Below are 124,143 nucleotides of genomic sequence, written 5' to 3' on the forward strand. Positions count from 1 at the left end.
TTTTGAGAAGCTGGGGTTGACTGGTTGCCATCAGATCTTGGCCTCTTAGGTTTAATCTCAACAACTTTTTTCAGCAAATCTTGCTGCCTATATCAGAAAAACTCAAATACTTTGAGAATCACTGAGGCTAGGAAAAGACAAGGAAATGCATGGAGGGACGAGAAAGATTGGGAAGATCTACCTAATACCACTCTTTGGCTTTGGCTCGACGCGAAATGCCAATGGTACAGATGCAGGTGTTGAATCTGCTAAACTTGCAGCTCTGTATTTGTTGGTGAAGGGAAAACAAGGTAATACATACAACTTAACAAGCAGCTTTATCAGAAACAATTTACCAGTATGATAAATATAGGTTTCACAAACAGTGAAAGAGGACAAATGAATATGTAAGTAGAGCCTAGGTTGGATTTTGTATATATCAATTCAGCAGAAGTTATTAGGATCAGACAACTATATTAAAAAATGTAATACCTGTTTAAATTCATTGAAAAAAAATTCTAGACTAAAAACTGTATTACAATCATAAAGCTTGAAATACGTATTTTTGTCATGCTTAAGGAATAACCCTACTCCAACAAATCTTCTTCATTAAAGCACTTGCATAGCATTCAACATCTTAAATGTATGACGTAAGATTCAATGCATAGTTTCTAAAACTGGACCAGAATGGCTAGTTTGATTGAATTGACCGTGCACTACTAGACAGTCCAATCAATGCTACATAACATTAAAAGCCAGCCTTGAACATGCTAAACTCCAAGTGAACTGAACTAACCGGGGACCCAGTCAGTCAGGGTTTCACCAGCCGAACCAATGAAAGCTAAGGTGAGCACAGCCAAAATCATGCAGAAAGGGATTCAAACCCTGTGCAATAAAATTAATGCATCATTGAAGCACTAAGTCAGGAGTCAACCCTTAAAAGTACTAAGTCAGGGCCCTATATATGTCAGCATAAACCTACATACCGATAAACACCATGCATTGTGAGAATAATTGTATTCATAGATATCTGTTTTTTATAGCACATATTTAAATGTTTATATCGAGTAACAGTGATTTATTGTAACTTTATAGTAGTTGATTTGTTATAAACTACTTGTACCATAATACACACACACACATTCTTATATTTTCACTCAACGCATATATGTTACACCTTATATATATTATCATACTATGTAGTTTGTTCAAAATCTTTGTTCAACCCACCTCAAAACCTTGAGCATCTCCCATTATCAGTTCACAGTCAGATCTAGTTAAGAATATATTGACTCACAGTTTTCAAGTGCAATTATGAAAATAAGATGAGGTTATACGCTAAAATACATGCAAGAATAAAGCAAGAAATCCGTAGTCATAGGGTACGAAAAACCAATATCAAATCAACTCAAGATGAAAACGGAAACATAGATTGTTACGTATTGCAATCGCCACAAAAGGATATCTTAAATGCAGCAAATGCCCTTTTCTCGGTTCGGCGAAGGAGGCGCTCTGCATCCTCCTCAGCTTCCATTTGCTCCTTGAGATAAAGTAGATCATCACTGTCCAAGGCTGCATACTTAAAATTTAAAAAACGGGAAGAAAGAAACTAAAAAAGCAGGTGAAGCAGAAGCACAAGCAACAAATAGACACACAAAAGTAAGAGGAAGTGCACAGTACCGCCTCGACCATGAAGGTAACCTCCACGCTCCCCAGCAACCTCTTGCATCTGCTTGAATCAGCCACCCAATACAGGAACCCAAGATCCCTGCCGGGGCATGTTATCAGCAAAATCCCTCAAATTGCAAAAAAATAATGCTTGAAAATCGAAAAAACAAAAGCATAGGCAGGCAGCACATGGCCAAAAGAGAAAACCAACACAGGAAAATTACAAAATTCTGATTAGCTACATTCCCTGATCAAGGTCAGTGAAGTTAAAGAAACCACAAACAAAGACATACTAAATACCTGATTCATCACTCAAGAATAAATCAGTCCATACATAACACCAAGTTCCATACAGTGTTGTTGTGTTCAGTACAATAAATGAAGCAAACAGCTACTTCATTCAAAACTTTTTTTCAGTTTAATTTTTCAAAATAGTTTTGTCCGAACCTTATTAAAATTGCATTTACATAATCATTTTAATACGTTTGTCTTATACTTTCATGTTTCTCTAAATAAATGATATACCATCTCATCACATATCCGTACCAATGTTGAAGAATTTTTTTCTATTCCTCGTACTGATACCATACCAATGCTAGTAACACCATATCGGAACCACATCATGCAACACAGCTACGAGACCTATTCCAAAGTTACTATCCTAATGCCCATACAACAATTACAGAACAATCAAAATCATAGAATGGTTTCTGAATAGATTTTTAGGCATATAACAAATACATGAAAATCAATTCCAAAATATCACCAAATATTAAAAAGAAAAGGCCCTTAACCATAAGGGTTTCTTACAAAAAGAATCAGACATAGATTAGCTTCAACAGCAATTTAAAGCACACATGCAAAAGAGAAGCAATTTACATATTACATTAATATCCACACACACACATAATATAACGGAGGGTGAATCAATGCGCTAACCTTTGCAACCATTCGTTGGAAAGTAATATCCTCATCGTCAATCCTATCTTTTCCCTTACCCCATTTCTTATCTGCGAAATTAACACAAACCCAGTAATTAAAACCCAAGAAAAATCAAAACTTTAAACAAGAATAAGAAATTGAAAAGTTCAAAAAAAAAAAATTAAGCACGGGATACCTTTGGGGTCGCTGAGATTTGTGTATTCTCTAACTTCTCTTCCTGCCATCGCTTTTTACTGTGCAAAATTGTCTTTGATAGTTGGAAGTGATGAGAGAAGAGAACGCCGAGAGTCTGAAATTGGATTTGATTCCTTCGCTGCGTGTGTGCGTGCGAGAGACACTCAAAGAGGAAGATGACCCTTCCCGAACATAAATCTTCTATTCTACTTTTATTTCACTAAAACCTACAAAAAACAATGCGGTTTCTTGTTTTAATTTGTGGGGGTAAACGGATAAATAGTGTGAATGAAAAGATTAATTGATTTTTATTTTTATTTTATTTTTTTTGGTAAAATTGGAATGGACAAAACAGGGAAAATAATGTTTTATTTTATTTTAAATTGGGTATAAATATAAAAGGAAAACATTTATTGATAATACTATACTTTTTTTAGTTTTTAAAAGAACTATTTAATATATATTTGATGCATAAGAGTATATCCATTATTAAAAATACCAAATATAAATTACATATTTATTGACTTAAGAGAAATAAATAAAGTTTTACAATAGTTATTAAGAGTTTATAAGTTTACTTTACATTCCTAATAAAAGATACTTAAACCAAGGACATAAAATAAAATTATAGTTATTTCATAGATAAATTTTAAACGTTTCAATTTTCATATTTTAAAACATTTTTATTGGAACAATTAGTTTTTCTTTCATGTGATCTCTTAAATTTGGTGAGACGTAATAGAATATAGAATACCTTGAAAAATAATAATCATTTCGTATGTTAACTAAAATTAGCGTGCTTAATGTAAAAAAAATGTGAAATAATTGAATTAATCTATAAAAAAATTTAAATAACTAAAATAAAAAATTTAATCCGAACAAGCGGAATTAAAACCAATAAATTTATGAATGAAATTATATTTTGTTATGTAGTTTTATAAACAAGTGTGTTATGTATTTGAAGACATAAAATAAAGAATTAAATTTAGTGCTCTGAATGACTTTTATTAACATTAACAATACTAATTGTTAACTTTTATATTTATTAATATAAATTTTAATTTTATAAATTATTTATAAACCATTTTCGAAAATAATAGGTAACTAACAAAATCGTGTGATACTATACCGAGTAAAAAATATATTTATTGATATATTTCGGTTTCAAAACTAAAAAGAGATTTCGTAATTTAAAAAGATAAATTAATTGATATTTGTAAATTTAAGGATTAATTCAATAAATTACATAGAAAAAAAACAAACTTTGGCTGTTTGAAATACTATTATAACATTCCTTTCACGAAGTGTAGAAGGGTGTTTCTTCCTACACCTTCAACCCTTCATTTCATTCTACACTTTTAAAAATTTTCCTCTTAACTTTCTGACAATTTATTTTGCAAACTTTTTCAAAAATTTCATTTTTAATTCTAATAAATATCTTTTCATATTTTTTTCTCTTTTTTTATTAAAAGTAATCTGCACCACTTTAATAATAATTTAATTTAATTTAAAATTCAAATATTATTTAATATAATTTTATATTTTAATAATTATTAAAGTATGATTTATATTATAATAATAAGGGTTAAATATGTTTTTAATCTCTGAAATTTTACTAATTTTTGGTTTTAGTCCCTGCATCAAACGTTGATGGCATTACATCCTCTTAGTATAGAAACATGTATTTTTAGTCCATAAAAATAGACGGCGTCAATTTTTCTGTGATGTGGCTAACGACCCTACCACGTATTCTTTCAAGTTCATTCTGCACTATCTGCCACGTTGCCCTTTTTTAACATTTGAACCCCTCCTGCGACACGAGAGAAAACGATCCTGTGTTCCTTATCGCCGACGAGACCAACCACCGCCGGTCGCTGGCCAAGACGTCGCCGTCACCGGCCAAGACGTCGCCGTCTCCATCATTTGCCGCCGGGGGCGTTCCCACTCTAGTATTGGGTTCCCTTCTCCTCCTCTCTTTCGGGTTGAAGAACAAAACAGACCTTCAAACCAGGGGTCACTCTGGTGATCTATACTCCCTCCTGCGCACTGTTTTGATTTTCTCTCCCAAGGTTACTCTAATTGCATGGATACCCAAATTGTTTTCCCTTTTTCTAAATCCCAATTGCTTAAAGTTTTATTTTTTAATATTGAATGCATTTTTTATGTTGGAGTTTATTCTTGGGTGTAAAGATCTCAGAAATGGGAACTTTTATTGAACTTGAAAGAATTTTTGCTAATGTCGTTTTTCTGGTTTTTTATGCTTCAACTTTGAAAGAATTAATTTTTGTTTATGTTCTTGCTTTCTCATTGACNGCATCTTTCTTGGATTGATTTCCCNATGTGGTCTCCATTAACGTAATATATGCCTTCATCCCATTTTCCAAACAAAGTTGATACAGTTTTTCCGTTCCTATCTTGAATGATACCATGAACCTAGAGAAATAGATAAATCACAATGGGACAACCCTCTGCAAAAATTTCCATATATCTATAGTGAAAAGATAGATGAAAAGTCCACTTAATAACCAAGGCCTCACTATTTTTCTCTCGCGCTGCAACGTCTTCCTCTCACGCGAAGGAGAAGGGGCAAAGTGGTGGTGGTCCGCCGTAAAGGGCGGTGGCTTTTTGGCGGAAGTACTGGTAACACCGTGGACAGCGGCGTGGTGGTTGTTCAAGAGGTGGCTGAGGCGGCAACGTCGGTGGCGACCTGTATCGCCGGCAGCACCTCCATGGGATTCAAACGTGTTGGTCACTTATCTGGCAGACAGAGAAGAAGACGTGGCACTGCCGTTAACCAAAAGTTAACGTCATCCATTTTTAAGGACTATTTTTACATGTTTTAATACTACAAGAATGAAATGCCATCAATGTTTGATGCAGGGACTAAAACCAAAAATCAGTAAAACTTCAGGGACTAAAAGCATATTTAACCCTAATAATAATTATATTAAATAATTAAAATAAAAATAATAATAGTAAAAATAAAAAATAAAATAGTAATAATCAATTTGATTTACTATATTAAAAATATATTAAATTATATTAAAATATTAAATCAAATTAAATAATTATTAAATTTAAATAAAAAACAAAATTTTAAAAACAATTACTTATGGGATATCACATGCGAAGCATATGGCATCGGATTTTTATATCCGATTAACAAATTTTCTTAAATTTTGTTTTTTCTTTTAATTATAATAATTATTTAATTTAATATTTTAATATAATTTAATATCTTTAAATATATGTAATTTTAAATATTATTTTTATTTTTATTATGATCACTCTTATTTTAGATTTTAGTTATTATTATTTTACTTTTTTAATAAAACTGTTATAAAAATATAAATCATATTATAATAATTATTAAAATATAAAAATATAATAAATAGTATTATAATGTTAAACTAAATTAAATATTTATTAAATTTTAAATAAAAAATAAAACTGTTAACATATTTATTAATCAGAGATACAGAAGTACGATAGTTATATGTTTCGGATATGGATATCCGATAAATAGTTGTTTTTAAAATTTTGTTTTTTATTTAAATTTAAATATTATTTAATATTTTAATATAATTTAATATATTTTTAATATAGTAAATCAAATTAATTATTATTTTTTTATTTTTTATTTTTACTATTATTATTTTTATTTCAATTATTTAATATAATTATTATTATAATATAAATCATACTTTAATAATTATTAAAATATAAAATTATATTAAATAATATTTGAATTTTAAATTAAATTAAATTATTATTAAGGTAGTGGAGAATGCTTTTAATAAGAAATAGAAAAATTATGAAAAGATATTTATTAGAATTAAAAATGAAACTTTTGAAAAAGTAGGAGGTGTAGGATGAGTTGTGATGAGTGCATATTTATGTCCACATTTATGCTTTAAAATTCAAATTTTTGATGAAATTCTTGTGCTTAAATGATTGATTTAATGTGAATTTATGATGATTGAATTTATTGGGTTTGGGAATTAAAGATGTTTAAAATGTGATTTTTAGTTGCATAAATTATTTTGGATGTTCTAATGTTTATTTGTGCAGCTGAAGTTAAAATTTTATTCATTTAAAGCATGAAATTGAATGGTCAAAGATGGTCCAATCTGGTCAACTCAGGACTCTTATACAATTTTGAAAAGAAAAAGATGGCTAGAGTGCAATTAGAGGAAAGTTTTGGACTTATGTGTAAACAAAATAAAAAGGGTTGAAATGTAATTTTGGGCAAGTATAAATCTGTTAGATATTTTAAAAGATATTTTAGAGAAAATATATCTTAAGATATTTTACTTGATATTGTTAAATAATTANCTTATTTAACTATATCAATAAATATCAAAAGATAATATTTGCCAAATCTTTTTTTATCTAGGAAAGATATTTTCAAATATTCTAAAAAACTAATTAAATCTGTTGAATATTTGAAAGATATTAGATATANGATAAAAGATTTTATCAACAGAAGATTCAAAGTCCAAGCCCAATCAAGCCTATATAAAGAGACCTAGGGGGAGCTTCATGCATTCATCCACCACTCCTTTCACTTTTCTTTCATTATGTGTTTCACTCCATTCATGGAGAACTAAGCTCCTAGGGCTATTCTGCTGTAATTTCATTATGGATTCTGAGGTTAAGTGAATTAATGCAATTGTTTATTTTGATTATTGATTTAAGTTGTTCTCTCTATGTCTTTCATCTCTCTATCATATTAAAAGCAAAGATTTTTGCATCATGATGTGTTTGAATCTACATGCATGTTAATTATATGAGTTTTAGGGTTTCTAGGTTTAATTGAGAATCTACTTTGATTTAATTTAGGAACTTTCATATGATTAAATGGTTTTTACTATCAATTGAGAATGTACTTTGGTTGGTAGTAATAATTTCAACTATAATCAATTGAGAATTTACTTTGATTGGTTAGCTTTTAATTTGGTTAGGAGATTTAAGAATAGACATGATTAAACACAATAAAATTGATTGAGAATGTACTTTGGTTGAATTTATTGTGAATAATCTAGAAAGGTCTTGCATTTGATTGAGAATGTACTTTGNTTAANTGCATGATCGCCNTCAAATTAATTAAGAATGTACTTTAATTAATTTGAAACTTAAACAATAATCAATTGAACAATGATTTGTGAATAACCGATGATGAATCTATTTTGGAAAAGCAGTGGAATTAGCCTGTTTCTTCATAATTATTTTTAAAGTTTCTTCTTTGTTTTATAACATTCTTTAAACATCCTCACTTTTATTCTTAAGCATTACATAGCATTCATAAGTTTCAGATATTCGAAAGCAATTCCGTGTTCGTTGGGAGACGACTTAGGGTTACTTTAGCCNTATCTACTTTNTTNAATACTACTAGGCAATACTGAAGTTGCCTTGAAAAGTAGTATTAATTTGATAGCTTCAAAGACAGCTTATCAAGTTGTCAGAAGGTCAAAAGTGAAATTTTTGAAGGTGCAGGATGAAGAGTTGGAGGTGTATGATGAAACACCCAGTGTAAAATAAACATCTAAGATATAAATTTATTTAATTTTAATTTTTTGTGTGTATAACTTTTCAAATAAGGTTAATAAATTTTGACATCTCACATCTCAAAAACCATTAATAATTTGTAATCATGTAAAATTTTATTAAAAATAAAATAAAATACAAAATATGAGAGATCACACCTAACTTGAAAATTAAATTTTACAAAACATAAGTAAACTATACTAATTATGAAAAAAAAATTAAATAAATACATAGAGATAAAGTATTGAACAACTTATATTAATCTTTATGAATAAAAATTAAATTACTCAGCTTATCATTCAATGATTTTTTTACGAAAAACATGAGAAACTTTGAACTGTATATGATTACAACAATGTAAACACCGACATCATTTCCATGTAACACTCCAAGGAGCCATTCATTGATCCAAAAAAAGCAGAACACATTAAAGAAGAATCATTTTCCAACCAAAGCCTTTAAAAACTCTCTCTCCAAACATGTTCCAATGCATAAATGAACCCATAAATTCGGCATAAATAGAAGTTTGTATTCCTAAAAAAAAAGCTGAAAAACTACCCACCTATTCACTTCGACTTTCTCTATAAATACTAGTACATGAAACAAAACCATCATAACCCCTATTTGAATAATCAGTATTCACCTTAAACAAATTGACAAATGAAAATTGTCATATTATTTCCATATATGATACTACCTTACCTTTCCTGGTTTGAATATTGAAAAATTTCAGCATCAACAATATCTGAGACAATATTACTCATATGTTTCGTAGATTTATTTATAGCCATACACACTAAGTCCTTATTTAAAAAAAACAGCAGAAGGAATTGCAATTGGATTTTGAAATCTATTATGATTTCTCATCCTCCAAATCATCCAAATAATTACACTAATGACAACTACTTTAGTCATTTTAAACAAAGGACTACAAGAAAACTTCATAAACTGAACAATAAAATCCAGAGAAGAAAGCTACAAATCTTGAAAAGCTTCCTTCAACCATGTCCATAACCATATAGCAATAGAATAATAAAAGAACAAATGAGAGAAAGATTTAACATTATTACCACACAAAGAACACATAAAGCATACAACCAGCCTTTTTTTCTTGAACTTCCAAATCAATAGGTAAACCAGCATACAACAACTTTTAAAGAACTAAAGTTTTAACTTCTGACATCTCATCTAACCAAATCAGTTTTTTCGAATCCACACATCCCATACCAGAAGAGTAAAACTTTTTTGTAACTTTTTGAAAGAGTACACCAGTATCATTTAGAATTCAATTAGGTACATCCCCATCTCATTAATCATTAAAGAAGAAAAATCACATAAATTGATAAGAAATTTTTTTTTGTCCAAGTCAAATTAACAATAGAGTATAACTTTTATTATGTCAAAATAAGAAATTCTAGCCATTTTTCTATAAGCAAAACTCCCAAGTGAATTTCCCTTTTTGTTTATCTTGAATTCAAACAAAAGTTTTAATCAATTGTTCTACCTCAATTTATTACTATTATTATTATCATTAAATGTTGTAACCTACTACATTATAGTCTATAAAAATTAATGAGAAAGACTAATATAATTAACGGATTTCAATTTCAAAAATTTATTTCATACTTATTAATTTCATCCATACTAAAGTAATAATCTACTCATTAAAAAAATAAATAAAGGCACTTTTTGACTGCAAAAAAAGTAATGAACAGTGGACTTTATAAAAAGGAAAAAAAATAAACACCCATAAACTGAATTGGTGTATGCTATACAACCTTTACGAGTAATGTACATGTTACAATATAAAAATATAATTTTACATTCATATTTTATACATGGCAATGGCAAGTGACTGCAGAATTTGAACTCTGAAACATACTGTTGTTGGAGAACTGAGAAAGAACTCAGCAAAAACAATAGCCAGAGAAAACAATTACTGAAAATTAGTGAAGAACTAGGGTTGATTTTGAGATGAACTTTGTGACATCTTTTAATCTGTCTCATCCTGTCTTCTTGTTAGACAGATTTCAAAACCATTCACCAAACGAGCAGAGGGAAAGAAGGACATCCTATCTTCCTTCATCTGTGTCCATCTGTTGATGAAAACATTCAATCAATCAGCTATGGTTATGTTTGCTAACTTATGATTAAGCCAAAAATTATTATTATTATGAGCACTTAAATGTCTTTTAACGCATTCTGTATTATTATTCTACAAAGTTGATATAGTGGTTGAAAATAATAGATTCTGATAGTTTGAAAGAGAAGAATTACCAAAAAACTGAGACATGTGTAGTAATAGTTAACAAATAAATTACTAAACTTGTTACTAGTATTTCTCTTCACTCAAGAATGAAGATAGTATGAAAAAACTGTATTATTAACACTTTTCAAATTATTAGCAGCAGATTGGAAATACAGATAGACCTTTTGGTACATTCTAATAGTCGTTATCAATATTTTTAATTTAACTATAAGTGAGAATCTTTATCAGTAGTAAAAAGATGTGTCTCATTCTCAGACAAGAAGTGAAATTTGCGAACTTTTAGGCCACAAAGATTTGTTTAGTGAGTTAAGGAGTCTTAAAAAATGGACTTTTTTGGCCACAAAGATATGTACAGGAAGTTAAGGAATACGATAGAAGTGAACTTTAAACTTAATTCAATTTTAAAAAATTAACTTATAGTAATCTTATAAAATCAATTTGTAAGATGAGATTTGTAATCATTTATATATATTATAAATTTATTTTATCTTTAGTCGATATAAAATCCCGAATAGAAAGACAGCATACCTGTATGTAGTAACAAAGTAATGAAGAAAAAGAGCAATTTGAAGGCGTGCCAGCTCTGCTCCTGGACAGAATCTGGCACCTCCACCAAATGGTGCATAGAATGGACTACTTCTCCAGTTTCTCTTTTCCTGCATTCAGACCATAAAAATTAAGAAAAAAATAAAATACAAAATAAAGAACTGTAGAGTACTTAATTAAATCAAGCATGCATCAAAATGGTATGAGAAACTAACCTCATTTTCATGTTCCATCCATCTCCAAGGATTGAACTCTAGAGCTCCACTGTATACTTTCTCATCTAAATGGACTGCTGAAAGAAATGGAACCACAAAGCACCCTTTGGGAATAATGAAATCTGCTCAAAACCAGAGAAGTTTGTGTTAGAAAAAATTGGCTGCAATAGTGCTAGAATGTATCAATGGTAAGTTATTAATCAGTTATCAGCAGAGAAAGGATTAGAATCTAATTGGTCTGTTACTATCAATATAAAAGAGTTCTACTCCTGTATCAATGTTTTGACAGACTATTATTGATTGCTTTTGTTTTATCATTAAGATTGAATCATTGACATTGAGGATGAAATTTAACTGATGAATGATAAAGTGTGAATACATATCAATGAATGTAAAATGCAAAAAAAAAACTATTGTAAGACTAACTTTTCTTATCATATTTACACATACTCAAAAAATTTGTACCTTGGTACTGAACGTCTTCTTTTGCTTCTCTCATTAACCAAATTGCAATGCCCCCAAGTCTCAGTGTTTCATCAATGACCTGTTCGTGAAGACAAGAACAGAAAAACTTAAATAACCTACTATTTTCTATCATTGAATATACAAAATAAAATAAATATACTCTAAATAAGTAGAATTTAAATTTGTGAAACAGTGAAAAGCTAATCACTTACACATTGAGTGAATGGCATTGCTTTATAGTCCTGCCATGTGAGCAATTCATCTCCAGAATCACTCCTCAGTGAACTATGTTCATCCTGTTCAAGGAAAAATTTTGTAAGAATTATTGAACAAATTCTTCTTCAGTTTATGTATAACTCAAGAAATCACCTAATGATAGTTTCATGTATCAAATAAACATGCAGGAAAAATTTTTTAAGAGTAGTTGTGCCATATATACCAGCAACTGCTTCATGGCTCTAGGACATTGAGTAAGGAAATAGACTGCAAAGAGCATTGTTTTGGTTGTTGTTTCATTTCCGGCAAAGAGAAGATTGATAATGAAGTCCGCAACAGCATCATCTGGCAAGCTTTCTTCCTCTAGCAATCTTCCAAGTACACCACTGCCTTCCATTGGAGCACCATTTTGTCTGTGTTCCTCAATGATCTTGTTTATCTTGCTTATGATATTCTCCCTTGCCTGATATCCAAACAATGTAAATTTCAATACCATTTGACTTGATAATCTCATCTAATCGTATTAGTCTTAGAATTGTGTTCTATAAATGCAATTTCATTGCTAGACTAATGCCTAATAACAATCATAAAAGGAAAGAAGGGTGAGAAATGATAAATTTGAATACTAATGTAAGAATGCAAAATTAAAACTTAGTTTTTCAAGTTTCTTTACTACATTTAAGGTGGTTCTTGAGTTCACTCATTGAAGGAAGTGACAATGAGAATGATAATATTCCTCTTTAAGCCATAGTTAAAAAATCATATAATTCTGTATTTTCTGTCTGTCTGTATGTATATATATGTGTGTATGACTTTAGAAATTTAATTGTTGTACCTTCATAGCAGTGTGGTATGCATATCCAGGGATGTTGATTGGAATGGATAAACAACCATCAACAAAGTCAGAAAACAACTGAGCCATTTCATTGACTTGAGACTCACTTGAAACCCCCAATAGTTGATTAACCATTAAATGTATAGCCACCTGAAGTAAATCATGTAGATATGAATTGAAAATGAGCCACATGCAGTAAATATTATGGTAATCTTACATATACAAATGCATTATCAGTTGAAATTACTTACTTTCCTACAAACATCTTGGAGAAGAATGACTTGGTTGTTGTTAAAATTGCCCAAAGTTTGGACCATGACCTTTTGGATATCATTCAAGAAGTGGAACTTAAGCTTCTCCAGACGCATCATATTGGAGGCAATTCCATGTAGCTTCCTTTGTTGCTCTCCTTGCACTGTGATCACACCATTTTTTCCAACCAAATCTCTGAAAGATTTTGGGTAGCTGGAAATGAATAATCTTCCTTCATTCTGCATTACAAAGCGGTTGAAGCTTGGATCTGCTGACACCACTGCCCATTTGCCAAATAGGCTGCATGAAAATATCTTACCATACCTGTGCCAAATGAAGGTTCCATCTGTCAGATTGGTTTCACAAATGGATTTTTGCAAAGTATTCCCTTAAGAACAACCTAGTTTTCAAACTAAGTGAATTCTAAAGAATGACCCTCTTCAGAGCATTTTTCATACAGAAATAAGCTTACATAACAGGCATTTTTCGTATTGTTTTCCGATCAGAGTTTTATATCAGTAACCTGTGTTAACATTTAATGTAAGTCTTCATTAGAAAACAATAATACTAAAAGTACCAAAAGAGTTGCTTCTAAACTTATCCTTTCGTAGGGTCTGTGATTGGATTAATCAGCTCTTAAAAATTGAGAAATTAGCCTGCTAAAATTCATATCTAACTAGCAACTTAAATTCCAAATCAACCAAACTCAACTATTTCAAAAGCTAGAATATGTAGCACTTTTTGTTGAGGTGGCAAATTGGCAGTAAATACCTCTTCACCATTTCTTCAACAAACTGAGGAGGATGAGAACTTGCAACAGCATTGTACCAATTGATGCTGTCTCCAATCAAAGGCCACCCTCTCCTTCCTGGTGGTAATCTGCATTTTCTTTTATCTTCCTTCCCTAACTTGAATAGAATTATTTTTGCAAATATGACCGTGACCAATATCACTGAGATCAAAACTAGCCAAGTTTCTGAAATATTCTCTCTCATTTTCTCCATGAAATAAGATGCAGAGAAAAAGAAATCACACCTCAACCTGGCAGAGAAAACTGAATATTCATAGTGAGCCAAACATGGTAATCATTTGTCAATGCAAATCTGAACTATTTATAGAGAAAAAGAAGAATTTATGAGGGCCAAACACGCTTAGTTGACCAAACTTAAGAAGATCTGGTAGGGCCATGTTAACTTAGTATTTTACATCAATAAATCATTTANAGAATCTATTTTATTAAGACAAGTTTGAACATGTACCGATACAACNAAAACTAAATAAAAAAAGTTGTGTTGGAGAACTATAAAATTCCACATTTAACAAAGAAAAAAAGTGTACATAAACATAAAAGGGTTGAGTTCAATTGATTTTAAACTTTTTGGACAATACATCTCCCTTACTTGATATAAATCCAATCAAGTGCAGACTCCTATTTGGCCCATTCACAATTTCTTCATGTTAACTTAGTATTTTACATGAACAAATCATTCCCAGAATCTATTTTATTAAAGCAAGTTTTAACGTGTAAACATTCAAACAAAAAAAAAAAAAAAGTGGACACAAGATCACAATCTGGCTGCAGCATTATTTGGAGAATATGAATCTAATTTTTTTGTCTCGATATGCAATCTAAAGGATAATCATACGTCTACTACGCGGCTACCCCATAAGACTAAAAACTTTTACTATATATAAGATTTGCTGACTTTTCACAATCTCACTCACATCCTAACAACCAAATGATAGATACTATGAATCTTTCTGGTGTGAGAACCACAGAAAATTGATGATGAAAATTTCAGTAAAAGATGAGACAGTAATTTTAATACCAAGTGGTAACACAACATTAACATACCCTACAAGAAAGAACAGTCACCTTATAACTCTGCTGACGAAGTAATATGTAGCATTTAAGAACTTGCTGTGTTTTTCTTAGAGCATAGAAACATTGAGGAAAGGGAAGAAGGTGCGTCTTATGATGCTTTCAAATTAGAATATATAAGGAAAAGGGTCACTTAACTGATCCAAAAGAGAGCTTTTGGTGTGCATTTAATAGTGTCATGAACTCGTATGTTCAAATTGATGAGCACAAAATAAGGAGCATAATGATCAACTAGTAGAGGTTGTCATCAAGAAAAGTTAGCTAAAGTTTGACTTGCCCTTCTTACGCTATGCAGTTATGTAGCAATGCATTAATCAATTTGCCACATTCCAGTGACGCAACACTCACCTTTTGTGAAAGAAAGAAAGAAAAGAAATGATCTGAGAAAATATTCTAATCAGAGTATCAATTACTTGCTGCTATAAATACTATGACAGACATTGAATAGGTGTGTTCCCTGTCATATAGAATAGACATAATTTACAACCTTTAATTAGTGTAGGTAACTATAAGTAGGAGCCACAACTCTCATATCTATCAAATTTAAAACTAATAAGAGAAAAAACAGTTTCTTTTTCTTTTCTGGCTTTTATAGAGTGCTTGGATGAGAATACATGTTCCAACTATACTGTCAGTGAATGTATACTTACAAGAATCTGACAACATTTTGACCTGTCTGTTCAAGAAAGAAGAACATTATTCTTAAGAAGTGTTTGTCAGATTCCTGTAAGTACACCATGTTAGGATTGTTTTTAGCAGAAGTTTACTGAGAAATTACTTCAAATGTTCAAACCACAAGCAAAACAACAAATGGTTTGCAACTACACCATGATGCTATATATTTTTTTTAAAATAAGTCAATTTTATAATGAAAAATAATAGCTTTACACAACAACAATAACAAGAGTTGTTTTTTTATTAAGTAAAACATTGACTGCATGAATCAAAGAACATCATATATTATTTGTTGTAAAATATGACAACAGAAAACATTCACTTATAAATCTTTGATGATATACACTAAAGGAAATAATGTGGAAGCTTGTAGAATTACTATTACATTATCTAAATTGGAGATAAATTCTTTCTTGTTTAATTTTCATGACTTTGTCATATGACTTTGAATTTAACCAATTCCAAAATAATTACAGACTACGTTTTTAATGACCTTTAGTACTGTAGGTTAATTTATTAGTTTATATTTAACAAAGCTTTGCCATATGTTGCCTAATTACTATTTAATGGATTTAATTAATATGCAATTTGCTACATAACTAAGTGCACTAAATATGTAAGAAGAAAAAAATATAATAATAATAAAAAAAAAAAAACTTACATTTCAAATACATACATTAAAACTAAACATATGGAAATATGAAAACCAGAAACCTGACCTCCTTTCATAGTTAAACAAGGAGCTTAACTTTTAAGTATTGTCACTATATTTTTTTTTTATATAATTATTAATCATAAATCTCAGTAGAGATAATTTTTAAGATTATTTGAAAATTTGTAATTAAAATACATACAGGTATATACATGGTATTTGTAATTTTTTTTTCTCTGTTTTCACTTTACATTGTGATTTATAGAAATAGCTAATCCTTTTATAGGAGGAAAGATTGGGTTTCTTAGGTGACAATTATGGGTGTAATGGAAATGGATGGATTATTATGGAGCCACTAAATGGAACAGTCAAAGTGGTAAAGACTTTGAATCCTAATTTTAAGGCCTTTTTCAAGGAATGAGCACCCTAAAGCTATGCAGTAAATTATTTAAGCATTATAAATGTTTAATGCTTATTGGGTGATTGATGTGAACTCTATTATAATAAATAAATGCCAGCAACAGCCAGCCATGTAATGCAACACAATGCCAGTTATGTCAGCAAACTAGGGTAGCTTGCTTCAACACAACACAAAATAAACCAAAGGATAATAACATATAAACTTTAGGACAATCACAATTTCACAATATTTTTTTTTACAATATTTTAATATCATTTACGTGATTGGTTTATGTTGATGTTTATGATTATTATTATTGATTATGGAGTAATTTTGAATTAACTACATAATGATACATAGATGATGTTAAAATATTGTCAAAAAAATATTGTCATGAGTATTATTATCATAACTATATACCTTGATTATCAGTCATTCAAATAACTGCTCCAATAAAGTAAAAAAAAAAATAGTATTTCCAATATGTGTAAATAATATTACGATGATTGATTATTATATTTGAAGTACTTTTATTTTGAAATATGAAATTTGAAGTTTTTGTCACAATTTTATTTTAAAAAAATGTTTTTTATTATTGAAAAAATATATATTTAAATGACTCTCTTACTTTCATATTCCTTTTTAGTTGATTAGTATCTAAAAGTAGTTTTGTCCACTGTAATCTATAATTGTCCTCCTAACACACATTTACTTTTAATTACAATTAATTGAGAACTATAAAATTACAAGTGAAATTTATTAACCCACCAAATCAAATAGCAAAGTTTTCATGTTGATTCGGTTCATTTTTAAGTTATTGTCTTCATTTATGCTTATCTAAAACTCGATTAAATTACTCAAATACTTTAAGAAATGGACGATATTATAATCAGTGTAGTTACCAACAGCAACAAGTCACATTACTATCATCATTAAGAGCATTCCAATGTTTTTGGGGGAGCTAATATGAAATGTTGGTTAATGAACTCAACTGAGATGCTAGAATCAGATATTAAATTAGCGATGCTTTTATTTAAAGCAGTTGAGAATTGGCGTTTCTTGTTTGCAGAAGCCACCCCATTAATTTTATCACACAAGCATCTTGCAGGGTTAGAATATACAAATAAATTACTTGAGTTATAGTTATCTTGCGATACCAGCCAAGAGCTGTCATTCTTAAATTTTATATTACAATGTTCTGCTGCATGATTAAATCAGTGACGCAGCAGTTTTGTTTGCCACTCTGAACATACAATATTCAATTCAAGCAGGGCATAACACAAGAAACATTAGCCTTTCATTTCCAGGCAATTTATAAATGCACACCTTTGTTGCAATATGGATATTTCTTATGAATTTCTACTAGTTGATAAGATTTTAAAAAAGAGTTAATAATTATAACAGCTTATGATGAAAACAAACACATTGTTTCTTACTACCAAATATTTTTTGTTGCTAGACTAAATAAATGACATTTTTTTACATGATCTGCAAGGAAAGAATTCTCCTTAAAACTAAGCCTGACTTGTTTTTGATTTTTTATTTTTATTTTATGTTGCATATAAGCTCCCACCATCTCCTATGCTGTGTTATACCTTTTTAACCTTGCAGATGTTCATCCAATTTGGGATAAAATCTCTTTTCTTTTTCATCTGTGTTTCTGCATCTGATTATTATGGCTGTTCATAAAAAAGCCACACTAACAAAATGGTGTCTAAAATGATAAAGTAGAAATATATCAGTTCCTAAATATTACTTATTTCATATTTTCTGATACTTTAAAAGAAATTTATCACAGATACATATTTAAATACTAACTTCAGAGACAAAATACAATACAACTTGCATTGCAGGCCTTCATTGTGACATCATGATCTACCATATGGGAGCCCTGCAACTTGCAAGCCGTCAGTGTGACACCAAGATAAGCCATATGAAACCTTTTTCACATGCCCCGCTACCCTAAATTGTCTCCATTACAATTATTTATTTAATTAAATTGGGTACCTGTGAGTGCATTAGATGTATCCATGCAGCAACAATCTCTTTCTAACATATACCTGACCTCGAAATATCACATTATCCTTGCTCAAATCGCAAAGGTATTATTACATAGAAAAATAGCATTTGCATAAAAAAATATATCCATTGCCATTAATGAATATAACACAGTTGCAGAACTAATTTCTATTGAACTGTCACTTCGTTTCATTTGTGTATATGGATGGCAAAGAGCCAATCAAACAATACCCAGTTTTACATGTAACCCGAATTGTTGTGCTCTACCCAGATAGCATGGAAAAAATCATATTATATTGCATTGTATTATATCATATCATCTATTAAAAAACGCATAGCTTTACATGTCATTTATAACCTGAAAAGTCTTTCTGTCAGATACCAAGGAAAAATACATATTATAAAGGAAACAAAAAGTTGCCATATGGTAGACGGTCCTAACATAAATGTTGGACATTACATTCGAATCTGATGCAAATCACATGGACAAAGATGGAATATAAAGGATAAGACTAACTTTTGATTTAACTCTAAATTACCGTAGTTTCAGTTTCTAATCACAGCAATTGGTGCTCATGCTTTGCAAGGTTGGAGAACATAAACATATTTTGGATTGAGGGTAATCAGTAGTATACTTAATGATGGAAACCAAAACAAAAATTTCAAAAACCCTTATAATTTCTTCAATTTTGGAGTCTTGTGCCTGGAGGGGAAGGGGAGGAATGCGGTCCTTGAAAACCACGTGATTATTCTTCTAATGCTATCCAAAATACAAAAGCCTCATCATCATAAACTGACCTTGGCTTTCTTTCACCCTTCCATTCTTCTCCTCAAAATTCATATATGAAAACATAATTTGAGTAGGGGAGAAATTTGAGAAATCGAGCATTTCCATTGAGACTCATTTACAGTGGAAAGCTAATTACCTAGACTGGGAACTATAGTAGTGATCCCCTGCCGCCCCAAATGGGGGCCAAGGGAGCAGAGAATCTAGAAACTCATGCGCAAATATCTTACAAATAAGTCGAGCAGGCAGCTTTATCATAGCTGAAACTCAGCTTCAAGACCTCCGGAAATGTCTAAGGATAGCAAAAAAGGAGAATAGAATTTGCAGGTACATAAAAAGAGTTAGAAATCCCATGAATCCTATGCATACCGTCTAAGATGCACAGTAAGATTAAGATCCTTGCAACTTGCACTATACAATTTCATCAAGCTTCACAATTTTTTCCAGATATTTAAGATGCCATTAGCAAATGACTTTACATTTCCCCACAAAGTTGATTTTTCTGAATAGACTGCAACATTGTTATCCTTGCTATTACGGCTGTCCCTGGATATTTGCGAGGATGAAAGCAACTTTAATATCACACACAAATTTGCGTCAAACAAAATACACATGAAAATTGAAAAAATAGAATAATATTAGGAAACACAGAAAAGGCAGGAAATTTTGCACAAGGCAAATATGTTCTATGCACATGCACAATCCATGAATGCCTATTTCAGGAAGAATACACATAAGTTCCAAAACTCAGAAAACAAGATAATCTATTTATGAACGAAGATGTACCCACACCTGGTCCCAATACTTCAACTTATATGTGTGCATAATTTTAATCTACCTCAGATGTATTTTGCGCATAGAAATGACTTGTTTTTCCTTAATAAATTTCATTTATTAAATATTATGGCTTCTATTTCATTAGCATAAAATGATGCTCTCATGTAAACTTCGTTACACCATTTTACTTTTAGACTTTAATCAAGACTAGGAGATGTTATTATGATAGGATATAGGGTGATAGGTTATTTGACAGCTAGTTAGTTAGTGGGAAGGGGAAGAGAAACTTTATAAATAGGGAGTGGGTTCTGTACAGGGGAGGATTATTGAGCGAATTCTTTGTAAGTCTGGACTTTGGCCAGAAGAGGGAGGTTATGCTCCCAACCTGGGAGGTTATGCTCCCAAACCATTCTTTGTAAAGAGGAAGTCTTTTACTGTGAATAATATAGAAAACCCATTCTTCCATTACTGTGAATAATATAGAAAACTCATTCTTCCATTACTGTTTCTATCTTCTGAGTGTGTTCTTGTTAGGTTCCAAACCCGGAAACCTTACATATTCTCTGAATATTCTCCTGGGTATATAATAGGATGATGTGGGTTTCAGATTGTGTATTAGCTTATTGTACATGAATAACATTAATTTTGAAAATGTCTACAAGCCTGTTCTTTGGTGCTTCTCTACATCATTGTTTAAACTAATATTTAATTTCATGTTTCTTCATCAATGTTTTCTACATGAACACTAAGGAGTGTCCATGGAATAGTAACCGTTAGACTACGTCTATCCTCACTTTACTAAATTAGGTACCATTCCAATGTTATTCACTAGTTAACTAGTGCTGGTATTATTCAAGTGGTAATGCAAATTATAATAACATTATATTAGCTATATATCTATAAAGATATCCAAAAACTCACATTTTGTACTCATCCAACTCTGAAGACCTTTGAGGTTGCTCTATTTCAAGCTTTGAACCATCGACAGCGTCTTTGTCTTTTGTCTCATACCCTGCTTTCTCAAATGCTGAATGGTTTTCCATATCAACAAACTTAGAATCATGGTTCTTACCTTCGCTGCAACTGCTTACAGATTTTTCAATAAAAGGAGCAGAAAATTGTTTTATTTCTTCTTTTAGTGGGTGCCTTTCTAGGGTAACAGAATCAGAAGAACTAGATAAATCTTCACCACACTTCACATCATTTGGCAGCTGGAAACTTGAACGGGGAAGCTCTCTAGACAGGTCTTCCGAATCAAGTTGCTCCCTTCTCTCACAATCTGCTTTCTTAATGCATTTTTCATCCAATTTTTGATGATTTTCTACATGAACAGAGTCATATTTGTGTCCCCGAGCTCTATCGTAACCAGTACCATCATTTTGACTAGACAAAGGAGAAAAATGATCACTTTCCTCTAGTAGCAGCTGACTTTCAGGTGCAAAAGAATCAGAACAACTAGGGACAGCTTCCTTTGTCTTGATATCATTTGGCATATGGAGACTTGATGGGTAAGGTTCCTTAGAACACATTTTCACAAGATTACTTTCAGGTGCAATGCAATGATTATTCTGTCATAAAAAAGAAGGAAAAGTATGAGTAGTGCGAGAAAACTGCTTATTTTCTGTACATAATAAAAGCATATTCAATCAATGTTATTAAAAATAAAATTAACAAAAGTGAAGATTTAAGGAGCCAGATCAAAAAGGTGAAACTACTGACTACCCTCATGAAAAAGAATGAGATGCAATTTGAAATGTTTTTCACAATTTATAAGCACAATACATATTTTGTTGTCAGGTAGATGATGAATGTTATGCAGTATGGCAGTGGCATTAAATCTAAAGCTTTCAAAATTTGTGGCCAGTTTAGTAAGGGGTTAGAAATAAGAGTGAAAATGTATTCATAATTTTACTACCATAATGGATCCATGAATTTGTCACCCCCTATGTTTTTCACTACACCAAACTGACCAATTTTATTTTAAATTTGGTTTTAAACCTTAATTCTATGCCCTAGTCAGGCTAACATGCCCCAGTCAAGCCAAAGATGCCCATGGTGTGGCTAAGAAAACTTTGCCAAACTAACAACACTCCAATTAAGGTTGAGCCGTGAACTGAGGTCAAGCCTACAATACCTCAGTTGAAGCAGAGTAGATAAGGATTGAGCCACCGAATGCCCCAGTTGTGGCTGAGTAGACACCATTGAGCCAATAAAACCCCATCTGAGGTCAACCCAACAATACCATGGCCAAGCCCAATTGTGGCCAAGAAGATTACTCCCCATGCAAGGACAAGGCAACAACACCCAAGTCAAAGCTGAAACGACAATGATGTGACCAAGTCTGTATCAATGACATCAAAGTCAAGGTCTAGCCAGCAATGCCCCAATCAAGGTTGAGTAGACTTTAATCAAGGCCAAGCCAATGACTCCCTAGTCAAGACTGAGCACTGACTCTGTGACCAAGGCTAATCAAAAGATTTCTCAACCAAATGATGCTTTAGGATGAACAATCTAAGATTTATTAAAACCCAAACAAATATCTAATCCATATCCAATTAATTGGGTTGATTTTAAAATCCTAAATTTGGAGTTGGACATGAAACTAGGGGTACCAAAGCAATCCATTTATCTATCATCCATCCTGTCCATCCACATGTAAATCCATCCAATCTATCCATTGCAAAATTATGAAACTGTTGATAAAATCAAATGCATCCATTTAATTTTATGGATAATTAATTATTCATCCTTATTTCTCAAACTCCAATGGATCCTTCTATCAACACTTATCAGATGAATTATCCAACCAATTTTTTCATAATTAAAATATTTCATGAGCTTAACTTTTTTAAAAAATTTCAACATATTTTTAAAATTTGTTTACAAAATTATTTTTAAAACTTTAAAAAAAATATTAGCCTTTCAAGGACTGGATATCCATTCATGAAAAACTTGTTAATCGATGGATTGAATTGGAATTTTATTGAAACGGAGCTGAAGTGATTTGGTTTGGTTTGATTTGATTTGGTTATGGATTTGATAATTCGGATATTTTGCACACCCTTAACAAAATTCATAACCTAATCAAGTAAACCTACTATATATAATATATTCATAACTAAAAATCGCTGTTAATGTAATGCTTACTGATGTAGACATGATTTCTACTTCTTCAAATAACCTCCTCTCCCCACAGGAAATACGTGTCTCTCTCTTTCCTTCATGATGCTCATATCCAGCGTTCACACTCTCCTTGTCATTCAAATCTACAGATTGAGAACCATATTGGATAGAGTTGTATTTTGCAATTTCAATATTACCAGATGAAACACTCGCAGACTTGGTGGTAGGGTGTTTACTGTCATCAAATTGTTTTTCCACCAAAGTCTCATCCACACTATTTGAAGAATGTGTTCTAGACTTGTATTCTAATTCCAGCATGATATCCCGGACAACATAAAAACTGCCACCAACTTGTCTCTGGGCATCTGATATTGAAGGGAATTTCCCAGCATTCTCTGCTCTATACCTACATGTGAAAATAGTCAGAAAAAGTCAGGTATCTATGATGCGAGAATCCCTGAATAATTGAAACAACGACATGCCAGCATGAAACACAGTGCAGGAAAGCTCATAAAATGTTAAACAAAGCTTCAACTTCAAAAGAAACCAGGAAATACTTGTTCACAAAAGTCTCCACCATAGCTCTTCTTTCATGTCTTGGAACCCTTTTTGGGCCTTTCTGGACATCCGGTGCCTCAGAAGGGACAGTAGCAGCATGTGACCACCCATGCCTGTGGACTTTAATTGGATCCACAGAATAGCATACTTCAAAGGATACTGCTGTCAAACAACAAAGTAGATATATAATCAAGTTATTCAACAACAGAATCAGTATCTCATTAACTGGTAATGCATTACAACCACAGCTCCAAAGAAAGGCATTGGAAAACAGTAATCAACACTGACAACGAGAAACTCCAAAAATTCAAAAACCAGTCACATTGATATGTGTCAAGTAACACCAAAGACTTGAACAAAAAAGTAAGTGAAATTACAGTAAGCATCAAGAAAAGTGCTCCCAGCTCCCCAAAAGTAACAATCAAGAGTTATACAATGGCAGTAACGAGATTTCAACCTACAACCTCATGCAGACTTCCCAAACCTCCCAGCACCAAGGCATACTCAATATCATACATAAAACAATAGTGTCGTATTCTCTATCCGAGGTCTGCAACATGGACAATACTTGCAATTTGGCAAGATAAAGCTCCAAGGATTATTATTTAGCGTGAGACCTCCTTTGAAAACTTCCACCAAGTATTTTTTATTTTACCCCTACTCTCATGACAACTTCGCGGAACTAAAAGTCATAAAACAGCCTTCTTTGTAAAAACTACACAAAATCACAAGCTATTCCCTTTTCCTTAAAACACTCTAGAGACCATTCCTCTTGCTTTAAGATCATTATCATTTAACCTCCCCAACTTTTTTTTCCAATGAAGATAAATGCCAAAAAAAAAAAACAGAAACCTTAAGACATGAGAAAAACACGACAATGTCATAATGCCATTGACCCCAATCCCGCTCATTTATGTAAGACCGTAAAAAATCTTACTTCTAAAAAACAGAAAAAAAAAAAAGAGCATAAAACTTGCTGTTTGAGAAAAACAACAGAAGAATGTTACTATAACATAGATAGAGACGAAACATGAGAAGAAGATGAGAGGGGAAATAGTTACAGTGGTTGGGTTTGGGAATGATGTTGCGATTGGCGCGTAAGGAGAGGCCTTTTGTGGTTGCGATCAGAAGCTTCTTCCTCATCTCATCTATGTGCTCAAAGAGAAAGAGAATGAGGGTTTAGGGTTTTGCAGGTTGCTTCATGCAAAATCCAAAGTCGCAGAAGTTTCGCTGTCCCAGAATTCAATTAGCGTTTTGCACAGGTGAGCCCAATTTACACTCAATTAATTAATTATGTTAAAAAATTACTGTAATGTTATTTAAAAAAAATCACGTTAAAGTTATCTACATTAGTTATAAAACATCGTCATCTTCTTCTTTTTTTCTTTTTTTAATTAAGGATTAAATATATTTTAATTATAAATTATGTATATAAAATTAAAATTTATCATTTTCTTGATTTTCGATAAATTTTGATTTTTTAAACTTTAAAAATAATAAATGTAATTTTTTAAACCTAAGTGCATTAACTTTTGGTTTAATACATCATTTGGTCCCATCTTTTGGGGCTTTTGTTTAAAATGATCTCACCTTCGGAAAAAAATCACTTTGGTCCCATATTTCATTAAATGTTGTTCAAAATGATCCTTATGGCAAACGGCGTTAAATTTTTAACGGTGAAGTTACTAGCGTGACAAACGTCTATCCTGTTTAAAATTTAAATGGCGTGACTTTATGAAAACATTTAAGGGTAATTAAAAAACCCCTAATTAAAATCAAATTAGAAAATTAGGGTAATTAAAAAACTCCAACCCTAATTGTTTTTCATTTGTCGCGATTGGAGAGAAGGTCCTGGGTTGTTCATACATATAGTTACAAAATCCATTAGTTTCTGTTAAAGAAGTAAGATACTGTTAAATACATACATATAGATTGAACAATGAATCAGTAGAAACAGAGTCTGTTGCCAATGTGTTTAGCTCAAACCCCATTTAGGTTTTGTCTGCGTGCAACTATGGAAAGAAGTCTAGAAACCCCTTGAGTCCAAATATCATATTCTCTTTGATTTCTGCATTCAAACTCCACAACTCCCCTTGCTTCTGTCTTCAATCCAAAATACCTTCTTTCTTCACCCTCATCAACCAGATGCCTTCCTGGCCATGCTGCTAAATTTGTGCACACATCCAAAACAACATCTGCAAATACAATTTGAACCAAAAGTTATGAACTGTTTTTACGACACCAAAATAAAGTTAGGTGATTGATTTACTCTTTTTCTTTTTGGTGATAGTTCCTGCAACGTGTCTGCTCTTCATTTTCAGCATTACCTGAAATTGTTGCTAGAAATGTGATGAATGGGCACCTACTCAATTCCATTTCATATGACCTTTTTAAAGAATAAATACCTCGTCTATTCGATGCATATAAACTGAAACTATTTTCCAGTGAAGATCACCTACAACAATCACCTACCCCCAACCCCTTGCATATACCATTGTTGAGGTCGAGAACAAAGAGACATGGAGTTGGTTTCTGCAGTTATTGATAGCAGATCTTGGAGGAAATGAAGTGTGTGGTAGGTGCAAATGAACCGCAGATGAACAACTCAGGGCCTTCTCTCCAATCGCCACAAATGAAAAACAATTAAGGTTGGGGGGGTTTTTTAATTACCCTAATTTTCTAATTTGATTTTAATTAGGGTTTTTTAATTACCCTTAAATGTTTTCAGAAAGCCACGTCATATAAATTTTAAACAGGTGGATAGACGTTTGTCACGCTAGCAACTTCACCGTTAAAAATTTAACGTCGTCTGCCACAGGGACCATTTTGAACAACATTTAATGAAATATAGGACCAAAGTGATTTTTTTTCGAATGTGGGATCATTTTAAACAAAAGCCCCAAAAGATGGGACCAAATGATGTATTAAACCTTAACATTTTTTCATTAAATTGTATTCCAAAATAATATTTAACTTAGAATTTTTTAACTGTATAAACAATTCAAATATGAATCTAAAATATATTTGATGTAAATTGTTAGAAGGATTATATATATTTATTTCTAAAATTTTGAAATCAAATTTGAAATATAGACGAATTTCAATTTTATATCAAAATTTAATGACTATATTTAAATCTTAAAATAATTACTACCATAGAATCTTATTAATAAGTGAACTTTTGTTAATTTGGTCTAATATACAAGATTTGAATATAATCCATGAGTCCGGATTTAAAAAATTTACACAGAAAAAAGTTCACAAGGTCAAAATAGCAACAAAATTTTATGGCCTAGGTCAATTTATATGGACTAGTCTTAACTCAAGATAGACAATGTTGGGTTAGGCCTTAGATGACTCGGCTTTACCCTTTGACCCAAGCAAACTTAGCTTAACCCTTATGCTCGAACTGGTTTGGTTAAACCTTCGATATAGTCTGATCCAACTTTTTACCACCCTCTAGCCCAAGTTAACTCGTCTCAACTTTCGACTGAGTCAGCTCATCTTAACCTTAACTTGGACTAACTCGGCTTGACTTTTGGTTCAAATTAACTCGACTCAACGCTTAACACAAATCGACTCAACTCAACCTTCGATTCAAGCTAACTTGGCTCAACCTTTGGCCCAAGACGATTCAACTCGACCTTTCACATGGGGTAGCTCAACTTGACCTTCAATCCATGTTGACTCATCTTGACCTTCAATTCAAGTTGAAGGTATTTTATTTAAAAGTTAATTAAAGTCTTTTAATAAGCCAAACCCATTTTGATCTTAACTTTAACCGACTTTAAGAAAGGACTTTGATGTAGGGACCTTTTTAGGCCTCTCATTTGATGGGCTAATAAAATGGAGGCCTAGTAAGGAATGGGTTGGACTAGTCCATGGGCCATGAGTCAAATTAACATCCCTACTAACAACAGAAATGCTAAGTTACTAACAACAATGTTACCTAAGCACCACTATATATTTATATCTCACTCCCCAATTGAAGTCATGTTTTGATTAGAGATGTCAATTTGAAGGTTGAGACGAATCAATATGGGTCAAAGGTTGAGACAAATCAACATAGACTGAAGGTTTACTTGAGTTAGTCCAGGCTAAAGGCTAAGATGAGTCAACTTGGGTTGAAGGATAAAAGAAAGTGGAATTAGGTTAGATGGTTGAGATAAGTTGGTCAAAGACAAAGGTCAAACCAAGTCAACCTAGATCGTAAGTCCAATCGAGCTAATGCGAACTGTAGGTCCAATCAAGTTGGTTCGCCCGAAAGGTAAAGTCGAATCGCCCAAGAACTAACCAACCATATTTATCTTAATTTTAGACTAACTCATATAGACCAACTTATGTTGTTATCTTAATCATGTAGGCTTTTTTTTTATTTGGACTTTTTAGTTTTATGGACTTTTTGGATCTCGACCCATGTGAACAAAGGCTAAGCCCTGTGGACTGGGGCATACTAATAGGTTTATGTTTGACTAAAACGACTTATGCATTGGTGATAAAATCGAGTAATCCAAATTTGACATTTTGTACCTTAATTTGTGTTTGTTTTTTCATTTATAGTAAAGGTGTATAGAGAAACACAACTTCAGTTCAATTAATGTTACATAATTAAATTTAATGTAGACCAACTTATGTTGTTATCTTAATCATGTAGGCTTTTTTTTATTTGGACTTTTTAGTTTTATGGACTTTTTGGATCTCGACCCATGTGAACAAAGGCTAAGCCCTGTGGGCTGGGGCATACTAATAGGTTTATGTTTGACTAAAACGACTTATGCATTGGTGATAAAATCAGGTAATCCAAATTTGACATTTTGTACCTTAATTTGTGTTTGTTTTTTCATTTATAGTAAAGGTGTACAGGGAGACACAATCAGTTCAATTAATGTTACGTAGTTAAATTTAAAGTCAAGCAGAAGAACACTTCAGTTGTTTTTATTTTGTAGTTAAATTATGCTCTACCTACACAATTTTGACATTACACGAATGTGTTTTTTTTTTTTTTTAATTTTATTTTATATTTTATGTTAATATTATGTTTTTTAGAAAAGAAATTTAATATCTTATTTTGTCAGAGTTACTCAATGCAATTTCTCTGTTTTTTTTCATCTCATAATCTCCATTTTTATTAAAAATAGTGATTGTGGTCTCTTCCCTTAGGTCAATGGTTTAGCCATTGAGAATGTGGTAATGTAAATGACACATGACATAATAAATTATAAAATTTCTCACACATGTAATAGTGAGCTTTGAAGGTGAGTGTTGAGAGATAAAAGTTTGATCTTTGATGTTGTGTGGTCTCTCTTAACGTGGTATAGTATGGTGTGATGATATGCTTTCTATTCTTTTCAGGAGAGACAAAGGGGCATGGGCAATGAGTGTTATAAGTCATCCATGCTACTATCTTATTACCTTCTAAACGATATCAATATCAATTTAATGAAATAAATAATACATTGATTTTTTTAACAAAAAGTATATAAATACAAACAAAAGTTGAAAGATTGTATTGAATAATTTTTTCTAAAAAAAAAAAATATTAAGATTAAAAGGTCTACTGAACCATATAAAAATTTATTGATATTATTATTTTTATATTAAAATATTATTCATAAAAAGTAATAAACTATAACTTTGTCATATAAACTTATTTAATATAAAAGCTAACAATTATTAAAGAAACAAGAGATATATTGATTTTTTTTTAAATAATAACTATACACTTATAAAAAATATATTAAAAACATAGAAACTAATAAAATATTATATTGATTTGGTTGAAAAATTATATGAAATCATTTGTTTTTCTTAATGATATAAATACTTCAAATAAATGAATATAACATTTTTTTTTTGTTTTTCATGTTTTTATTATATGTTATCTTACTTATATATAATTACATGTGTTATGTTTTTTATAATTGGTAATTTTTTATTAAATCAATTTATATGTCACTAATAATAAATTAATAGTTTTTTAATTTTCATAAATAATGTTTTAATATAAAAAATCAATAATATAATATCAATCAATATTTTTAAATAACATAATACTAAAATAATAAATACAAAATGAAATTTTACAAAAATCACATTTGTATAATCAAAGTTCTGTAAATAGTTCAATTTCGCCATGATATGATATAAAAATAACTGTGTTTCATATTATACTTCAATTTCAATCTTAGTTTGAATTAAAAATTGAAAGAAAAATAAAATAAATAAGATGAATTGCACTAAACAAACATATTTATGCCACACATCTTAACGTATAAATCGTTTTGGCTAAACACGACTTCACTTGAAGAGTTAAACATGATTTCAGTTAGGAAGATGTCAACATAAAATTATTTTTAGATAACACAACTTTTTTTAGAATATATTAAGAAGGGCCAAAATAAGTTTTTTTTAAAATAATATTGTGACTCAGAGGACTAAAATCCTCCATTATAATACTTGAAATAGAAAATCTAATTGATGTAGTTAGAAGGAATCGTATCTTATTTTGCAGCAACATATAAGAAAGAAGACCTAAAAACTTATTGATTTAAGATTTTTGGTTAAAAATGATATCAAAATACCATCTAAATATAAAACTCATAAATCCATTTTTCAAGTTAAAGATTATATAATTCTTTTAAGCGGTTATTTTATACCAAATTTAAAGAAGGTGAGTATTTAGCAATATTTTTTAATTGAAAATGACAGATTTAATGAATCCATAATCTAAAACTATGTACTTCAATGAATTAGGATAAAACTATTCCAATTTAATCAGTAATCTCAGTGAATAATATATAATTGTGTTTAAAATTTAAATGTTTGAAGGGAATGTTCTCTTACTCACAGAACCTCTCTCCATACAAGAACTTTATCTTCTAGAAATGATAAAGACGCAAGAATTGACATTGAAAAAAAAATGATAATCTAAACAACAAATCTCAAAGGTTCTCTATGATTAAGAAATTCAATAAAAATAATATTCCATTATTCACAGTAGGTACACCAAAACAAGTGTAAAAATAATAAATATGTTTCAATCCTTAAAATGATTCAATATGGCATAATCAAATTAGTTAATAAATACGAACGTGCGTAGCCACGAATCCACGGCGACTAATCAGTGTTTTACTTTATCTTCCACGAAACCCTTTTTTTGTTGTTTTTTTTTTTTTCTCAACGGATAATCACAGTTTTGTTTATGCTATAAGACCAAACTGGCACAGCAAAAGATAAACACAACAAAATAATTTACCTTTTTATCAGTAGGAATTAAATGCAGATGAATGAATTTAGAACCCATAACAGTTACTCAGCCAACTTAATTATTGGACAATGAAATAATTCACTTTTGATTAATTTAATATGTTCTTATAATAACCAAAATTAGTTAATATATGTAAACTTACTTATAAATTGAATAAAAGAAAAGGTTAAGCAACCATGAAAATGTCCAAATTCAAGATCATTGACATTCCCTGCTTCCCACGATGTCACTCACTATATTTGAAACAACCAACATTTCTTATTCTTGAACAACTCAGTTACCAAATAAAAATGTGGAAAATTGCATCATGCAAGATCCTATTATAAAAGCTGTCATCTTATGTAACTATAATTAATATATTATATACTCAAGTAATATAATAATGTCTACAAAGAAACTGCAAAACCTTGTTTTGATCGTTCCTGTCCAACACTATGTTCGGCAACTTAGCACAACTTTACTTTGTCAACTTCGTCAAACTGTGAAATCATTGGAGACAAAAGAGGATATGATATGATTCACTCTGCTAATAATCCCTGTTTGGTTCAAAAATCCATGTCAAATTGTTTTGAGCAATTTCATCCACCATCATGAGCTTGGCCTTTACCATAAGCTTTTTATATGTGGTCTTGTTTGTGTCATTCAAATCCAACATGGTGTTGTGCGTTGAAATTGAGGAATTCTTTCCAGAAGAAAGAGATGCTTTGATACTCATAAGGGATTCTTTGAATTCATCTTTGAATTTGCATGGGAATTGGACAGGCCCTCCTTGTATAGACAGTCTGAGTAGGTGGATTGGAATCAGTTGCTCAAATTGGCATGTTGTTCAAATTGTTCTTGAAGGAGTTAACCTTAGTGGTTATCTGCCTCCCACATTTCTTCAAAACATAACTCTCTTGAGCCAACTTGACTTCAGAAATAATGCACTTTTTGGACCATTGCCAAGCCTCAAGAATTTGGTGTTTTTGGAACAAGCCCTTTTATCATTCAATCATTTCTCAGGGTCAATTCCTATGGAGTATGTTGAACTTACCAGTCTAAGAGTGTTGGAGCTGCAAGAGAATTACTTACATGGTCAAATTCCACCCTTTGATCAACCATCATTGACAAGTTTCAATGTGTCATATAATCATCTGTCAGGGCCTATTCCTGAAACTTCTGTGCTGATGAGGTTCCCAGAGAGTTCTTATGAAAATAATTCAGATCTTTGTGGAGAGCCATTGGATAAGTTATGTCCTATTCAACCTCCTGCCCCATCTCCAGCACCATTTTCTGCACCACCTCCTTTTCCTATGCCTCCAATTCCAGCAGTGAAGCCAAATAACAGGTTTCAAGCATGGACTGTTGCTGTGATTGGTGTTGCAGCTGCACTTATTCTTCTTTCTCTGATCATATTTATTGCTTTCTTGTTTCGTAAAAGACAAACAAGTGGAAAAGAAGTAAGAAGAGATGATTCAGCTGGTAAGATATACCTTATGCATATCAATTCTACCATTCACTTTATTAGCAGCTTATTGCAATGCTATTTGTGTAAACTTTCTAAGATAATAAAAAATGTGAAAAAAACATTTATATTGGAAACTTAGAATTTCCTGTAGTAAAATGCAATCTCAGGCTGATTCAGGATTTCTAAAGGTGTTGAATTGAACTTATAAATGTTCTGAATTTTCTAATATAGGGCATGCTTTTGGGGCATGGGCAAAGAAGATGGTGGCTTATGCTGGGGGCAGTGATGTTTCTGAGAGATTAGGCAGATTGGAATTTTCTAACAAGAAACTGCCAGTATTTGACTTGGATGATTTATTAAGGGCATCAGCAGAAATTCTAGGAAGAGGGAACTTAGGTATTACGTACAAAGCAACACTTGAAACTGGAACTGTTGTTGCAGTGAAGAGACTTAACCACATGAATGAACTGAGCAAGAAGGAATTTCTCCAGCAGATCCAATTGCTAGGACAGATGAAGCATGAAAATATAGCAGAAATAATCTCCTTTTATTATTCAGAGGAGCAAAAGTTGGTCATATATGAATTTACCTCTGATGGCACTTTGTTTGAACTACTACATGGTTAGTTTTGATTCTTTCCTTCATTAACACAAAAGAACTAACTTAAAAGTTAATACTCTAACATTCATAATCTGCTGGTGCTAGAGGGTAGAGGAATTGGAAGAATGGCACTTGATTGGACCACAAGACTTTCTATCATCAAAGACATAGCAAAGGGTCTTCTTTTCCTTCATCATTCCTTGCCATCTCAAAAGGTTCCTCATGCCAACCTCAAGTCATCCAATGTCCTAATCCATCAAGATAGTAAAGGGTATCATTCCAAGCTCACAGACTATGGTTTCTTTCCTCTACTCCCAGCCAAACAAAATGCAGAAAAACTAGCCATAAGGAGGTCACCAGAATTTGTTCAAGGGAAGAAGCTAACACGCAATGCTGATGTTTATTGCTTTGGCATCATTGTGCTAGAGATTGTAACCGGCAAAATCCCTGGCCATATCATAGGTGAAATTGAAGAAACTACCAATGATCTTTCAGATTGGGTAAGAACTGTGGTGAACAATGATTGGTCCACAGACATATTGGATTTAGAAATACTTGCAGAAAAAGAAGGGCATGATGCAATGTTAAAGCTAACAGAGTTAGCTCTAGAGTGTACTGATATAACACCAGAGAAGAGGCCTAAAATGAGTGTAGTGTTGATGAGAATAGAAGAGATAGAGAAAATGAAAAAGGAGAATGACTAAAGTTTAAGTCCACTGCACCAAGTGCATCTCAAGAATGTTATTGTATTAATCTCAACACTCAATTCATTTGATAGAAACATCATCCAAGTTAGAAATGGCTTAACAACTGCATATAAGAATATGTGAGAGAACATTTTTTCCACAATAGATAAAATCTCTCTGATTATGTCCTTTGTTTTTTTTTGATTTTACTTTAGAAAACAGCAAAAGAAGAAAAAAAAAAACTTTGTAAAAAGGCACATTCTTTTAGCAAGATAGAATTTATTAAAAACTAAAATTTTTGGTTTCATGTTTTTAAATGAAAAGTATCAGTTGTTCAAAATCAATTGGTATCACCATTCTGGATGTACTATTTTTTTTGTGCCTTTTGCTTCAGTTATGGCAGGATTTTGCAGAATATCAGAGTTTGAGCTGTTTATTGCATGAGAGTATGATTATTCTCTCCATTAGATAGATTCATTTGAGACAAGGATAAGGATTATAATCAAGCATTTGAGTTTGAAGATATAATGACAACTTTTTAAATATTTTTGTACCTCCTATTTTATTTCTTTATCTTTCTCTATCAGATTAAATTATACAAGTTTTTTTGTGTAGAACTTGTCACTATGAGTTAATATGAGGATCTAGAACTGGGCTAATCAAGCTTATTCTGCTAAGCACTCCTTTTGACAAGCAGAATAAGATGCAACCAAAATGCAGGAGAATACAAGAGGCAACTTCTGGAAATTACATATATACTACTTCCAAATTTTTACAGTTTTAACTTAAAAAGATAATTTGTCAATGTTTTTAATTTTAATCAAATATTATTTCTTAGAATTGATTATTCTCCTTATCACAATAAAATAATAAATTTATTAGAGTGATATGCTAAAAGAAAGATCAGGTTAGATTTGATGACTAGCCCAAAATTTATCATTGATTAATTAATAGGGGTGCGAGTATCGAGTATCACAACATTATAATTTTTAGGGAGATTTTCTAGGTTAAAAAGTTGAATTGCATAGGTGTAATATTGCCTAAAACATTTCCTCTAAAAGAAAATTAAGTGGGACAAAGGGGGTAGTTAATAAGTTAAATTTATTAAATTCTACATGTTTTGTTGGTGTAATTATAATATGTTAAGACAATGTCTTAACCAAACCTTGTTTTAAAGTTTAAGTTTAACAATAACGCCTATACCATATAACATTTAACAAATAATCCGTTTAGAATAAAAACACTAAATGTAATAATTAAAAGATATCGTAAACTCTAAACATTAATCAAAGAGGTTATGTCTAAATACCGATTCACTTATAATGCCTAAACGTTTAGAAATATCTAATGTTTTTGATTTATGTATATATAGTACTCTTTTATTTATTGTATTGTGTCTATTTTTTAATCAATTTAGTACAAAGTTTTATTTAAAAAATTTACATTGATAAAAAAACTTTAAAGATATAGGAAAATATTCTAGGAATGTTTCCTTCATGCTTTTTGTCTGTCTTTTCCGTACAAAGCAACATAGTTACCTCTACAAGAAGCGACATAATATTTGATCTCGTATTAGAAAGCTACATTCCTACACAAAAGTCAATGCTCAAAGTAACCAATTTTTTTAAGAAGTTTATATAAAGAAGATTGCATGGCAAGAAATAAACATAATTGAACAATAAGAATATATTTGTTTATGTTTACGTTATTCTTTTCTCTCTAAGCTCACGTTGTCTAGACTTTGTCTTTGAAAAAGAAAAGTTTTCTTTACAAAATTTGAGAATTTCATTGTATTATTTTCATAACCTCATCAATTTTATATACTTATATTTCAAATTATACTTTGTTGTTTTTAAATCCAGTGGAGTTAAACATTCTAACTAATTGGACTAATGTTATAACATGAGTGATAAAACTCGTCTAATCAATTAGATTAGTTGTAAAACCATGAATGGTTAAACTCATTTGTAATATTTAAAATATTAATATAACTCCTTAAGAATACTTAAAAAAAAATAGACATACCAAAATAAAAAAAGTTTGTTTTATTATTTTAGTTTTCAAAGTTTTCCTAAAAACCTTTTAAAAATACCTAAGTGTTAACGCTAATTAATGTCCAATCCAAAAAAAAACATTTAAACACTTATTAAGTTTTAAAAACTCTATTTAAATTCTTCTTTAATGTTTAGGGTTTGTGATGATAAAAATGGTTAATCGAGAACAAATATAGAAATTGAGTATTCTAATTTGAATTTAATAATGTTTCAAGTCAGAAAATTAAGTCTCTTAATTTGGAGTGTTTCTGTATATAGATAAAGTAGTTATGAACCTTGCATCTTTCAAATAAATAAGAAAATAATATTTCAGTTACCAAATATAAAAGTAATAGTAAAATATAAATTCTTTTATTTTTTGTTAAATGATATCTTTTAAATTATAATATTAATTAATTAAATAAAAACTTTTTATGAGATTTAGGTTCAATTTTTGGATCTATACACTTTAGATTTACCATTTTGAACGTTATATCCAATTCGAGTAGTAGGTCGAATCGGAAAATACAGGTTTAATAATAAAAGAAGAAATATTATTATTGTTTGTGCATTATGTAATGAAAAAGAAAAAAACTCACTTCAATGCACGAGTCAGCCAAACCTCTGAAACCGCAACCGCATGGCTTAGCTGGTCGCTGCACTTTGGTTTTTGTCCTGTTCAGAAAATGCGGATAGACGTAACACTGCATCACATTGATGTTGATATGTGTAGCTAATAAAGAATGACTCAAATTGTAATAAGCAGCCAACACATACCAATAAAACCACGTGTAAACCATGTAGCATTTCATGTACCTAGGTGTCTCTCGACTAAGTTCTACTCCGAGTTTCCCCTTATAAGCGCAATCTACCTTTTTCATACATGCACCATAGTTTCTCACCTTCCAAATCTCCATTCTGCAAAGAGAAAACCCTTTTCTGAAAAACGTAATACAGTCTCAGCTGGCCAAGGATCTTTGATCTTGAAAGGCTAGGTGTGTGACAACCTTAGTTGGTAGTCCTAAGGAGTTGTGCAAGAGTGAGCTTAATTTGCTGATGGCAACCCGCAGATATGCTTTTGGAAGGGCTGATGAGGCCACTCATCCTGACTCCATGAGGGCCACTTTGGCTGAATTTGCCTCCACTTTCATCTTTGTCTTTGCTGGAGAAGGCTCTGGCCTTGCTTTGGGTTCGTACATAATATAAATCTTGGTTCATACTTGGCATTCAAATGTTTCTGAAATGTTTATTTTATGTTTAGATGGGCTGACATTACATGACATAACATAATCTTCCTTAGTTGACACCTTTTCAGCTTAGCTAAAGGTGCTACTTAACCTTGGATTACCTAATACAAGCATTCTAAGAATACACACACACATGTGTGTGGTGGTTTTTTATTGTGTGCTTGGGAAGGTGATCTGTGTGACTTCTCTTTCTTGCAGTTAAGATTTACCAGGATTCAGCTTTCTCAGCTGGTGAACTGTTAGCACTTGCACTTGCCCATGCTTTTGCTCTATTTGCTGCTGTATCTGCTAGCATGCATGTATCAGGTGGCCATGTCAACCCGGCTGTGACATTCGGTGCTCTCGTTGGGGGGAGGATCTCTGTTGTTCGTGCAGTATACTACTGGGTTGCTCAACTTCTGGCTTCTATTGTGGCTGCTCTTGTGCTCAGGCTTGTCACTAATAACATGGTAAACTATTTTCTTTTACAAAATTATTTGTATATATCAAGGATGATGTATATAAGGATGTTACTGTAGATGTTTGTTGTAATGATATCTTCTAACTAGAAGATTGCAAAACTTTGGCTTAACCTTAAATAGTTATTTATAAATAAACTATATTTTGATTTTTGAAGTTTAAGGATTTTAGAAACTTGAGAAAAGTCAATAATAATGTAGATTCAGCATAATCATTTGAATTTTATGAGCAATATGATAAAAATTGGAATTTTAACTGAAACTGATATGTTGTTGCTTGTTGTAGAGGCCATCAGGGTTCCGCGTGGCACCAGGTGTTGGAGTAGGACACATGTTTATTCTTGAGATTGTGATGACATTTGGGCTGATGTATACAGTATATGCTACTGCAATAGATCCCAAAAGGGGTGCTGTTAGCAATATCGCACCCTTGGCAATTGGGCTCATTGTTGGAGCAAACATCCTTGTTGGTGGGCCATTTGATGGAGCATGTATGAACCCTGCTCTGGCTTTTGGACCTTCCCTAGTGGGCTGGAGATGGCACCAGCACTGGATCTTCTGGGTGGGTCCATTGATTGGGGCAGCACTGGCAGCACTGGTGTATGAATATGCTGTGATCCCAATTGAACCTCCCCCACACCACCACCAGCCCTTGGCTTCTGAAGATTACTAAGTTGTTTCTACCAGTTGTTATCAGTTGCTTTTTGTCATCTAAATAAATATAATGGTATGCTTGTGTTTTCCTGTGTTTTCTCAGCCAACCTTCTACTTGAGTGGTTACTAGGCTTCTGCATGTGCATGTTTATTTTCTTGTTTTAGGATCACAACTTCCAAAACCCAGTTGAGTGTGTAGCTGTTGTATTTCGTCTTGTACACATTGAATAAAATGTGTGAAACCGTATGTTCTGTAGCGATGCTGCATCAGATTATATCACTCTTGCATGTAGATTACTATTATTCTAAATAGTAACTAACAGACATTTAAGTAGGGAATACTAATAAAAGGACTGCAAAAGATAACAGTGGAACCATTCAAGATTTTAGATTTGGCTTGTGTAAGAGCAACTTTCACCTTGCAGAGGACTTATTTATTGATTTAATCCAAGAAAAACAATACAAAAGAGGAATATCTAATCAACAAATATATCCAGCTTACTAAAGTCAGTAGTGAAGACTATACATCTATGGTTTCTGTTTGCTTATAAAATCTGGCGACCCAAGGGGCAAGTTCAGTATTATGAGGTGTCCTGGGGTTGGCAGAGTAATAATCAGACCAATAGCAAGGGTTGAGTCTATCAGCAAATTTGTTGTCAGCATAAAGGCAAAACGGTAGCCAATTTTCACCTCCATTCATTCTTCTCTTCCTTTCCCTTGGATAAGCTAAGGGTGCCTGAACATACCTGCAATTGTGTCAAAACCATTTAGCAACACAGCAAGTTTACTCATTTCCACTCCAACCAACAATTATAATTAAAAAATAATAAGCTAAAACACATTTTTGGTTCTTCCTCTTGTTCTCCTTTGATTTTCATTTGTCTTGATGTTTCTGTTATCTTGTTGATTAAATTCATCTTTTTTTCATCCTTTTGAAATATTTACTTTAATACAATTGAAACTTATAAGTTCAAGAGACTAAACCACAAAAAAATAAAGGACAGATGGTATTTTAAACCAAAATACAACTACTAAAAGAAAACACACCTGATACCATCAACAACAGCATCCCAGCAGAAGTGAGTATGACCGAACACATGACAAGAAGACGCATCCTTCCTTCCCTTAGCCCCATGTATGGATCTTATTCGATCCTCAAGAGAGTCTGAGCCAATTATCTTTGGAAGGTTGGGATAGAATAACATCCTCTTCTCTGGACAAAGTTCCTGCCTGTGAATGTACAACCATTACCACAATAAATCAATATACTCATCCTTTGAAGTAACACAATCACAAAAGTGTTATTGTTTAAGCAGCTCCTCATGCACCAAGAGACGTGTATGATAAACTAATATCATGCATCTTGGTGTTTATGAGGAATTATGTAAAGCAAAGTCACAATTTGTACTTTGACATCATGCATTCAAGCAATATAGGCCACTTCTCATTTGTTTAGTTTTGGAGTCCACAAGAGCCATGTAACCGAGTGGATTCTAGACTCATTTTGGAAATTAGGAACGTGAGCACCATTACACTGACATAAACATCATCTACTTAGCAATAAGGACAGGACTTTCTACAGAAAAACTTGCAATGCAGATAAAACAAGTGATTTGGCTAAGCAGAAGAACAGTTTTACGTAGTTGGCACTGACAACAACATAGCTACATGCCTACATCTAAAAAACGAGTGAGGGAGACTAAAGGGGACTTTAGAGAAAATTACTAAGAGGGTTCTCACGGTGAATATCTGAGAATTGGTTTTTTAGCCGAATCCTATATCTTCGAGTGATTCATGCAATAAATAAGGTTAATTGTTCTTACGGTTGTTGTTATTACCTACATCTTTTCATAAGTGTCAAATCATATATCTTCAGCACATATGGAAGGTTACATAGCACAACCTTGTGAGTTTTTGGGAGTGAGCTATCCTTTACATAATGCAGGGCGAAATTATACAAGAATATATGGCTACAGTCAAGCAAAAGATCAAATAACACCATGGATTAAGTAACTGCTAGTCTGCTACAAAATTTCCAAGTCAATCATCTAAATTGTTCAACACAATAAGCAGTATCGTGTAATCAGATCATGTGTGATAAATCTATGAACACTAATCAATTCTCCGGAAATCCTAAGTTCTATAGTGAAAAAAAAAATACTACAAAAGGGAATTAATTAAAGTTTTTCAGGTTGTCAATTAACCACCACAGTGCCACAACATAATTGGTTCCCAGAGATGATTAGGAAAGAACAGTAAAGGAGTAAAGGACTACTGCATCATTTTCGTAACATGATTAGATAGATTGTCAGACCACGTCAGTTCAAACAGCACATCATACATGCATAGAAACAAATGAGTAAACCAGACCAATAAAGCTGCAATTTAAATGATAGATTTAACCACCTGGGAACAAAGTGGGAAAAGGTAATGATGTGATCACAGGTCATCTGAACGTCCTTTATCACTTCCATTTGTTTATCATTCATGGCATCAAAATATGAGGCGAGGGACATATCACCACTTGAAAGGCCCTCTGGCCACTTGCACGCATAGAAGTCTTTACATGCCTAAGAAAAGGGTATAGATTGCCATCAATATCTATCATATTGGAAACTACTTGAAAGTTAGAACAAAACTATAGCAATAGACATATTTGAATACTAAAATGCTATTCAAGAAGAATCTTCCTACCATTATCTGAGCACCTAACTTTGCCCAAAAGCAGGCACAAGGAACAGTAAAAAATAATTTTCCTAGTTATATATGTCGGGAGCTAAGTCGTGTTTAGAGTGACACTTTTAACACAGTTAGTTCTATTCATTTCATTAAGGCCAAATTGATGGTATCCCTATACCAAAAAAAACCAACAGCATTATCTATATTTTTTTTACAACTTACTACTTCCCCACTGAGAAGAGCAACCTCCAAAAAATGTACTAAATGACAACGAAGCACGGTCAATTTTAACATATGCTGAAATGTAAGTCTTGATTTTAAAGAATGGTAGCGGCAAGAATCAAACACTCAAAAGCTAGATCTTTTAGGTGAAAGTTTAAAATTGATTTTACATCTCTAACAACTTTGCATGAAGCTTGCATCCAACCAACCTACACTATCTTGGATATATATCATCAATCTAGCGTAATACAGCCCTTACAAAACTGTTGACAGATATCTTCCAGCTGCGATTCTCTGATTTAGTGCTCCATCTTACAAAAAGAGTGAATAGTGCATTGACTTGGGCAGCCTTTCCACACAATATCAAAAGCTGAGCTACTCGGTTTCTTCTTATCTTATATCTACCACAAAAATCTTTGCCATTACCATGGACTATATCACGCTTGACTTTCTTCCTGGTTATCGTTTGTTCCTTGCTACTTGACATTTAAAAAAAAAAAAAGATATATAGACAATGCTAACCTTAAGAGTGACTCAGCATATTGTTTTATCAGGACTTGATTGGAAATTTCTAGATTCTACCAACTAGCGAATCTTCTTAATCTGATGACCTTAACATGAGTGGTATATTTCAGCTCAACTGATTCTCTTAAGTGAAATTGTCCAACAAATATATAAACAACAATCCAAGAATTGACACAGGTGATGTGAAATTTTCCAACATATTTATACAATAATTACCAAACCATCACAAGCATGGTATTTCAACACCAGGGAACAATTTCAGGGATCGTGATTATAGTATATTTCGTTCACTAATAACACCATATCCATATACTTAATCACATACATGTTTATTGCACAAGACAGAAATTGGCCTCATATCCATTATGCAGATAGTCCTTCTCAATCAAGCACTGTAGGAAATCAAGCGCATGACCAGACCATCAACAAATTTTTTTCAAATGGCTTACTAGGAGTTAAGGAGAATAGTCACCATCTCCAAAGACGGGATGCGAAAGCCTGTTATGTCCTTCTCTTTGTCAAAGCTCTGTCAAAGAAGCAGGTTGAGCATTCAAACAAATTGTCAGTAAGGAACACTTTAGATCTAGTCCGGCACATGGTATATAAGATTGAGGAGCTAAATATTGTCACTATATAAGTAATCACCTCATGATACCAAGAGAACAAAGGAATGATTCCTACTTCATCTATAACCTTTGGGTTTGTCTCCACTCCAATTCTCTTACATGCATCAAGCAATTTACTCAGCTTTTCAAGAGAATCAACCTGGAAAAAAAATAGAATGAACTGCATCATACTAAAACTATTACAACAAAGATAGAAGGATTCAACACGTATAAACCCCATAAATAACGTTCATGGAATAAATGGAATGACATTCCAAAACAAAGTAACAAATCCTTTCCCATTGTTTGTTTACATTTTGGTGTGGAAAGCTCAAAGGGAAAACAAAAGTCACTAATCTAGAACTCGTATTCAGATATTTAGACCGCATGAATGTTATGGTTCATTAACTGATCAAATATAGGGATAACAGTTCATTGTTTACACTAAAGCATGGCCAAAACCAAATTTAACAAAGAAGCTATAATTCATGATACATAATATTTAGCAAAGTCAAACAAAAAAGCATCTACTTTCAAATAATGGTTGCGTAGCTAATTAAGTTGGTAAACAAACAAGTCCCTTTAGAATTATGCCACAGTTTTCTCCTGAAGCAAGTAACACGTGTCCATGGTGTCTCAAATTATAAGCATAGTCACGGACCATGAGAAAAAAAATCGCACATTCAAAGTAAATAATGTCACAAATAGCATCAAGAACCAAAGATCCTTGCCTGACAACAAAAACCAATCATTCATCCCAAAATTCTCAGTAGTTAGTCAGATAGAGGCATAGAATAATTTTCATCTGTAACAAATAGGAGAGTCAATCAAACATCACACATAATGCACAAACTTGAACCTTGCAATCAAAACCTTACATAATTCTGTCCATCACGACGGCACCAAAGATCATGGTTTCCAGGAACATAGAAGACATGTTCAAACCTCTCTTTCAAAAGAGACATTGTCAAAACAAACTTGGAATATGTCTCAGCCACATCACCGGCCACAAGAAGCACATCATTCCTGTGCTTCACATTAGACAAGCACTCTACCCACTTCAAATTCTCAGCATAATCAGTGTGCAAGTCAGACACCACAAACACACTCACCCCCTCACTGTTACTGTTCCCCAAAACTGAAGGCACTATCTGAGGCCTTCCAAGGCCACCCCTTTTCATGTGTTTCCCATGACTGCACCTAACTCTCACTTGTTTGGAGAAATATGCAGTGTGGTGAGGATTGTAATAGAGAGTGAGACATGAAGGGTTAAACCTCACCAACATAGGCACAAAAAGCTGACCAAATAAATGAAAAAAAGAAAAAAATCCTTTGATATGATTAAGATCCAAATTCACCAGGGTAAACGAATGCAAAGGGGTAGTAGTCAACTAGCTCAGAATAGAAAAATCAAGATCAAATTTGGAACACGAAAAATTACATAGGAAACATCGAACAAAATACCCCAAATCCAAAAAATCATGAGAAACTCACAAAAGGGTGGGAAAGCAATTTCATGATGAATTGATAGCCACGTGTAAGATGTGATTATTTAGGATATTTCTTACTTTCGTTGGACTATATTAATGTTGATGTACACTACTTTTTCTCGGAGGAATTCTTTAAGCCTAGTTAACCTCAGTGAATTTTGAGAAAAATAATTAAGAAGATTTGAAGTTAAATTTATTTTTATTATTTATTTGAGGAAATTTATAGATAACTAATAATAGATTTGAAAATAAAGTTTGTGAAAATGAGTGTAAGATTTAATTTATGTAAAAACTTAAAAAAAAATTTACTTTCAAATTCAGTCTCTCAGTTATCTTTAAATCTATTCAAATAAAAAAAATTATTTTTAAATCCATTCAAATTCATTCTATTACTCTCAACTACTTTGTTTTTCTTATATTTTATTTAAAATTGTTGTTAAGGTTAAGTGTTATTTACTGATCCATTTATTTAACTTCAACCGATTAATTAAACTTGATTATTTAAAGAAAAAAATTATATATATATAATATTAAAAGATGGTAACATTTTGTAAGCCTAAAGAGTAAACAAAGTTTAAAACTAAGAAAGAACATAAACTTCACCTTTCCAACACACTCATACGATGTTTATAATATCTATGAAGTTTTATATTTCACAATTCATTATAAAAAGTTGGCAAGAAATCAATCTACGCTGATGTATGATTTGGAACTCAAATGAATGTAAGTTTAAGGTTTTCTTTGTATATCCTATAAATTTTGAGTAAATTGATGGGGTGCAGGAAGTAAATGTGGCCCAACAACAAGAATTTAAGGCTTTTATTTTCCACCAATCACATAATTTCTAATTACACCTCTCTTTCAATATATAAATATATATAACTTTTCTACGCATAATAATATATTTTGTTAGTATTGTGTGTGGTGTTTTTTCTTTGGAATTTATCGAACATTTGTATATTTAATATTGTATAGCAAGTCCCTTTAAAAAAATGTATAGATAAATATATTTTTTTAGGAAAGATAATAAATAAAACCAACAATTTAAAAATCTAAGATTATATGCTGGTTATATCTCCGTATTTAAAAAGAAAACGATATTTAGAATGTAATTTATATAATTTTTTTAAGGTTTAAATATTCTTTTAATTTTTATTTTTGTTAACTTTTGTTTAATGTATGATTTTTTTTTCTAATCTTCAATATATTCTTATTTTAACATATGTTTAGTTTAGTCATTTTTATTGATGTTGTCTAAATTATTAAAGAAAAGATGAATAATATGTGTCATATATCATTTTGTGGTTTGTCTTTTAATTTATTTTTAATTTCAAAAAATGTGTGTGTCAAGTTAGGTTATATAACAACATTAATACTACATGTCAAGTTTAATGTCAATATTACATATCAAATCAATATCAATTCAGGTGTCATTGTGATGTTAATATCAAATCCAGTCGGTTAATTTTATTTAATTTAATTTTAATTTTTGTTAATTTTGTTCAATTCAATTCTAATTTTATTCTTTTTTAAATTGAGATCAGATTTGATTTTTATTAAAATTCACATTTTATTAAATATTTTTTCCATTAATTTTAAACTAACTTTAAGTATATTATTGGAATTTGATTTTTTCTGTATGTAAAAGTTAGGATAAGATTAGGTTTATAAATAATAAGATTTTTTCTTCTATTTTAAACATAACAAAGAAATTTTCTTCTATTGTTAAAAATAATTGGTATTTTCCTTATAATTTTAGAAATAAATTAAAGTTTTCCTTTTAATTTTAAAAAATACAACTTTAAAAATAATAAAATAACGAATTTTCTTTCTAATTTTAAAAATAATGAACAATTTGCCTTCTAATTTAATGAAGAATTTTCTTTCAAAATTTAAAGATAATGAAGATTTTTTCTTCTAATTCTAAAAATAATGAAAAAAATTTCTTTTACTTTTAAAAATCATGAAAATTTCTTTCTAATTTTAAAAATAATGAAGATTTTTCTTCTAATTTTACAAATAATGAATTTTCTAATTCTAAAACAATTGAAAAATTTTTTCCTTTTAATTTTAAAAATAACTAAAAAATTTTCTTCTAATTTTATAATTAATAAACAACTTTTCTTCTAATATTAAATGTAAATTAGAATTTTTTTTCTAATTTTAGAAATAAACTATAATTTCCTTATAATTTAAAAAATAAGAACTTTTATTCTAATTTTAAAAATAATGAAGAATTTTTCTTAAAAAACGAATTTTCTTCTAATTTTAAAAATTGTGAAGAATAACCGTGACATAACTTAATATGTGGCACTGATTGCTGAGTGGACAACTCGTTTTAAATTAAAAAATTAAGAAAATAAAAAATCACAAACTTTTGTTATACAAGTTAAGTTTAATTATTCCACTTAGTAAAACTAACCATATTTTGTTAGTTTATTAATTAGTGTGTTCAGCTAAATTGAGATGCCAATTTAATTAGAAAAACTTTCCTATAGTTGTTGAATTAAAATTATATACCAAACTTACCGAAAAACAGTAAGTAAAAAAGGAAAAGTAGCAATAGTATTAGTAATATCTTGGGTTAAAATGGTATCTAATAATCTTCAACCCATAATGAAATTGAAAATTAAAATTTCTTTTTTATCATATATCTTACTCTTTAACCCAAAATTTTAGAAGAGATTAAAGATAAGAAGAATATCATAAAAGAAAAATTGTTTCTTAGGATGATGGAAAAATATATTCAGTGTAAAGTTAATGGAAACAAAATATAATCATAAAATAAACAATGGAACACGTAAATTAATATATAAAATTTTAACTTCAACAGTATATTTTAAAAAAAAATAAAATTAAAGCATGAGATCAAGGGCATAAATCCAAAATAAGATACGTTTTTAATATTTATATTTGAGTTTAACCAAACCTTGAAAAGAAAGTTTATTTTATTTTTTGTTTATATACAATCTTCAACAATTGTAGAGCTAATATTTTGGTTGCACTTCGTTGTTTCTACCATACAAGACATGAAAAAGTTCAAGGGATTTATCGATAGTAATATTATTTTTATACTACCTTAAAAATGAGTTTCTGTACAGAAATAATATAGTTTAAAAATTAAAAAATAAATATATTTATATAAAAAGTGATTATTTCTAAGTTGAAGTTATTATGATATTATCATTATTTAAAATTATTATTATATAGAGATAGTATAGTTATGTATTTTACCACATGGTAAAATTATTTAATTTAATAAAAGGTAAAATGTCTTATATTATAAAAATACACCAAAATAGTTACAAAAGTTATATGCTTTTTTATAGGTTTAATAGCCAATTTAGTCTCCATTTTGGTTGAAAAATCTCAATTTAGTCCCTCGTTATAAAAGTGTTTTACATTAGTCCCTGGTTAGCTTTAAGTTTTATCACATCATCATCCATTAATTTCGTTAACTTATATTTAACAGAAGGGACCAATCTGACCCACTATTTTAAAAGTTACGACTAATTTAAAACACTTTTATAACAAGAGACTAAATTGAGATTTTTATTAAACCCTTTTATATATATATATATATAAGTAAAGAGTAAGACACATTATACATGTACTCTTTTACAATTTCAATGATAACTAATTCTGTGATTTTTCAAATTTTGTCACCTGGATTTGATTGAAATTGATATGATTTCTGGTTTTCATCTATGTTGAGAATACATATAAAAAATACAGCAAAAGCAAATCAAGATTAGTAGTTAAGTGGGCGGTTCAATTAAGGTTTATTAAAAATGAATTGGATATTATTTTTTTTTTCAAAATAAATAATATTTTAAAGTTTGTATTTGATCTATAAAACTTTGTATTTGATCTATTTTCACTGTGATAATACTATTTTTAAAAGTAGGTTGGTCCATTGAACCAACCATCACTTCCACTACTTATTGCTCTTTAAATTGCTCTAAGATTACTCCATAAATTGAACTATACTCATTGTAGCTTAGCTCCTACCTCTTGCCAAATTTCTTTTCCTTTCTTCTTTCTCTCAAATCTCTTTCAATAGCTTTTGGCACATTCAATACCATCCCATATAATAAAGATAAAAACTTTACACATTTATATGTTCATATAGTGCATAGTTTGCAGCATGGCACTTCAAGACTCATCTTCAAGTTGGAGATTGAAGTTATCCATGATGGGAAAACTTGCCTTGTGCTTTCTTGTGTTGTTGAATAGTGTAAGATTTTCATCTGCCAGATGTTTGATGAATAGAACAAGAGAAGGAGGGTTGATGAATGTGAAGATGATGATGTCTAGAGAGGAACATAGAAGAAACCTGGTTGAGAATGGACTTGGCCAAACACCCCCTATGGGGTAAGCTTCTTTTTCTTCACTTTCCTCACCAAACTTTTCTGGTTTTCTTCCTTCCTTGTGAACCCTGTCTCCTTTACCTTTTGCATCTAACTAACATGATCAAATAATTGAAATACTATTTAACATGTGTATGCAAGTCTAACATTGATTTTCACATGCATGGTCTCATCTCAGCTAATCATTATAGGATAAGACTAATTAAATTTAACTTTACAGCTATTAAACTTGTTTAATATCATTTTCAATCAAAATCAGAGTTTTACTTCTTTAATCTAAGTTTATCTTATTACAATTACTTTTCTTCCTATGTATTCATCCTAATTCAAGAGAATACTTGTGATGTTCATTGCTTCATGATCAGTTTAAACATTTTGAGGGTTATGGGGAAATTAGGAGAGGCAGTGGAATCAAAAGGGTCTTTAAAATGAGACAAATTTTGTTGTCATGTATGAAATTCAAAACACAAATTTCACTAGAAAGTTATAAAATAATATTATCATGTCTTATCATGATCTGATTCTTCATTTATATCAATGAATAATTTATGGTGGCACCGTCAAGTTCTGCCACCATATCCAGCTTGCATAATCATGAGTTGAAGAAGATGATGTGAGTGCTCCAAGGCATGTTCATGGTGGTGCCCTGATTTGTCTTGTAATTGGTTAAGCTTTAATTGTGATTCTTGTTTGGGGTTTGTGGAATTTGCATTAGTTGTTTAGCTTCACCAACCAGTTGGCACTTGGCAAAATGAAAAGGACATTTCATGACTTTATTGATTCAAATAGGCACAACATGTTAAGAAAAAGAGTTACTATCGTATTTCTTGTTTTACCAATTTCTTAACCTATGTTAATTTCTGTAAATAAAAATAATCCTAGGTTCTTGTTTCATCTTTATTAATCGCTTACCAATCATAAACCAAGAATTTATATAGTATATAACCATTAACATAAATAAATTAGAATTGACTCATGATGTTATAGAAATAGATGTCACAAGCTTTCTTTAGGGTCCCCATCTAAGCATTATTTGGTTCTAATCCACTATTTTTCCTCTTACTTTGATTGAGCTTTCAACTCAACTGAATTTTTTCCATTGACCCTCCAACCACTTTATATTATGGTTAGGGTAGGCCAATAAAAAGTTAATGATTTTCTAAATGATCTTATCTTTGAACTTTAGACCAATTTTTTTGTCACGATCACTTCTAAAATGTTTACTTCATAGATTTTTTTTTCATTATATTATGAAAAAACCCAGCCAGCAAGAAATGGGAATTTATCATGGAAATTCAACATTTTAGATTGTGATTACATTTTATACCTTTATGAATAAGAAAATATAGCTGAAAGGAAATGGTAAAAGAATTTCTATGATTTCATTAGTGATGGAAATTTTCAAATATATGGAAGTAAATGTGCAATAATAACTTACTGATGATAAAATTCAGATGGAATAGCTGGAACCATTTTTCCTGCAATATTAACGAAGACTTAATTCGAGAAACAGGTACTTAACTATTTCTACATGGATTTTGAATTTACTGGAACTTTATTTAGAATAGTATACATATTCTTGTTAATATATGCTGTAATTTTTGCACAGCTGATGCTATGGTGTCAACTGGGCTTGCTGCTCTTGGTTACCAATATATTAACATAGGTAATTCATTTTGTATTATATAAATTATTATTGCCGTTAATAGTACAAAATTATGGCACATTTGTTCACAATAAAAAATAATGTACAACTCTTTTTCAAATGTTCAGATGATTGTTGGGGAGAACTTAATCGAGATTCCCAGGTACTTATGTTATTTAGTTTGAATAATTTCAATTAGAAAGTTGGATCAGACACTTTGGTTCATTTTCCTAATTAACAATCCGCTCATGATGATTATTGCATAGTTTGAATTTGAACATAGGTGCCTCAAATTACTGACTAATAGTTGGTTAATGATGATGAATTTAACATTTTTGGTACTTAGTGTTTTTGTTGAAAATCCTGAGATAAGATTAAATTATAGTTTTATAAGTCATGTAAGGTTGCGTTAAATTTAAATTCCAATTTTTAACATGTTAAAGTTTATTCTAATAAAATTTATTGTATTATTTGATATCAAATTGTTATAAAATCACTCACAAGTATCTAGTCCTATGTCAGAGATTTTTTATCGATTAAATGTAAAATAAAATTATAGAATTGACTTAAAATTAAAGTTTACTTATCAAGTGTAGTCTTCATGTCACAATATATATCCACTTTCTATGATATTTAATTTGACTAATGTAAAATGGTGGCAGGGAAATTTGGTTCCTAAAGCCTCAACATTTCCTTCAGGAATGAAGGCTCTTGCTGATTATGTTCATAAAAAAGGTTTAAAGTTGGGGATCTATTCTGATGCAGGGTATATAACAAATTAGACTCTTAATTTTGCATCTCTATTATTATTCAACCTTTTTTCAAACTCTCACAAATTCTTGCAGAAATCAAACATGCAGCAAAACTATGCCCGGATCACTAGGACATGAAGAACAAGATGCAAAAACATTTGCTTCCTGGGTAACATCCATTCATTTCTAAGTCATTTTACATTTGCAACAACCTCTATCCCATGTAATTTTACTAAGAACTACTTTCAATGTTACTTTAGGGGATTGACTACTTGAAGTATGATAATTGTGAGAATAATAACATAAGCCCCAAAGAGAGGTATTTGTGACCTTCAAATACGCAGAAACAATCTACATGCCTCCATAATTCAGATATTGATACATTTTGTAACACAGGTACCCTCCAATGAGTAAAGCTTTGTCAAACACCGGAAGGCCAATTTTCTTCTCTTTGTGTGAATGGTGAGAAAATTGGTGACCATGTTTCACAAACATTATTCTGATGAACTTGACTCTTCATTTGAGGAGTTTATACTGCTGGAAGAAAGTGTAGCTGGCTTTTCTTCAATTCTGCTATTCCTCTAAGCCAAAAATCTCAGAAGTATTAATTGCTTTCTCAAACATAGGGGATCAGAAGATCCAGCAACTTGGGCCAAAAGTGTGGGAAATAGTTGGAGAACAACAGGAGACATTGAAGATAAGTGGGATAGGTAAGCATGCATGATATGATGCAATCTATATAACCTCAATGTCAATGTGATATGAATCTAATTTGAGGAGTTTCATTATCTAGTACTTAACTTGAAAAGGCCATGATAATTAAGTTATATCTGCATCACATTCATCACTTTCAAGGAATTCATTTTCTTTCATTTTCCACATCAAAATCTGAGTTATTTTCTCCACAGTATGATATCTCGGGCAGATCTGAATGATAATTGGGCTTCTTATGCTGGACCAGGAGGATGGAATGGTAATAACCTTCACCACACACTAGTTTTCTACATAGTAATCAATCTTAGATTGCTTAGTGATTGAAGACAAGTTTCTTAACCAAAATAAATAAATAAATAACTATGACTATGTACAGGTTTTGTTTACTATGATCATTGTGTTGTCTACAGACCCTGACATGCTAGAAGTTGGAAATGGAGGCATGACAACAGAAGAATATCGTGCTCATTTCAGCATATGGGCGCTGGCTAAGGTAACATGAAACAAGGAAATTATCAGATTTAGGCTTTTGCATATAATAATGTAGTTTTGCATATTGAGTGCATTTCTTTTGTACATATAGGCTCCTTTGTTGATTGGTTGTGACATTAGAGCACTGGATGCCACCACAAAAGAACTGCTTAGCAACAAAGAGGTTATTGCAGTAAACCAAGGTATGGAAGTACCAAATTAACATTCTTATCCTTTCTTAAAAAAGAGAATGCTTTTATAGCTAATAATCCTAGGCTTTTGCAGACAAGCTTGGAGTTCAAGGAAAGAAGGTGAAAAGTAATAATGATTTGGAGGTAGCTTCCTTTTCTTTTGCTTGTGCAGTGTATTTCTTTTTCACTAAAATTGATGATAAGATTGACATCTTAATTTATAATGGGTTTTTAAGGAGTGATTCATCGGAAAAATTTAATATTAATAAGACATAAACTCAATTTATGTCAAAAAACTGATATGATTTTCAACCTAAAACTTAAAAGACAATAAGTTTATGATTTTTTTTGAGTTAAATATGTTTTTAGTCCCTATACTTTGGGGCGATTTTGCTTTTAGTCCATTAGTACAATTTAGTCCATCAACTTTAGAAAACTCATGATTTTAGTCCTTTTTACCAAATTTTTTTAACTTTATTTGTTGTTTCAAGCACTTTTCTCAGTTAACATTGAAGAAAAATGTGTCAAACAGTGTAAACAATCCAAATGCTATAATGAAACGTGCTTGAAACAACAAACAAAATTAAAAAAATTTGGTAACAAGGACTAAAACCAGAGTTTTCTAAAGTTGAAGGACTAAATTGTACCTTAGTTTGAAAATGGACTAAAACCAAAATCGCCCTAAATATAGGGACTAAAAACATATTTAACCCCTTTTTTTATATAATATTCAAATTTTTTTTTGTCTCCTTATTCAATATAAAACTTAAACTCTCGTATAAATTTTTCAACAACGTTTTACTCAAACATGAGTCATTTTATATTGATATTTCTCCTCGAACAGAAGTATTTCAAACCATGATTACTTATAATTTCATTGTAACGAAACATGCTTACTTTATCCTATTCAATATTTTCACATAATTCGATGCTACCTCCAACCTAGTTTTCTGTTTATCTAACATATAAAAAAAATAAAGTAGCTGGTAATAAATATGTACAAAAAGTCAAAACCACCAGTGTGTTGAATGAGTTTGTGATCAAATGTAGTGACAAAAATCGTTTTTCAGATTACTAAATTTGTGGTCACAGAAATTTTAGTGACATATTTTTCAAAAGTTACACAAATTATTGTCACTAATTTCAATTTATCTTGTATGTCAAATTAATCAGTAGAACTTCTTAAAAGAAAGCAAGTGTTGCAGGTTTGGGCTGGTCCTCTCAGTGATAACAAGTTAGCAGTGATATTATGGAATAGAAGTTCATCCAAAGCAAAAGTTACTGCATCATGGTCTGATATAGGCCTGAACCCAGGAACTGTAGTTGATGCAAGAGATTTATGGAAGGTGAGCAGCATAGTTTGATTCATTGTGTTTTTTACAATGCAAATTATCTAAAAATAGTTACAAATAGTTATGAGCTATGCATTTTATTAATTGTTTTGAATTTTGCAGCATTCAACACAATCATCTGTCTCCGGAGAAATATCTGCTGAACTAGATTCTCATGCTTGTAACATGTATGTCCTGACTCGTACATAAGTTGTTGATTTCACGAGGCAGAAAATAAGGTAAAAACAGAAATCAAGAGAAATAAATGCACTGACAATGATAGGGTGTTCCATAGAAGTGAAAGGAAATCAACAAGATATTTATTTATCAGTAGAAAATACAAAAAGATACCTATTAATTGTTATCTCTCCAAGACTTCAATATTAAATTATACATTATGATCGAGATCAAGTTATATATTTTGTTGCAAGCTCACGTTGAAATAATATCTATCATTCCATCGATCTAAAGTATTATATGCTAAAAGATGGAAAAAGAAAAATATATTTAAAAGATTATTGAATATACTAAAATATATATATTATTTTCTTTCTTGTGGGGTAAGGTTGAATTAGAGAAGATGGTAATCAAAAACAGAAAAAAGAAAAGCAGAAAGAAAGAATTGGAATAGTTTCCCTGAAAGCACCAAAGAAAAGAAACAAAAATGGCTTCAAACTGAGAAGAAGTAAATGTCATTGGTTCCTTCATCCCTTGTCAGCTTCCGAAGACCACTTTACCTATGGAACTTGATGATTCGAGATTCCACCAATAATGGCTTCTTCATACAAACTTTAAACATATACTCTTCCATGGCACACTCTGGTGTCCATGGCAACAACCTCACCTACCCTTTGCTCCTCAAGGCTTGTGCTAACCTCGCTTCCATTCAACATGGCACTGTGCTTCATTCCCATCTCCTCAAACTTGGGTTTCAAGCAGACGCCTTTGTTCAAACTGCTCTTGTTGACATGTATTCTAAATCCTCCCATGTTGAATCTGCACGCCTGGTGTTTGATGAAATGCCGCATAGAAGTGTTGTCTCATGGAATACCATGGTTTCGGCTTACTCTCGCGTGTCTTCAATGGACCAGGCATTGAGCCTCTTGAAAGAAATGTGGGTTCTTGGTTTTAAGCCAACTGCTTCAACGTTCGTTTCAATTTTGTCCGGTTATTCAAACGTGGATACTTTCAAGTTTCGTTTGCAGGGTGTGTCGATACACGGTTGCTTGATTAAACTTGGGATTGTGAATACGGAGGTCTCTCTCGCTAACTCACTAATGGCCATGTATGCCCAGTTTTGCAGAATGGATGAAGCAAGGAAAGTTTTTGACTTGATGGATGAGAAGTCTATAATTTCTTGGACAACTATGATAGGGGGTTATGTGAAAATTGGGCATGCTACTGAAGCATTTGGTTTATTTAAGCAAATGCAACGGCAAAGTGTTGGCATAGACTTTGTTGTGTTTTTAAATCTGATTTCTGGTTGCATACAAGTAGGAGAGCTTTTGTTAGCTTCATCTGTTCACTCTCTTGTACTTAAATGCGGGTGTGATGAAGCGGGTTCCGTTGAAAATTTGCTTATTACCATGTATTCAAAATGTGGTAACCTTACCTTTGCTAGAAGGATATTTGATCTGATCATTGAAAAGAGCATGTTATCGTGGACATCAATGATTGCAGGATATGCCCATTCAGGGCTTCCAGTGGAAGCACTGGATCTGTTTAGAAGGATGCTAAAGACAGATATTAGACCAAATGGTGCAACACTTGCGACTGTTTTATCAGCTTGTGCTGATTTGGGATCACTGAGCATGGGACAAGAGATTGAAGAGTATGTTTTTCTAAACGGGTGGGAATCAGACCAACAAGTCCAAACGTCTCTCATACACATGTACTCCAAATGTGGGTGCATCAAGAAAGCAAGAGAAGTGTTTGAAAAGGTGACGGATAAAGATTTAACTGTTTGGACTTCCATGATAAATAGTTATGCAATCCATGGGATGGGGAATGAGGCCATCAGCCTCTTCCACAAAATGACTACTGAAGAAGGGATAATTCCAGATGCCATTGTCTACACTAGTGTTTTGCTGGCCTGTAGCCATTCCGGATTGGTTGAAGATGGATTGAAGTACTTCAAAAGTATGCAAAAGGACTTTAGAATAGCTCCTACAGTAGAACATTGTACCTGTTTGATAGATCTTCTCGGTCGAGTTGGCCAACTTGACTTAGCTTTAGATGCAATTCAGGGAATGCCACTGGCAGTCCAAGCTCAAGCTTGGGGTTCATTGCTTAGTGCTTGTAGGATTCATGGCAATGTTGAGTTGGGAGAGCTTGCAACTTTTAAGTTATTGGAAACTAGTCCTGGACGCTCTGGAAGTTATGTTTTAATGTCTAACTTGTATACCTCTTCAGGCAAGTGGAAGGAGGCGCATATGATGAGAAATTTGATAGATGGTAAAGGATTAGTAAAAGAATGTGGCTGGAGCCAAGTTGAGGTCAGCGGTAGCCATGATGCATTAGGTGCTGGAAATTGATCACATCTTGAGTTCTAAACTTTGTTCTTCATCAGCAAATGACCAAGTTTTTACTCATGATTCTGTACATTCTACTTCACGTGTAGTTCAACTTCTTTACCATAGGATGAAAAATGTAAATTAAAAACACCATGCCTTTACTGTCTTTTCTGCCAGACACTACATTCAGTTACTGCACCGGATTAATACATCATTCTTACAAGAGGAAGATTACTTGATTTAGCCACAACCATCATCTGTCCTTTTTGCATATTGCATAATTTCTTTTTTTGATCTTTATTATTCTCAGTAAAAACTATATTGCCTTCATTCGTGCAAGTCCTCGTTTCTGTTTTCTTTTCTTAAAAAGGGATATCATCATTATCATTAAAACGTTTGAGAAGTCGGTCAGGATGCATGTTGTGCTTACCTTAAACGTGATAATAGCAAGTATAAAGATCAAATTTAAAGGCAAAGATGTGTGGAATAATGTATACTACGTTCTACAATCCACTTCATAGTTTCAAAATACTTGTAGATGGCTAGTTAAGAAAGGCATTAATTGCAAATAATGAAAGGAAATATTCCTCAAATGAGAACTATAAATGTATATCTTTTTTTCTGTAACAACAATAATTCGTACACAACAATTAAATGTGTATTCTATCTTACCCTGTGGCCATTGCAAATTTACAAGTGGATTACGTCAGTGTTGTGGAACTCCCCGTGGAATGCAATAAGAGTATTTTCTGTGATGTGTATATCTAATTCCATTTGATCTTCTAACCCCTAAAAATATACAACTCATCAATGAAATAATGCCTAATACCCCACATTCTTATTTATGAATGGCACTAATCTCTGACATGGTAAAAAATCAGTAACAAATATGTAAGCATTTTGACATTTACTTCTATATTTCTCATGGTCCTCGCATCTTCTCAACAATGTTCCTACCCTTTTCTTCAAAGTTGCGCTTCTTTTCTTCAAATTTCTCACTCATCTTTTTTTTCAAATCAAGAATTTTTTCCCTTTTCCCAATTTTCCTTGGCCTTGAATTATCCCGTTCAATTGAACTATCCTGTCTGTCCATCACCACGTTCCTGCGAGGTGATTCACTAACAGAAGTATCCCCTATTTTCACCAACTCACCAGTTTCATGTGTATTGTCGTTTTGCAATGAAGTAGTTCCAAGTTCTTGTAAATCTCTTGTTTCTTGTGGTTTGCCATACTCTAAAAAGGGTCTTGTCAGTTCTTCCGAACTTTTGCTGCCCCTTAATGTCAATGCACAAGAGGAAATTGGTGGAAATGCCAAAGAATCTGATTTCCTAGCTGGTTCCTGATTAGATTTGGTACACTTTGGTGGTTTTTGTGCTTTGAGATCTGGACCGTCATTTGAGGTCCCTGCGTTAGTTTTCAGTCCACCAGAAGGTTGATTATGGGTATCAACCGAGGCTGAAGCCTCGTTTCCAGATTCATGGTTGATCCATATGAACGGAGCAACACTCCTGGGAACCCAATCATCCTTTTCAGCTAGCATCCATGAAATGCAAATGCTTTCACAATTTGGGAGCACTAAAGTATCTCGGATGGCTGCCTGCAGGAGAGAACATAAATTAAGTTTGCAAGTGAAAAATGTTGTAATCCTTTTTAAGAGGATAGGCAAAAGAGGGCTTCAGTCCAGAACTACAATAGATTACAACAGCGAAAACATGAAAAGAGATCATACTAACTGAGATATTTGAGACATTGGTCTTAAGGTGAAGGTGACGGATTTAACTGATCCGAAATTAGTGTAGGCTACACAAAATAATTTATTTACTAAACCTTCTGGATTGTGATATTTGTTGAGAAACAGAGAGAGAACCAAATGTATCAAGGAACAAATACTCACAAATCCAGATTTCTATAGCCAAAAACTCGAGAGAATGGAAGCCACTCAAAATAAAAAACATGGGCACTTGAAAAAGCAAAAGGAATTTGCCCTTACATTATTCCCCAAAGAAATTCTCCTCTTGGAACATAGTAACCAATACTGGACGTGCCTATGATTTATTTGTACATAAATTTAACAAAAACATGGAAACGAACAACATAAAGCTTGAAAACCACATCATCTGTAGGGAATAGTAATTGTTCATCAACATCCTGTAATAACTAAAAGGGTAGAGGACTATCATACCTTGAGCCGATTGACCAGAAACAAAGCTATGTGTGAATTCGTTATCTTGTGTTCTCCAACATATGATTCCAAGCTGAAGTCTATGTCAGGCATAAATGTGAAACCAAACCACACTTGATCAGAAGGAGGTGGTTTTATCTGCAAACGCAATGTCCCTTTGAGGGATGCTATCCTTACTCCCAAGGTGAGAGGAACCTTTTGGTAATGAATAATCCGTTAACTTCAGAACAACACAGCTTAAACTATTTGTAACTGTATGGATAGATAAAATAGCATAACATCTACGCATTATTATAAAATATAAATTAGTATAACATATATGCATTATGAAATACTGATATGTGTCTCAATGTGCATCTAATTGACTTGAAAATACTCCAAGACATGATTCACATTATGCTTCTTCTGATAGCTTATTGTTAGAGATGGAAAAAAGAAATCTCCTATTTTACCTAAAGGCTTAGATTTTTGGCACAATGATTTTAGCACATCCTTTAAAAAAGAAGTTGGATTTTTATTGCAAGGTAGGTAAGGAAGCCAGTGCGTTGTCCTTCAGGACTGCAAGGTCTTGTGTGAAGGGATATTAGGGTTGTAAAATAAAAATCATTTATGTATCTTTTCCTAAAAGCAGTAGCTTTCAGCAGAATTGAATTAAATTTATAATTGTGGAAATTAAATATGTGAATTGACTCTAGTTAAACCCAAATGAATATTGCTTATTGGGCTCCCTTTCTTCCAGTTTAGAGACTCACTTGATTTTCATAACACCAACTTATACAGTTATGAACTAATGCTGACATGCTGTTTTCATGACATTTCACGATATAATAAATTTTCTATGCATGACAAAAAATGAGTACCTTCGATAAGAACCCGTGCAGTCCTAATTTCTACAGTCATAATTTGCAGAGATATGCTATTGTGAATAAGCCAAGGTAAGAAAAGTAGAGCAAAGTATAATCCTCCAAAAGGGTTTCACAAAGCATATGCAGACATCACATCTAGTTTCATATCATACAAAGATCTCCTTTGAGATTAATTTTTTAATTGAAAAAAAAAAAAACATGTGATATCATGTTTCTCGAAAAAGTTTACAAACAGGAGCTATTTAATCTGACAGAATTATAATAGGTAAGGCCGGTGTAATAACATGAAACTGGATTTGAGCATGGGTTTGGAAAACCTCAACAGGAGGTTACTGTAACGTGCCTAAAAATCAAAGTTATTTCTCAGCAGCATAATAGAATTAAACAACAAGACTGTGCATTAAATAAACATGATAAGAGAAACTAAACAAGAATTTAGCTAAATATCATTAAACTACAAAGCAAGTATATATATCTTTAGCCCTGAAGAAAACAAATCATAACACACAGAACCACACTTAATACCTCATACAAGTACAGCCACACTAAACAATAATATAGCAGACTCCTAATAGTGAAAGAACAGCTGAAAAATTGAAGTGGGAATAAATAACAAGGTGCTACCTGTGAAACATGCTTGGCAACAGAATGTAACATAGACTTCCATCTTGATCCTTGAGACGAGGAAGATGTACCATGCTTAGAGCTCTTAGACCCATCTGAAAAACACAGACTGGAATTCTCAATATGAATGCTTTTGCTGAAAATCCGACTTTGATTAGTGATATCACCAAAATAATACATAGAAGTGGAAGGTAACCCTCCCCTCATGAACTAGCTTTTGTGGTTTAGTTATATAACAATATCTAACAATATCTAGATACAAGAAATATTTTAACATCGTCCAACCAACACACACAAATCAATTTTTATAACTCATCATCTCTAGGAGAAAAGGACTAGAAAGGGCTGAAAGGATATTCTAGAGGAAAACACAAAAACATTAAAATAACCACTGTTTCATTACTCCTAAAAATATAAAAAAAGATTTAGTACTGTAAGAAGACACCATAGTCCATGGGTACGATGTAGAGATACTATTGGAATTTGGAAGGCATCTTCTGTCAACCTAGTATATCAAGATCCAAATTAAAGTAGAATACATATGCATGGTTATCGTAGAAAGTGATGAAACCTTACATGAAAAATCGATATCCTATGAAGCAACCAAACAAAATTAAGAGTATATTCTCCTTCGGTGATGATATAGAAATAGTAGTTCAATAGCAGCCAAAAGAAGTTTCAGTGTACGATATGTCCAAAATATTCAAAGACTCAATCTTTAAAAGCCTAATTATTAGAATGAGACCAATGAATGGTTTTAGTATTCAAATGTGCCAACCGGACAAAAGCCGTTTGAACTTGAGATGTGGACAATGCACAGACAATCACTTTATCTTGTGAAGAAATAAAATATAATATGATGAAATTGGAAAGAAAAGGATTGAACTCCAGATCAGTTGATTATAAAGGATTTAATACCATGTCAAAGATACACTATTTCAAAAGCTGAAGATGTTTCACAGAGGCCCAAAAATGGTTTTATATCTTGAACAAAAGCTACTACCATGGTCCTCATTAATTCCATTTTTATGTGGAAAAGAAATCCAGTATAATTTCAACAAAGCACTATGTAGAGAAATTGCATAAAAAGTTGGATTTGTCAGCACAACGTACTAACCAATTATCCACTCACCATCTTCTTTTGGCTCTTGTAAATCATTCATTCCTTCTGCAAGATTTAATTGCTCACCCAAATATTCAAATCCTTCAAAAATATCTGATGGGTCAGTCTCATCATTACTTGATTCTGGATTTGAGTCCTTTGTTTCCCTTTCGAGCTCTAGTTCTCCTACTTCAAGCCTTGTTTCAATCTCTAACAACGCACCACCAGAATATTCAATGTCAACCTCTAAGGCACACGCCTCACTCATTTCCATTGGAAGAACCCTCATTCGAATTATACAGGGTGGAACATTTCCCAAGTTGATTTCTGTACAGATTACTTCCCCTACATAACTGGGAGTTCTCATGTTTCCCAATGTCCTCTGTAAAAATAATATAGAAAAGAGCAACAATTATCTTACAAAACCAAAACAAAATGACGTTTCTGTAGGATGTTCTGAAATAAATTGTGCATGTGTGTGTGTATAGAAAAGTGAGAAGGGATTAATTCTCTTTTAATCTAATGATTCTAAAGAGTAACACACCTTTAACAATGAGATTAAAAGAAAATGATGGGTTGATAAAGAGTAACTTGATCCCTCTTACAGTCACACACACACACACAAACACACACACATATAAACAGACTCAATGACAAGTATATTAATATCTTCATAAGGGAACTTTGTTACCTGAATCCTTTCTTGTATGGATTTCTTCATTTGCACATTTTCTTTTACATCAAAAAAGAGTCGAGAAACCAACAAATTCCAACATAATGTTCCTTCATCAATACCTAACTTTTCATCTGCATCTACATCGGAGAATTGACTCTGGCTTGCTGAATGAGATACTGTTGAAGATGATGGTGCAACATTCTCTAACAAGGGAACTTTTAGATGGTTTGCTGCTGAAGTAGATTTCATGTAACTAGTGGCCAGAACTGCATCTTGACAAGAACGGAGCTTCTCAGTGATCTTTCTTTCTTCACGGCCTGACAATGAAGTCCAAGCTGATTTATTTTCCACGCCAACTCGGGAAGATTTTTTTGTAAGTTTTTTCAAAAATTGACGAACCTTAGAGGAACCCCCATCAGGCTTACTAGCCCTTTCTACTGCATCAGCAATTGATCCTACCGATGCTTTCATATGAGAATGATATTCATTATTTAATGATATCAAATAACTGTGAAAGTTATCTTGCAACTGGGCAAACCACTGGTGCTTTTCTTTTTTATCAGAAGACGCTAGGCGGAGGGCCTTACACCATGCTTCTTTTTCACATGCAGTCTCAAGATATATGTAAACTGTCTTGCTTCCATGGTAGATCATAGACGTCTTGGAATCCACTTTGATGGGGTATTTTTTCGCCCTATACGATTCATTACATTGAAGCACCTAATTTCTTCAGTAAATAAGCAATAATATAAAAAATTTATCTATCCATTATCATTTGAAGTAAGACAACCATAAATCAAGAAATAACAAGCTACGTCATCAGGAGAGGAGTGCTAGCAAAACACCATAGCAGTTTTAAGAATAATTAAGAACCAAAAAATTAGGAGGTAGAAACATTAATAAGAAGTGAGACCTAGAAAAAATAGTGATTTCCAACAAACTGCAAATAATGAGAGTGTGTTCAAAAAGAGCATGCTAGAGGATGTGTTACTCGCATTCCTCTCATTAGGAAGTATGCATGGCATAAAGGAAATGAGACTTCTCCATTTTAAATTTAATAACAGGAAAAGTTCAAAAGAAAATTCTTTAAACTGTGAATCCTGTGTTGAATCAAAATGATGTGCGTTTCAATATATATCCTATTGAAAGAATAAAATAAAGTTGTTGTATAAGAGGAACTGAGTCTACCATACAGTTGATTGCACTGATTTGACATGTATTATACCTTTCTGTTGAAATAAACTTAAAACCAACTACAGCTTCTACACAGTACCTACTGTTCAGAATAAGGTATTGGCTAGAGCAAGTCTAATACGACTAGTACAAACCCAGCCCAGAAACACTCCTAACACAACAATAATTGTAACTCTAACGTTGTGAATTACTTCCCGTCAAAATGGCCTCATTTCCCAGTTTGCATGCAACATATATACACACTTATCTAAAGAAGGGAACTTCAAAAACATAATGTAGTCCACCAACCATGAAGTGAAGTCACATAATGCAAGCAGTTAACCCAAATGGAACCAAACCAACACCACCATCACGACAACAAAGCCTTATTATCTAATTAGGTGACGTCGGCTACATGGATCACACAGGGGACTCAATTACAGACCAGTCAAAATGAAAACAAAAAGTGTTGCTCTCTCCACTTTAACATTACAAATTACCATTTTTTTGAAGGAAGACTTGTTGCCGAAACAGCTTCCACTGAGCACCCATTAAGCTGAATGGTGGTGTGAAAGCCATCAGCATCTGTGATCACAAGTGACTGCCCATTGATTTTCCCATACTTCCTAACCGGAGTCACTTCCATCACATCTTTCTTCTTCTTCAATTCTTTTGAATTTTTCTCTACCCGAAATTTTGGAACCTTGTCAGGCTCCAAAACCCAAACCACACCCTGGAGATAAAACAACACAAAAAGCCAAACCCATCAACAAATTAAACCCCCAAAACAAACAAACACAAAACTAAAAAAACAGATATCATCCGGAATCAGAAAGTGACCTCCTTCTTTAGCAACTGCTGATTGGAATCACTTTGAGAACCATTCAGTTGCGTTTTCGACGCGATTTTAGCTTGGTCTCTGTCGATCCTTCTACGCAGTCGTTTTATCAGCCACAACAACCCAAAAGCCTCGGCGGCCACAACCACCACCACCCCAAGAAAAAACCCGAGGAGAATCAAAACTAAAACAATAATCATTTCCCACCTCAATTCTCAATTTTCTTGAATCAGAAAAGAACCAAAGAGAGCACAATGAGACAGACCCAGGTTGGGGAAACCAAAGAAAAGCCGGGGGAAGAGATGCCCAGATACTCAAAATGGAAACTTCCAAAAGAATCTGATGCCAAACAAAGTGGCAAGCAATGATCACTTTTCTTCCTTAACGGTTATAGAAAGAGAGAGAGAAAGCGCGTCCGTGTAAGTTTTGTTTGCGGGGAAGGGAACAACAACAAAGGGGAACGTGGAAAAAAGGGTGAGAAAAAAAGAGAGAGAGATTAAGGGATTTCATTGGTAAAAAAAAAAATGGGGTTTTTGAGTTGTTCGGAATTTGTGTTGTGTACATGCAGAGAACGAAGAGTGGAAGTTGCAGAAACTGAAAGATGTGGACATTGTGATTAAGCATTGCAGTGGGTCACCATTTTATGGACACCAAATGAATCAAAGTTGAGTTATTCATTCTTCTTCACGCATGGGATTGTGGGATTCTGATCCTAATATTGTCTTTTGGCCACAGCTTTTAACCATTTTTCATTCACCTTTCGTTTCATCATCCATGAACATCACATGTTTGTCACAAATCTCTAATTTCACCATGGATTTTCAAAGATCTTGAAATGGAGAATATCATTAGAAAATAAGAAAATATAATTCTTATTTTGTAAATTCCATTACACAATTTTTTTAATATTTTTTAATCTCTCTGTGTTTTACCATTCATCGTTAACAAGAGACAAGTATACATGGTAATGAAAAAAGTTGAAGAAAAATGTGGATACAAAAAGATGATGAAATGGTTATAATAATATTATTGATTATAGAGTTTATATAATGAAAAAAAAAAATCTTTTTTTTCACAATTTTTAATATAATATATCTTTTCCAAAATTTGTAGTCAACTTATAATGGAATTATGATTTAAAAACTTTAGTATACTCTAATTTTTAGAAAGATATTCATATTTTATTCTTAAATTATTTATTTAGGAATTGGTCCATGTCTAGAAGAAAAAAGAATTCAAAGTTTTAGTTCAGAATAATCTCTTAATATAAAGTTGTCTTAATTGTCATGTTCTTTCTTAATTCCATCAATTTAAGGTACTTTTCATTAGAATAAATAATGAACTAATCTCTGAACAATGATTGGAGATAGACCCTTATGGAAGTAAAAGTTGCCTTTTCATGAAAAGATGCTTTTGGAAGTGCAAGAAGTGTTTTTCTTGAGATGGTAAGTTCTAAAGAATTAAATCAATTTAGTTTAATTAAAATTTTCCATTTGAAAAAAAAAATAGCTTAAATGAGGCGTGCTGTAACACAACTTTCTTTTACTAGAAAGAAATTAAATCTTAAAATATATATTTTTTTAAGAAAAAAGAAGAAATGGTGTAGGGAAGGATAATATTCATAGGTATTTTCATTGCATAATATTCATTTGAATAATGTACCTTCTACATTGTTTTCAACATATTTAATAATGTACTTTCTATAGAGGTTGTCATCGTATTTAGGTTTTATTTTAGTTCACTATGTTTAGATAAAAAAATATTAAAATATTTTATGACAAAATATATTATTTAAAGAGAAATTTTTTAAAAAATACAGAAATTATAACAAATATTTCGTTAATTAAAATTACAAATTAAAATTATATCTAAAAGTTAGAATTAATAATTTTGAATATTTTTTATACCACGCTTATATATTTGATTTTCATACTTTTTTATTATTTAGTTCTATCATAATTTTATTTTATATTATTTCTTTTCATTGAAGTTCATTAAAATTTATTTTATTTTATGTTGTTTCAAGTTAATTTTTGTTGTTGTTGCGATATATATATATATATATATATATATATATATATATATATATATATATATATATATATATATATATTAAATAACTTTATATTATTTAAGAGTTAAGATAGAAAATAATTTAAATATATTTGTTCTTGTTACTCTTATATGTCTTTTAATAATAAAATCGTATTCTAAATATAATATTTACATATAATAATTATCCTTAATCATCTTAAGGAATTTTGGATCAGAATAATTATAAAAAAGTTTCAAAATTCTTTGAATGACTATTTGTTAAAAATATTATCATTAAAACTTTTTAAGTTACTATCTTGAATTCAATTTTTTTTCTTGACTCTTGTTGTTCAATAATTTTTTCATCCGAACTTCTTATTTTGTAAAGATATTAAAAACCTTAATACTTAAAAGAATTACGAAGGAACAATAATGTAGTAGTACAATGTGATCTCAAGGCAAAGAACTTATGATAATTTTAAAAATTATTTTAAATAGTGTACGATCATTAAATTAATATTAATAAAATATTTCCATTCAATATTAATATTAAATATTTTATATGTATTGATGTTTTAATCATATTTTTATTGAATTCCTTTAAAGAGGTGGTGTATAGAGTAAATAATCATCTTTCTTTTACCTAGGCCAGGGAGATTCACTTATTTTATTTTTTTTTATACTGGGATGTGTGTAGAAAATAAAGTGTAAAATGATGGGAGAAATGGGAATGATGTTGAGAGCCGAACATAACACCACACACGCTTGTATAAAAGTTAGTCCTTCGGATGAAGTTGGACAAGTGTCAAGTTAAGCTCTCTTAGTAAGCTCATGTTAAAGCATTTTATGCTTATACCATATGATGAATATATATTTGTCTTATCAAACGATGCATTTATTAATGAAATGACAAATGATAAAATGTTTTGAACACATTACACTACTTAACACTTATAACATTCAAAACATTTAATGAATGTATAATAAATTATTTCGATACTTGTATCCTTTTTTATATTCGTGTGGATCAATAAAGTAAAGATATTATTAAAATCATGACATTCAAGAAAAAAACATTGTGAGAGAATAAAAACACTCTAGTAATGTTTCCTTGAAGTAATTTGCTTTGTCACATTATACAAGTTCAAGTTTTGCTTCAAGCTACAAGAAAAAGTTCTATTGCTCTACAACGTAAACCTAAGGCTGACTAAACTATTGGAAAAGTCTATCTTTTGAATCAACTTAGTATCCAAGAGTCATCTCACGAAGTAATATACAAAGAAGATCAACCCGAGAGAATGATGTTGTTGAAAAATGTAGAAGAGAGAAGAGATGAAAAAGAAAGAGTGAAAAGTAAAGGGAGAATATGTTAAAGAATGATCAACTATACTTTATCTCAGTACATATACAGTGTGATGCTCTTCAACCCAAGAACTATGGTGAAGATATGAAAAGTTGAAGAAATGAAAAAAGGTGAAAGATGTGAAAGAAATAAAGTATGCTCAAAAGAGATCATAACATTTCAGCTCTAATCTATATCAACTCTAATAACATCTAATGATATTTAACTCAAAGGAAAATAATGAAAGCAAGCTCGAGAAAAATAAAATATGAAGAAAAAACTATTATCATATCTCATTTTCTACTGCATATCTAAACTTACAACGTTTGAAGCTTTTGGAATGAAGAAAAGAGTATAAGCAAAAGAGGAGAGAATAAAAGAAGAAAAGAGCAAGCATAAGAAATATGGACAAAATATACACTATTACGCTTCAAGCATACATCGTCTGATGCTCTTTAGCTTAAAGGAACAACCTCATCGGTTATTAGACTGCCCTTCAATAAATTTATCCTCTCTTAAAGAGTTACTCAAGTTTGTAACTAAACAATATTTATCATTTACTACGCTGCGACCGATGCACTTGTTGTTGGTTTTGCAACCAACAAACCATGAGTGAGTTAAACTCGTGAAAATGAAACCCCTTAAGAATTTTTAAGGAAGAATTAGACATAGTTCAAGATTGAGTGAATCGGTATAAAAATTGTGCCTTATTGTTTTCTTCTTTTTAAAACTATAGTTTAGTTTCTTATGTCATTGTTTGGTAGAATTCTTATTTATTTATTTTATACACTCAGCTCCTATACATAATACACCTCTATTTATAAGTCATTAGACGTTGTCTTACAAAAACATTTTGAAAAACACTATTTATCTCCTTTAGTATTTTTTGTGTACTTCATTTAGAGTTTTGTTTTTGTTTATTATCTAAAATTTGTGTCATCTTTCAAACAATTTATATATTATATTTTTAATTGAATAGTTAATTTACTTTATGATCTTGTTATAATCATATTGTGACTCGAGAGTTAAGACTAACTTATTGTTTTTACGATATTTGTTTTATTATATATTTGCATATTGTAAGAAACATTTATAAATAAGATAATATGTAAATTCTAAACCACAAATTTTGTAGTATTTGAAGTTTTTTGTTGTTATTTTTGTTTGTATTTTTAGAAGTTGATGCAAATATATTGTATTTTTTTTATAGAAACATATATGAATTTGATTTACCTTGTTTTAGTAAGAACTTTTATATTGAACTTATATATTTACGAGCGCTTATGTTTCTATATACAACTAATCAATGCTTTTATATAGAGTGGATTTGGAAGTAAATTTTTTTAATCTGTCACATCAATTAAATCTTATACTAACTCTCATAAACTGTACTTTCAAATTCATTCTCACTTATCTCTAAATTCATTCAAATAAACAACAACAAAAAAATTACCTTCAAATGTTCTGAAATCTCCTCAATTACTCTTTTTCAAATTCATTCAAGTGAAGAAACCCTAACAGATCTTTAATTCATTTGTTTAGCTTTTCAATTTGAGAAATGTGATCTTGTATCTTGTTCACTTAATTTCATAGTTGTCTCTTAATCTTTTTTTTTTTTTTTTGTTTCCTTCTTCGTTAATGGAGAATTATTAAGTTTTGAATATGAATTGTTAAGATTACATTGCCTTTAATTTTAGATTTGTAGTCTATGACATTAATTTATGTCTTGGTTTTAGAAATAAAAATTAAGAATTGATTACATTTTTATTTAATAATTATATATGGATTATATTGAATGATATTTTGATTTAGTTTAATCATGTTTTTCAATTGAACTAATGACTACTTGTTAAAACTTGAATTTGAATCCATAAAGAAGTTTGATAAGAGAAATTGTATGAATATTAAATATGTGAATTGAGCTTTTATTTTCCAAATTTCATTTTCAGTTCTTGAATTTTTGTAATATCACCTTTCCAATTCCATTACAATTCAATATGGTTTCATTATAAAACTCTCAAATTAATTTATTCAAAAAGAATATTAAACGCAAAAATTAATATACATGTGTCTTTTGATAATCAATTTAGGTTGCACTTTTATATTACAAAATTTCAAGGCTTAATATTTGATCCCAATATTTGTCAAATTTATTTAACATGATTTTTTACTTTTTTAATGCTTAATTCAATTTCACTTTTAAATTACTTAACCGATATATATATATATATATATATATATATATATATATATATATATATATGTGTGTGTGTGTGGGTTTGTTAACACGCGTATACCTGTTTTTCAATTGGTACATTTTAACAATATATATTATGGATTTTAAGTTTTAAAGTCAAGGATATTTAAATAATTTTCATTCTCAAGACTAAAAAAAAAAATTCTCAAACCCTTGCTCACCTCTCTCATTCCTCTCAATCCTTTCTCTCTCATCTCTCTCACTCCAACATTTTTTCTGTAATAATCTCTACTGTAGCCCCAATTAAAAAAAATCAGAAACTGACTCCTAGAATAAAAAGAAATCCCCAAACTCTTACTCACCTCTCTCATTCCTCTCAATCATTTTTCTTTCATCTCTCTCACTTCAACCTTTTCTCTGTCATCTCTAATGTAACTCCAATTAAAAAAAATCAGAAACACTGTCTCTTAAGCAATTTCTTACAAAAAATGATTTTATAATGAGTTTTCATTTTATAATTTTTGTCTTATCTAATTTTATCTCATTTTCACAAGAATAATGACATATGAAGGAATTGGTAATTCGCCTGAAAAAAAAATCAGAAACACTCACTATTAAACAATTTCTTACAAAAAATGATTTTATAATGAGTTTTCATTTTATAATTTTTGTCTTATCTAATTTTATCTAATTTTCAGAAGCATAATGACATCAGAAGGAATTGGTAATTGGTCTGAAAGTTTTGTAAGAGATGACGATTCAACATGTGCAGATGATGAAATTAGAGAGGTTAGTGAAGATGATGAAATTGAAGAAATCTTGATTGAATCTTTGCCTGAAGACGAATATGCCAATGACTCAACCCTTTACAAAGCTAAATTATTTGACGACGAGTATTTCTAAAGAGAAAAAGGGTTGAGTCATTGGCATATTCGTCTTCAGGCAAAGATTCAATCAAGATTTCTTCGATTTCATCATCTTCACTAACCTCTCTAATTTCATCATCAGTAGATGTTAAATTCTCATCTCTTAAAAAACCTTCATGCCAATTACTAATTCCTTACGATGTCATTTGCTTGTGAAAATTAGATAAAATTAGATAAGACAAAAATTATAAAATGAAAATTCATTATAAAATTATTTTTTTGTAAGAAATTGCTTAACAATGTTTCTGATATTTTTAATTGGGGCTACAGTAGAGATGACAAAGAAGGAGTTTCTTTTTTTTTTTATTAATTTTGAGATTGAAAATTATTTAAATATCCTTGACTTTAAAACTTAGAATCCATAATGTATGAGGGTATTTTTGTCTACTATAATCTGGTACACATTGTTAAAATGTACCAACTACGCACGTTAACAAAGCACGTTAACAAACCCCATATATATATATATATATATATATATATATAATTCTTCTTTTTATATACAATTTTTTATTTTAATTTTTGAAGTAAATATTTTTTAAACTAATATCATTTAAATTTTTTAAATAATCTTTTATTTAAATTTATTTTTTTAAATTAAATTAATTATATATGCAACAAAAGCGAAAAAAAGAACACATATGGAAATGCATATATTTCTACTAATTAACAATAATAGTTTTAAATTATATAACCTAAAATACAATATCTAAATTCTTAATTTCTGGATTATATAATAAGAAAACTTTCTAAACTATTGAATCTAGAATCTTCTCGAAAGAGAGATATTTTTAATTATGAAGTTACTTAATATTTATAATATAACAAACTAGTTTAACAACTTTTAACTTTTAATTAACATTTGAACTATGAATTAACTTTTGAAGCTTGAAGTAATTTTCACAAACACAATCTGAAACTTGAAAAGTGTTGATGAAATTAAAGAGTAGATAGATAAAATGAATGAGACAAAAGAAGTCATAGGTGCAGTGTGGCTTATGAGAGCCACAATCGTCTCGGCCAATAACATAGTGCCATTTTCCTTATTCCTAATGTCTGGTGAACACCAATGACAGAGACAAATACCTTATTTTGATTTTCTCATATCATGTTCCTCCTCTTGTCTAAGTTTCAAATTAAAGAAATTTACATTTGACAAAATCCACACACATGTCAAAGTGACAATCATCCTGCCCTCACGGGTTAATGCTTCTTTAAAATTCAACAACTAATAATTTAGTTACATATTTATGATTTTTATTTAATTTTTTTTTCATATTTCTTTTTTACTAATTATTCCGGATAAGAATTGAGATTCTTTACTCAAAACATTTAAAGTTGTCCTGGAGATTAGATGAGCTTCCTAATGAAAGATACTCCGACGTCAAGCCATGTAGGAGGATACTTGTCAAAGATATTCTGATGTTCAAATCAGAAAGTCAGTAACTTTACAATAAAAAATGAATACTCAGAATTAGTTACCTGAACTTATCTTATATCTGACCTAAGAGTAAGTCCATACATACACACACACACACATATATATACATATGACAGGAAGTTCAGGTAACTAATTCTGAGTACTCGTTTTTTATTACAAAATCACTGACTTGAACGTAGGAGTGCCTTTGATAGGTATCCTCCCACACGGCTTGGACAAGAAAGAGAGGGAGCAAACAACACAATTTGGTGCCTAGCAAACAATTCTTCTCGCCTAACGAGCCAAGCCCTCGCCCAACGAATTAAAGAGGAAAAAGACACCAGACTTATAGAGGAAAGTGGCGCTCAACGCTAAGAACAACACTCAATATTTTAGAATACCGCTCACCGTCCAAAAACTAGTGACTCGCTGACTTGGGCAACTTTCAGCACTTAGAAGCACCGCTCAACGCCCAAGAGTCAAAGGCTCATTTTTCTCACACTTAGCCTTATACTAGTACCACTCAGCCCTATGCCAGAAATCAATAACTTTGAACTTTGATTTAGTTGCATCTAAGACCCATCTAAATAACCAAATTGGTATCTTTGATACTAGAATTGATTCAAAAACATGTTTATGACGAAATTGAATACCATTTTACTTTTTTAGCCAGGAATTAGGTGCACCAGATCAACCCAACACTAAAAAAACTCACATACTAGATGTTACACATTTTAAACCAAATTTTGATGAACTTGATGGTTAAACAAGTCTTAAATGACCCAAAAATAGACCCTAAACATTAGGTTTCTCCCTAAATCAACTTCTCGAGAAATTCACCTATCAAAATCCCTAATTTAGACTTAAAAACCACCAAATTCTAAACCAATTTCTCACAATCATTCTAACCTATTAACAAAACACAGTTTAATAGCGAAAGATCAACTCAAAAACAAGTTTTCTATCATGCTCAACTCATCCAAAGCAATATCAATTCAACAAGCCATCTAAACCATCAATTTGACATTTCATACAATACACCATCACATAATTCAACATAGATTTAGAAATAGTTTCATACAATTTCACATACCAAATTAGATTATCAGTTACTACAAATTTAAAAACAAGGTGTTTAGTTTCCTTTACCTACATAAGACCAAATGACTCTATAAAACCTCAAACAACTCTCATATATCAAAGGACTCTATTGCAATTACAACCAATGGAATCATGATTAGGATACGTCCTTAGAATCACTGATCAGGATATAGTTACATATGAAACTCGGATAACACATGTAACCATAAATGGTACGCATGCAAAGAGAAGAAAATAGAATAAGAAAAAAAAACATAAATCAACTTACTCTTTTATAGAAACTGATCAGTTAGACTTGAAGATTTTTTATGATGATTACTCAGGCAGTCTTCGATCTTAAATAGATAAATAAGAACGAAAACTCCTAGAAAGATGAAGTCGGATAACTCTAAAAAAATGATTTCTAAAGAAATAATGTATTTATAAATTATAAAACTAATTCATAACAAAACTGTTTATATAAAAACTCTTTTAATATTAAAATAATTTAATCTTACTATTTTTAAATTATTACCTCTTGTAAAATATCATTTTCTGAAATATTACAGTTTAGTTAAATTAATGTTAAAGCATTACATTTAGGTTATATTTTACGTTTGGAACTCCTAGTATTATTTTTAGGTTTATTTATATTCTTCTTCCATCCTTTTTCACCTTTAACAACCCATCACCCTTCTTTTTTTTTTCATCTCTTTTCCACCATTCCCCTTTCATTACCCTTTTGCCTTTGCTTTATATGTTTCTCCACCACCATTTTCCTATTTTATTTTTCTTTTATGATTTATAGATTGTTGTTAAAACTTGAGTAGAAGTTGCATGTAAGTTGATTATTACCTACTTAAAATTTAGATTTGTGAGAGATACCCATGAGATGCTCGAATAAATTTTTGTTGGTATTTAGAAGAATTGAGCTAGATGGAATGATTCTTTATTGATGATAAAGAAAGGTGAAAGGAGAAAATGAAAAACAAATCATAAAAAAAATGAGATGATCCAAATATAGAAAATAATTCAAACTCTGATAAATGAGACATTCAAAATTTAATAGAACAATTTTTTTTTAAAAAAAAATCAATTGAAAATTATTTTAAAATTATTGAAAAGACTAAAGACATAGAAAGAGAAAAAAAGAAAAAAAAATATTATTAAAATTCTAAGTCAATTTATTAAAAGGAACAATTTTCTTTAGGAGGAGATAAATAAGAAGAAAGGGAGAGAATAATAACATTCCTTTTTTATCAATAGTGAGACTAAAATAAAATAGAACTTTCCAATGTTCATTACAACCATTTTACTAAAACTAAATGTCCTGTTTTACGTTAATTTTTTATTCTCTCGTACAAAATACACTTCCACTTTTTATAACACTTTTTTGGAATGCACCAAATATAATATAAAACATCACATCATATTCCATCCTCCTAAAATATCCTTCTGGCAAATACTACCTTAATCTCGACATAAGAAGAACATTTTTCTTTCTTTGATAATACTACATTTTCAATAATGGTTGTTCTTTTTAAACAGCAACAGTTCGACAATGGGAAGAGAATAAAACAACAGATTCTTCTTTAAAACCAACAAGTGCAGAAAATAGCAAAATATACAAGATTGTAATTGATCAAAAGTTTGGAGAAGAAAAGGTATATAGTACAAGACACTTATGGCAGTTCAGTTACCTAAAACAAACTGTTATAACCTTACTCAAAAAGAGTACTATTAAAAAAATGGTAGGTAAAAAAACTCACCCCCTTAACAAAACTCTACATTCCATGGGGTTATACACTCTATTTTGAGATATAACTCCTCAGTTTGTGAATGTTTCCAGGGGAACCATTTTTTCTTAGGCCGGTGTCAGAGTTCAGAGCCTAACAAAGTGATGTCAGTGAAGGATGAAGATGGTGATAGCTCAGCCAATTTACATGGTGGAATGTAATGTGAAGAAGTTGAAGTCATGGTGATGGACATTGAGCTGTTTCAACCAAGAGTCTGCTGCACTGTACAGACAGGATATGCTCTCATTGTCATAAGGGTCAGTGTTTAGCCAAACATCTCCTTGCATTTTGTATGTAGCCAGTCCAAAGGGCAGGAGAGAAACATGGTCACTTTTCTGTTTCTTGCACTTCTCTCCTTCTTTGGAACAACATAGATCATTCCCTATTTCCATCTCATCACACTCCATTGCACAATCTGCACACACGTTTGATGAGATCATATTCACAACATATTATGTGAACCAAAAACAAGCCAAGAACCTTATGGGTTATGCAATGCTCATCATTGAGTTTCTCTTAAAATAATGTTTAACTTTGTCATACATATACTGATAAGCCAAATGAAATTGTGTGTAGCACTTACCTCTTCACATAGCTTTTAGAAAGAAATATAGTATAATCTACTCTTTGGCATGCTTATCTGATCATATTTGAAAATACTGCAATTTGAACTACAATTATTGATTGGAAAAACAAAAGATTGAGATACCTTCGAAAGATGATGACAGAGTGTGGTAAGTGAGGAAGCATGCTTCCAATTCCTTTTCATTGTTTCGGCTTGGGACAGTATAAATTGGGTACCTATTCAATGATGAAAATTCAGTGTAACATCTATCTATGTACTATGGAAATTAACAGAGGCTAATCATCTGATAGAAAGTAACATAAACAAGATAAGATGAACTTTGCCATGAGATCAACCACATTATCACATGACATGTTCAGTTCAGTTAAATACCAAATCTTCAGAGAGATAGCAACAAACTATGCTCACCAAGAAACAGCCATCCAACTTGCTGGGGAAAGATCCACACTCTTCAATGTCAGTAATGCAGGATGGGTTCGAGCTAACTCATCAATCTGAAACAAGAAAACCAAAAACAATGTAACAGATGAGTGTAGTGACATACAAATCCAAAATATATGTTATTTCCATTGGTAAAAACTGCTGCTTGACAAAATAAGGATACCTTCTCAGCAAGAGGAACCCTTGAGTAAGGAGAAGCCATCTCAGTGTACTGTAAGTAAAGGTGGCCAAGCTTGTTATCCCTTAGCCAGGAACCCTCCTGATCACAGCATGAATCCTCAGAAACAGCATCCTCCCAAGATTTGCTGGAATTGTTACTCAATGATCTAGAAAGGTTATCACTTGAACTATCCTCACTCCATGAATCACTTTCAAATTCAACTCCATCACTATCCTCTCTCCGGTTGCTGCATAACACAAAACAGAAAATCAATTACACCATTGTTTATTACATGTTCAGCACATACCACTAGGCTTTTTTGTCTCCTACATACCGACATGCTGCAACAGACTTGTTGCTGTAGATTTGGATAGCAGATAGGTATGGAACATAGTACTGAGTCACAGTTTCACCATCCTCCAACATCACTGGAGTACCAGCACCATATGCACTCCATTCATAGTAGCAGTCCCAAAGGTCTTGAAGAGTGAAGTATTCAACTTTCTCCTTGCCAAGAGGCTGCCAGAGGGGATTTAGATCATTAAAGCAGCTCTGCAAATTACATGATAAAAGCAAAGAAAATTAAGGATACCAGTAATGGTCCTTCTTCTTTCTAATAAATTAATCAATAGCAACGTTAACACATCCAGCACTAACTAACACAACTTCACTTCCTCCAATCTCTTGACTATAAACAAAAGTAGTTATTACAAAAGGACAACTAATGCAAGAGTAGACGGTATATACACTGAATATGTAAACGTTTATACTGTTAATCAATAACAAACAGTTATGACCAGTAAATTTGTTCATTTTTAAAATAGCTGTGGTTTCCAGTGACAAGTTCTTTATAGCAGCAATGCATGTAAAGTAAACTCATCACACCGTCAAATATTGCAAAAGAGGTTATGTGTAAGAAACTAGAGTTAAAATGGAAAAGAACATTCCTTATTTCTTCTACAATGATGTTTATAAACTACCAATGAATTGAAGATAGAGTTTAGGCCAACAGAATATGATAAAATATAAGTAACAGTAGACACAAAAAGTCATTAGCCAAAAAGAATGAAGTGACCCCTAGAATATTCCAGAAAACCTTGTTTTCTTTTCCTTTCCATCATTTGTCTCTCTTATGGAAAGCCAAAAAAACATTGATTGATTCTCAAAAACAGCATATGCTGATGGAAAACCACTCAATAAATGACATTGTAACAACTTGGGAGCTTTGAAAACGGAAGTAGGAAAATCCCAGAGGACATATCTTTCTCAGTAATAGGTTGTCACAAATAATGAAAGATTATAATACTAGTATGAACATTTTTTCACGAGACTACCAATCAAAACTATTGGCTTGTGCCCACAAAATGTACAATGACCAATTTCCCAGTCACATACGACACATGATGTAAAGTAGCAGCAGCCACAAAAGCACACTCATCTCATTAATGAAAAACTATGATTCTATCTTAAAAGTTTGGCCCTTGTCCCTTGAAGCTCGTATTTTCTCTCCAAGTCAAAATCAAGTATCATAATTTCCTCGTATAACCATGTTGACTATAAACAATTACCCCTGTTCATGCCTAATTAAGACAAAAGCCATCAGAATTCCCTCAGCAAAAAATAAGATTTTCAGACTCTGTATGATCCCTTTCTCTGAAAATTTGCCTAATTGATAAAGAAAAGACCTTCCTAATCTAGATTTTTTGAATTTTCTAACCAAAGAATGATTAGGGTAAGTGTCATCAAATTTGAATTCTACAAGCATATATAAAAAAAAATGCCTAATTAGTTATTTACTTTCCATTTTTTTCAAACTAAAAGGATAAGGGGGAAATCTCATATCCACATAGGAAGACTAATCTCATGCAATTGGGTTAAGAAAAGGCAAAATAATAAATGAAATTTATAAAGAAAAAAAAAATTATAATCTGACTTTTCTAAACTAAAAAAATTTAATAATTATAAAAAAAAGGTATATTTCTTGGAGCAATAAAACACTAGTGTCAATGTCAACCATGATTCAAATTTACTTTATACACCATAATAATTATAAAATGACATGTGGACAAAGATTTTTCAAAGGGCATCATATGGATATTCCCTGACACAAAACAAAGCCTTTATTTTACGACATCGTTTTGGCTTATCCACAGAAAATTCACGCAAAGAAAAATAATACAAGAATTATGAAAATACTAATGATAATAAGATATTATTTTTTATATTAATTGTAAAATAACCGGGATATTAAGGTTATTAATTCAATATAAATGTATTTCATCAAACTTAAAAGTTTAATATCACAATTAATCAACGGTTACGATTAAACTCTTAATTCATTAATGTTATACCAGTTAACAAATAACGCGTTTTTTTAAAACCTTTATTGAACACGCAAACAAAACACATATAATAAAAAAGTAAAGGTAACTAATATTGCTGATAAAAAAAAAGTAACTAATATCATTATTTTTAAATAGAAAAATAATTTTCTTTCATTTTGATTATTACAAAATTTCGAAAACATAAAAAAAAGACACTCATATTCTCGTTTAGCTGAGATCCGATGTTGAAAGAACAAAACTACAGCTTTAAATTTTTATTTTTCATATCCACTTTTGGAAATTCCAGTAATTAAATTAATTTGTTTTAAAACAACCCCACTATCGTATTCTCGTAAATGAACGTGACAGGTACAAATATTTTGAAAACCGACAAAATAAAAAAATTATGCACACAGTTAAAGAAAAATAAATTTAATTTAAAACAGTAATATAAATTCATTGCAAAACCGTTAAATAATATAAAATCAATTAAATTATGATACATAATTTTTTCTAAATGGCACTGTTTTTATATAATTATCTTAAATTCATTCCAAAACTTTAAAACAGATAAAATTGTCTAAAATTACTAATACAGAGTTATTAAATATTTAATCTTAATTAAATAACATGTCAAAGAGTCAATGCAAAAAGTATTTATTCAAAGTGGAATATTAATTACTTATTTTGAAGAATTTGTTTTACTAAACTTTATCATAAGAAGAATATTGTTTTTATTTTTTATTATTTAACAAGTCTGTGTCTCTCTCTCCGTTTTAATGAAAGAAAAAAAGTCTTCGTTTTAATGAAAAAAAAAAAAAAAAAAGTTAATGACGCTTCTATTGTGCAAATCGAGATCAGTGACATTTTGTTGACATTTTATAAGAATTAAAAATTATTTCACCTCCCAATGATTCATTCAGATAAAAAATCCAGGAGAAAAGGGAACAATATAGAAATTGAAGAAAAATCCAAAAAAAATATTCTCAATTTCTGCATATAGTAATTGCAGAAATTAAAAAAATATATAAAATATATGAACAGAAATGAACAAACAATCGCACCGTCAGGTCAGATGAATCGGAACAAAGAGAAACAACCCAGAGGACAAAGAATGGAACTTGAACACAACCCAGAGAAACAAAACGCACAAAATAAAAATTGAGATATAAATCAAAATAAAGGAAAGAATTACCTTGGGTAGAATCTGAGAAGGAACACGAGGAGTGACACATTGAAGAAAGCGTTGCAGGTTGGATGGAGAAGTTGCAGAGAAGCACGTGAAGGAAGAGGTTGAAAAGGAGGAGGAGGAAGAGATGGAAGTGATGGAAGAGGGCATTGTCGTTTGTGTGTGATTTTCTCGAGAAAGTGAGAGAAAATGCAGAGAAAACAGCAGACGAAGCAAATGGGGTTTAAGGAGATTTTTTGTTTTGGATATATAGGAAGCTCTCAAGTCTCTCTCATTGTGAACCAGAGGGTGACACACAAAACGCAAAAGATCATATTTTTATTTTGGGTTATGGTGTTCAATCAAACAAGGTGAACTAGATTTGGAACATTTTTCATGGAAAGAGGAAAATCAAGAGCAGAATCTGTGAAATTGAAAGGGATGGAGGATATGGACAAAGTGCACCCACTCAATATTTTAAGCTAGAAAATGCAAGATGTAATTGATTGACACTTCTGGGTTTTATAAATGCTCCATGAAACTAAAAAAGTTGAAGATTTTTTTATGGTCCAAGATGAAGAATTTGGAGTTGAAGAAGAAGACGAAAGAGGAAGAAGAAAGAAAATGTAAATGGTTTTGGTATTAATTGAAGGTAAGAGAAACGGATTTTGGGGAGTTTTGTTCTGATTTTTTTGTTGACAAAAGTGACGCAGAAGAGAAGATTTATAGAGAGAGAAAGAAAGGTCTGTGAGAGAGAAAAAAAACAAGAAAAGGAGAGTGAAAAAAAAGTATGTGAAGGCGCGTCGCGGTGGCGAAGGAGAGAGAACTCGCTTCGCCGCGTGTTAAGGTTCAATTGTTGTCAGTACTTGGTTTTTTTTTTTTTAAATTTAAGACCGTGGCAAAGGAATTTAATTTTATTATTATAAAATAGAAGTACGATATATTTTTATATTTATTTAATGGATAATGATATTTAGACAATATTTTTTTATAATATTTAGACATTGATTACATGTCATCTTGTGATTGATCTAAATTACACCACAATTAATAATAATAATCATAAACATTGTTATAGAGTAATTTAGGACCAATCAATATATAATCAATGTTTAAATGTTGTCAAAAAAATGTTGTCTAAATACTATTATCTCATTTAATATAGAATATAAGAATAAAATTAGTGTAGAAATGTAAAATTTTATACTTTTTAAAAAAGAAAAAAATAATAAATAGTGTAAAAGTTAGAAACGTAAAAAAAAATATTTTTATCTCAAAATATATAATTTTGTTAAATTTGTTATACCATCGAATATACTGTTTCTATGAAATTTTGTAATAATAATAATTTTTATTGTTTTTATCTTAAAATTATTGTACTTTACTTTTTCAGTAAAAAGTTAAATGGACTGGTTTTCTTCATTTTTATAGATTTTTTTTTCTGAATTTAATTTTAAGTATATTATGCTAGTGTTTATATTTATAAGAATGTATAAAAGTAATATATTTATCGAGAGGGTGTGATTAGGTGAATAAAGAACATTTTAGTTATAACATTAACTTGAAGAAAGCTATATAAATAGTAACTTTTTTTTTTACTTAAAAGTAGAAATTTTATATTGTGATGATCATCATAATATTTGAAGAAATTATACAAGATTAAAAGTTTCAGTTATGGCTGAGTAATTAATGCGTTATTAATTGCATATTATATTTATTAATAACTTTATTAAATACTTTTATTTTAATTAATGTTATTAATCAGTTATTAATTCAATTTTTTATACTTTTCTTCAAAAATTTCTGAGTATTCAAAGTTTAATATTAATATTTTTTAAAATAATAATATTTAGATAATATTTTTTTGAATTTTGAACATCATTTATCTATCGTTTTGTGATTGGTCCATAATAATATTTATGATTATTATTATTAATTATAAAATAATTTTAAACTAATCAGACACGAAAATGATGTTTAAATGTTGTAAAAATATTCTCTAAACATCGTTATCTTTTTATTTATGAAATTTTGGGTACAACATGATACACGTGTCGAAATTCTTCTGGGATAAGGTGAGTGGGCTCTAGAGTTTTTTTAATGCAAATAAATTTATTACCTGTAATATATTTATTTATTTGTTTGTTTTTTTCTCCATTGTCTGTAAGAGACATGCATGGTTCATTGTGTACAAATCAGAGCCATAATTGAATCTGATGGTGATGACGATGAGACGAGTAATCATGGAAATCATTTTCCGGATTTATCACTATCCACAATGAAAATTCTAATAATGATAATTTATTTTTCAATCAAATATAGTACGTAAATTATTACTTTGTTTAAAGTTTAAGATTTGTATGGATTAGGAGATTGAATATATTAATTAATTAAATACATAAAAATAATTTTTAATATGTATTTCATGATAATTATTATAAATTAATAAATTTAATACATACTTAAATTTATAATTATTCAAGGATAAAAATTTAAACCATTAGCATATGTATTATTTTGCATTTATTATTTTTGAGATTTCTGATTACAGTCCTCATTCAAGTTTTAAAATCTTTAAGATTTTTCTTACTTCCAACTTTTATTCTCATGAGAGTTGAGAAAATATGTTAAATTAAAATGTAACAGTGAAATTAGATTTTTTTTTTTTTAAACATTAACCTATTATACTAATTCATGGTCAACTAATCAAACTGATGTATAATTAAAAACTAAACTAAAATTATTAAAAAGTAGTAAGTTATCATACCGGTAACAGAGAAAATATATAAGAAAATAACAAATCAAAATTGATATTGAAAATAGTTTTAATTAATTTTTAAGTGCATCATAAATTTAAATAATTTTAATTAACTGTTTTTAAATATTTTTATTTATTGAGCTTTTTTTTAATTTTATATTTTTTATTAAATTTATATTATTTAATAATATTAGTTTTTTTTATCAGCTGAGTGACAAAAATGTTATTTTTCTATTGCTTCATTTATATATTTTTTTGTTAAAGTAATAAAAAATTAATTATATTTTATGTTAATTACAATATTAAGACATTGAAATAATCAAGATGAAAAATAATATACATGTCACTCAATTAATATGTACATTTTTGTAAATAGGTAGAGACAAATAATTAAAGATAACGGAAAAATAAGTCACCCAATAAAAGTAATAAATAATTTTTATTATTTTAATAAAAAAATTGATGAGACAAGATGTTACCTCATTAATAGAAAATTAATTAAAAAATATAAAAAAATCTGAATACCTGATAAACTAAAAATATTTAATGAAAACTCGATTAAAAATAAAAAATTTGTGAGTATCTATTACTTAAAATTAATTTTTTTAAAAAATAAGTGGATAGTGATGATATTTTTATTTTTAACATAACAGTTTTAGGCATGATTTTACTTTTTTTTAAGTGTATTGAATTTTAAATTAGTGAGGTTGTTCAAAAGTGCATTAATTCATAAAATTAGAGTAAATTCTTAAGTTTATCTTTCAAAGTAACGTGTGTGGTATATATATATATATATATATATATATATATATATATATATATATATATATATATATATATATATATATATATATATATATNAATATATATATATATATATATATATATATATATATATATATATATTTATCTGTGTGTAACATGGAAATCCAAAGGGTTTTCGAAAATAACTGTGAAATTTATTTTCTATACGTTTCATGAGATCAATTTATATCATATATATATATACTGGCTTAAATATTGTTGAAAAAAAAAATAATGTGATATAAATGCTTACAAAAATTTAGTCAAAATATTTTATAGAAATAAAACATTTCTATAATAGCAGTTCATTACAAATTTTTATGTATAACTTGTTAAATGCCATAACTATTATTTAAAAATTATATTTGAAACAAAATAAAATAAAATATATTGTAGTTTTCTTATTTCAAACTTGATTTATTTTATTAAAGAATTTTTATAGTGAGAAATGGTGTAATTGCATCTATTAAACTACTAAGAAGGGTTAACACAGTGTAGGGATAGAAGAAATATATAGATTTTTTTTAGTTCATTTGCAAATTGCATAGAAGGTCAGTTGTAATATTTATTCTTAAAATGTCTTTTAATTAATTATTAATGTAAATATATGTACATTGTGGAAATTCAACCCTCTGTCATAAATACAAGATATGATATTTATATAGATGTACAATGAACATGGATATATATATATATATATATATATATATTTATGAGAAAGTATAAAATGATGATATTTATGACAAAAACTAATGAATATTGATTGACATAATTAACTTCTCTTTTAATAATTTAAGTTGAAATTATCATCAATATTATCTAAGAGTAATTGCTTTCATAAAAGTGAATTTTGACTTTTGACATTTTGAAAGAAAATTTGCTCTAATCATGATTTCATAAGTAGATAGACTACATCCAAAATAATGTACAATGTACCAAAGTCAACTAATACAGTATATAAAAGATACGGAAAAAAGTATTCTTATAGGAGATCTATACATTGAAAGATATATTTTTTTTTTCAAGCAAATTTATTCAATATTGGTGGAGCTAATTAGGCTCCATCCACCATAATCATCAATGTCAAGGTCTAAAGATTAAAAATATAGTAATATTGAGTGATGTTAATAAATATTATATTGATTCCAAATTATCTGTGTAAAGGAGATTTTTTTTATGGAATAAATAGGTGTATAAAGTTAAGTGATGATATGATAATTTAATTTCGGGTTAAATATGTTTTTAGTCCCTATACTTTGGGATGATTTTGGTTTTAGTCCATTTTCAAACTATGGTACAATTTAGTCCTTTAACTTTAAAAAACTCTGGTTTTAGTCTTTTTTACCAATTTTTTTTAACTTTATTTGTTGTTTCAAACACGTTTCATTATAGCATTTGGATTGTTTACACTGTTTGACACATTTTTGCTTCAATGTTAACTAAGAAACGTGCTTGAAACAACAAATAAAGTTAAAAAAATTGGTAAAAAAGACTAAAACCAGAGTTTTCTAAAATTGAAGGACTAAATTGTACCATAATTTGAAAATGGACTAAAACCAAAATCTCTCCAAAGTATAGGGACTAAAAACATATTTAAGCCTTTAATTTATTATATTTACATTTTAATTAATTAATATTGTATTTTATATGTATAGTTTTTGGAGTATGTCGATTAGTTTTGAGTCTATAAAAAGTATTGATAAGAGAGGTGAGTGAGAATATGAGTAATGGTTATAGTAAATTAATGGAGCTTCTTGGTTGAAAATAGCCATAAAAATAATTTAAGATGGTGATCTAAAGAGATATTTGATAAAACTAAAGTAAGAAAAGTTACTTTTATTTTAGATTCTAATTTAAGTTTCAAATTATACCTTGATTTTGTATTTGAATGGTGTTTTTACAAGTGATCATGAAACAAACTTTTTTTAAAAATAGTATAGCTATCAAAACGGGTAATTCGGCTCGACCTGGTCCGGCTCACCACGTGTTGGTCACTTAGTGAGCCAACCCAACCCGACTCGTTTATTAGTGAGCCAGAAAAATTCAAATCCAACTTGACCCATCACAGGTTGGTGGGTAAACGGGTTGACTCACTGGTCCACTTAATTATATTTTGACAGCTCTAAAAAATAGATTATGAGAAGATTTACTTTAAGCTTCTACCAATATTCATTCCAACAATTTCATAAGACAGAGTAAAGGTAGAGACAGAGGACGAATCAAACAAGGTGCTAGAGACTTGAACAATAATTCTACAAGTTATAATGATTAACCTCAAGATACATGCAAAGCAAAGGAGCATGAAAAAATACAAGTTAAAATTGTCATAAATTTAGTCATTATGTTTCTAAAAGTCATACAAGATTGGCCTGTTTCAAGGAAAAGTCAAAAATGTCAAATATAGCATAAAGGGAAGAAGAAAATAGACATTGCAAATGACTTTTCAAGAAATAAAATTTTTTGAATTAGATTTATGTTATGTAGATACAAGCTACAATAATCATATAAATGAGAATAAATCTTTATTGTTTCTAAATAAAGATTTTTGGTCTATTATAAGTTTTGAAGTTTACTTTATAATTAGGAATGACGACGGATCAAATAGAATACAGATAGTACCTATCAGTAATTTGACTTGCAACAAAAAAAATCCACCTGTTATCCGTCAAATACACGTTTAAAAAATATTCACAAATATTTTAAAATCTGCAGATATCCGTATATACCTGAGATATTTAAAAAAATATAATTTAAAATTTTTTAAAATAAAATCTAAATAAAATTACAAAAAAAATATAAAATTAAATATAATTTAAAATTTTAGTTTTAATTAAATTTAACCTAATAAAATATAAATTAATTTTAATTTTAATTTAATTTAATTTAATAAAATATAAATTTAATTTTTAATTTAATTTTTTACAGAATAATAAGTATCCGCGAGTACGGATAGTATAATACAGGACAATGATATTTTGACAACACTTTTTGACAACACTTTTTGACAACTTTTTTTACAACGGGACATGTGTCATCATTTTATTGGTCTATTTGAATTTATGTTTAAAAAATATTTAAAATGGACCAATCACAAACTACCACGTATACGTTGTCAAAAAGTTGTTAAAAAAGTGTTGTTAAAAGAAGTTTTTCCTATAATACACTCACTCAATCCATTTTTAAGCAGATAGTAAAATACCTACTACCTGTTATTCGTAGATAATAAATATCCGTGGATACTAACTATTTACTATGGATTTTATCAGCAAATATTCACGGGTACGAATATTTCTGTCATCCCTATTTATAGTGAAGGTGATGAGAAAATGTAATTTAAAATAAAGATAAAGAATGATTTTGTTGAAAGAATTTCTAATTTGTTATATATTTCTGATTTAAAAATTTATTAAGTGATGGACAAGAAAAGGACTACAATATCATCATTAGCAATGATGCTTTGAAACTTTTTATATTGTTATAGGTGTTAGTGTTGGTGTAAAAATGAATTTAAATTAAATTTTTCATGTAAAGATTTAAAGAATTTAATTTATTTTAATGGTTAAATGAAAATATTTTTTTGTTTGCATTAATGTTTTTTATAAACAATATGGCATTAGGACATCCCAGGACAAGAAAGGAGCATCAAATAAGTTTTGAAATGGCATGTTGCAAGTGATGTGGGACTAATAAGGATGGCAAATGAACTTATTCTCATGGGTATTGTCGGAACTCAATGCTATTTGATGTAAATTTCTCACATTGTTTATGAATATATGTAATACTCAATTTTTTCAATTAGGTATGTGTACGGAGATGGGTATATCTGTCATCCCTGACCCAAATGCCAATCTCCATTTTTATCTCCTTTGTTAGAAGTGGGTTTTAGGCCTAATTCAACCCCACAAAACCGGCTTGTAAGGTGAGGTCTGCACCCCACTTATATATTATAAATTGACCGTATTTCTAGTTGATGTGGGACTTCCAACACACCCCTTCAAGGTTAAGTTCCTTTCACATTGGTACACCCTCCCTCGATTAGAAATATTCCTAATCATGATTGTTTCTTTCGTATGGTAGTTCATCTTAACAAAACACGTTTACTTGAACCTTTGTCTGGAAAACCTTCTAACATGGATCATATTATACTCATATGAGCGAGTCACCAAGACTAACCATCAACTTTGATATCATTGATGGGTATCTGGAAAGGGGGTTTACTTGGGAGACAAAACACTAATGAGATCTAGACCCAACCTATATAAGGGATTGACACCATTTCCAACCCAAAACTTGAAGGTAATAGGTTTATTGGTCTTAAGCCTTATATGGTGCTCAACTTTCTCATTTATACCTATTGTGCGAATTAGACTCACTTGAATTCTCAACACACATTTAATTATTTTTACACTTTTTTTAATAATTTTCTTTACTGTTTATTTTTTTCACATGGAAATATTTGACACTTGATTTCAAGTGTTCAATCGCATTACTAGGTAATATAAAGACTTTATCTTCTTTATTATCTTTTATCCTTAATTTTTGTGTAATTTAAGAATTTTTCTGGCCAATATGTTTTTTATTATGGCTCAATGGTTTAACTACACTAATATCCAAAAAACTTTCTTAAATTTCCATGCTATTTTCCATCTTATCATACTTTTAATTATACATTTTTTTTTCCTTTGTGCTATTTTGTTTAATGGTGTATCAAATTGTTTCAAAAACACACATTTTATCATTTTTATTTATTTTTAATATTTTTATTTTTTTGTTTATTTTTATTATATAGATTATTGTTTTGATGATTTTTTATATAATTCTTTTTTGTTTCTAACTCACTCTCACAACTGTAATTTTACCATCATAATTTAATAGTGTAATTGTTATGAATCTTGCTTATCATCATTTAACTTAGATTAAAGTTGATTTAATATCTATTTTGGTCCTTAGGTTTGGTAGGTTTGTTCAAAGTATTCCTACATTCTTTCAAATGTTCCCAGATGTCCCATATTTTTTAAAATCAGTTTAAGTTGGTCTTTTTTCCTTGCGACGTTAAAAAGGCTAAAACTGAATGAGTTGTCCAGTTATTGATTCCATGGCACAATTGAGGTGTAAATTTTAAAAATAAAAGTTAATGACGTAGGAAAATTATTCTTAATATATTATCATCTTCTTGTTGCTAAACCCAAATGCTGCTCACACCCAAACCACCCCTGAACCCTAAACTAAAACATCACCGTAAAACCCCAAACCACAATCATCACCCTCCAAACAAACAAAAATATAGAATCTCAAATCAAAGCCCTAGTCCCAAGTTACGAGTTCAAAACATGTAGAGAATAATCAAGAACAAAAATTTCAAATGACATAACCCAAATCAAAGCACTAGCTCGAAATCGCGAGATCAAAACCTGTAGAGAATAATCGAGAACAGAAACCCCAAATAACAAAACTCAAATCAAAACTCTAACCCTTAATCGCGAGATCAAAACTTGTATAGAAGAATCGAGAAAAGAAACCTTAAATAATAGAAACCAAATCAAAACCCTAGCCCCAAATCGCGAGATCAAAACTTGTAAACAAGAATAAAAAACAAAAACCCCAAATAATAGAACCCAAATCAAAACCCAATCCCAAATCGCAAGATCAAAACATGTAGAGAAGAAACCCCAAATAACATAACCCAAATTTCACCCAATCAATCACGTTCCTTAATCAGAAAAGGAGAAGATGATCCCTAACCAAGACAAAGGAGAAGAAGAAAACCCTACGGTAAGACTGGGTGTGTCTGAGAACCAGAAAACAGAGAGAGAACATGAAAATAGAGAGGGAGAACCTGAAAACAGAGAGGAGAAGAAGTTTCTAATTAGGGTTTCATGATAGTGAATTGGGGTTTAATCAAGGTAAAATAAATTTAATTGTAATAGGGAGGGTTTAATTAAGGTCAAAGACTTTTAACATTGTCACATTAATTTGGCTGATCTTGTCATATATTTCTATAGTTAGTGTTTTTAAAGTAATAAGCGAAAAAGACTAACTTAAATCGTTTTTACAAAACATAAAACAACTATCTAAAAAAAGGTCAAATTACTTTGAACAAACATACCAAACCTAGAGACCAAAATAGGTATTAAACTATTATAATTTGAAAGATAAAAGATTTATACCTAAATTTAAATTATTATTAGTTTAATATTTTTTCCTCTGCTCAATAGATGCATTATAACCTATATTATTATATAAAAAAGAGACATTTTGAAGAAAAAAATAAAAAAAACATTTGAAATAGTTTTAAACTTAAATGTTTATTTTATTTTTATAATACTTTAAAATATTTTTTAACTTTATCAACTTTTTTTATTAACATTTGAAAAATTAATAGATGTTTTAGTTATTTTATCATCTTTGTTTTATTAAAAATTTGCAAAATTAATAAATGTTTTAGTTATTATAAAAATTTATTTTATTTATAATTATTTTATTTTTATTTAATTGTTATGTAACACTTTGATTATAAATTTATACAATTATAATCTATTTTTAAATATTTGATAATAAATAAAAGAAAATACATATTTTGTGTTGTAATTAACTTTTATAAAAATTTCATTAAATGGATATTAAAACAGTAAATAAAAACTGTAGAAATACAAATACACGTATAATTCTTCAATAGGGATGAATAAGACAAAAAAAAAATTATAGCGAGGTTATGAAATTTTACTTCAAAAGTGAAAATAAGATAATAAAACATATTTTCATCTGCCTATAGTTATCCCAATTGTGGAATTAAAACTAAAAACTACAAAATGACAACTAGGGATGAATTTTCACATTGATAACAAAGAAATCATATAAAAATAAAATCTTACATACTACACGAATAACTATTTATAGGCAATTACAAAATTTGATTCTTTATTTATTTATATTTTTTTCAGATAATTATAATGGAAAATAAATTTTTATTTCTTTCTTTGTCTCTTCTAGAAATAAAGAATATATATATATATATATATATATATATATATATATATATATATACTTTATTTATTTTTTATTTAAATTTTTATTAACTAAATTGTGAGTTATATACTCTTGTGTCTGTCTCTTGCCTCAATCTTTCACTCCTAAAGTCAACCTTTCATTTATTGTATACAAAATTATGCTCAAATCTTCCTAATTCACTTCTTTCTTAACTCAAAATATTAATATTTCATTATTTGGTCATAATTATGGTTGATAACTCAGTCACTTCTCATGTTATGTGAGATTTTTCTTCTATAAACATTATAACAATATTCAACAACAATGTTTCTTAGACGATCTTCCCCTCTATCAAACACAAGCCAAATAGACTTCGAGTAAATAGTCAAAATGTTCACTGCTAGATCATAAAAGATAATAATATTTTTTGGTTATTAGTATATAAAAGATAATAAAAAAATGTTCAACAGAGGAATAATTTATAATAAAATATTACAAAAATATTAAAAAATAGTTTTTCAAATGTGCATATTGATTGCAATGTATTTGTATCTATTAACTGATAGTGTAGTGTAGTTTGAAACAAAAAGAAATATAAATGTAATATTTTTTTTGAAAGGAAAGGTAGATGATTTTTATCCATACAATTATTTCCTACAAATAAAGTGTAATATACTTTTATATGCACATGCGAAACTTGAGGAAATTATTCATACACAAAGGATGATGAAAACAATGTTTTGATAGAAAAAATAAATAAAAGAATTTAATTAAGAGGTCCATATTAAGAAATTGGTGAACAAAACTCTTTCAAACAATGACAAACTCCATTCAATACAATTTTTTTTTTAATTTATTTTCTTTTTAATGTTTTTTAATTTTATTTGGTTTTATTTGCACGTTTTATCCATGAGCTCGATTTAATATGGAGTAATTAGTTTTATTTGCTCACTCCTTGTCCTCAAAAAATTTCGAGTATTTATTGAAATTCATATACAAATTAATTTGTAATTGAAATGCTCATATATGGACGGACATATATTTTTTACTTTTTAAATATAAATAAAACAATTATTTTAGATATGAATATTATATTTTATGGCTACATGTATCTGTCATCTTTTGTTTGAGAATTCGAAAGTGGTACCAATAATATAATTAATAAACGCACGTGTTTGACATTGAGACGTCGATGGTCCCTCCACAGGGACACGTGGTTATGTGTTTTGAAGACTAAAATATCAAACTCTAACAATTGCTAGAAAATATTAAAAAAAGGCATAAATGGTGACGTGTCCCAAAGCCAAAAGCTGTTGAAATCTCAAATTATTTGTTCGTACGGATATAGAAGAAAATATGATTTGATTATGTTACATCTTGCACGTTTTGTAGAATAGTGATTTGTGTTGATAGAGTTTAATATTTTAGTTTTCAAAACAATGTTTCTTAAACGATCTTATCTTAATATGTTAATATTTTCAAATTGATGTATAATTTTTTTAAGACCTAAAAGATGAGTATTTATAAGTTTAATAAAATTATATATGTATATTTTATTAATAAAGGCTAAACTATAATAGGTTTTATTATAAAGAAATCTTTTTTCATCTCTCTAACAACTTTTTTCCTCAATCTTTTTTTACTTCTCTCTAAGTTTCCTCATTTATCTCTTATTTGTTTTTTAATCAGATACCATCTTTGAGCTCATAATATAGAACCTTATGAATCCATTAGATTGAAATACTCAATAGAGTAAATTCTCCATCTATCCTTTTTCTAAAAATTTGATATGTTTTGTTTATGCACGTTAGGCAAGTCACATGTAACTCTTTCTTCTTCAATTAGAGTCTATGTGTGGTGTTGATCCTTGTAATGGGTCAGATAATGGATAGGAGGTTGTTTTTGTGTAGTTAAAGTTGCCAAACGAATGTGTTATGAAGAGAGAATTGTAGAGCTTTAGGTGTTGAATTTTAAGGTCGGTGAAGCTATAATTTATAGCAAACTATATTGTACTGTGAATTTGATTCCATTGCGTAGTAATATTGCATATATGAGTGTGTTAGGTTTGATAAAGTGTTAATTTGGGGATTGAATGAGATGAATTGTGATTTTTTTTAATACCTTTGATAATGGTTTGTGCATTTATTTTTGTACATTGTAAAGCTTAAACATGTTGTCTAAATTAGGTCATTTGAATTATAAATTATGACTAATTTTGAGTGGAAACAATTGAGCAATTTGAATTCAGTATCATAGTGTAGAAAAAAAATCAAGTTGGTAATATACTAAGGTAGTGTCAAATGTCGTACTAGTATCGTCAGGGACTGGTTAAAAAATTTCAAGTTAGAGAGTCCCAGAGGAGGAAGCATCAGGCATCACTTCAGTGTTGCTAAGCGTTCTTTGTATAATGAGCTTTAGTGGTCTCAAAGATGAGCGTTGTAGTGAGATCATTGAGTGTCATTTATAGATATCATCAGGAGGCATTGACACAAGGTGTTTGGGGCTACTGTTGTGTTGGGGTTTTTTTTTATTGTGCTAGAATTAATCAGTGAATTGTGCTTAATTTTCCGGTATTTTCCCGTTTTTCCTAAATATGCTTAATTTGACCGGAAATTCTAATTTTAATTAATTTGAATTTTCTGAGCTAATTATTTGCATTATTATTTGCAGGGAAAATTTTGGAGATATATTTTGGAGCATTAGGATGAAGACAAAATAAATCAAGACTCTTCCATAAGCGTTTTAGAATTAGTTGTACTTCAATTTAGTAGTTTAGAATTTTTAGTCAAACTTTGACATTGTGGGCCAATTTTTGGTATTTGTTGTTGAGCCCAATAGTAAAAATAGACACATGACACCTAGGGTTTTGTGAAGGAGGTGGACCCCACCCTATTTTTGAGACACTTGGCCTTAGCAAGAGAAGCTATCAGCCGTCACTTGAAATTGAACAGGCTCTCTCGGGATTCGAGAGGCAAAAAACGTATTCTGCTAGGAACATTTTTCTTTGGGAGAGATTTCTTTGAATCATGTGGATGTTATTTGAATTTGGATAAAAGATGGTGCAGCCACCACTTATTTTAGGCATATTTTTCTTTGAACGTTTTCGTTTCGTGTTGATGATTCACGTTGTTTTACATTGGTGCAAGCGCTGGAATAGAAGTTTCATTTCCTAGCTGCAGGTTTTGCAATTTTTTATTGAATGAAAGAGTGGGCACGTTGAAGAGCTGTTACGTTGCATCTTTGTTTCTTTGGAGGTTTTTTTTTATGCACTTTTTGATTCAAGTCTCGGTTCATAAATGTAGCGTCCAGGAGAATTGATTTCTTTATCTTGAATATGAATTCAACACTGCCACATAGGATGTTTTCTTTTATCATTTGCATAGCTGCCAGCAGAGTTTCGGTATGTTCAGAGGTTGCAATGGTGCTCCTAAAGTAAAGCTTGTTTTCTTTCTTTCTTTTAATGAATGAAAAATAGATTAAATGATTGGATGGGATGCTGCAGCCTTAGGGTAGTTTACTTTTCCTCTCTTTACATTAATTTGGAATGAATTAATTGGAGAAAGGTAGAAGACTGTTACGGTTTAGAGGTTTTTTCTTTAATTCAGCACTTGGTGATTTAATTTGGAGTCATGTTTTATTTTTTTTAGAAAAGGAAACACACAGATTTAGGAGATACATTACATTTTATATTCACTTTTACTTTGAGAAGTTACGTGTTAGTCTTCTAATGTTTTAATTGGCTTTTTGTTAATTTATCACTGCATCATGCATTTACGTGTTGTTTTTTTCTTTAATGAGATGAATTTTAGATTTCATGCATCATGCATTTTTTTATATTTAAGTTGTTTTTTTACATTTTATGCATTTTTTTAATTTAGTTTGCTTTTTACATTTAATGTATTAATTATATTTTTACATTTCATGTGTTTCCATGTCTTATTTTCTTTATGTAATGCATGTTTAATTAATTTTAAGCCGGTTAATTTTACTGTCTTATCTTTTATTTTTATTTTAATTTTAATTCTAATCTTTATTTTAATGATTTTAATTATACTTGGTTGTGTTTAATTTTCATTTTAATTTAGTTCATTGCTTATCACAAAAACAATTTCAAACCCCCCCTCACTTCGTGTTTGACCTGATTCTCGAACCATAGTTTGGTCCTTGAGAGACGACCTAGGGATCATTCCCTAGATATACTGCATTTCTTATATGCAATTAAATTTGATTGGGCGGCGACACCCATCATAGTGGCCACTAGAGCTGGTGGTGCTTAACGTTGTGTTTCTATCGTCAGGCGTTGCCCTATGCTGATAAATATATGCTAATAATGTTGAGATTTTATGAATTTATCTTGATTATATGGTTTTCTAAGTAGGGATTAGGGATTTGATATTTTCCGAGGTGGAGAAGTAATGTAGATTGATGCATGAAATGTATGGATGGAATGACTTAGATTAGACTATCTTGACTCTACTAAGTTTTGGACTCAAATAGAGAAAAATCCTTAGTGTGAGAGTTGAAGGAGGTCATCATGGGTAGTTTTACTTTCATGGCTAAAAACTACTTATGAATTAAATACCCTCTTATTCATGTGAGATTGAGATATGACTAATAGGATGACAATGAATACACTAGTCTTAGAGTCTAATAAATACATTGAGTCCTTCAAAGATATTTGTTTAATTATGATGTCTTTGAATGAAAAAGTATGAAACTTTATTATATTTGATTAATGATTAAGTCATTTTTGTGATGAAAAGAAATATAGTATTTGTAATTATATTATAGACTCTTTATTATGGCTATAATATTCAGGTTTCTCCACATGTTATAATTAAATCCTTTATTATGGCCATGACATCCAAACTTATAGTGCAATCTTTTAGAACACTAGGTTACCCTAGTGATAATAATATTATCGTCCACAGGATGAAATTAATACTACGTAACTATAATAACTTTAGTATTGCTAAGATTATAACCAACAAAATAGAAAGGGTAAAGTCAACTATAAATTGTCTCCCAACAGACACAAAATTAATTCCTAACAAATTAATTCTTATAAAAATTATACTAAATGGGTTAGTCAAATAAAATAATAAAAGAATACTAAGATAAATAAAATCAATAAATGATTAAATAAAAAAATGACAAAAATAAATAGAATTGAAAAAAAATAAAAAAAATATGTTGATTTACTTTTTCATGTTCTCACTTTTAACCAAAGTAAATTCTCAAACAAAATCAATAAATTTTTAGATTAATCATGACAAATTTAACCAAAGTAACTTTTCAATTAAATATTATCATGCCTAATCATATTTACTTTTTTTTACCTCTTATATCTAGTAAAAAGATAATTAACCAAAGTAACTTCTTGATTACTTCTAATTAAAGTTTTTGTCTTTGATTAAAGTAACTTCTCGGTTATTGAAAAGAAAAAACACATTCAATCATATAAAAGTTTCTAACTTTAATAAAAGTAACTTTTCAATCAAAATTAAAAATCATTGGACTCGTATGATTGTTATTATGTTATATAGATTTAACAGTGTACTAACTTGTTACAATGTAAAACACGTTACTTTTACTTTATTAAGAGACAAAATACATAGACAAAAATAAATCACAACAAGAATTAAAAGAGCAAATAAATTTATTCATCTAACCTTAAAATCTGGTTAAAACATTACAATAGAATAAATTCTAGAGGCTTAACATTTTGTGAAATGTAGAAATAACATGAAAATAAAGGAATAGATGGTGAAGAACGTGAAAGATGAAAGAGGACAAAATTAGACTTCCTAAAAGGTTCGTAAGCTCTCTTAATATGTTTATCCTATGTCTTCATATATAAATTTTGATTGGACTTTGAGTCTAACTTTTCTATTGATGAAATCTCTTTTCTCATAATGTAATATTCTTTAAATATATTTTAAATAATTATAAATATAATTTATTTTTGTTTGGTGGTTATAAATATCTAAAAGGATTTTGAGACATTTAGTCAGATTTAAAAATATTTGACAAATATTGTTTGTTGATATTTATTGATATAATTAAATAAATAAATTATTTAGCAATATAAGATAAATAATCAACAACTAATTTTCAGACTAATTTTTCAATTCATCATTTTCAATCAAATATTCCAAATTTAAAGAAAAATCTAAAGATATCAATATTTGCATTGTTTAAGCAAACTTTGACTAGCTTTGAATATTTGACCAAAATTTAACTGTTAGACTTATTGGTTGTCCAATGAAAAACTTTCACATGGTCATTTCCCTTTTTCTCAAACGAGGCTTTTCTTCATCTCCATTATGATCATTGCTACAAAATGTTAAGAACTGAGTCCAACAACAATGGTTTGAACTTGAACAAATGATAAACAGTGAATGATAAACATAACAATGACAATATGCAAGTGAAGGAACATGCGAATGAAGTTTGTAATAGTTATGGCAGAGAACTAACTTTTCTAAAAATTTAATCTTAGACAAAAGAATAGGTTTCAAATAATTTAAATAATGTCACTACGTTTTGAAAGACTTTGTTTTCTTTGAAACTAAGTTGATTAGACGATTTCAAATACATTTTCTACACTAATGAATGTATAAGTAATGTAATAAACAATTTTTTCTAGAATTTATTGAACTTTTTGCCTTATTTTGGAGATGTTTTGTAATTTTGATCAATTTATTTTCACACTTTGAATTAATCTAACTTCAAATGCACTGATAAACATTAAAATATCGAAAAATATTTATACAATTAAAAATAATTTTTTAAGATATTTTTATCTCACATGTTCAATAAACTTAATTATCATAAATCCTAATTAAATGAATCTTTTGAACATAAAATTTAATTAAAAATCTAAAATTAAACTACATAATGTGGTTTGTGTTGCTCACTATTTTAATATGATGATTTTATAATAAGTTGTTCACTATTTTACTATGATCGTATTACTTAGCAGAAAAAGGAAAGTAGGTGTGGACCAAGAACAATGAATGTGCCAAAGGATAAGAAACTTGAATATAACTATATATATGTAGTTTTATATGTATATAGAACACAAAATGTATATTTTGTACAAGTCTTATATCATGTTTATGTTTCGAAAAGTTATTGCTATTTTAGACTACTTGTTCGTTTTATCTAATGCTTTCAATTAATTTGTTCTTAGTATTTCTAAAATCAAACAAGACCAATTATATTATAGGCGAGAAACAAAAAATTTCATTGATTTTCTTAAAATAATAGAAGAATAAATAGGAAGATAATGATTTTTTAATAATTTTTTTAATAACTTTTTGACAATAATATATATGTCATTATTTTATCGATTTGTTTAAATTTATTTAAAAAATTGAAACAAATCAATCATTATTTATTATCTATTATGTATGTGTTGTAAAAGAAATTGTTAAAAGAAATTTTTTTCCTAAATAGAAAATCTTAAAAGACGTTCTTTTCACTATCCCTTTCGTTTTAAGAAAAAGAAAATGGTGACACAAAGAGATGAGCACAGAATAGAGCAAAAGAGAGAAAAAGTAGACGACAAATTGAGTAAGAGTGATGATAAAGACACGAACCTATCACTCTGTCATCACTTGCATTCTTTTTCCGTGGCAATGGAGAAAGGAAAATGATATTTTGACAACATTTTTTGACACTATTTTGACATCGTACACGTGTCAAAATGTGACTGGACGATTTTAAATTAAAAAAGTTGAGACAGAGATATGTTTGGAAGAAAAAAAAACCAAAGGTTGTTTTTTAATTTGAAATCGTCTAACCACATTTTCACATGTGTGCAGTGTCAAAATGGTGTCAAAAAATGGTGTTAAAATTTTATTTTCCATGTAGAAAAAAGATAAAGACTAAGTAAACTTCATACGGTTGAAACAAATTTATTAATTATTCATTCACTTACTTTCCATTTTTTTTGTTTAATAAACATTTTATCCTCAATTATTATATTTTAAAGGATTAAATATGATTTTAGTTCCTTAATTTTAAGTGAAAATTATAATTAGTTTCTCTTCAAAACTTTAGTCTAATTTAGTTCTCCAACTTTAGAAATATATAACTAAATTTTGTTAGGTTTCTTTGATATTTCAAGCACGTTTCACGATAGTATTTAAATTATTTGTACTGTTTGACACATTTTTGCTTCAATATTAACTAAGAAGTAAACATCAATGAAGTTAATAAAATTTGATTAAAATGATTAAATTCATACAATTCTAAAGTTGAGAGACTAAATTAGACTAAAATTTTAAAGAGAGACTAATTTCAATTTTCAGTAAAAATTAAGAGATAAAAACATATTTAATCTTATTTTAAATTTTATCATCGTTTTTTATACATATTTTATTATCGCATTTTTAATTTGTATTCGTTTTACCTGATGTTAACATGTAAAATAATGAAACGATACTGTTTTGAAATATTTTTTAAACTATATTTTATTTTCTTTAATTGATTGACCAAATTAATAATAAATCGAAATAAGAGATAATAATACTCCGTACATTGTACTATCTAACGAATTTAATTTTTCTGTCAATTTCAGTTATTGTCTTCTTAAATTTATTTTAACTTTTTTGGAATTTTCAGTCAGATGAGTTTCTTTTACTTTTATGACTCGTTAACATGTCGTTAGATGTTTAATAGGTTGCTGAAACGTGTAAAGTTAAAAAATGTGTGAAATAACATTTGATGTTAAAATCATAAAACAGTAGAAAAAATTGGTTTAATATTAACTACCATTATTTGGTGAATTTTATTTTTTTTCCACATTTTATCAATATTTTAAAATTTTAACAGAGTAGATCTGGTTTATAAAAGAACTAAATAAAAAATTCAAAGAAATATCATTTGAAATAATTGGTTTTATAATTAGGTTGTTTTATTTTAAAAAAATTATGATATATTATTTTTAAATGTAGTTAACTCCTGAAATATTTTAAAATAAATAATAATAATATATCATTAAAAGAAATTTATATGAGAGTTTCACTTTACAAACTCTTAGTGACGTCTAACTCTAATAAGTCAATGATTTCATTGATTTTGTTACGTCTAGTAGTACTAAAGTTTCATCCACACAAAGTCTATGACCATTATGTGATTGGTGTCCAACACTGTAAGGGTTAGGCACTACATAAGTATGAGATTTTTTTATGAGTTTTAATCGATGAGTTTTACTCTTCTTGAGTTATTATCTACTAAATATAACTTATAAGATTACAAATTAACTTTCTCTTAGTTCAAGAAGCACCAATTTAATCAATCAAATGTCTTATGGAAAAATTCATCGTCAACAACCAAAACCAATGTTACCAATTCCTTAAACAGAATCATCTTCAATTAACAATTTCACACAACAACATTTACCTCGAATCATCAATTCAATTCACATTATGAACCAACCAATTCATACCATACTTCAAATCTAATTAATCCAAATCAAAATTAAACCACTCTTCAATCAATGCATAATTAATTTTAAATAACTAACTTCTCTTATTTGACTAAGAACACAACAAAAAGCTCACTTGGACCTTGTTCACTTGAATAGATTTGGGGGATAGTAATTGAGAGGATTTGAGGATAATTTTTTTGTTGTTGTTTATTTAAATAGATTTGGAGTTAAGTGAGAGTAGATTTGGAAGTAAAATTTGTGAGAATTAATGTAAGATTTAATTTATATGACAGATTAAAAAAATTTACTTCCAAATTCACTCTCACTTACTTCCAAATTTATTCAAATAAACAACAAAAAAGTTTATCATCAAATCCTCTCAATTACTCTCCATCCAATCCACTCAAGTGAACAAGACCTTGATTTTTAAGCACTCCTAAACATAAAGAAAGCATTATATTTACAAAGAAGGCTTAGATTAATGATAAAATCATAATCTAATGATCATAATGGAACAAAGATAGAACAAGAGCCCTTAGCCCAAATATGCAAGACTAACCTCTACACATGCAATAGCCAAAGATCAAACGACTTTAAAAAAAACAAAAGAAGAACTTACTTTACCTAATAAAGTGATCAGATGAAAAGTAAATCTTGTCACCATAGTATTCTTTGATCTTCAAACAAATAAAGAGTTATAATTTTTAAAGAGAAGGTAAAAGGAGGAGAAAGTTATTCTTTTTAAAGATAATAGTGATAACAGTTGAAAAACAATTATTTTCATACTTGATTTTGATATTAAATCACACCTTATATGACTTAGAATTAGCTTGAAATCATGCATTTTTATTAAGTTAGAGAATAAGAGAGTCAAAGATGATTTTCTTGGTTTTATGCTTTGTTTCCCTTGATTTTGTAGGTTTTTGGAATGAATTGGAAGAAAGGTTGAAGTATTAAATGGTGGGAGTGCTGAAAAGTCAATCAAAATCCAGAAAAGTCAACTAGAAAAGTTAACCAGTCAACCAGAAAAGTTGACCAAAGCGCTGAGCGGTTGACCAGGGCGCTGAGCTGTCAGTTTTTGGCGATGAGCGGTAGTTTTTGGCATTGAGCGGTCCTCCGATTAAGGGGAAACCGCTGAGTGGTCAAATTAGGGCCCGTGCGGTTGTTAGTTTTTATATTGCGGATTCTGTAATCTTTCTGCTATCTTTTTGGCTTATAAATAGTCCCAGTGCGAATTGAAACACGATTCTTTTGGCAGAGAGAAACGTCCAGAGCTATTCCACACACCTTGGAGGAGGTTCCTTGGATGCTTAGGCTCCAATCAACCAAGTTTAGGGTTATTTCTTCCATTCTTTCATCATATTTCATCTAGTTTCACCATGATTATGGTGAACTAAACCCTTTGTTGTTGGGGAACAATGTATCTTTTGAAACTCTCATATATTCAAATTCTTATCTATTTCATATGCTTGTCATATACTTATTTATCAATTATTGGGTTCTCATCTTTGCTTTAATGCTTTTATTGTTTAACTCATTCATTAAAAGTTATTTGTCTTTATCGATATGGGGACGTACGGTAATGTCATGAACTGGTGAGAAATTCCTTGATTATGCTAATATCGCCTAGGGATAGGGGTAGGACGGTCAATTGTAGTTGCTTCCGATCGCATTGCATTATTGGTTACTAGGGGAGGCTAGAGATAGCAAGCCGGTAATTAATAATAGGCTCTTTTCACCAAGGGATTGAGTTAAGGGTAGACTAGAAAGTTTGCATGGCAATTGGATAAATAAGTGAAGTAAATAAGAAGAGTAGATATATGAGAGTGGATAAGATGAAATTGTAAACCCCAACAACATCATTCTTCCATAGTTTCTTAAAACCAATTGAATCAATTGCATTTGCATGTTTATTTTTGTTATTTGCATATAACCATCAACTTAATTCTTTTCTCAAGTCTTACACGATTTGTTTACATGAAAAGTAAGGCTTAAAGAGTCCTTTGGGAAGAACGATATTGGGTTTACCAATTATATTACTTGATAACGATATGGTACACTTGTCAGTGGCTTAACAAATAGCTTATATAAAATGAACTTTATTTAACTTAATTCTATTTATACTAAAGTTTTTTTAATAATAAAATATTTGAGTGTAAATTATAAAAGCTCGTATTACTTAAAGAGTTTTCTAAAGGCTTATAAGTACGATCATAAAATTATTGATCTTAATAAGAATATAAAATTGGATTAATTATTCAATTGATAATATAAGAACTTATGTTAGAAAAGAATAAAGAATGAAATGTATTTCTTATTCAATGATAAAGAAATAGTACAATTGATATATATAATTGTTCAGAGCAATATAAAAAAGGAATATGAGTATAAAAATATATGAACATAAATGTATAGATATGAATAGAGAATAAAATAATTCTAATATCCCCCCTCAAGCTGCAACATATATATCCATAATGTGCAACTTGAACAACAAAGATTGAAATGGTGTTGGATGCAAAGCTTTAGTAGGAATGCCAACGGCACAACCACCAGGTACCAAATTCACCAGTGTCTTGATTAGGAAACAACAAGTCAAGAAAAAAGAAGAATTCAAGAACACAAGATTAAGTAAGAGAAGATTCAAGAAGAAGAAGAAAATTCAAGAATAAGAATATTCACTAACAAGAAAGAAGAATTCAAGAACACTAGATTAAGCAAGAGAAGATTCAAGAAGAAGAAGAAAATTCAAGAATAAAAAGATTCAATAACAAGAAAGAGGACTTCAAGAACACTAGATTAAGAAAAAGAAGGTTCAAGAAGAAGAAGAAAATTCAAGAATAAGAAGATTCAATAACAAGAAAGAAGAATTCAAGAAGAAAAAGATTCAAGAAGATGAAGAATAAGAAAAATTCAAGAAGAATTAAAAGAATTTATCAGGAACAGTTCAAGAAGATGATTAAAGATTTAAGAAAAAGAATTGAAAAAGATGCTTCATAAAAGGAAAGATTTAAGAAGAATTCAAGAAGAAAAAGATCGAATAAAGAAAAAATTTAATAAAAAGAAGAGATTTTTAGGGGCTAAAGTCAAGACACTGGTGAACCGAGGGGTGAAGGTTTGGTGCATCAGTGGCACAAGTGGCGGAGACTACGGCCGGAGACGGTGGCCGGAGGCGAGCGGCGGCGGACAGCAACACTGGAAGACAGAAACTAGAGATTGCCCATTGAAGCATAAATGCACAGGTTGAAAAAGAAACTTTTAGGGGCTGCCGGCGGCCATGGCGGCCGACCGTCGGCATACAACAAAGACAGCGAAAACGGATCAGACAAGCTCTGATACCATGTTAGAAAAGAATAAAGAATGAAATGTATTTCTTATTCAATGATAAAGAAAGAGTACAATTGATATATATAATTGTTCAGAGCAATATAAAAAAGGAATATAAGTATAAAAATATATGAACATAAATGTATAAATGTATAGATATGAATAGAGAATAAAATAATTCCAATAACTTATGTGAACAGTCATATATAAACTCAATTTTTTTTTTTTTATTTTCATCATTTCATACTCTTCTATATATTATTCATTAGATGTCTTTGTTTATAGAATTAAATGTTCAAGTAGAATTTGAAATCTCATTGACTCTTCTAGCTTCGAACTTATATTATATATCATAGATTGACTATTACCTTCTTAGCTACTAATTACATAACACATCATTCATTATGTAATCACTAGAACTATCACCATTCACTTTTCATTATCTGATAAATATTTAATTTCATGCATTACTTCTCAAATATTTTTATTCTACTATGTCTCAAATCAATTGATGTCATAATTATAAATAACTAAGTATTTAATTTAAATTAAGCACCCATGTATAAATTAATATCAAATAATGAATTTATAACAAAATTCATTAATGACGCTTAAGTTAAAAATATGTCATTTAAGCGATAATTCTGAGTGGTGAAGCTCTTGTTTGAGAAATATGACATATAACTTCACTCTTATTTCAATATTTAAATGATACTTTTATGGACTGGAAAGAATCGATTCAATCCATTCATAACTCAAAATGAAAGTATGATGCTTGAATGTTAGTTTATAACTCTTAAGTGATACTAAAACTTGAATGATATGCTCTCATAAAGAAAGAATAAATGTTGACTATTTTTTACTCAACCGTTAAAACTAGCAATTAAGTAATTATATTTTATATTCAAGTTACAATTCATTCAAAACCTACAATAACACTTAATCATCATTAGTTATAATAGATGTTTAGTCCTCAAATTATGATCTGAAAAAGAAAATTCTATAACTTCATCAACTAAGTGGACATCTAAACAATAATGCTTTATACTTATAATAATACTATTATTTGAATGTATTTAAAAAGAATAAATTCAACATTCAAACAATATATGTAAAATAAGAAAACAATATCAATTCATAAAAAGGAAATGTCTTCAATTGCTATTATTTTTACATATTCTAACTAGTTTTATATGCCAAATTCAACTTGCTTTTTACTATCCAAATTACTACTTTATTTATATTTCAACATGTGTACTCAAAGTACATAGACTTAGATACACATCCATTCGAAAAATTAAGTCATTTCAATCTCAATACCCAAATTCAAATTCATAAGAAATATTTCAAAATAGTCTACGAGAATAATTTCAAATTCTCTTACTCAATAGTTATGTGTTTCCTAAACATTAATAACTAAACATTAATAACTTCAAGGAAGACAAAAATGAAATTGTCCAAAATTTTCAAAAGATCAAGGCTATACTACCTAAATAATCATAAATACTAATCAAAAGATGTACCAATTAAAGTAATAATATTTTGGTTTAAACCTCTTTTTGGTCCCTAAGTTATGAGCGGATGTTCAATTTAGTCTTGGTTTTTAAAAATGTAAACCTTTGATTCCCAAGTTATAAAAAATGTATCAAATGAGTCCTTTTTTTTATGTTCATGGTCAAAATACAAAGTGCAATCTAAAGTGCGGTTATTGTTAAGAAACAAATCAGAGCAATCTAAAGATGTAACGGTTGTTAAGAAACAACCAAAAACAGTATTTCAAGTTAAAAAATGACACATTTGATACATTTTTTATAACTTAGGGACCAAAGATTTACATTTTTAAAAACGGAGACTAAATTGAACATCTGCTTATAACTTAGGACAAAAAAAGAGGTTTAAACCTAATATTTTTGTTAGTAAGCAAATGCATGATTGGTAACCATTATATATTCAAGAAAGGATAGAAATTAAAAAATATTTATTTATTACAAGATTTTTACCATAAGTAAATTTATAAATTTTATAAATATTTATTTATTATAAAAATTGAATTATATTAAATAAATTACCATTAAGCATATTCCCCGTGCTAAAATAAAATATATGGCTAGTTTTTTTTATTATTATTAGTGATGTGGTGGTACCTACAATTGGACCTAAATTAATGAATAAAGAATTGGGCTACCCTTGAATGACGCATAGTTGATGGTCCACAAACCAATAGAGGCCCACACTAAAGGCTGCTTTCTATTATGAACAGAAAAGGAAACACTTTGTTTCAACTCTTTTCTTTTTCCATCCAAAAAATAAATAAATAAATAAATAAATTTTATTATTGAGAGTGCCTTTTTATAGGTCCCCAATATTGTTGGGCTAAAGAAGTAAAGGAAACTGTCATCCAATTTGTTTTCATCACGTAAAAGAGAGAAAAATTAAATTATAATTGGAGTGAAAAAAAGAAAAAGAAAAAGATAGAGAGAAAAATAATTATAATGGAAAGTTTGGTTATTTTAATTAGGTTTAAACCTCTTTTTGGTCCCTAAGTTATAAAAAATGCATCAAATGAGTCATTTTTTGACTTGAAATACTGTTTTGGGTTGTTTCTTAACAACTGCTACATCTTTAGATGGCTCTGATTTGTTTTTTAATAATAACAGCACTTTAGATTGTTCTTTCTAATTTGACCATGAACATAAAAAAGACTCATTTGATACATTTTTTATAACTTAGAAACCAAAGGTTTACATTTTTAAAAACGGAGAGTAAACTGAACATCCGTTCGTAACTTAGGAACCAAAAAGAGGTTTAAACCTTTTAATTAAATAAAAATGTGTGATAAAAGAGAAAATATAAGTAGAAAATTTACACCGTGTATGAAATTTGTTTTTATTAAACTATCAATATTTCATTAAATGTTATATTCTCTCAACTTTAATTTTCAAAGTAAAAACTTCTTGAAAATATAAAATCTGGTTTGGTAAATTGAGTAGATCCAACTTACATGGTAAGTTCATCATTATGAATGTTTTGTTCAATTAATAAAATACTAAATCATATAATGAATTAGGTGTAATAATGTTGACTAAAAAAATCAAATGGATTAACTCAATTGACTTTTAAGTGTAATCTACTACAGATTATTGAAAGTGATTTTCTAAAAGTAATTTTTCATTTGAATCGAGATATAATTAATCGAAACGATCATAAACTGAAAAAACTAGCATATTTAAATACTCAACTGACTTTTTTTTAACAGTTGTTTTATTAAGACAATTATAGTTACTAATGAGTTCTATTTAATATTCTTAAACTTAAATTCAGTCTTTATATTTATTTATTTATTATGACTTACTCTTAGATGTAAGTTACATCTTATGACATTTAAAAGTAAAGTCTAAATTTTTAATTATATAAATTTATGGATAATGATATTTAGACAATATTTTTTTACAACATTTGAACATTGATTACGTGTCAATATATGATTGATAAAAGGATAATGATATTTAGACAACATTTTTTTGACAACATTTGAACATTGATTATGTGTCAATATGTGATTGGTAAAAAATTACTCCACAATAATGTTTATGATTATTATTATTGATTATGGAGTAATTTTTTACCAATCACATATTGACACATAATCAATGTTCAAATGTTGTCAAAAAAATGTTGTCTAAATATCATTATCCTTGATGAAAAATCACTCCACAATAATGTTTATGATTATTATTATTGATTGTGGAGTGATTTTTTACCAATCACAGATTGACACGTAATCAATGTTTAAATATTGTCAAAAAAATATTATCTAAATATCATTATCCTAAATTTATATATATCATCTCAATTATCCTTTTAATATTGCTTCGTATATGATATTATTTTATAAAAAAATGACAATATTTTATTTAAATTTGTCTGTCCCGATTGAACTTTAAATTTACTTTTCATTAGTTTAATGACTTGTCTGATTTTAAAATCATTGCTTAAAATAAGAAAATTACTGAAAAAGTCGCATCCTTCTATTGAATTATTTGATGTTAAAAAAATGCCTTTTAATATGTGAAACTTCTTACCATTTTGTTTTAGAAAAAAATGTGTTTTATTTTATCGGCTAGCATGGTAGTTAATAAGATTGTTTTTCCAAACGTTGCCATGATTTTATTATACTTTAAACTTTATATTATATATTACATTAATTAACAATATTATATATAAATAGATATAAATTTAATTCATTTTATGAGATTAAATTACATATAAAATGCACATTTTTTATAAAACTTAAGCGAAATTAAGCAAAAAATCTGAAAGATATTATAAAACTATATTATATCAGAAAGTATATAAATATTTACAAAGTTTGTATCAAATAATTCTAAAGAAATTGTAAAATTTTTATAAAATAATTCTCATTAATTTTTATATTAAGACACAAGTAGAAAAGAAAATAACGTGAAATTAGTTAGATTGACATTTACTTTTTCTTTTAATTTGTGTAACAACTCAAATTAATATAATATATTATTAATTGCACCATTTCATAAATCTTGACATATATTTTATTTATAATATATATGACAGTTTTTACACTCTCTAACTTAGTGTAATCAAGTTAGTTTTAACACTCAAGTACATTTCAAAATTTTACAATATAATATATGCACAATATGATACAAAAATATTTTCAATGTCTCGTTAATATTCCTCAAGATTTTTATATAGGAACATCACCTAATTTTCTAATCACGTATAAAAGTTATACAATCATAACAAAGGAAAACCACAACCATAAAAAAAATAAGGATAAACTATTGAATATTGTTCATAATTCAAACAATAAAATATTCAACAATTCCAATCAATATTCAACATATTATACCATTTTCATAGCATACAAAATCAATAAAGCAATTAACTTTACTTCATACATATTATATCACTCTTATATTAACAATTCAACAACAATCACTATATGATATACAATATAGTCTCATTGCTTAATATTAATAAATCATTCATAACATAAACATATGAATTTTTCTTTCAAAAAATGAATGTATTGACTAACTGATAGACTTTGCATCTATCATGTTTCTTTCCTATCTCGTAGGAGCTATAGTTATATGTTTGAGAATTTAAATTCACAATCATAACCATACCATAACATGGTAAATTTCTATATTTGTCATATAAAAATCTTCGTTAGCTCTCACCATTAGAAATCATACTTTACATATGTCTAATACTAGATGAGTCAGGATAACCCCACAGAGAATCTCATGTTAATACACTACCTATCATTAATTCACATCAAAGTATTACTTTCATCCTATAAGTACAATAATTTACAATACCACATAGTTTACTCTACCACGATATTTAACATAGGTTCATCCTTTAAGTTTTGACAAATTTTTTTAAGATTAAGACTACAAGAAAAATATCTCAAACCAAAGATATCTAATTGAAAATCCCAACGATTAAAGTAAAGCACTATGTGTTAGAAACTATGTATAAAAATTTCAACTCAATCCAACGGTTAACAAAGTAGAAAATGAAGTTTTAGCATGACAATACAGAACAACAGAAACAAAGAGACATTCAGATTTCCCTCAAAAAATGCATAAATCATTTCTCTGAATGCAAACATCTAATTATCGATCAGAATGGTCAAAAAACAAAATCAAGTTTCATGAAATATCTATCAAAATTTCTGTCTAATTTAACAATTAAATAATTGGGAATAAAGGTTTTACATAAACAACTCAGAAAATAAAATAATACTAAAATTATGAAAATGACTTCTCTAAACAGAAACCTCTAATGGAAGATCTTGATAGTCAATGTGTGTTATAAACCATGTGTAAAATTTTCGGGTAAATCCAATTATCAACAAAGTAGAAATGAGAGTTTTACTGAGACCATTCATAATAAACAAAAACAAAGTGACATTAAGATTTTTCTTAAAATTGTGAAAGTTACTTCTTGCACCAAAGATCTCTAATTAACAATCACAACGACCAGGTTGAAGAAACATGTGTTATGAATTATGTATAAAAATTCTGGTTCCATCAATAGCTAGAAGTAAAAAAAAAGGAATTTACCGAGATTACACACATTTTAATATTTAGGATCCCATTCTCTTAACTCATAAGGATTACTCAAAACATGTTATACTATCACAATTTTTATCAAGATAACTCATAACTTCATATAATTAAAATATTATACAATATAAATAAATAAGATCAAAGTATATAACTAGAATCAATTTACATTACAATAATTCACAATAGTTAAGGAAAAAAGACATATGAAAACATATAGTCATCAAACATATTAGAATATACCAAATAAACCTAAATATGTATGAGACAATATTTCTAATTTTCTTACCTTAAAATAGCTTTCCCAAATTAAAACTTTAGAATTATTTCCAAACTATTTTGACTTTTGATTGAATGTTCCTTATTTTTTCAATTTCATTTTTTAACAGGAGGAGAAATATAAAGGAGATTAGAAGAAAAAAAGATAATACATTTAGTTTGTGTGAAGCACATTAATAAAAAAAAATAAAGCTTTCGCCAATAACCTTACTTCTTTCTACTACTTATATTATATTAATTTATTATTACATATTTACTATATATTAATTTATTATTACATATTTACTATATATTAATTTATTATTACATATTTACTATATATTAATTTATTATTACATATTTACTATACACTCTTCGTGAATTTAGAAAAAAATAAATGTATACACGAGAAGTATACTTACTCAAGTATCTTTACAAATACATTGTGCAAGTAGACATAGAAGATAAACATAAGATTATGTAGTCACAAACATAATACTATATAATTACAAGTCTTGTACCTTGACCAGAAACTACACAACACTCTTTAGGTATTTTTTTCGAATTTTAGGAAATTTAGATGGGTATCAAGAACATAAATATAAATACACTATGAACTATCCATTTTAAAGGAAAGAGTGTGGATAAAAATATTTATAATATGCAAGGAATTAGATCTTATGGAATGTTTAAAATACCTTTTTTTTTTTCTTTCAAGTTGGGCTGTTATTCTTGACCCAAATCTTTTATGGGCTGAGAAAACTTTACTGTACTGAACCACCAAATGAGCGCAGGAAAAAAGATTTGGGCCGTGAAATGGGACAGGAATTATGAGAAACAAGACAGTTGATAAATGGTTCAAAATATTTATTTAATTACAAATTTCAAATAATTTTTAATTAAAAAATCACCTAAAATTATAACTAATAGGAAAACAAAACTGTTAATATACTATAAATACACTCCCTTCATGCGTGTAAGATACATTTTAGAATATCTATAACGCATTTAGGGTTTTCTTTTTCAGGTTTGTAATTAATTATAATTTTGATAAAAATGTTCTTAATTAATTAACGAAAACAATTTTAGTAATAAAAAAAGAATATTGAAAATAATTTCTATTAGGAAGAGAGAGGATAGTTAATCACATATTATATAATCGTTATTATGTCTTTGAAATGCTAATTAATTAATTAATTAGCTAAAAGGAATTATGTAAAAAGAGAAAAAAATCATTGGAAAAAATGTTAAGAAAATTTTAGAACAAAACTATAAATAATTAATAAATTTAATGCTGATAACTAATGTGACATGCGCGTGTTTTGAATAATTATTACATATATATATATATATATATATATATATATATATATATATATATATTAATAAGAAAATAGTGTGTTATGATAGAGTACTACATGCAACGTATCGTTGATGTGACAATGTTGGTGTTTTTTACATTTAATAATACGTACAGTGCGTGAAATGATACACTCCGCAACAAATCACCAAGTGTTGAATATGAAGTTTCAACCTCCATTCAACAACAAAGTAAAAATAAATTTAAACAATTTGATATCTACATTTTATAATTGTTTTGTTGAAATGGGACGAGAATAACCTTTTATGCCGTTAAAATGTCTTTAATAATTCAATAGTGAGTAAATGTGAGTTCAGTTTAAAATTAAATCTCTATTTATAGAGTTTATAAGAATTTGGTCAATTAATTTATCTCATAAAGATTATGAATGTAAATTTTAACCATTTAACAATAGTAGTTATAACATTAATTATATCTTTAACTTTATTTAACTGTTGCTAGTACCGAATGATCAGAACTTTAATTATACTTTAACTTTGTTCAACTGTTGTTAGTACTGAGCGATCGAAACTCTTTTACACATCAACCATTCGGTCTTTTTTCTTTCTTTTGTCATCACGTCCGATCGATTGGCTATAAACATACAATAACACTTATATTTATTAAAAAAAAAAACTCTTAACCTTATTTTTCATGGACAAATAAAATCATATCATAAATTTAGAAATATACAACAAATATTAAATCTAAAAAGAGTGATACTTTTAATTTACAAATAGAAGTTTGTATTTATGTATTAAGTTTAATTTGGATTATTAGTTTTTTTAGGGTTTTAATTATGATGTTAGATTGATTTATAAAGGTTGTTGTTATACTGGTACACCATATGAATGTAAAATTTGTCCATTTTACTTTGGGAAGAGAAAAGGGACACGTGTTACTCTCAACATTAAAGTCGACAAGTCCTAAAGTATCGGTAATTAAAATGTTACCCTCCTTCATTGTCTTACTTTATGAATCAACTAAGAATTCCATGAATCAATTTATTACGTTCTGCCTATTTTGTCTACTCATCACTATTACTTTTTTGTATGTATGTATATGATACAGCATATATGCTAACAATATATACACTAATTTAAATTTATGTTTCAAGAACCTTAATTTTATTATTTAATATGGTATTACAGCTTATTTTAGAGTTGTTTCACTATGAAAAAAAAAATCATTAAATAACAATAACTAAATTAACAATAGTAAGTAGTTAAAATTTGATAATTAATGTTAAAAAATTAATTTAAATAATTTATAAATTAATAATTTTTTTATTAATAATTAATACTATTTTAAACACCAATAATTTTTAATTTATAAAATAATAAATTAATTATTTTTTGTTTATAATTTTAATCAATTTAATATTTTTTTATAATCATGTTGTTAAACATTCATTATACCAAATTATAATATATTGATGAGATTATTCCTCATCTTACAAATAAATTATATAAAAATAAATTACAGTTAAATTCACTTTTTAATATTAAACGTAATTACACAAAAATTAATCATGAATAAAATACATTTATTAGCATATATAATTATAGAAAATACATAAAATGATGGTAACTCGTACCCTACATTTTGGTATTTTCTTTCCAATATACCTAACTCACATGTGGAAGGTATGGCGGTCCTTAACCGTCAATGCACGCGGCTCTTTTGACTTCCACTCATCGAATTAGTTCATCTTCATAAAACAAATATAAGAGAACAAGTCTTAATATTAGTAGTATTAAATCTTCTATCTATTTTTTGCACTTTAATTAAAAATAAAGTTTGAAAAATAAATGTCTGCATTAAAAATCTTTCCCTGTCAATCAGTTAACAATCATTGTTAGTATAATTTTTAAAGGGATTACAATAAAAATACAAAAATTATATGATAATTTTAATAAAAAAAAAACGGCGTATTAGTACACGAATTATCGTTTTTAAATAAATTTTACTAAGAGGATATACTATATGATTTGATGGGAACTCAATAACAAAAATTTAATATCTTTACTAATGGCAACATATTATAATTAATATTTTCTCACAAAAAAAGATGGTATACTAGAATTGAATAACTTTGGTTTACATCATGACATGTATCTACTTGTACATAGCATTTTCTTGTTATCCATATCATTTATATCCTTTAATCAATTCTCCTCTCCCAACTTCTTCCCAACTAATAAGATTTTAAAAAATAAATAAAATAATAGTAATACTAATGAGAATGAATGAATGATCCTTGTAAGTTGAAACCAAATGACAAGGATGGCTAATGTTCATTCATTAATACAAGTCGATGAGTATTAATTGGTCCCATCATCCATGATCTCACGTGGATACCCTTCTCTCTATCAATCTTTTATGCTTTTCCTTACAATCAAAGAAACCCTTTCCTTTGCCAAATTAATTACGCTCATGTTTCCACACACCATCACATTTCTATCTAGGGCATAACAAAAATAACATTTTTTTTACATATGGAGCAATCTTTAATCCTTTTTTATTGAAAAACATTGTTAATGGTAATTTCCAATGCATTTCTTATGCCAAATTAACCATACTTGAAGGAAAGTTCTAACCTTTAATAAGTTTTCTTAATGGGACTGTATTAAAATTCTCAACAGTGATGAATGAGACTTAATAACAAAAGCTATTGATAATGGTGTACTAAAAAGTGTTTACATAAACGTTTATGAAAATGAAAATGAGATGGGAATGGGAGAATAGTAAGAGGGTGTGTGATGAGAGGGAAAAGTTGAGAAAAAACACACGTAATATGAACAGATTCCTTAGCCTCAGGGTTAAATGGGGGTCGGTTTGGCAATAAATGTAGCTACCAACAACTAGCTGCACCCATTAATTGATTGCTCCATATAATGGCTGAAACTTATTGCTTCTTCTCTAAATATTTCCATCGAGAATTGAGCTCTCCCAAACAACGAATAGTATGTAGTAGTAGATATCTTATCATATATCATGGTGTTATAGCTGTTGTGTTCGTCATCCCTTGCATCAGTTGGATCAGAATATATAACACCCTTTGCTCCAATCACTTCTTCTTGTTCATAACAACAACTTACAAATCCTTTCAACAGTTGCAACAAATCTATGTATGCAACTCCACAAGGCTCTTTTTGCATGAGCCATCATCTCTCTTAAGAAAACCCTTTCTTTCAGTCAAAACTCCCCAATCATACCATTCCCATTTCACCACTCACACTTTTCTCTCCCTCCTATCCTGTTGTACCCTTTTCGTTTTTCTATCATAGTAACTTCCTCATATATATATATACACACTCACATATTCTATAGGTTTCATTCACTGCTTGGCTTTTGAATTTGGTTACTACCCTTTTTTCTCTTTTGGTGGATCGGATTTGATCAGTACCACTGAACTCTTTTGGAGAGTTTGGACCATATTGTATTGAAGCCTAAAAGGTGAGTAGTGTGTGAGAGGTTTGAAGAAAGTTGATTATCATGAAAAACTCTGAGGCAACGACACATGATGGTATGGAGATAGAAGCAACAGCTAGGCCTTCTGGAAATGGTTCCACCCTACCAGGGTTGAGTCCTCTCAGTGAGACCCTTTGGAGAGAGAAGGCCAACTCAGAGATCATTGGAGATGTTTCAGCAAGACTCACATGGAAGGATCTGACCGTGATGGTCACTCTTAGCAACGGCGAGACACAAAATGTTTTGGAGGGTCTAACTGGTTATGCTGAACCAGGAACCTTCACTGCTCTCATGGGGCCCTCAGGTTCTGGAAAATCTACTCTTCTTGATGCACTTTCTAGTCGCCTAGCTGCAAATGCCTTTCTTTCAGGCACCATTCTTCTCAATGGACGCAAAGCCAAACTCTCTTTTGGCACTGCAGTGAGTCTTTTTCCTCTTTTGCCTTAACATGCAGTCTTTGGTTCTTTTGTCTGAACATATAGTCTTTGGTGGAATGCTTTCAAACAAACGTGAATATAATATTGGATCTCTATTTAATACTATTAGATATATATATGTTCTAAAGGTTTTGGTACCCTTGAGATCTTTCTTTCTTATTTCTCTCTTTGACCGAACTCTTTCAGTTATTGGCCAGAAAAACACCTCAATCAAAATATTTGGATTTTTTAGATACTGTAGCACTGGCAACTCCCTTCAGAATAGAATAAAAAAAGATAAATTTTTAAAAGATGATACATAGATTTTAACATCAAGAATAGAACAAAATGTTTCATTCTCTTCTGTCTATGTACTAAATGCTCCATACTAAATGCTACTAGCGGTGTCTATGTTTCATTGGAAGAATATAGTTAATAGATAATATATATTAACACTTATTTTTGATTTTGAACTTTTAAGGTTTGGTTTAATTATAGCACCTAAATATGGTTGCCTTTTTTCCAATATCATGTTTTGCAACTTTTAAGCATACCATTATGCTAATTCTGCAAAAGGGTTTGTTCCTAACTTGGTTTTTATGATGTGTTATGAACTTAACCAGGCTTATGTGACACAAGATGATAACTTGATCGGTACCCTAACAGTGAGGGAGACGATATCATATTCAGCTCGTTTGCGTTTGCCTGATAACATGCCATGGGAAGATAAGAGAGCATTGGTGGAGAGCACCATTGTGGCAATGGGACTGCAAGATTGTGCCGACACAGTGATTGGAAATTGGCACTTGCGTGGGATCAGTGGTGGGGAGAAGAGAAGGGTTAGCATTGCCTTGGAAATCTTGATGAGACCAAGGTTGCTTTTCCTTGATGAGCCAACCAGCGGACTTGACAGGTTGTTACACATCACTTTATGTGAATTTAATTTCCTTGTCCTAAGTGGTTTGCATGGACATATGAAGTTATCACACGTCTATTCTCATCTAATTAACTGCTACCAAATATGTACTGTATATGTAACTCTGTCCTATAGTTTTGCTTTTCAAGTAATTGATATTTATGTACAAGAAAAACTTGGTATAGTAAGTTTATTCTTAATATCTCCCCCTTAACTGCAATTTTTCCTGTAGAGGGTTTTGTTTTCTGTCATATATAAAATATGTGAAATAATTTCATGTTATTATTATACTGTTTGTAAAAAAAAAAAAGATTTATGTGATGTTATGTGCTCATGTCATTTAAGAAATTTTAAATGCCAAAATTTACATGTAAATTTATATAAATAAAACATAATATTTGATATTTTGAAAACAGATTTCCTTAATCACCCAATTACATTTATAAAATAGTTTTCTTTTTTACATATAAAGGTGTCCTTATTAAAAGAGTTAGATTGTGGTAGTTAATTCATTTAACTATGTAGGTGGATACTAATAAATGAGAATGGTAGTGGAAGAAGTAACTAATAATTTTTTATTTTTTAAAGTGAAAAATATTTTGAAACAGATTAAAATAGTAAAAGTATGAGATAGGGGTGTTTTAACACTGTTCTTAAATTGACAGTTAAAAAACCTTGAAGGAGTATTCTGTCTTTTCTGTTGCTGCTTTTGGCAACTATTGATTGATGCATGCTTGTCTTGTACATGTTTCCATCGGTTCCTAATGATAAAATTTCTATGTAGCTTTGGAAAGGAAAAACGTGGTGCAATAAATAAAGGGCCATGCATTGTCTGTATATTATTTATCTTTGAAATTCTTATCTCTATACACAAAATGCAGAAACAAACAAATGCTTGTCTTTTTGGATAATGTTTTGCATAGTCACAACATCAAATTGTGTGCACCTTTTCTGAAGGGGGTTACAATATTCTATAATGTTTTTTTTTTTTATGGAGAATGTTTGGTTTGTGATGTCTCTCTTATTGATCAAGTTTGTAAAGTAGAAACATCACTTTTTGGTGAACTCATGTCATAGTTTGTTTTGGAAATTTTCACTGTGGCAGTGCTTCAGCTTTCTTTGTGACTCAGACGCTACGTGCCTTGGCAAGGGATGGGAGAACCGTGATAGCCTCTATTCATCAACCTAGCAGTGAAGTGTTTGAGTTGTTTGACCAATTGTACTTGCTTTCTAGCGGCAAAACTGTTTATTTTGGACAGGCTTCAGAGGCATATGAGGTCAAACTCACATTCCACTTTTTTCTCTCTTCTTTTGCATAGTTTCTTGAATCAATAATGCTTGTAAATAAATGAAGCTTTTTGATGACTGATATAAGTGATTTTGTCTGCAGTTCTTTGCACAAGCTGGTTTCCCTTGTCCTGCTTTGAGGAACCCTTCTGATCATTTCCTCAGGTGCATCAATTCTGACTTTGACAAAGTCAAGGCCACTCTCAAAGGGTCCATGAAACTGAGGGTATTCAACTTTTCTTCTTTATCACACAAATTTGTCTTTCAATTTCATTACACTCTATATAGTTTCAACATTTTAATATGTGCTTTTCATCAATTATTTTCCAACATACATGCCTCTGCTAACATTTGGTGTGAACCTTTCTTCTCTGTAGTTTGAGGGAAGTGATGATCCTTTGGACAAGATCACTACTGCTGAAGCAATCAGAACTCTTATTGACTTCTACCGCACTTCTCAGCACTCTTATGCTGCAATACAAAAAGTGGATGAGATATCCAAAGTTGTAAGTGCTTTTCAATGACTACTTACTGATGAAAAATAACCAAACTTAAGAATGATGCAATTCAATGCAATATATTAGCACACAAACATGTATATATCCTCTTTTTCTTGTTCATTTTCTAGAGCCAATTATTAAATGTTGTGATCATGATGAATTCTGCAGAAGGGAACAGTGCTTGAAGCTGGAGGAAGTGAGGCTAGTTTCTTGATGCAGTCTTACACTTTGACCAAACGTTCCTTCACCAACATGTCAAGGGACTTTGGCTACTACTGGCTTAGGCTTGTTATCTACATTGTTGTCACTATCTGTATTGGAACCATTTATTTGAATGTGGGGACAGGCTACAACTCTATTCTGGTACTTCTACATCTCATTTGAAAGCAATTTGAAGTTGTCACTGTATCACAGTTTTGCAAGAAATTTGACCTTCTTGGAGTTCATGTGCTTTCTTCCCTTTATTGCAGGCCAGAGGTTCTTGTGCATCTTTTGTTTTTGGTTTTGTGACCTTCATGTCAATTGGTGGATTCCCTTCATTTGTTGAAGACATGAAGGTGAATGTTCTGTGCCCCCCATGCAACAACTAACCATCATACTCACTATAATGTAGTATGAAATCTCACATTTTCAATTTCAATCACAGGTTTTCCAAAGGGAGAGGCTTAATGGTCACTATGGTGTCACTGCATTTGTCATCAGCAACACATTATCTGCAATGCCCTTCCTGATTTTGATCACTTTTCTCTCTGGAACCATCTGCTACTTCATGGTTCGCCTACACCCTGGCTTTTGGCATTACCTCTTCTTTGTGCTGTGCCTTTATGCCAGTGTCACAGTGGTTGAAAGCTTAATGATGGCAATTGCCAGCATTGTCCCCAACTTCCTCATGGGCATTATTATTGGAGCAGGAATTCAGGTATGCAAGTTCCTCCCCACAGTATAGGCACATGTGCATTAAATTACATCCATCCAAAACAATGCCATCTTTTCCTTTAAACCACCACCCAAAATTCAACCTTCTCCATCATTCTTTTATAAATTTCTGCCTTTAATTCAACAGTGGATCTACTAAATGCAAGAGCACTGATTGCATATCATGTTGCATAAGCAGTTGAAACCAGGAATTTAAAATTATCCAATCATGTTTGAAAATACCACATCTAAAATATGAAACCAAACATGATGTCTAAATCTCCACATATACAATGCCTGTGAAGACAGCTGCACACAATGTTTTCACAGCAGGATCATGTGAAAATTCAACACAAAAGGATTCATTCTGTAAAACCTTTGATCCTGATCATCCATTCACACCTGATTAACTGACTTTTGTTTTTCTATTTTTTTAAATTTCAGGGCATATTCATGTTGGTCTCAGGCTACTTTAGGCTTCCACATGATATCCCAAAGCCAGTCTGGCGTTACCCTATGTCATACATCAGTTTCCACTTCTGGGCACTGCAGGTAACAGAAGCAACACATTTCAATACTTGAATGCCATGTGCTGTTGTTATATCTTAGTTTGATGATAAAAACTTTGAAAACTCTTTCAGGGTCAGTACCAGAATGATTTGAGGGGCTTGATTTTTGACAACCAGACACCAGACCTTCCAAAGATACCAGGAGAATACATCTTGGAAAAAGTCTTCCAAATTGATGTGAACAGATCGAAGTGGATTAATCTGAGTGTGATCTTCAGCATGATTGTGATCTACCGAATTATATTCTTTATCATGATAAAAATAAACGAAGATGTGACACCATGGGTGAGAGGATACATGGCTAGAAGGAGAATGCAGCAGAAGAGTGGAGCACAGAACACAACCATTGCACCTGATGTTCTCACTCAGTCACCATCTCTCAGAACCTATGTTTCCCATCCAACAAAATGATCTCATTAAAACTTTTACTCCTTTCATTATCAACTAGGATTAGATATATATATCAGACAAAATTCTTACTGTTTTTACACATTCTTGCCCTTTAACCCTACTTTCAGTAAGTTATCACTGCCTTGTTTATAATTTGAGAAAAAATATCACTTCTACTTTCTCCTGTGTTCATTCTCATTCATGTTATATATATATAGAGAGAGAGAAAGAGTATTTTCGCAAGTTAATATAGTTAAACATGATCAACCATATCTTAAAGTTCTAAACCACTAGTCACTTGGTTAATCATCATGGTAATTTTATAGCAAATATGTTTAATTTTTATCACATGTGGCTGAGTTGTTTTATTCAGTTTATCCAGCAACTTTTGTTGTACAAATTTAGATTCTCTACTAAATTTTTTTATGTTTTTTTTTGTCATATCTTCAAAATATATTTTTTTAATATGTAAAAATAAACTCATTTTGAAAACAGAGAAAAGAGAGAATCGAAAAATCTCAAAGAAGTCATTTTATACAAGAATTTATATAAGCAATAACTTTCTTTAGCTGTACTTGAAAACTGAGACAAGTGTGATATGGGTTTAGCAGCTTTACCACAATTGGACCATTATAATAATCTTAAAAGCATTAAGTTCAGTGATTGAATGCTGAAGTGAAATTGAACTAATCACATGTTTAATTAATAAAATGAATCTATAATAGGATGAACCATTTTGACCAAACTGAGCAACATAATCATCCTTCTTTGTTTGTTGTTAAAAGCACAACTACCATAATAATGGCAGCAACCACCAACCTTCAGCCACTGCCTAAAATACAGCAACCCTAATAAAACTACTAATAACACCACACGTTTCCCCATTAATGTACATTTCTCATCTCTCACATTGCTCGAACTTTTTGCTTCTCTTTTACCAACTTGTTATTCACACTCCTCTAATTGCTGTTTACACTCTATTTTTCTTCTTTTATTACTAAAATACCCTTTGATCTAAAGAGGTATAAACCCAAACCTAATCTTTACCCTCCATTTCTGATTCCTCTCTCAATCCTTACCAATTTTTGTGTCTTCTATCTGTTGTACGCGTAAAGTATTTGCTTTAATTTTGTTCATTGCAGTTCCAATATATTAAACTATTCACACAATTTTTTTTTTATAAAATTCTTCACTATATGTAGAAAGACTCATTTCGTTCTACGTTTTGGAATAATATTCAGAAGTACCTTTCCGGAAAATTAGTTTCCCAAATTGTCTCAAAAAATATTTTCTTATAATACTTTTTAGACATTATAATTTAAAATTTTGTTTTATCAAGATTAATTATTATATATTCAAAATATGATCTGTTTTAAAATATTATCCATCACAATTTTATCTTTAAATGATATTTTAGAAGGTATAAAAAAGAAAGAATATTTATTTAAATTGTTTTAAACCTCAATTTTTACAAGATATAAAACTATTAGGTGTAGTAAGATTATTCGCAAATGAACCTGAAATACCTTGTTGTAAGATTTTCAAGATGAAAGTTCTAACTGATGAATGGAAGTATTGGCAAGCGGAATGAAAATGTATGTTATTGTGAATTCATTTAAGAAAAGAGAAAGAAACGAGTCTAATAGTAATTAGAGGGAGTTTAAAAAGAAATTTCCCTCTTCTCTTTCTTTTTATTTTTGGGTTTGGATCTATACTGGCTCTCAAAATCGTGTATTCTCCATGCAGCCAGTGCTTCCTGCATCCCTATATTTTCTGTTTGCACTCCCATATTTTATGAAATACCATTCATACCCTTATGAAAATAAATAAAGTTGGAGTGTATTTGGTTTCTTGGATTGTGTTGTGAAGGTTGTGTGCTGTTCGTTTTTCCTATGGAATATAGAGAAATGGACATGAGGGTTGAGCTGCTGATAGATGATAATACAGATAAGAAAGTGGAAGAAAGTGTAATTTAGGTTTTTATTAATTTTTTCATTAAGAATATAAGGGTTATTTTGTTATGCCAAAGGAAGTGCAGGCCGAAAACATGGGGTGCAGGAAGCATTAGCCTCTCTCTGTTGATGACATTTAATGGGCTCAGCCCAGCTTTTACTCGCACCCTCAGTTCAGGAGCTCAACAATGTTTGACTTAGATCGATTGATTTGACTTAATGTTTTGAAATAATCCATAATAAATTTGGTCAGAGTATTTTGTGAGATAAACCAGTATGTCTATTATCACTAATTCATTTATACTGATTGTTTCTATGAAAATGTGTTTTAATTAATTTATTCTGGTATATTTATCTTTTGTAGATTGATTTAGGATTTATGGTTTAAAGTTTAAGGTTTAGTTTCCTTTATTTTCTAATTAATAAACTTCTCATCTACTTTTGGAGATAAACAATCTAGGAAATCAATTAGGAATAATGGTTACTTGTTTATGGTAATGTTATTTTATTTTATCTCTACATTTTATCTTTAATTAATGGGATCTTCAAGATAATTTTCCAAAAAAAACATTTTTGCAGTATAATTTTTACAACTTAAGATGTAAGCGGTAATTTAAATGCTGGTAAACACATCAATAAAATAATTGATAATAAAGATACGCCTTTTGTTTTTAACAAGTTATTTTCGAAGTTTTTATGTTGATTCCAAAATTTTAGGATATGTTTAGATATCAAGTATTATTTAATTAAATTTATTTATTTTATCTTTAGTTTTATTAAAATTAGTTGAATTTTTTTTAATATTTCATTTTAATAACATAACCCTATTAAAATAAAATATTTTATTATAAATATTTAGAAAACAACTTATTGATAAAGGTATTTTATTAATACAATTATCCAGCGTATGATATTATAATAATATAAAATATATATATCTCAAAATTCATGTATTTTAGCATGTTCATAATAATAAGATGATCATTGTAAAACGAAAGATACAAACATAAATCAAATCAACAAAGAAGAGAATTTAAGTTATTAAAAAAAATCATATATTAATAAAAATACTAGTGGAAAAATGAGAGTTTATGACAACTTATTATGACGATGAAAACCATCCATCAAAATAAGTTGACTAGTAATATTATCATAATAAACGTAAGACTTATTATGTATTTATTGAAACCCGTCATAATATTGAACACGTTGGAAAACTTATAAATAAGTTTAGAAGATATTACATGACTGGTCTATAATATGAATATATTATGACGGTTAGTTGAATAACTGTCATAGTGTCAAAATCGAGATTGTTTTGATTAAATATTATGACTTGTTTTGAAAAACATGTCATAATATCTCTCTTAATATAATATTATTTTAACTCATTATTTTATTTGTAGATTTTTAATGATTCATCTCTAATGAAAGGTCCAAACATTGAAACTAAATGAGCTTATTTTATTTTAAGCGTTAGTAAATTGTAAAAACTTGACTATATGTAGGTTAATGTAATATTTGAAATCAATATATAGTTTTATGTACAAATAATGTATTAAAAATTATTAGACAATTTAACGTATGAAATAAATTTTATTTTGTTTGTTCAATCGAATTTGTTCAATGTAAGCAGGGTATATTGATTATAAATTGATTGAATGAGATGATAATCCAGAAAAATTGATTGTAAATTGATCGAAGGTCAAATGTAAGCATGCACTTTTTTTAAAAGTTTTTATGACGTACATGAATATGTATGTTAGTTATGAAAACCATGTATTATGATAGGTGAATAATTATCTGTCATAATATATTATGAGAGGTAAAAACGACTAGATCATAAAATCTATGTGTGAAAATGAACATAACTTTTTTTTTTAAAAAAAAACTTGTAAACCAAACAAATTATCATATATATTGCAAAGATATATTTATCTAAAGTTCAATTGACCAATAACACATCAATCTGTTCCTAGTAGATGTCAAGGTGGCCATATCCTTACACCAACATAACACTATGGTTGTTCATCTGACCTGTAACATGTGCCAACCATCCTACATCTTGATATTGTTTTTATTTTCCTTCTCAGCTCAACTTTAAAATCCATTCTCCTATGCCTCTTAAAACTTATAATTAGATTTATAAATAGAGAGAGGTTTTATTGAGCTAAACTTGTGTGCCTTCTTTTCAAAACTGTCTAATTGTAAAAATTCACACTGCACGATCATGGCTCCCACTCTCAACTTTGTTAGGGAACAAAACCAGGTTTTCTTCTTCTTTTTTGTTCTTCTGATAAGATTTTATGATAATATATATATAGTACCGCCATGAAAACTTTTTGGACAGTGATATACTGCAAAGAAAGGTTATGAAGAAATTAAACTTATAACTAATCCTTAAACATAAAGATGTTATGAAGATGAAATGAATAATTTAATAATGAATTGAGTATATGAAGGTTTTTATGATAAATTATTGCATGACTACACTTCCCTTTATAGGTTATTTTCACTGGAAATTCTTGTGTGAAGGTAGTGATACTAAACAGACCTGAGAAGCTAAACATCCTTAACCATGAAATGGTAAGTTCATAAAGCCAATTCTTAAATGCTTTTAATATAGATTGCTTCAATTACTAGGAAGCTTAATTGATTGAGTTGTCATTGTTTGGAGTTCAAGTGATTTCATTTTTAAAGGATGCCCCATTTCATACGCTAGATGCAATTAGTCACCGACGAAATAAAGTTAAAAATTTTAAACTAAGAGAAAATAGGTTGGACTGACAATGGGTTTTTTTGTTGTTCTCTGACCAACCACGGCATATTCCCCTGTCAATTTATTGCAGGTGCTGACTGATGGGGAATGTCAGCAGGTAGCAGGGGGAATAGGCCGCGGTTGGTCTGAGAACCGCGGCATATTCCCCCTGCTACCTGCTGACATTCCAAAAAAGGCAGTTGGGAGGCAGTTGAGGAATTCTGAACGTTGGGGAATATGCCGCGGTTCTCTGACCAACCGCGGCCTATTCCCTTGTCTGAGTAAATTTTTAAATTTTTCAGAGCATATGCCGCGGTTCAGCGCGCAACCGCGGCATATCAGTTAAAAAAATTTCAAAAATGCCATTATGGATTATTTTTTTTAAATGAATAGGCAGCGATTAAGTGTATAACCGCGGCATATACCCTCTTTATGCCGCGGTTCAGTGTAGAACCGTGGCAGATTCTATTTTTGAAGGTAAAAAAATAAAAATCACGAAACAGTTTCGTCTTCTTCGCGAAACAGTTTCAGACTGCGTTGTGCTTCCTTCTCCGTTAACGACGACCCTGTTCTTCCATTCTCCATCATTTTTCATCGTTTAAACTGCATTTTGTTCGGTGCATTTGCCATTTTTTACGTTGGGGAAAATTTTTGACCGATCAGAATCGTCATTTTCTACCCTGAGATCGTGAATTGCATTTTGTCGCGCCCATTCCAGGTACTTCCTTTATGCCCTCGTCAAGTTTTCCATTAAGCCTCTATGTTTGCTTTCGTTTCTTGATGCATATGTGGTTGTGGCTTTGATCATTTTTGTCAAATTTGTTGTGGTTTCGGTCGTTCTTGAAGAGGCAAAGTATCTTAGCTTTTATTTAAGTTTTTATTTTTTTTATCAACAATTTTTTTTTAATAATATGCTATGAACTTTTTTTATTTCAATTTTTATTTATGTAATTATGTGTGATTGAATCTTTGAATTGATAATTTAAATGATTATTAATTGTATGATTGTATGACTGAATTGATTGTATGATTGAATTTATAATTTTATATACAAAATTGTATAATTGTAATTTCGTCAAATTTAGGAATATGGATCGAAAT

At 29.9% G+C, this 124,143-nt stretch overlaps 11 protein-coding genes across 20 annotated transcripts in view; 5 read left to right on the forward strand and 6 right to left on the reverse strand.

Annotated features, from left to right (window-relative positions):
• Window positions 1-3,017, reverse strand: part of LOC106773718 — a 6,853-nt gene extending 3,836 nt beyond the window's left edge. Inside the window, 5 exon segments of the mRNA XM_014660465.2 lie at window positions 182-264; window positions 1,445-1,551; window positions 1,660-1,708; window positions 2,587-2,657; window positions 2,765-3,017. Coding sequence (XP_014515951.2) covers window positions 182-264; window positions 1,445-1,551; window positions 1,660-1,708; window positions 2,587-2,657; window positions 2,765-2,813 — 359 coding nt within the window. The 5' untranslated portion in view covers window positions 2,814-3,017.
• Window positions 3,018-10,062: 7,045 nt separating this feature from the next.
• On the reverse strand, window positions 10,063-15,218 carry LOC106768792 (abietadienol/abietadienal oxidase). 2 transcript variants are annotated; one of them, XM_022778334.1, is made up of 10 exons: window positions 14,985-15,218; window positions 13,880-14,162; window positions 13,108-13,432; window positions 12,857-13,006; window positions 12,245-12,484; window positions 12,018-12,101; window positions 11,806-11,884; window positions 11,341-11,462; window positions 11,108-11,235; window positions 10,063-10,406 (listed from the first exon to the last, which is right to left on the reverse strand). In XM_022778334.1, the coding sequence occupies exons 2-10, from the start codon at window positions 14,110-14,112 to the stop codon at window positions 10,304-10,306; spliced, it is 1,464 nt and encodes a 487-aa protein (XP_022634055.1). In that variant the 5' UTR covers window positions 14,113-14,162; window positions 14,985-15,218; the 3' UTR covers window positions 10,063-10,303. The 2 variants fall into 2 exon arrangements, with proteins under 2 accessions (XP_022634055.1, XP_022634046.1); XM_022778325.1 differs by lacking the exon at window positions 14,985-15,218 and having other exon boundaries at window positions 13,880-14,769.
• Window positions 15,219-19,835: 4,617 nt separating this feature from the next.
• Window positions 19,836-25,232, reverse strand: LOC106771178. 3 transcript variants are annotated; one of them, XM_014657296.2, is made up of 6 exons: window positions 25,043-25,232; window positions 23,981-24,143; window positions 23,660-23,829; window positions 23,448-23,566; window positions 21,222-21,868; window positions 19,836-20,069 (listed from the first exon to the last, which is right to left on the reverse strand). In XM_014657296.2, the coding sequence occupies exons 1-6, from the start codon at window positions 25,122-25,124 to the stop codon at window positions 19,955-19,957; spliced, it is 1,296 nt and encodes a 431-aa protein (XP_014512782.1). In that variant the 5' UTR covers window positions 25,125-25,232; the 3' UTR covers window positions 19,836-19,954. The 3 variants fall into 3 exon arrangements, with proteins under 3 accessions (XP_014512782.1, XP_014512706.1, XP_014512628.1); XM_014657220.2 differs by having other exon boundaries at window positions 23,448-23,829; window positions 23,981-24,140; XM_014657142.2 differs by having other exon boundaries at window positions 23,448-23,829.
• Window positions 25,233-31,693: 6,461 nt separating this feature from the next.
• On the forward strand, window positions 31,694-34,071 carry LOC106769392 (probable leucine-rich repeat receptor-like protein kinase At1g68400). The gene is made up of 3 exons (XM_014655002.2): window positions 31,694-32,709; window positions 32,927-33,316; window positions 33,401-34,071. The coding sequence occupies exons 1-3, from the start codon at window positions 31,839-31,841 to the stop codon at window positions 33,997-33,999; spliced, it is 1,860 nt and encodes a 619-aa protein (XP_014510488.1). The 5' UTR covers window positions 31,694-31,838; the 3' UTR covers window positions 34,000-34,071.
• Window positions 34,072-36,882: 2,811 nt separating this feature from the next.
• On the forward strand, window positions 36,883-38,648 carry LOC106775428 (probable aquaporin TIP-type alpha). The gene is made up of 3 exons (XM_014662555.2): window positions 36,883-37,203; window positions 37,460-37,710; window positions 38,006-38,648. Exons 1-3 carry the CDS (start codon window positions 37,071-37,073, stop codon window positions 38,390-38,392), a joined length of 771 nt encoding a protein of 256 aa, XP_014518041.1. The 5' UTR covers window positions 36,883-37,070; the 3' UTR covers window positions 38,393-38,648.
• Window positions 38,649-38,770: 122 nt separating this feature from the next.
• LOC106775418 lies at window positions 38,771-43,623 on the reverse strand. The gene is made up of 6 exons (XM_014662544.2): window positions 43,283-43,623; window positions 42,445-42,564; window positions 42,272-42,325; window positions 40,780-40,943; window positions 39,421-39,603; window positions 38,771-39,119 (listed from the first exon to the last, which is right to left on the reverse strand). Exons 1-6 carry the CDS (start codon window positions 43,583-43,585, stop codon window positions 38,894-38,896), a joined length of 1,050 nt encoding a protein of 349 aa, XP_014518030.2. The 5' UTR covers window positions 43,586-43,623; the 3' UTR covers window positions 38,771-38,893.
• A 4,206-nt stretch (window positions 43,624-47,829) lies between these two features.
• Window positions 47,830-53,992, forward strand: LOC106769890 (alpha-galactosidase). The gene is made up of 15 exons (XM_014655687.2): window positions 47,830-48,268; window positions 49,719-49,777; window positions 49,874-49,930; window positions 50,038-50,072; window positions 50,572-50,675; window positions 50,755-50,830; window positions 50,922-50,980; window positions 51,058-51,123; window positions 51,288-51,371; window positions 51,570-51,634; window positions 51,786-51,868; window positions 51,959-52,049; window positions 52,132-52,181; window positions 53,243-53,383; window positions 53,492-53,992. Exons 1-15 carry the CDS (start codon window positions 48,042-48,044, stop codon window positions 53,576-53,578), a joined length of 1,284 nt encoding a protein of 427 aa, XP_014511173.1. The 5' UTR covers window positions 47,830-48,041; the 3' UTR covers window positions 53,579-53,992.
• A 65-nt stretch (window positions 53,993-54,057) lies between these two features.
• Window positions 54,058-55,902, forward strand: LOC106757146 (pentatricopeptide repeat-containing protein At3g12770). The gene has a single exon (XM_014639747.1). It carries the CDS (start codon window positions 54,058-54,060, stop codon window positions 55,900-55,902), a length of 1,845 nt encoding a protein of 614 aa, XP_014495233.1.
• A 565-nt stretch (window positions 55,903-56,467) lies between these two features.
• Window positions 56,468-64,074, reverse strand: LOC106769899 (testis-expressed protein 2). 5 transcript variants are annotated; one of them, XM_022784333.1, is made up of 7 exons: window positions 63,345-64,074; window positions 63,005-63,237; window positions 61,347-62,025; window positions 60,671-61,037; window positions 59,554-59,648; window positions 58,064-58,258; window positions 56,470-57,478 (listed from the first exon to the last, which is right to left on the reverse strand). In XM_022784333.1, the coding sequence occupies exons 1-7, from the start codon at window positions 63,540-63,542 to the stop codon at window positions 56,804-56,806; spliced, it is 2,442 nt and encodes an 813-aa protein (XP_022640054.1). In that variant the 5' UTR covers window positions 63,543-64,074; the 3' UTR covers window positions 56,470-56,803. The 5 variants fall into 5 exon arrangements, with proteins under 5 accessions (XP_022640061.1, XP_022640063.1, XP_022640065.1 ...); XM_014655698.2 differs by having other exon boundaries at window positions 56,471-57,478; window positions 60,686-61,037; window positions 63,345-64,073; XM_022784340.1 differs by lacking the exon at window positions 63,345-64,074 and having other exon boundaries at window positions 56,468-57,478; window positions 61,347-62,051; window positions 63,005-63,117.
• Window positions 64,075-73,824: 9,750 nt separating this feature from the next.
• LOC106769919 lies at window positions 73,825-79,640 on the reverse strand. Of its 3 annotated transcripts, none has more exons than XM_022784354.1 (6): window positions 76,072-77,094; window positions 75,659-75,843; window positions 75,328-75,571; window positions 75,132-75,217; window positions 74,847-74,938; window positions 73,825-74,552 (listed from the first exon to the last, which is right to left on the reverse strand). In XM_022784354.1, the coding sequence occupies exons 1-6, from the start codon at window positions 76,135-76,137 to the stop codon at window positions 74,281-74,283; spliced, it is 945 nt and encodes a 314-aa protein (XP_022640075.1). In that variant the 5' UTR covers window positions 76,138-77,094; the 3' UTR covers window positions 73,825-74,280. The 3 variants fall into 3 exon arrangements, with proteins under 3 accessions (XP_022640075.1, XP_022640071.1, XP_014511213.1); XM_022784350.1 differs by lacking the exon at window positions 76,072-77,094 and adding an exon at window positions 78,844-79,640 and having other exon boundaries at window positions 73,828-74,552; XM_014655727.2 differs by lacking the exon at window positions 76,072-77,094 and adding an exon at window positions 78,844-79,636 and having other exon boundaries at window positions 73,832-74,552; window positions 75,659-75,876.
• A 33,723-nt stretch (window positions 79,641-113,363) lies between these two features.
• On the forward strand, window positions 113,364-118,518 carry LOC106772001 (ABC transporter G family member 11). Its single transcript, XM_014658101.2, has 10 exons — window positions 113,364-113,759; window positions 114,379-114,668; window positions 115,777-115,948; window positions 116,062-116,184; window positions 116,336-116,464; window positions 116,627-116,821; window positions 116,929-117,015; window positions 117,105-117,377; window positions 117,818-117,925; window positions 118,015-118,518. Exons 1-10 carry the CDS (start codon window positions 113,364-113,366, stop codon window positions 118,351-118,353), a joined length of 2,112 nt encoding a protein of 703 aa, XP_014513587.1. The 3' UTR covers window positions 118,354-118,518.
• Window positions 118,519-124,143: the final 5,625 nt, after the last annotated feature.

This window comes from Vigna radiata, chromosome 1 (assembly GCF_000741045.1).
Source record: "Vigna radiata var. radiata cultivar VC1973A chromosome 1, Vradiata_ver6, whole genome shotgun sequence".
Lineage (NCBI taxonomy): Eukaryota > Viridiplantae > Streptophyta > Magnoliopsida > Fabales > Fabaceae > Vigna > Vigna radiata.

Coding starts and splice junctions, on each gene's coding strand:
- LOC106771178 (XM_014657142.2), bottom strand. CDS start 25,124: ATGAGGAAGAAGCTTCTGATCGCAACCACAAAAGGCCTCTCCTTACGC. Junction 24,144..25,042: donor CATTCCCAAACCCAACCACT/GTAACTATTTCC, acceptor GTTGTTTGACAG/CAGTATCCTTTGAAGTATGC. Junction 23,830..23,980: donor GTGGAGACTTTTGTGAACAA/GTATTTCCTGGT, acceptor TTTCACATGTAG/GTATAGAGCAGAGAATGCTG.
- LOC106769890 (XM_014655687.2), top strand. CDS start 48,042: ATGGCACTTCAAGACTCATCTTCAAGTTGGAGATTGAAGTTATCCATG. Junction 50,073..50,571: donor AACTTAATCGAGATTCCCAG/GTACTTATGTTA, acceptor AAATGGTGGCAG/GGAAATTTGGTTCCTAAAGC. Junction 50,981..51,057: donor AACATAAGCCCCAAAGAGAG/GTATTTGTGACC, acceptor TTTGTAACACAG/GTACCCTCCAATGAGTAAAG.
- LOC106768792 (XM_022778334.1), bottom strand. CDS start 14,112: ATGGAGAAAATGAGAGAGAATATTTCAGAAACTTGGCTAGTTTTGATC. Junction 11,885..12,017: donor CAATGCCATTCACTCAATGT/GTAAGTGATTAG, acceptor CTTCACGAACAG/GTCATTGATGAAACACTGAG. Junction 10,407..11,107: donor TACTTTGTTACTACATACAG/GTATGCTGTCTT, acceptor TTTCATCAACAG/ATGGACACAGATGAAGGAAG.
- LOC106775418 (XM_014662544.2), bottom strand. CDS start 43,585: ATGAAAAGGGGTGGCCTTGGAAGGCCTCAGATAGTGCCTTCAGTTTTG. Junction 42,565..43,282: donor GTCGTGATGGACAGAATTAT/GTAAGGTTTTGA, acceptor TTTTTTTTCCAG/GTTGATTCTCTTGAAAAGCT. Junction 42,326..42,444: donor TGTTCTCTTGGTATCATGAG/GTGATTACTTAT, acceptor CTTCTTTGACAG/AGCTTTGACAAAGAGAAGGA.
- LOC106769919 (XM_014655727.2), bottom strand. CDS start 78,987: ATGCCCTCTTCCATCACTTCCATCTCTTCCTCCTCCTCCTTTTCAACC. Junction 75,877..78,843: donor CTTCTCAGATTCTACCCAAG/GTAATTCTTTCC, acceptor TGTAATTTGCAG/AGCTGCTTTAATGATCTAAA. Junction 75,572..75,658: donor AAGTCTGTTGCAGCATGTCG/GTATGTAGGAGA, acceptor TGTGTTATGCAG/CAACCGGAGAGAGGATAGTG.
- LOC106769899 (XM_022784333.1), bottom strand. CDS start 63,542: ATGATTATTGTTTTAGTTTTGATTCTCCTCGGGTTTTTTCTTGGGGTG. Junction 61,038..61,346: donor CCATACAAGAAAGGATTCAG/GTAACAAAGTTC, acceptor TTATTTTTACAG/AGGACATTGGGAAACATGAG. Junction 59,649..60,670: donor AGATGGTGAGTGGATAATTG/GTTAGTACGTTG, acceptor TGTGTTTTTCAG/ATGGGTCTAAGAGCTCTAAG.
- LOC106775428 (XM_014662555.2), top strand. CDS start 37,071: ATGGCAACCCGCAGATATGCTTTTGGAAGGGCTGATGAGGCCACTCAT. Junction 37,204..37,459: donor AGGCTCTGGCCTTGCTTTGG/GTTCGTACATAA, acceptor TCTTTCTTGCAG/TTAAGATTTACCAGGATTCA. Junction 37,711..38,005: donor GGCTTGTCACTAATAACATG/GTAAACTATTTT, acceptor TGCTTGTTGTAG/AGGCCATCAGGGTTCCGCGT.
- LOC106772001 (XM_014658101.2), top strand. CDS start 113,364: ATGAAAAACTCTGAGGCAACGACACATGATGGTATGGAGATAGAAGCA. Junction 114,669..115,776: donor CCAACCAGCGGACTTGACAG/GTTGTTACACAT, acceptor TCACTGTGGCAG/TGCTTCAGCTTTCTTTGTGA. Junction 116,185..116,335: donor AAGGGTCCATGAAACTGAGG/GTATTCAACTTT, acceptor TCTTCTCTGTAG/TTTGAGGGAAGTGATGATCC.
- LOC106757146 (XM_014639747.1), top strand. CDS start 54,058: ATGTCATTGGTTCCTTCATCCCTTGTCAGCTTCCGAAGACCACTTTAC.
- LOC106769392 (XM_014655002.2), top strand. CDS start 31,839: ATGAGCTTGGCCTTTACCATAAGCTTTTTATATGTGGTCTTGTTTGTG. Junction 32,710..32,926: donor AAGAAGAGATGATTCAGCTG/GTAAGATATACC, acceptor TTTCTAATATAG/GGCATGCTTTTGGGGCATGG. Junction 33,317..33,400: donor TTTGTTTGAACTACTACATG/GTTAGTTTTGAT, acceptor TGCTGGTGCTAG/AGGGTAGAGGAATTGGAAGA.